The 144,179-nt window shown below is 45.6% G+C and overlaps 2 protein-coding genes across 2 annotated transcripts; both read right to left on the reverse strand.

Moving 5' to 3' along the window:
- Positions 1-8,007: 8,007 nt before the first annotated feature.
- Positions 8,008-120,757, reverse strand: LOC309415176 (small conductance calcium-activated potassium channel protein 2-like; the record flags this gene model as incomplete). Its single annotated transcript, XM_082012617.1, is given in 9 exon segments — positions 8,008-8,289; positions 40,320-40,389; positions 46,732-46,859; positions 48,371-48,481; positions 61,623-61,764; positions 95,343-95,761; positions 119,125-119,220; positions 119,798-120,673; positions 120,677-120,757. Coding segments are annotated over 9 exon segments (2,205 nt in total).
- On the reverse strand, positions 75,438-76,373 carry LOC309415114 (uronyl 2-sulfotransferase-like; the record flags this gene model as incomplete). The annotated part of the gene is given in 3 exon segments (XM_082012563.1): positions 75,438-75,566; positions 75,570-75,968; positions 75,970-76,373. Coding segments are annotated over 3 exon segments (738 nt in total). The 5' UTR covers positions 76,180-76,373.
- Positions 120,758-144,179: the final 23,422 nt, after the last annotated feature.

Genomic DNA, 144,179 nt, shown 5'->3' on the forward strand with positions numbered 1-144,179 from the left:
TGACCAGCCTGATCTCCTTCTATGACCAGGTGACCCGCCTAGTGGATGAGGGAAAGGCTGTGGACGTTGTCTACCTGGACTTTAGTAAAGTCTTTGACAGCGTCTCCCACAGCACTCTCCTGGAGAAACTGGCGGCTCGTGGCTTAGACAGGTTTACTCTTCGCTGGGTAAAGAACTGGCTGGACGGCCAAGCCCAGAGAGTAGTGGTGAATGGCGTTAAATCCAGCTGGCGGCTGGCCACAAGCGGTGTTCCCCAGTTCCCCAGGGCTCGGTTCTGAGGCCGGTCTTGTTCAATATCTTTATAGATGATCTGGATGAGGGAATCGAGTGCTCCCTCAGTAAGTTTGCAGATGACACCAAATTGGGTGGGAGTGTTGATCTGCTGGAGGGTAGGAGGGCTCTGCAGGGGGATCTGGACAGGCTGGATCGATGGGCTGAGGTCAACTGTATGAGGTTTAAAAAGGCCTAGTGCCGGGTCCTGCACTTTGGCCACAACAACCCCATGCAACGCTACAGGCTTGGGGAGGAGTGGCTGGAGAGCTGCCTGGCAGAAAAGGATCTGGGCGTGCTGGTTGACAGCCAGCTGAATATGAGCCGGCAATGTGCCCAGGTGGCCAAGAAGGCCAACAGTGTCCTGGCCTGTATCAGAAATAGTGTGGCCAGCAGGCATAGGGAAGTGATTGTGCCTCTGTACTCATGAGACTGCAACTTGAATCCTGTGTTCAGTTTTGGGCCCCTCACTACAAGAAGGACACTGAGTTGCTGGAGCGTGTCCAGAGAAGGGCAACGAAGCTGATGAGGGGTCTGGAGCACAAGTCTGATGAGGAGCGTCTGAGGGAACTGGGGTTGTTTAGTCTGGAGAAGAGGAGGCTGAGGAGTGACCTTATCGGTCTCTACAACTATCTGAAAGGGGGTTGTGGCGAGTTGGGTGTTGATCTCTTCTCCCAAGTAAGTCGTGATAGGACAAGAGGAAACGTCTTCTCGTTGCGCCAGGGGAGGTTTAGATTGGATATTAGGAAAAATTTCTTTACTGAGAGAGTGGTCAGGCATTGGAACAGGCTGCCCAGGGAGGTGGTGGAGTCACCATCACTGGAAGTGTTCAAAAAATGTGTGGACGTGGCACTTTAGGACATGGTTTAGTGGGCATGGTGGTGGTGTGTTGATGCTTGGACTTGATGATCTTAAAGATCTTTTCCAACCTTAATGATTCTGTGATTCTATGACTTGTGACCCCGTGGGGGACCCACACTGGAGTAGTCTGTTCCTGAAGGAACACCTTGTGGAGGGGACCCATTCTGGAGTAGTTCATGAAGAACTGCAGCCCATGGGAAGGAACCACGCTGGAGAATTTCATGGAGGACTGTATCTCATGGATGGGACCCCACACTGGAGCAGGGGAAGAGTGTGAGGAGCAAGGAGCGGTAAAGACAGTGTGTGATGAACTGACCGCAACCCTCATTCCCAGTCCCCCTGTGCTGCTCAGTGGGAGGAGCTAGAGAAGTCAGGAGTGAAGTTGAGCCCGGGAAGAAGGGAGGGGTGGGGGGAAGGTGTTTTAAGATTTATTTTTATTTCCCATTTTCCTACTCTAACTTTTAACTGGTAATAAATTAAACATAATTTCCCCAAGTCATGTCTGTTTTGCCCGTGATGGTGATTGGTGAGTGATCTCCCTGTCCTTATCTTGACCCACGAGCCTTTCATGGTATTTTTCTCCCCCTGTCTAGTTGAGGATGGGAATGATAGAACGGCTTGGTGGACACCTGGCAGCCAGCTAGGGTCAACCCACCACAGCATTGCTGGCACTTGTGTGAGCTACTCTGTGTCCAGTTCACTTCCAAATCCCACCAGAAAATGCTTTATTCTTTTCAATATTACACTTGCAGAGTGTTGCCTGATACAAATGTTTAGACAGTCTCTGACTCCGTAAAGAGGAAGGAGAAAAGCACCAAGTCACCAGGGCTTCCTCCTATACAGTAAAGCAAGAGAGAGACTGTCGGGAAATATGTACTTGATACTTTCTTATTGTCTGTGGTGATTTTAGCCCAGCCTTCCTGCTCTCTAGGGAAGAGCATTTTGTTACAGGTAGAATGAAGTTGACTGATGTGCAGCCATTATAGCATGCACCTGGAAAGGAGCTGGAGAAGAAATTTGTATGCCAGCTCTTGCTCTAGTAAGTATCTTTGTATTCTGGTCATCTGAGCACATACTGAAAATGAGACAGCTGAACCAAATCCTCTTGCAGAAATGAAAAATCTTCCTTGTCTATGAGTGCCCTTATTACCCAGCTTTTAGGTTATTTCAGCTGTTTTTTCCTCAAACAACCAGAGGAAGCTTCTTGGGCAGAAGAACTGAACTCCAAATATATTAACAAGTGTGAGTTATGTACATCCACCCCTGAGGGGATAGAAATCTCATCTCAGGGAAAAGAGTAGCACTTCCTATAGATTAATTTGGATAGACAAACCTATTGTTCTCTGTGACTTCCCTTTCTTGGGTGAGTTATCTACCAGAAATGGTACAGACTGCCAGGGCATGCAACTAAAAGATGAATTTACTTGCCATCAAGATTTTTGACAGTTGTCTTGCAAGTTACTTGGAGCAGTAATACATGTACAGCTTCAGGGAACCTTCTGGCTTTGCTTAAATGATTTAGTGAGCAGTGGGAAATTGCTTCTTGATTCTTCACAAGGCCAAAATCACCACCTCCCCTGCTGGACTCCTTTGTGTAGTTGCCTTGTACCTAGCCTTGGTGCTCTTCTTTTCTAGAAGTCTATTTTCTAAATATACTATCAACCCACTTTTCACTTCCCCACGTGCTTCTGACATGGCTGCCACTATATTCCTAGAATATGTTGGTATTTAATTCTATCATTCTATAAAATACTTGAGATACCTTGCACAAGCAATGCATCCTCTTTTGGCAGGAAAAGGAATAAAGGTCAGGCATCAGATAGCTTTCCTTAATCTTTCAGGTGAGTTTTATTATTTATTCCACAAAGCCAAGCTGTGGAGCAAGTATAAACCGAAGTAGCATTTTATCTTGGAGATGATTTTGAGAGTTTTTCTGCTTGCTGTTCCCTTCTTGCTCTGGGATGGAAGCAGAGGGGAAAAAAGCTAAACCAGCCACAGTGGTCAAAACTCTTAGAACCAGATTAGCCTTGCTCAGCTCATGTATCATGCACTTAGTCAATCTGAGACATAAATGTTCAAAAAACTATCAAACAATGTGTGAAACAGTGCAAGGTTCTTCAGCTTCTTGCAGGGCAAATAGAGCAAGTCAATGCAGCTAGAACTTCATAATCGTGTGAATCGTGTGAATCGTGTGAATCGTGTGAATTTCATAATCGAATGAATCGTGCATTCATATGCCACCAGCTAGTGTCTGGCCATTTCATGCACAAATAACAGGTGTTTTTTCCACTGACCTAGAAGGTTACAAAAGGCCTCTGCATCTGACAATGCCTACCTTGCATCCAACAATGTGTTCCTTGCATCTACTGAGCAAAGATCAAAGGGTGGGGGGAAGACAGCTTTAAAAAAAGAGATTGGGAGAGGGAGAAGGAGAGGGGGATTGATCTTTTTAATGCAGGGGAAAAAGACGACAAATGTTGACAGGTAAAAGCAAATATTTTCAGTGGCAGCAGTCTAGCTGTCTGTAGTTTTATGTCTAATCCTCTTTGAGTATTGTATGCTACAGCTGGAGATCTTTGAGCAGGAAGCTGACTACCCTGACAGGTGAAGTGGATGGTCACACTGACAAAGTCAGGACTGCGAACAGAGACTCTTGCACTGCCACCAGACACCTGATCACATCTACATTGCCTGTAGAGAAGGTCTGTGTCTTCTCCACGGCAGGCTTGGGCATGGCCTTCAAAGGACAATTGAGACATATCCATTGACCATTAATAGAGAGGTTCCAAACTGTGCCAGTTGAGGATCTAACCCTCTCTCTGTCCTATTTCTACCTCTCTGAAATTAGTTGCAAAACTTATTTGGAAAGCCTACCTACTACTTGCCCATTTCTCTTCTGGTTTCCATTATGCTGTTCTGACAGTGCACTTATTTCATGCTGCTGTATTACAGTAGTTGCTTCACTTTGAAAATAAATATAACAGACTCACTAATTATGTTTTGTAGGCTGAAGAAAACAGGGTAGCAAGGCAGAAAATACAACCCTGAATCTTGAGCAAGACTGGGAAAGCAGTCTATTTTTATGTACAATTTTAAAGTTTCTTTTCATGCACTTGATAACTGAAATAAGCATGGCCTAACTTCCTACCACTGCACTACTGATACCCGAGTAGCTTTCTCTGCATGTATGTTGTAACTAAAAAGGCTGAAAGGATGGATATTCTTCCAGCTGTTCCTGCATTATCTTCCAAAGTAGTTTGGGAATTCATGGGAAAGCTGGTTCTCTGAGGACCTGATTTGGTATGTGCTGAGCACCCAGTAGAAGATGTTATAGTACCCACTGACCAGGCAAATTCAATGGGCATAGACATTTTTTGGCATTTCAGTGGAAATGAACCTGCAATGATTCCAGGTCAGCTACCTAAAGTCAGTACACTACTCAAGGAGTCCTGAGCCCAACAGCAGGAAGTGCTTTAAAAAAGTTTTGAAAGCACTAATAATGAAGTAATTTTGATTCACAGTTATTAGTCAAACTTACTTAAAGCTCTGTCTCAAAGGAAGCTAATGAAGCTAGATGGCTTACCAGCACATTTCAGCATTGAGACTGTATTCTGAACTCGTGTGTGTGGGAGTGTATCCATAGGTCTTTTGTCTCATCGTCCCGTAGTCAGAATCTGAACTCTAGCGAACAAAGATATCAATAAGTGCTAAGGAACATCAGACAAAAATTGATGTCTATCTTAATAATTATTTTGAGAAGGGTGGAGTAGAAAGGCCAAAGGACGTGCTTGCTTTTTCTTTATTGTTCTGCCTTTTTAAAAAAAAGAAGAAACAATATGAGCAACAACAACTTTGATAAATGGAGAGGACAAACTTATTAATTAGAAAATATTATTTCTGAAGATGAAACTTATTGAGAATATGAGGGGAAAAGAGCTTTCAGGCAATTTGCATTTGTAGAACTGATATGGGTAATAGTTTTTTTCTAGATATTAGGCACTCACATTTAAACCATTTTTTCTTTTATGATTAGATATTGTTTAATGTATGTCCATGTATGATCTGACATGGAAAGAGTCTTAAAAACTGAACAGCAGTAAACCAGTATGCCTATCCCCTATCTTTGACCTCTAATGATGACAGTGATTCATAGCACCCAGTCTAGGTAGCCAAAAGTTTTAAATAGCTCATGAGGAAATGTATGGGCTTCCAGAAGGTGTTCAGAGTTCCTAAGCTGGTTCTTTAACTTTTAGATAATGAAGCTCCTTCTGCATCAATGCCAACTTTATGGAGCTGTGGGAGGCAAAGAAAAGCTGAGTTGCCCAGGTTTATCTGGGAAGATCTGCAGACTTACAATAGATACTGATTTGCAGAATAAAGATCTGCAGAGCATTTTGCAAGCATATTATGCTGCAAATGTATTATTCTGATTCTGCAAAGACTTAAATATAACTTAAAAATACGATTTAAATTAATGTACTTAGTTTTAATCATGGTGAATGGGCCTGTTTGTGATCTTATGTTTAAGTCTTTACAGGCAAGATATCTTTGCTAAGAGTCATTAAAAATGCAGGGATTAGCAACAAGACTCCAAAGTAACTGATAAAAGGAATCAGTATCTGGAATGCAGTGAAAAGGAGAAGTTCAGGAGCAAGTGAAAGATGAATTTTCCAATCAGTGAGACTAAATTGAAGTATGCATGAGACTTTTCAATTTCTAATACAGTAAATATGCAATGTGCTTCCTGTGAGAGATACTTTGTTATTTGTAAACAATCATTCAAAGAGAAATCTATATTCAGTTACAGAAGCCGTTTTGGAGATCTGCCATAATGCTACTTTCTCCTTTTGGTCACCTAATATACTGACCACTGTGAAGAAGCTTGTGTTTTGGAAATAAAAATTCAGTAAAGGAATTTGTGGTGCAAGATTCAAACAAGGAAAGGTGAAAAGGAATTTTGTATCAGGAGTAAGAAAATTAAACCCATAGTACTTTGTGCTTTCCTCAATATAAGTTTATAGCTCTCTTTTCTTGGACTGGATTCACATGTAGAAGTACTTTTCAAAACCAGGTATTAGAAGGAAAGAATTATCAGAATTATACAGATAAAGTATCTGTAGTGAACTTTAGAGTAAATTAAGAAATTGAACCAGAGTATTCAATGCTGTAATCATTTCTTGTTTTCTTTTAAAAAAAGGACTGCAAAAGAATTTGGCAGACTATTATAAAATCCTGTTGATGTGAATAGTCCTATTACATCTAACACCCCTGCTTGCATAAAGTTACAGAAAAAATTTATTACATTCAGGCTCCTGAGTCCTACTGTGTAACAGAGAATTGAGAGGTGAAAGATGACAGTCGCTCTTTCACAGCAGGATAAACAAGCTCAATACTTGTAGGCAGACCTTAACTCAGAGTTAATTGTTACAGATTGGCAAGAATTTTCAATATGGAACTATAGTTCTTTTAAAAAAGTTATACAATCTAGAGCAGGAAAAATTTTTTAAAAACCTTGCAAATATAAAAAAGATTATGTTTTTGTAAGCAAGAAAAGAGCTAGTTCATGCTGGCAAGACAAAAAGCAACACATTTAAGTTACAGAAAGGGTATTTCACATTCAGTAACAGGAAAAATATTTGAAATTATACATGAAAAATGGGAGAATGGAAAAATTGAAATCTTCAAGAAAAAATTCTGATACTTAACTATTAAATCCCAATATTATTAATGAATACATCTAATCCTGCCAATAGTGTAAATTAGACGGCCTCGTGACCTTTCAAAAATCTCATATAGCTGAGGACTGAGCTAGCACAACAGTAGCACTATATCCATCTTTTCCTTTGGTGACTCAAAAGAGATGAACTTCACAAAAACAAAAGCAGAACTGTAAATATTGTGCATAGGGCTTATTATTTCCATTCACAAAATACCACCATCTATAAAGGAAGCACTCCCAAGGCATGCAACCATGCTGCTCATCTGTGGGGAAAAATACAGTGAAGTCATGATCTTTCCCAAGGACAGAAAAGGTATTGGAGAAACTCTCAAGTTTTTTATAACCAAGCAATGCCTATGGATATAATTTATGTTCATCAGTTATATACTTTATACCAAAAAGGCAAAGCCTTTATTATAAATAGGCCTAAAGTGCATGCTGATTTTCAGATTATGAAAGGTAATGTATTTGGTTTGTGGAATTATGGGTGTTTGGGAGAACAGCTCTTCTGTCTTGCCTAGCATGTCTCTGCTCTGGCTTTCTGCATTACTGTCTTTCTGATTTCTACGGTAAATTATATTTTTATTAATCACTTCAGAAATTTAAGCTGTCAGTGACCTTTTAAAATTACTATATATACACAGCACAGTGTTAGATGAACATTGATTTTTTTAATTTTTGTTTTGTATTTCATTTCCCCCCCCCTCCAGTGCAAAGTTTAGAGAATAAGTTTTCATACTGAGAGGACAATTAAGCTTGATTTTTGTTTCTTAAAGTTTTAGAATTAAGTCTTTTGATCATGAGCCTTTTTTTAACTGTTAAAGTCCAAGTAACCAAGCACATATGTGCAGAAATTCACCTTTTAATTATTCTTATATACTCTAGTAATAAAGTTTGTTTGAAGTGCATGAATAAAAAGTTAGTGAAATTACAGGAAGAACAATCTAATATAGCAATAATAAGTGCATTCACTGTGCATTGGGGAGGGGGGGCAGTTTTCACTCATTTTGGCCTTAAATGTTGTGTTCAGGTTTCCAGGATTCTGACATCAGAATCCAGATAACACTGATTAGAACCATAGGGCTTTACAATAAAAGCTAAAATATTGACCATATGATGGCAAAAAGTCTTTTTTTTTGTGGTTAACTTATTCTCTTCTAGCTACTTTCTGATGAAGTTGGTGGTGCTGTGAAGGAGGATCTCCTTCTTGACAAAGACCATGATCGCTCAGCACTGTAGGCAACATGTTTATAATTTTGTATCTGAGCCTCAAAGAGATCCCTCTGTTGTTGGCTGATTGTCTGGCTAATCAGTCCAGGGAGAGCTTGAATGCTACCAATTAAAGTTTCCAGTTTAGTTTCCAGAGTAACAATTCTTTTCTCAAAATCTTCACTTCTTTCATTTAAGTCAGAAATCATGTCATACATGACGTTTTGAGTCTGAAAGTAGAAAGATGTAAAAAAGATTTAGAGATCTTACAGATATTGTAACATGCAGTGCAACTCTACAAGGGTTCTTAAATGCTTTTGCATTTCACAAAAAGAAGATATGAGTATTCTAACAAGATCTAGTCTTGTGAAGTAATTTTACTTGCAGATGCATGACAGACTCCCTGCTGGTGCTAAATTTATTGAGCAGAAATGTAACAATTGATATTTTGAGTAGCATTTTAAATGTCAAGCTCTTATTGAATTTGACAAAACACCAGACCTTGTTAGAAGTTTAGATGGCTAAAAAGGCACCATCATAAGATTTGTGAACAGAATTAGTTGTGTCACAAGGAGACCAAAGGTTCAAAAGCACTGTGATGTGCCCTTCACTTTTCTCTATTTCCTCTGATTTTTAAACACTTTCATAATTTTAAAAAGAAAATAATTTGCTTGTTTTCTCCTTAAACTGTGCTTGAACCTATTGTAGTAAGAGTAGTTAGGTAGATTGTTTTTGAAATGTAGAGCAAGGAGTAAAAACTCAAGTGTATGCTCCTCTACTTCTACCTTCCCCTATCTATCTGTCATCTACAAAATGGAGTTTGGTACCAGAACATCTATAGGGTAAACTTTAAAATGTCATAATGCTTAGTACAAATGGAATCTGAAGTATGTTAATTCATAAAGTCTGTCACTTTCTATTTGACTTCCATTTGTTTCTTTTGCAATTCATGCAGGGAAATTACTAAAACTAATGATTGGATTTCTCCCTCTTGTAGACTGAGACTTCAGATTAGACATAACCTAAATTTAAAATAACTGGTCATAATTCAGTAGATAAACTGGCTGAAGTTTATAATCCATTATAAAGGAATGAAAAATTAATTGAATGACTACCTGAAGTGCAAAGCACAGAAGCATCAGACAAGTGTCTATAATGCATTTTCTCTGTCCTGTTTCAAGATGCTAGCATAATTGTTGAAAGAAAACATTAAATAATATCTCAAAAGTCCTTATCAGTTGCCAGAAGCAGTGTGAAATGTATTTTCAGTAACTGAAGTTGTCAGGTGGTTCTCTACTGCAAAAGATGAACAAACACTGCAGAGTTTTATGTTTGCCTTGATTGTCGCACTTTAAATTGATCTGGGTTTTGATGTACCTGAAGACATTTGAATGAGAAACCCTTGGAAAAAGTGTATAAATACTTCTAATGAAGCTTCAAATGAAGTTCATATAAAATAACTGTTATATACTGCAATCTAATGTGAAACATGGAATGCTCTCAGCTCAGCACTGTCTCGTTATTGTTTTATCTCCTTTTAAAAAGCAACACAACAACAGGAAAGTAGTGTGTGTTAGGTTATGTGATAAAATCTCTTCTGCACACCCACAAATGAGCATAGACAGACAATGGCAGGTGGAGGAGCTGAATAATACCCTGATATGGCTACTCCCAGGCCCATAAAAGGAGCCAGCAGCCCATAAACAGCCCATCTCCACAAGCCCAGAGGAGCACAGGGGCAGAATTGAATCGAATTGAATCAAATCAAATCAAATAGAATAGTTCAGTTGGAAGGGACCTACAACAATAATCTAGTCCTATTGCTTGACCAATTCAGGGTTGAGCAAAAGTTAAAGCATATTATTAAAGACATTGTCCAAACGCCTCAAACACTGACAGGCATGGGGCATCAATCACCTCTCTAGGAAGCCTGTTCCAGTGTTTGACCACCCTCTCGGTAAAGAAATGTTTCCTAACATCAAGGCTGAACCTCCCCTGGCACAGCTTTGAACCATTCCCACATGCCCTGTCACTGGATACCAGGGAGAAGAGATCAGCACCTCCCTCTCCATTTGCCCTCCTCAGGAAGCTGTAGAGCAATGAGGTCTCCCCTCAGCCTCCTCTCCAAACTAGACAACCCCAGAGTCCTCATCCGCTCCACATAGGACATGCCTTCCAGCCCTTTCATCAGCTTTGTTGCCCTCCTCTGGACACATTCGAGTACCTTCACATCCTTCTTAAATTGTGGGGCCCAGAACTGCACGCAGTACTCAAGGTAAGGCCACACCGCCGAATACAGCAGGATAATCACCTCTTTTGACCGGCTGGTTTTACTGTGTTTGATGCACCCCAGACTGCAGTTTTCCCTCTTGGCTGCCAGGGCACACTGCTGGCTCACACTGAGCCTGCTGTCAACCAGCACCCCCAGATCCCTTTCTGCAGGGCTGCTCTCCAGCCACTCCTCTCCCAATCTATACTTGTGCCTGGAGTTACTTCATCCTAGGTGCAGAATCCGGCATTTGGTCTTGTTAAATTTCATGCCATTGATGATTACCCAATACTCCAATCTATCTAGATCCCTCTGCAAGGCCTCTCATCCCTTGAGAGAGTCAACAGCACCTCCCAGTTTGGTATCATCAGCAAACTTGCTAATGGTGCACTCAACTCCTGCATCCAGATCATTGATAAAAATATTAAACAGACCTGGCCCTAGAATTGAGCCCTGAGGAACACCGCTGGTGACTGGTCACCAGCCAGATGTAGCCCCATTCACTACAACCCTTTGAGCCCTGCCGTTCAGCCAGTTCTTCACCCAGTACACTGTGAACCTGCTCATCCCACAGTTGGACAACTTGTCCAGAAGGATGCTGTGAGGGACAGTATCAAAAGCCTTACGAAAATCCAGTGTCCTGGTTTCAGCCAGGATAGAGCTGGTTTTCTTCACAGAAGCCAGTGTGAGACTGTGTTTTGGATTTGGGATGAGAAACTGTTGATAATGTGCTGATGTTTTGGGTTGCTGCTGAGCAGTCAAGGACAGTCCAGCTTCTTGTGCTGGCCTGCCAGCGAGCAGGCTGGGGGTGCACGGGGAGCTGGGAGGGGACACAGCCGGGACAGCTGACCCAGACTGGCCAAAGAGATATTCCCTACTATACGACGTCATGCCCAGTACATAAACTGGAGTTGGCCGGGGGGCAGAAATCGCTGCTCGGGGACAGGCTGTCGATCGCCGGGTGGTGAGCAATTGCTGTATTGGGCATCACTTGTTCTTGTACATTCCTTTGTCGGTATTATCATTGTTGTTTCCTTCTTTCTTTCTGTCCTATTAAACTGTGTTTATCTCAACCCACAAGGTTTTTTTTTCCTAATTCTCTCCCCCACCCTACTGTGGGAGGGGGAGTGAGCGAGCGGCTGCGTGGTGCTTAGTTGCCGGCTGGGGCTAAACCACGACAGTCCTTTTTGGCGCCCAACGTGGGGCCCGAGGCTTGAGATAATAACAGTTGCAGGTGTACAATATCAGTTTATTTGATTTGCATGATGCTCTCGTCTTTGTTGTACATGTTAAGGATCGGTGTTGGTCTCTGCGGGCTGCTGTACTCGCCTGCGAGTTTTGTTTTTAGAGCACTGACCTTGAGCTTAATGTGGTATCATCTGAACTCTGTACTAAAGCCGTTACTGTATTTTGGCTACAGTCTTGTGGAGACGATTAGCAATTATACTTCTGCCTCTGAAAGGCTTTCTATGGAGGAAATGCAGAATGATACCTTTGCTACCCTCTATCATAACGTTTCCTCCTTCATCACAGTAATTTTTCCGTATTTTGAACACCCTTGGGTAGTTATAATACCTCTATTGCTACTTCTGGGGAACATTGTTTCGGTTTTGTCTAAGGTTGGCAAGCGATTTAAGAATATCACCCGGAGATCTGCCCCAAGGCTGGATAGTTATGAATGGCAGGGCGTGTGGAACAGCATGGGCAAATGCCTGGGGCGGTGGGCACCTCCGGTGTTTTGGAACTTCACTCCCGAACAAGTGCAGAATCCTGATAAACTAGCAGAATATCTGGAAGAAGTATGCTGTCAGCCTGGCAGCTCCAAGGAGACACAAATCATTGCAATGTGCTGGGGCCTGGCCCATGCCTACCGAGCTCTATTTAACACTGTGCAAAGGGGAGAGAGGGTCTCTGGGTCTGATGGCAATGTGGCAGGCACTGTGACTACTCCAACCCCTGCAACAGGCACTGTAGCTACTCAAACCCCTGCGGCGGCCACTGTGACTACTCCAACCCCTGCAACAGGCACTGTAGCTACTCAGACTGTTGCAGCTGAACCAGAGAACCAGCCCATCCCGGTATCAGTTGCCCCTGTACAAAAGAAGAAATCTTGGAAGCGGAAGTCAGCTCGTTTAGTAAGGGAGGAGGAAGATTCTGCTAAGAGGGAGGCAGAGGAAGCGAGTGAGGAGGCAGAGTGCTCTGAAGCAGGGCCATCACAAGGACGGAAGAGGGAAGAGAGCAGGTCATCGCTTGAAGAGGAGGAAGAGGAAGAACTCATAAAAGAGACGGTAACTACCCGATCTCTATCACTGAGTGAACTGCGAGATATGCGAAAGGATTTCAGCCGTCGTCCAGGTGAGCACATTGTCACCTGGCTGCTCCGATGCTGGGATAATGGGGCCAGTAGCCTGGAATTAGAGGGTAGGGAAGCCAAGCAGCTGGGATCCCTTTCTAGAGAAGGCGGCATTGACAAAGCAATTGGAAAAGGTGCCCGAGTCCTCAGCCTCTGGAGACGACTCCTGTCGGGTGTGAAGGAAAGGTACCCCTTCAAGGAAGATGTTCTATGTCACCCAGGCAAGTGGACCACCATGGAGAAAGGTATCCAGTACCTGAGGGAGCTAGCTGTGCTGGAAGTGATTTATGGTGACTTGGACAATGGACAATCATCCAAAGATCCAGATGAAGTCAATTGCACGCGACCTATGTGGCGGAAGTTTGTACGGAGTGCACCATCATCATATGCCAACTCATTAGCAATAATGGCCTGGAAAGACGGAGAGAGACCAACGGTGGATGAATTGGCTGGCCAACTCCGGCAATACGAAGAAAGTCTCTCTTCCTCCCTACGGGCCTGCGTCTCTGCTGTAGAGAAACTGTCCCAGGAGTTCCGGCAATTCAAAGAGGATATGCCCTACTCTCCACCCGTACGGACCAGTATCTCAGCCATTAGGAGTAAGCGCTCTTCTGTTCAAGAGAGAGGATATAGAGGATACACACCGCGAGCCACCCTGTGGTTTCAATTGCGTGACTACGGAGAGGACATGAGGAGGTGGGATGGAAAACCTACCTCGACCCTAGAGGCACGAGTACGTGAGCTGCAAGGGAAAACAATTACAAAAGGGCGTTCATGTTCCTCCAGAAAAATCGTCGCTCCACTTTCCAGTGGGCAGTTCCCCAGAAAGAATAGAAGAGCTGATCTCACCTCTGATCCTCTTGAAGGGACTTCTGATTCCTATTTACAAGAAGTGGGTAACGAGTACTATGAGCAGGATTAGAGGGGCCCTGCCTCCAGCCAGGCGGAGGAGAGGGATAACCGAGTTTATTGGACTGTGTGGATTAGATGGCCTGGCACATCAGACCCACAGGAATATAAGGCTTTAGTGGATACTGGTGCACAATGTACCTTAATGCCATCAAGCCATATAGGGGCAGAACCCATCTGTATTTCTGGAGTGACAGGGGGATCCCAACAGCTGACTGTGCTGGAGGCCGAAGTGAGCCTAACTGGGAATGAGTGGCAGAAGCACCCCATTGTGACTGGCCCAGAGGCTCCGTGCATCCTGGGCATAGACTACCTCAGCAGAGGGTATTTCAAGGACCCAAAAGGGTACCGGTGGGCTTTTGGTATAGCTGCCTTGGAGACGGAAGAAATTAAACAGCTGTCCACCTTGCCTGGTCTCTCAGAGGACCCTTCTGTGGTGGGGTTGCTCAGGGTCGAAGAACAACAGGTGCCGATCGCTACCACAACAGTGCACCGGCGGCAATATCGCACCAACAGAGACTCCCTGATCCCCATCCATGAGCTGATTCGTCGGCTGGAGAGCCAAGGAGTGATCAGCAAGACTCGCTCACCCTTTAACAGCCCCATATGGCCAGTGCGAAAGTCTAATGGAGAGTGGAGACTGACAGTAGACTATCGTGGCCTGAATGAAGTCACACCACCACTGAGCGCTGCCGTGCCAGACATGCTAGAACTTCAATATGAACTGGAGTCAAAGGCAGCCAAGTGATACGCCACCATTGATATTGCTAACGCGTTTTTCTCGATCCCTTTGGCGGCAGAGTGCAGGCCACAGTTTGCTTTCACCTGGAGGGGTGTCCAATACACCTGGAATTGACTGCCCCAGGGGTGGAAACACAGCCCTACCATTTGCCATGGGCTGATACAAACTGCACTGGAACAGGGTGAAGCTCCAGAGCATCTGCAATACATTGACGACATCATCGTATGGGGCAACACAGCAGAAGAAGTTTTTGAGAAAGGGAAGAAAATAATTCAAATCCTTCTGAAAGCTGGTTTTGCTATAAAACAAAGTAAGGTCAAAGGACCTGCACAAGAGATCCAGTTTTTAGGAATAAAATGGCAAGATGGACGTCGACAGATCCCAACGGATGTGATCAACAAAATAACAGCTATGTCTCCACCAACTAGCAAAAAAGAAACACAAGCATTTCTGGGCGTTGTGGGTTTCTGGAGAATGCATATTCCAAATTACAGTCTGATTGTAAGCCCTCTTTATCAACTGACCCGGAAGAAGAATGATTTTAAATGGAGCCCTGAGCAACGACAAGCCTTCGAGCAAATTAAGCAGGAGATAGTTCATGCTGTAGCCCTCGGGCCAGTCCAAGCAGGACAAGATGTTAAAAATGTGCTCTACACGGCAGCCGGGGAGAATGGCCCTACCTGGAGTCTCTGGCAGAAGGCACCAGGAGAGACTCGAGGTCGACCTCTCGGGTTTTGGAGTCGAGGATATAGGGGATCTGAGTCCCGCTATACTCCAACTGAAAAGGAGATACTGGCAGCATATGAAGGAGTTCGAGCTGCCTCAGAAGTGGTTGGCACTGAAGCACAGCTCCTCCTGGCACCCCGACTGCCGGTGCTGGGCTGGATGTTCAAAGGGAGGGTCCCCTCTACACATCATGCGACTGATGCTACGTGGAGTAAGTGGGTCGCGCTTATTACACAGCGGGCTCGAATAGGAAACCTTAATCGCCCGGGAATCTTGGAAGTGATCATGGACTGGCCAGAAGGCAAAGATTTTGGAATATCACCAGAAGAGGAGGTGGCGCGTGCTGAAGAGGCTCCACCATATAATGAACTGCCAGAGAATGAAAGGCAATATGCCCTATTTACTGATGGGTCCTGTCGTATTGTAGGCAAACATCGAAGGTGGAAAGCTGCTGTATGGAGCCCTATACGACGAGTTGCAGAAGCCGCTGAAGGACAAGGTGAATCAAGTCAGTTTGCAGAGGTGAAAGCCATCCAGCTGGCTTTAGATATTGCTGAACGAGAAAAATGGCCAGTACTCTATCTTTATACTGACTCATGGATGGTGGCAAATGCTCTATGGGGGTGGCTACAGCAATGGAAGCAGAGCAACTGGCAACGCAGAGGCAAGCCCATCTGGGCTGCTGAATTGTGGCAAGATATTGCTGCCCGACTAGAGAATCTGGTCATAAAAGTACGCCATGTAGATGCTCACGTACCCAAGAGTCGGGCCACCGAAGAACATCAAAACAACCATCAGGTGGATCAGGCTGCTAAGATTGAAGTGGCTCAGGTGGATCTGGACTGGCAACATAAGGGTGAATTATTTATAGCTCGGTGGGCCCATGACACCTCAGGCCATCAGGGAAGAGATGCAACATATAGATGGGCTCGGGATCGAGGGGTGGACCTGACCATGGACGCTATTGCACAGGTTATCCATGAATGTGAAACGTGTGCTGCGATCAAACAAGCCAAGCGGTTAAAGCCCCTCTGGTATGAAGGACGATGGTTGAAATATAAATATGGGGAGGCCTGGCAGATTGACTATATCACACTTCCACAAACTCGCCAAGGCAAGCGCTATGTGCTTACCATGGTGGAAGCAACCACCGGATGGCTGGAAACATACCCTGTGCCCCATGCCACCGCCCGGAACACTATCCTGGGCCTTGAAAAGCAAGTCTTATGGCGACATGGCACCCCCGAAAGAATTGAGTCAGACAACGGGACTCATTTCCGAAACAACCTCATAGACACCTGGGCCAAAGAGCACGGCATTGAGTGGGTGTATCACATCCCCTATCATGCACCAGCTTCCGGAAAAATTGAACGATACAACGGACTGTCAAAGACTACACTGAGAGCAATGGGTGATGGGACATTCAAACATTGGGATAAACATTTAGCCAAAGCCACCTGGTTAGTCAACACTAGGGGATCTACTGATAGAGCCGGCCCTGCCCAATCAAAACTTCTACGTACTGTAGAAGGGGATAAAGTCCCTGTGGTGCATGTGAGAAATATGCTGGGGAAGACAGTCTGGGTTACTCCTGCCTCAGGCAAAGGTAAACCCGTTCGTGGTATTGCCTTTGCCCAGGGACCTGGGTGCACTTGGTGGGTAATGCGGAAGGATGGGGAAGTCCGATGTGTACCTCAAGGAGACTTGATTTTGGGTGAAAATAGTCAATGATTTGAATTGTATTATGTTAATTGTTACACAATACAGTATGTCATTACTACTATGGTTGCTATCTACCATATCGATGGTATTACAGTAAGAATCACCCAGACTGATGAAGAATGAGCTTCACCGAAACTAAGCAACATGCAGCAGTGATGGAACCAGAACTGGCTTCAGCAGCTTGCGCCCAACAATTCCCTCGAGACCGACATCTTCGACCTGCAGATCATGGACATGGACCGTGCCAGATAACGATCCAACACCACATACCATCTCCCCTGCCCTGAGAGACTGCTATGATGGATGAAGCCCAGAGTCATGGACTGAATGAACTACACAGACATTTTAAAGTGATGGCCCATGGACTAAGAAAGTGATATCTGTGTGTATATATTAAAAGACAGGAAGAGTAATAATGAATAATTGGAATGTATTGAAAGTACAGGACCTGGGCATGACGTAAATGGTATGGAATAAGGGGTGGATACTGTCCTGGTTTCAGCCAGGATAGAGCTGGTTTTCTTCACAGAAGCCAGTGTGAGACTGTGTTTTGGATTTGGGATGAGAAACTGTTGATAATGTGCTGATGTTTTGGGTTGCTGCTGAGCAGTCAAGGACAGTCCAGCTTCTTGCGCTGGCCTGCCAGCGAGCAGGCTGGGGGTGCACGGGGAGCTGGGAGGGGACACAGCCGGGACAGCTGACCCAGACTGGCCAAAGAGATATTCCCTACCATACGACGTCATGCCCAGTACATAAACTGGAGTTGGCCGGGGGGCAGAAATCGCTGCTCGGGGACAGGCTGTCGATCGCCGGGTGGTGAGCAATTGCTGTATTGGGCATCACTTGTTCTTGTACATTCCTTTGTCGGTATTATCATTGTTGTTTCCTTCTTTCTTTCTGTCCTATTAAACTGTGTTTATCTCAACCCACAAGGTTTTTTTTTCCTAATTCTCTCCCCCACCCTACTGTGGGAGGGGGAGTGAGCGAGCGGCTGCGTGGTGCTTAGTTGCCGGCTGGGGCTAAACCACGACATCCAGAAAAACTACATCTACCACCTTCCCTTCATCCACTAGGCAGGTGACCTTATCATAGAAGGATATCAAATTAGTTAGACAGGACTTTCCCTTTGTGAACCCGTGTTGACTGTGCCTCATGATTGCATTATTCTTTAAATGCCTTTCAATAGCACCCAGTATGATCTTCTCCATAATTTTTCCAGGTACTGAGGTTAGACTAACAGATCTGTAGTTCCCTGGGTCTTCCTTCAGGCCCTTCTTGTAAGTTGGAATAACATTGACTAGCTTCCAGTCAGCAGGGACCTTCCCGGACTCCCAAAACCTTTGGTAGATGATCGAGAGGGGTCCTGCCATAACATCCGCTAGCTCCTTCAGTGCTCTGGGATGAATTCCATCAGGCCTCATGGACTTGTGAACATTCAGCTGGTACAGCTGGTTCCTTACAATTTCAGTGTCCACAAATGGAAAGTCAACAGGTATTGGTATCTTGAGTTCGTCTGTTTCTTCCAAAGTCTATCCCCGTTACCCTGGGAGGATTAAGGAAAACACTACCTGTGCTCCTGAATCTTTTAGCATTCTTCCCAGGGCCCTGAAATCTCTTTTGATTGAATTTGGGCTTTTTTGTTGCAACATCGTTAGTACCCACATGAAAGAGCCAGAGTGGGTAATAGTCCAAAGGTTGTACAAAGTACTTCAGTCATCTGGTGACATCCCTGATTTGGGCCCCAGGGAGGCAGCAAACTTCCCTGAAAAGAGGGTCCAGTTTGCAAATTGGTGCTTCCATTCTGCTCAGGAGGGAGTCACCAATGACCATAACTTGCCATTGTTTCTTCTCAGTGCTGGTCTTAATGCAGGTCTTGTTGCAATGGGTTTGTTGATCTGACCTTGGCAAGAGTGCTTGCATAGGTTCCTCCTTTTCTATCTATCTCATTCGTCTAACATACCCAGGGCCTCATACCTATTCTGTATAGGTAGCTGAGAGGGTAAGGAGGGGTTCCTCTTATGGCTCCATGCTGTAACCCGCTTCTACCCCTTCCTGTCCCTTGTAACACTGCCTTCCTCCTGGTACAGAACAGATCCTGGACCTACCTCTGTAGTGGCCATGCTGAGTTGGCTTCTGTGTACCAGAGATGGCAGAGCACAGCTCCATTGGTCAATCTCCTTCTCAGACTCCTCAGTCTGCCCACCTCCTCCTGAAGCTGGGCCACCAGGCAGAGCAGTTCATCTACCTGGTCACATCTCCCACAGGCATGCTTGCTATCTCCAGGAATATCCTCACACACACCCTGCAGTCTGAAGCCTGTGTGGTCACATGCTTTGACAGGAGCTCTGTGTGGCTGCATTGGTTGCACTTCTACCGGGTGCTAGAAGCTCAGCAGAAGCAGAGGACATGGCTTTTTCCCAGGTGGTCACCATGCTGCTGCCCGCCTGCCCGCTGGGTAATATATATGCGCGTCTGTTGCAATCAGCTGGGCTGATTGCAATGGCAGGCAAGAACCCAAATTAAGGACTTAGAGGAAGGGACCCCCTGTCCAGGCTTGTCCCAGAGTTGTCTGAGTAGAGCCTCAGCCCTGGTGTCCAGATGTGAAACACATCAAGATGAGTTAATGCTGGAACATGTTTTGGACTGAAGGATGTTGCTGCCTTGGGACACGTATGGGACACATTATAGGATGTAGGGGAAGAGTATCTTGGGATTGCACAGGACTCATTATGGGATGTTTAGGGAAGGAACCAAAGGCTGGGAAAGGGAAGGATCTAGGTGATTTGGGGAGGAACAAGTGTGGTAAAATGGAGGGGTAAGGGGTTAAAAAGGGTTGGTTGTGTGCAAATAGCTTGCTGGTTGATATGCTTGTCTGGCTATGCCCTGCACCTGATCAACTAAGCTTGTCCTATCTTATTAAATTCCTTTCTAACTCTTTTCCTGGGTGAGTGACTCTGTTCTGTGTGCATGCATGTGTATGGGAGTGTGAGTGCCAGCAGCTGGAGTCAGACCATGGCTCAGAGGGCCTCTTTGTGTGTGTGTGTGTGTGCCAGCAACTGGAAAGACCAGAGTGAGTGAAATCAAGTCCCACTGGAGTGGGACCAGGAGTCAGAGACCCATGTGCTTGTGGTGCCAGTAACTGGAACAACTGTGATGTGTGAGTGAGTGTGTGAGTATTAGCAAAGATCAAGCTGGACCAGCCTGTGAGTCAGGTGGTGAGGGTGGGAGTGGGGGGAGTGTGTCTAAAGGTAAGACCATGGGAGGAGCTGGCTATTAGAAGGACCAAGGGAGTTCCAGCCAGATGCTGGGGGGATTGGGGAGGGGGGGGGTTGTGTTGTGTGTCTCTATCGATGAAACCTGCTGGGGGTGTGTGTCTCTAAAGGGTGAGACCATGAGGGGAGCTGACTACCAGGGAATCAGGGGAGCCCCATCCAGGTCTGTGCATGCGTGCGTGCATACATGCGTATGTGTGCAAGATGGTCTGTACCATCAACTGGAGTAGGACTGTGGCCTCCAGGGCTCATATATCCAGGTGGCAGCAACGAGTGACAATGGGTTCCAGGGGGAGCTACTGGGCAGATTGAGTGTTTGAGCCCAGCTGCTGGAAGGATCATGTACTGGGTAAGTGGCAAGGTTTTGGTAGAAGGGGCAGGCTACAAGGGTGGCCTCTGTGAGAAGAGATAAGGGGCTACACTGTGCTGGACACAGATGGTTGCAGCTAGCTCTGCAACAGACCTGCTGCTGGCCAAAGCTGAACCACTCAGCGGAGCTGGTGGTGCCTCTGTGAAAGCATATTTAAGAAAGGGCAAGAACGCTGGACAGGCAGTGAGGAGTGAGGAAAAAAAACAACCCTGCAAACACCAGGGTCATAGAAAAAGTAGGGGGAGGAGGTACTCTAGGTTCTGGAGCAGATATTCCCTTGCAGCCCATGGAAGAGACCACACCAGAGCAGATATTCACACTGCAGTCCATGGAGGACCCCACACTGGAGCAAATGGTTATTTCCTGAAGGAACTGTGGCCCATGGAGAATCCACACTGGAGCAGATTTTTTCTTGAAGGACTACAGTCCGTGGAGAGGACCCATGCTGGAGCAGGGGAAAAGTGTAAAGAGGAAGGAGCAGCAGAGAGGAACTGTTATGAACTGACACTAACCCCACTACCCCTGTGCTGCTTGGGGGGCAGAGTAGTCAGGAATGAAGGAATGAAGTTGAGCCTGGGAAAAAGGTGGGGCGAGGGGAAGGTGTTTTAGTTTTTGTCTTTGTTTCTCACCATCCTACTCTATTTTTAATTGGAAATAAATTAATCTTCCTCAAGGTGAGTCTGTTTTGCCTGTGACAGCAATTGGCAAGCGTTCACCCTGTCTTTATCTTGACCCACAAGCTTTTTAATCTTATTTTCTGCCCCTGTCTTGTTTGAGGAGGGGGGGTAAGAGAGCGATTGGGTGGGGGTCTGGCAGCCACCCAAGGTCAACCCACCACAGTTCCACATTGTACATATGTGTGTCTATATATATATATAAATATTTTCTCCCTAATAGAAATCCATCCTGATGAAGTTACAGGAGGAAGTCAGCAGGCTGCACAGCATCAGAGACGATGAGAGAGAGATGGATAGTATCTTCTCAGAGACGCAACAGCTTCAAGAGCCCCAGACCCCAGGTGCGATGGAGACACAAGCAGTCTGTTCCTAGCAGAATGGTAAGTGCAACCTGTGTGGAAGGTGAAGAATGGAAGCTGGTGACTTCCAGTAGAAAGCTCCTGCTCCACCTAAGGGCTTACAACTACAAAATAGGTTCACTGTCCTCAAAGTTGAGGAGGAGCTGGATATGCTTTCAAGCAAAGCATCTGGACCAACTGACCCTGAACCATGCAAGACCACCAGGAGGAAGTGGTGAGTGATAGTAATGGGCCCTGACCTGTTGTCTTGAGAAGTTTGTTGCTTGTTGGAGGCTTGGATCCAGGATGTTGTGGAGAGAATGCTGAAGCTTGTCCAACCTTCTGACTATTAAACCCTGCTCTTCTTCTGCGTGGGCACCAATGATAGTGCTGGGGCAACCAGGAGAGTACCAAAGTTGACTATTGAGCTTTGGAGGTGATAGTCAGGGGCATGGAGTCCCAGGTGGTATTCTCCTCAATCCTGTTGGTGAGGGAAAAGGGTGTAAGGAGGAGGGCACTGATACAGCATGTCAACAATTGGTTGTGGAGCTTGTGTAAGCAACAGGCTTTTGGTTTCTATGACCATGGGACCCTGTTTGAGGACGAATGTGTGCTTGGGAGATATGGGCTCCACCTCACCAAGTGGGGAAAAGGTATCTTTGCCAGTTGGATGGCTGACCCGGTAAGGAGAGCTTTAAACTAGGAACAACAGATGAGGGAGTTACCAGCAGCCCTGTAAGGGAGTGATAGACAGGGTTGATAAGCTAAATGCCTGGAGTGATATGACTGAAAGGGAGTGCAAAATCAACAAAATAGGGCTTAAATGGGGTCACCTCCGACATTTTAATGTAAGCAAGGAAGTGCCTACAAGGCACCATTATGGTAAAAAAACCCCAACAGATTCTTTCTGGGAAATCAGCATGCTGGAGTGCCTCTCTGAAGTGCATGTACACTAATGCACATAGCATAGGGAATAAACATAAGCAATTAGAGCTCTGCATGCAGGTGCAGGGCTCTGATCTTGCTGGGATCACAAAGATGAGGTGGCGATGAAGCTGCAATGCATAGTCCTAGGGCAATCAAAATTGACTTCAGGGCCTTGGGACAGTTAGTAAGGGAATCTGGTTCACAGGTTATTTTTAACTCTCTCCTTCCAGTTGCGGGCAGCGACATAGGAAGAAACAGACGGGCCCAGTCTATTACTACGTGGCTCCGTGACTGGTGTCACTGCCACAATTGGGATGGGGGGGGAGGAATTGAAAGAAACCCATATATCAGATTTGTACATGTTTTCATGGAGCTTTTATTAGAGTCAAGAGATGATGCACACAGGTGTGTTTTTTAATGTTGTACTAGTGGGGAATGTATGGTGGCATCATGGACTTTGTAGAGCCAAGATCTATTGCCTCCATATGGATGGGATAGAAGAGCCTAAGGTCATAATATATCAAGACAGATATTGATGAGATCCCCTTTGAGCCTTCTCTTCTCTAGGCTAAACAATCCCAGCTCTCAGCCTTTCCTCACAGGAGAGATGCTCCAGTCCCTTAATCATCTTAGTGGCCCTGTTTTGCACTGGGAGGTTCTGGTCTGTTATGATCGCAGTAAGAAAGGTACTTGGACTCTCTAAGGTATCATTTAAAATGCTATTTATCTAACACTATAAGGAGAGAATGGCATCTCTTTAGATGCTGGGAACCCTGAGAGGTGTAGCACTGAACAGGACACCAACCCACAAGCAGCATGCATTACAGACCCTGTCCATAGCTGAAATTATCGCCCTTTGGTTTTTCAAGCCATTATAGGATTTTTCTTACAATGAAACAACTCTATAATTTCTACTGTCAAAGAGAGAGTATGTTCATATAAGAACTTCTTGCTGTGCTTGTAGATAACGGCAAAGCCACGCAAGTGGCATAATCAACAGTACCAACTGGAAGCTGCCTGCAGGATCCTCTGTTGCAATTAGCTGGCTGAACGTATCATAGAATCATAGAATCATAGAATCATAGAATAGTTTGGGATGGAAGGGACCTTTAAAGGTCATCTAGTCCAACACCCCTGGAATGAGCAGGGATATCTTCAACTAGATCAGTATTCTCAGAGCCTCGTCCAACTTGACCTTAAATATTTCCAGGGATGGGGAATCTACCAGCTCTCTGGGCAACCTGTGCCAGTGTTTAACCACCCTCATCCTGAAAAACTTCTTCCTTATATCTAGTCTAAATCTACCCTTTTTTAGTTTAAAACCGTTACCCCTTGTCCTATCGCAACAGGCCCTGCTAAAAAGTCTGTCCCCATCTTTCTTATAAGCCCCCTTTAAGCACTGAAAGGCTGCAATAAGGTCTCCCCGGAGCCTTCTCTTCTCCAGGCTGAACAACCCCAACTCTCTCAGCCTGTCCTCATAGGAGAGGTGTTCCATCCCTCTGATCATTTTTGTGGCCCTCCTCTGGACCTGCACCAACAGGTCCATGTCACTCCTGTGCTGAGGGCTCCAGAGCTGGACACAGGACTTCAGGTGGGGTCTCACCAGAGCGGAGTAGAGGGGCAGAATCACCTCACTCGACCTCCTGGCCATGCTTCTTTTGATGCAGTCCAGGATATGGTTGGCCTTCTGGGCTGTGAGTGCACATTGCCGGCTCATGTGCAGCTTTTCATCCACCAGTACCCCCAAGTCCTTCTCGGCAGGGCTGCTCTCAATCCCTTCATCCCCCAGCCTGTATTGATACCAGGGGTTTCCTTGACCCTGGTGTAGGACCCTGCACTTGGCCTTGTTGAACCTCATGAGGTTCACACAGGCCCATTCCTCAAGCTTGTCCAGGTCCCTCTGGACGGCATCCCATCCCTCAGGCGTGTCAACCGCACCACTCAGCTTGGTGTCATCTGCAAACTTGCTGAGGGTGCACTCGATCCCGCTATGTCACTGATGAAGATATTAAACATTACTGGTCCCAATACGGACCCCTGAGGGACATCATTCATCACCGAACGCCATCTGGACACTGAATCGTTGACCACTACCCTCTGGATGTGACCGTCCAACCAATTCCTCATCCACTGAACAGTCTACCCATCAAAATCATATCTCCCCAATTTAGAGAGAAGGATGTTGTGGGGGACTGTGTCAAAGGCCTTACAGAAGTCCAGAGAGATGACATCCATAGCTCTTCCCTTGTCCACTGATGTGGTCACTCCATCATGGAAGGCCACTAGGTTGGTCAGACAGAACTTGCCCTTGGGTGAAGCCATGCTGGCTGTCTCGAATCAGCTCCCTGTCCTCCATGTGCCTTAGCATAGCTTCTGGGAGGATCTGTTCCATGATCATCCCAGGCACAGAGGTGAGGCTGACGGGTCGGTAGTTCCCAGGGTCCTCACACAGAGGACCTTTTTTAAACACACACACACCTTTTTTAAAAATGGTTGCAATGTTTCCCTTTTTCCAGTCTCCAGGGACTTCACCTGACTGCCATGACTTTTCAAATATCATGCAGAGTGGCTTGGCAAGTACATCAGCCAATTCCCTTGGGACTCTGGGATGCATCTCATCAGGTCCCATAGACTTTACAGAATCACAGAATCACAAAGGTTGGAAAGGACCTTCAAGATCATCAAGTCCACCATTAATCCAGCGCCAACATGTCCCCTAAACCATGTACTGAAGCGCCACATCCACACATTTTTTGAACACTTCCAGAGATGGTGACTCCACCACCTCCCTGGGCAGCCTGTTCCAATGCTTGACCACCCTCTCGGTGAAGAAATTTTTCCTAATATCCAATCTAAACCTCCCCTGGCGCAACCTGAGGCCATTTCCTCCCATCCTATCACTAGTTAGTTGGGAGAAGAGACCAACACCCTCGTCGCCACAACCCCCTTTCAGGTAGTTGTAGAGAGCGATAAGGTCTCCCCTCAGCCTCCTCTTCTCCAGACTGAACAACCCCAGTTCCCTCAGCCACTCCCTATAAGACTTGTGCTCCAGACCCCTCACCAGCTTCGTTGCCCTTCTCTGGACACGCTCCAGCACCTCAACATCCTTCTTGTAGTGAGGGGCCCAAAACTGAACACAGTATTCAAGCTGCATCCTCAGCAGTGCCGAGTACAGGGGCACAATCACTTCCCTACTCCTGCTGGCCACACTATTCCTGATACAGGCCAGGACGCTGTTGGCCTTCTTGACCACCTGGGCACACTGCCGGCTCATATTCAGCTGGCTGTCAACCAGCACCCCCAGGTCCCTTTCTGCCAGGCAGCTCTCCAGCCACTCTTCCCCAAGCCTGTAGCATTGCATGGGGTTGTTGTGACCAAAGTGCAGGCCCCGGCACTTGGCCTTATTAAACCTCATAGAGTTGACCTCTGCCCATTGATCCAGCCTGTCCAGATCCCTCTGCAGAGCCCTCCTACCCTCCAGCAGATCAACACTCCCGCCCAATTTGGTGTCGTCTGCAAACTTACTGAGGGAGCACTCGATCCCCTCATCCAGATCATCAATAAAGACATTGAATAAGACTGGTCCCAGAACAAAACCCTGGGGAACATCGCTTGTGACCAGCCACCAGCCGGATTTAACGCCATTCACCACAACTCTCTGGGCTCGGCCATCCAGCCAGTTCTTTACCCAGCAAAGAGTAAACCTGTCTAAGCCACGAGCCGCCAGTTTCTCCAGGAGAATGCTGTGGGAGATGCTGTCAAAGGCTTTACTGAAGTCCAGGTAGACAACGTCCACAGTCTTTCCCTCATCCACTAGGCGGGTCACCTGGTCATAGAAGGAGATCAGGTTGGTCAAGCAGGACCTGCCTTTCATGAACCCATGCTGGCTGGGCCTGATCCCTTGGTTGTCCTGCAGATGCCTTATGAGCACTCTCAAGACGAACTGCTCCATGATCTTCCCTGGAACAGAGGTCAGGCTGACAGGCCTGTAGTTCCCAGGATCCTCCTTCCGGCCCTTTTTGTAGATGGGCATCACATTGGCAAGCCTCCAGTCTTCTGGGACCTCCTCTGTTAACCAGGACTGCTGATAAATGATGGAGAGTGGCTTGGCAAGCTCCTTTGCCAGCTCTCTCAGTACTCTCGGGTGGATCTCATCAGGCCCCATAGACTTGTGGGTGTCCAGGTGGTTTAGCATGTCCTTGACTGCTTCCTCCTGGATTATGGGCGGGTTATTGTGCTCTCCATCCCCATCTTCCAGCTCAGGGGGCTGAATGCCCTGCGGGTACCTGGACTGGCTATTAAAGACTGAGGCAAAGAAGGCATTAAGTACCTCAGCCTTGTCCTCGTCCTTGGAGACAATGTTCCCCGCCATATCCAGTAGGGGATGGAGATTCTCCTTGCCTCTCTTTTTGTTGTTATTATATATGTAGAAGCATTTTTTATTATCCTTTACGACTGTGGCCAGATTGAGCTCTAGCTGGGCTTTTGCCTTTCTCGTTTTGTTCCTGCTTGACCTAACGAGATCCTTGTACTCTTCGTCAGTTGCCTGCCCCTTCTTCCAGAGGTGATAATCTCTCCTCTTTTCCCTGAGTCCCAGCAAAATCTCCCTGTTCAGCCAGGCCGGTCGCCTTCCCCGCCAGCTCTTCTTAGGGCACATGGGGACCGTCTGCTCCTGCGCCTTTAAGATTTCCTTCATGAAGACTGTCCAGCCTTCCTGGACCCCTTTGTCCTTCAGGACTGTCTCCCAAGGGACTCTCCCAACCAGTGACCTGAACAGGCCAAAGTCTGCCCTCCGGAAGTCCATGGTAGCAGTTTTGCTGACCCCTCTCCTTACTTCACTCACCACTGAGAATTCTATCATGTCGTGGTCGCTAAGCCCAAGACGGCCTCCGACCACCACATCTCTCACCAGTCCTTCTCTGTTTGTAAACAGCAGGTCCAGTAAGGCACCTCCCCTGGTGGGCTCACTCACCAGCTGCATCAGGAAGTTATCCTCCACACACTCCAGGAACCTCCTCGACTGTTTCCTCTCTGCCATGTTATACTTCCAGCAGATGTCCGGTAGGTTGAAGTCCCCCGCAAGAACAAGGGCCAGCGAATGCGAGACTTCTGCCAGTCACTTATAGAATGTCTCATCTGTCTCTTCATCCTGATTGGGTGGTCTGTAACAGACTCCCAGCAGGATATCTGCCTCGTTGGCCTTCCCCTTCATCCTTACCCATAAGCACTTGACTTTGTCATCACAGTCCTTGAGCTCTATACAATCAAAACACTCCCTAACATACAGAGCCACCCCACCACCTCTCCTTCCATGCCTATCCCTTCGGAAGTGCTTACAGCCATCCATTGCAGCACTCCAGTCATGAGAGTCATCCCACCATGTTTCTGTGATGGCAACTACATCATAGCTGTCCCGCTGCACAATGGCTTCCAGCTCCTCCTGTTTGCTGCCCATGCTGCGTGCATTGGTGTAGATGCACCTGAGCTGGGCTATCGATTTCAACTCTGGCACGTCACCCCTAGGCTCAACTCTAGTGAGCCTGGTTTTATCCCCTCCCCCCTCCAAATCTAGTTTAAAGTCCTCTCAATGAGGCCTGCCAGCTCATAAGCAAGAATCCTTTTGCCCCTTGGCGTCAGTTGCACTCCATCTGCTGCAAGGAGGCCCGGTGCCGTGTAAACCTCCCCATGGTCAAAAAACCCAAAATTCTGACGACAGCACCAGCCCCTGAGCCATGTGTTGATCAGGTGTGCTTTTCTGTTCCTTTCAGCGTTCTTCCCTATCACTGAAGGGATTGATGAAAACACTACCTGCGCTCCCGCTCCATTGACCAGTCGCCCCAGTGCTCTCAAGTCCTTTTTGACTGCCTTTGGGCTTCTTAGTGCAACCTCATCATTGCCAACCTGTAGGACCAACAGCGGGTAGTAATCAGTGGGCCGAACCTGACCAGGGAGTTTCCTGGTGACATCTCTCACCTGGACCCCAGGGAGGCAGCAGACTTCCCTGTGAGTTGGGTCTGGTCAACATATTGGGCCCTCTGTACCCCTCAGAAGGGAATCGCCTACGACAATCACCCTCCTTTTTTTCTTAATGTCTTGATGTGTGGGGCTGGCTGACTCTACCCTAGGCACCCCCTTGGACGGACCTTCATCAGGGTCCTCATGTTCCTGTCCCTCACGTTCCAGAGCCCCATACCTGTTGTGTAAGGACAGCTGGGATGGTGAGGGAGGCCGGGAGGGGATTCACCGGCCTCTCCGAGGAGGGACCTGTTTCCATTCCCCTCATCTCTTAGGTCCTCTCCTTCTGCCCGGCAGCAAGAGGACAGGGGATCCCCTGCTGCTTGTGGAGCCTCCACCAGCTGCCCCTGCCTCAGGGATGGCAGGGTGTGGCTCCACCAATCTCTCTCCCTCTCACACTCCCTAATGCTCCTCAGCCTCTCCACTTCCTCTTTCAGCTCTGCCACCAGGCTGAGCAGGTCGCTCACCTGGTTGCACCGCATGCAGGTGATGTCTCCACTGGTCTCTGGTACAACCGACAGGCTCAGGCACTCTTTGCAGCCGGATACTTGGAGAGCCGCGTGCTTGAGTGGGAGCTCTCTCTGTGTCGCCACATTCTTTCTGGCCACAGTTTTCAGCCAAGTGGCGACCATGGCTGAGCCTCCTCTGGGAGGACGATGGCCACTTGTCAGAGAACCTCTAGTGCCGGGGCAGGAACTGCGCCCTGCCCGCACACCTTCCCTGCACACCTTGCCTGCGCAAACTGACGCGCAAACTGACGCACAAACTGACACCCTACGTCCTTCTGATGCACCACGTCCTGTTTGCCCACCGTGTTCGCCGCACTCCGGATCACTTGCGCTCCCTAGGGCTGCTCTTGTAGGTGAGGGGCTTTGGCCGCCGCCGCTCTAGTCCCCACCCGCGCTGAGTCAGAGCTGCCGCTCATCAGGAGCCCGCTCTGCCGGCCTTGGGGGGGGGCTGGGGCACCCTCTCTCTCCCTGTGCTGCCACCTTTGCGGTTTGGCCGCTTCAGGAAGGGTCCCCCGGTGCGGTCCTTCACTCCAGAGCCCTTCGCCTCGGTGGTATCGAATCTGAACTTCTCTTACAGTGGGAGGGACTTTGTTCCTCCAGTGCCCATCTTGTAGTCCGTCCCCTCGAGAGGTGTGGGAAGAGACACTGCCAGTGAAGACTGAGGCAAAGTCGTCGTTGAGTACCTCACCCTTCCCTTTGTCCATTGTTACCAGTCTGCCATTCTTGCTCATCAAGGGGGGTATGCTTTCTTTGACCTTCCTTCTCTGGCTGACATACCTGTAGAAGCTCTTATTATTCTTTTCATCCCTTGCCATGTTCAGCTCCAGATGCGCCTTGGCCTTCCAGACTCCATGCTTACACAACCAGGCAGCATCCCTGTACTCTTCCCAGGTTACCTGTCACTGCTTCTTCTGCCTGTGCATTTCCTTCTTGCCCTTTTGTTTGACCAGCAGGTCTCCGCTCATCCATTCCGGTCTCTTGCCTTCCTTTCCTGATGTCTTACACCTGAGGATCGAGAGCTCTTGCGCTCTGTGGAAAGCGTCCTTAAAGATCTGCCATCTCTGTTCTGCGCCCTCTTTCCTGAGGGCAGCTTCCCAGGGGGTCCTAGTGACTAGCGCCTTGAAGAGCTGAAAGTTTTCTTTCCTAAAATTCAGGGTCCTGACTTTACTCTTCGCCTGTCCCATATCCCTCAGGACTGGAAACTCTACCAGTGCACAGTCACTGCAGCCCAGGCTGCCTCCAATCTTGACGTCGCCAATTAGCTCACATGTGTTGGTTACCATTAGGTCCAGTATCGCATCCCCCCTGGTAGGGCTGTCTATTACCTGGCATATGACATTATCCTCCATGCACTCCAGGAGTCTCCTGGATTTCCTACAGCTTGTGTAATACTTTTCCAGCAGATTTTGGGGTGGTCGAAGTCCCCTAGCAGGACAAGAGCCTGTGAGCACGGTGCCGCCTGTAGCTGGAGGAAGAAGGCTTCATCAAAAGGCTCTCTTTGATCAGGCAGCCTGTAGTAGACGCCAACCCCAAGGTTCCCTTTGTTGCCTCGGTCCCTGATTCTTACCCATAAGCTCTTGACCTGCTCGTGGCTATTCCTCAGGGACATCTATCCATTTCTTGATGTAGAGGGCAATGCCTCTGCCCTTCATTCCTCACTTTTCCCTTCTGAACAGCCCATAGCCATCGATAGCCACACTCCAGTCATGGAATTCGTCCCACCAAGTTTCAGTAATGACAATCAGGTCACAGCTTTCTAGTTGCATGGTGGCTTCCAACTCCTGCTGTTTGTTACCCATGCTGTGTGCATTGGTGTAGAGGCACTTCAGCTGGGCTGTCAGCCATGTCACCGTCTGAGAGGAACACCCCTTAGTTCCTTTGAGGTCTTTCTCTGGTGCAGCAGGCTGAGGGGCCTTGCTAGCACCCTGTCCCTCTAACCTTGGTGTCTTATCCCACAGCTTGACACAGGCATGCCTGATATTATCCCCCTCCCACTTCGAGTCTAGTTTAAAGCCCTGTCTATAAGCCCCGCTAGCTTGTGAGCAAGAAAGGTGAATCCTATATGATGCCAGAAAGCCAGGTGCCATGTAGGCCATCCCATTATCAAAAAACATGAAACTGTGGCAGTGACACCAGTCACGGAGCCATGTAGTAATAGACTGGGCCTGTCTGTTTCTTCATATGTCGCTGCCCGCAGCTGAAAGGAGAGGGGAAACAATAACCTGTGAACCAGATTCCGTAACCCACCATCCCAAGGCCCTGAAGTCTCTTTTGATCGCCCTTGGACTATGCATTGCAGCTTCATTGCATTGCAACGAGCGGCAGCTCTGACTCAGCGTGGGCGGGGCCCAGGGCGGCGGCGGCCAAAACCCCTCGCCTACAAGAGCAGCCCCCGGGAGCGCGAGCGACCCGGAGCACGGCGAACAGGGCGGGCAAACAGGGCGTGGCACGTTAGGAGGGCGTAGCGCGTCAGTTTGCGCGGCAGTTCGCGCGGGCAGGGCGTGCAGGGAAGGCATGCGAGCGGGGTACAGTACAAGTGGCCATCGTCCTCCCAGAGGAGGCTCAGCCATGGTCGCCACTCGGCTGAAAACCAGGGCCAGAAAGACTGTGGCGACACAGACGGAGCTCCTGCTCAGGCACGCGGGTGTCCAAGTATCCAGCTGCAGAGAGTGCCTGAGCCTGTCGGTTGTTCCAGAGACCGACGGGGACGCTACCTGCGTGCGGTGCGACCAGGTCAGCGACCTGCTCAGCCTGGTAGCAGAGCTGAAAGAGGAAGTGGAGAGGCTGAGGAGCATTAGGGAGTGTGAGAGGGAGATAGACTGGTGGAGCCACACCCTGGCAGCCCTGAGGCAGGGGCAGCTGGTGGAGGCTCCACAAGCAGCAGGGGATCCCCTGTCCTCTTGCTGCCGGGCAGAAGGAGAGGACCTAAGAGATGAGGGGAAATGGAAGCAGGTCCCTCCTCGGAGAGGTCAGCGAATTCCCTCCCGGCCTCCCTCACTGTCCCAGCTGCCCTTACGCAACAGGTATGGGGCTCTGGAACATGAGGGACAGGAACATGAGGACCCTGACGAAGGTCCGTCCGAGGGGGTGCCTAGGGTGAGTCAACGAGCCCCACGCATCAAGACGTCCTTAGTTAAGAAAAAGAGGAGGGTGATTGTTGTAGGTGACTCCCTTCTAAGGGGTACAGAGGGCTCAATATGTCGACCAGACCCAACTCACAGGGAAGTCTGCTGCCTCCCTGGGGCCTGGGTAAGAGACGTCACCAGGAAACTCCCTGGTCTGGTTCGGCCCACTGATTACTACCCGCTGTTGGTCATGCAGATTGGCAACGATGAGGTTGCGCTAAGAAGCCCAAAGGCAGTCAAAAACGACTTGAGAGCACTGGGGCGACTGGTCAATGGAGCGGGAGCGCAGGTAGTGTTTTCGTCAATCCCTTCAGTGACAGGGAAGAACGCTGAAAGGAACAGGAAAGCACACCTGATCAACACGTGGCTCAGGGGCTGGTGCCATCGTCAGAATTTTGGGTTTTTTGACCACGGGGCGGTTTACACGGCACCGGGCCTCCTCGCAGCTGATGGAGTGCAACTGACGCCAAGGGGCAAAAGGATTCTTGCTCATGAGCTGGCAGGCCTCATTGAGAGGGCTTTAAACTAGATTTGGAGGGGGGAGGGGATAAAACCAGGCTCACTAGAGTTGAACCTAGGGGTAGGTTCAACGTGCCAGAGTTGAAATCGATAGCCCAGCTCAGGTGCATCTACACCAATGCACGCAGCATGGGCACCAAACAGGAGGAGCTGGAAGCCATTGTGCAGCGCGACAGCTATGACGTAGTTGCCATCACAGAAACATGGTGGGATGCTTCTCATGACTGGAGTGCTGCAATGGATGGCTATAAGCTCTTCCGAAGGGATAGGCAGGGAAGGAGAGGCGGTGGGGTGGCTCTGTATGTTAGGGAGTGTTTTGATTGCATAGAAATCGAAGATTGTGAAGACCAAGTAGAGTGCTTCTGGGTAAGGATGAGGGGGAAGGCCAATGAGGCAGATATCCTGCTGGGAGTCTGTTACAGACCACCCAATCAGGATGAAGAGACAGATGAGACATTCTATAAGCGACTGGCAGAAGTCTCGCATTCGCTGCCCCTTGTTCTTGTAGGGGACTTCAACCTACCGGACATCTGCTGGAAGTATAACACGGCAGAGAGGAAACAGTCTAGGAGGTTCCTGGAGTGTGTGGAGGATAACTTCCTGACACAGCTGGTGAGTGAGCCCACCAGGGGAGGTGCCTTACTGGACCTGCTGTTTACAAACAGAGAAGGACTGGTAAGAGATGTGGTGGTCGGAGGCCGTCTTGGGCTTAGCGACCACGACATGATAGAATTCTCGGTTGTGAGTGAAGTAAGGAGAGGGGTCAGCAAAACTGCTACCATGGACTTCCGGAGGGCAGACTTTGGCCTGTTCAGGTCACTGGTTGAGAGAGTCCCTTGGGAGACAGTCCTGAAGGACAAAGGGGTCCAGGAAGGCTGGACAGTCCTCAAGAAGGAAATCTTAAAGGCGCAGGAGCAGGCGGTCCCCATGTGCTGTAAGAAGAGCTGGCGGGGAAGGCAACCAGCCTGGCTGAACAGGGAGATTTTGCTGGGACTCAGGGAAAAGAGGAGAGTTTATCACCTCTGGAAGAAGGGGCAGGCAACTCAAGAAGAGTACAAGGATCTTGTTAGGTCAAGCAGGGACAAAATTAGGAAGGCAAAAGCCCAGCTAGAGCTCAATCTGGCCACAGTCGTAAAGGATAATAAAAAATGCTTCTACAAATATAATAACAACAAAAAGAGAGGCAAGGAGAATCTCCATCCCCTACTGGATATGGCGGGGAACATTGTCTCCAAGGACGAGGACAAGGCTGAGGTACTTAATGCCTTCTTTGCCTCAGTCTTTAATAGCCAGTCCAGGTATCCACAGGGTATTCAGCCCCCTGAGCTGGAAGATGGGGATGGAGAGCACAATGTACTCCTCATAGTCCAGGAGGAAGCAGTCAAGGACATGCTAAACCACCTGGACACCCACAAGTCTATGGGGCCTGATGGGATCCACCCGAGAGTACTGAGAGAGCTGGCGGAGGAGCTTGCCAAGCCACTCTCCATCATTTATCAGCAGTCCTGGTTAACAGGGGAGGTCCCAGATGACTGGAGGCTTGCCAATGTCACGCCCATCTACAAGAAAGGCCGGAAGGAGGATCCTGGGAACTACAGGCCTGTCAGCCTGACCTCTGTACCAGGGAAGATTATGGAGCAGTTGGTCTTGAGAGTGTTCACAGGGCATCTGCAGGACAACCAAGGGATCAGGCCCAGCCAGCATGGGTTCATGAAAGGCAGGTCCTGCTTGACCAACCTGATCTCCTTCTATGACCAGGTGACCCGCCTAGTGGATGAGGGAAAGACTGTGGACGTTGTCTACCTGGACTTTAGTAAAGCCTTTGACAGCGTCTCCCACAGCATTCTCCTGGAGAAACTGGCGGCTCGTGGCTTAGACGGGTTTACTCTTCGCTGGATGAGGAACTGGCTGGATGGCCGAGCCCAGAGAGTTGTGGTGAATGGCGTTAAATCCGGCTGGCGGCCAGTCACAAGCGGTGTTCCCCAGGGCTCGGTTCTGGGGCCCGTCTTATTCAATATCTTTATTGATGACCTGGATGCGGGAATTGAGTGCTCCCTGAGTAAGTTTGCAGATGACACCAAGTTGGGTGGGAGTGTTGATCTGCTGGAGGGTAGGAGGGCTCTGCAGAGGGTTCTGGACAGGCTGGATCGATGGGCAGAGGCCAACTGTATGAGGTTTAATAAGGCCAAGTGCAGGGTCCTGCACTTTGGCCACAACAACCCCATGCAACGCTACAGGTTTGGGGAGGAGTGGCTGGAGAGCAGCCCGGCGGAAAGGGACCTGGGGGTGCTGGTTGACAGCTGGCTGAACATGAGCCGGCAGTGTGCCCAGGTGGCCAAGAAGGCCAACAGCGTCCTGGCCTATATCAGGAATAGTGTGGCCAGCAGGAGTAGGGAAGTGATCGTGCCCCTGTACTCGGCACTGCTGAGGACGCAGCTTGAATACTGTGTTCAGTTTTGGGCCCCTCACTACAAGAAGGATGCTGAGGTGCTGGAGCGTGTCCAGAGAAGGGCAACGAAGCTGGTGAGGGGTCTGGAGCACAAGTCTTATGAGGAGCGGCTGAGGGAACTGGGGTTGTTTAGTCTGGAGAAGAGGAGGCTGAGGGGAGACCTTATCGCTCTCTACAACTACCTGAAAGGGGGTTGTGGCGACGAGGGTGTTGGTCTCTTCTCCCAAGTAACTAGTGATAGGACGAGAGGAAATGGCCTCAAGTTGCGCCAGGGGAGGTTTAGATTGGATATGAGGAAAAATTTCTTCACTGAGAGGGTGGTCAGGCATTGGAACAGGCTGCCCAGGGAGGTGGTGGAGTCGCCATCTCTGGAAGTGTTCAAAAAACGTGTGGATGTGGCGCTTCAGGACATGGTTTAGGGGACATGGTGGTGCTGGATTAATGGTTGGACTTGATGATCTTAAAGGTCCTTTCCAACCTAGTGATTCTCTGATTCTGTGATTCATCTCCACCCAGATGTAAGAGCAGTAGCGGGTAGTAGTCCGAGGGCTGCACCAGGCTAGGAAGTTTCCTAGTGATGTCTTAAACCTGGGCCCCAGTGAGGCAGCAGACTTCCCTAAGAGGAGGGTTTGTCTTGCATGTTGGACCTTCAGTTCCCCTCAGAAGGGAGTCACCTACATCTATAACCCATCTTTTCTTCCTCATGGGGGTGGTCGTGATGCAGGGGGTAGGGCTTTCTGACCTTGGCAGGATCTGTAGTGTATCTATCTGGACCGTCATCCACTTCATCCATGGACTGTTCTCCCATGTCCAGATCCTCATACCTGTTGTACAGAGGCACCTGGGGAGGCGAGGTGGGCAAGGAGGGGGTTCGCCTGCTACCCCGAGCATGGACTTGCCTCCATACGCTCCTTTCCTTTAAGCTACTGCCTTCAGCCTGGCAGGGGGAGGATACAGGACTCCCTTGATCTTGTTTTTTTTCCTGGTGGCTGTTCCTGCTTCTGTCTCAGGGTGGGCAGAGCATGGTTCCACAAGTCCATCTCTTTCTCTGACTCCCTGATGCTCCTTAACCTTTCTACCTCCTCTAGTAGCTCTGCCACCAGGCTGAGCAGATCATCCACCTGGTCACACCTCACACAGCTGTTCTCGCTACTGCCATCCATTACCAGTGAGAGGCTCTGGCACCCTCTGCAGCCTGAGACCTGGATGGCTGCATGTTTCCGTGGGAGCTCTGTCTGGGTTGCCACATCCATTCTGGTGAGTGCAGGGGACATGGCTTTCTGCTGGGTGGCTACCATAGCTAAGCTCTGAGAGGGTGATGACCACCAACTGAACTCACCTCTTGAGGTGATGGGGAGACTATGCCCTCCCTGTGTGCCATTCTCCGCAATCTGCTGTTCCAACTGACACGCCATGCCCTGGCTGATGCGCCACTGTCTGTTTTGCCCTCTCTGGTTGCTAGCGCTCCCTAAGCTGCTTTTTTATAGGTGTGGGCTGCCATTCCTCTGGCAATGCCCAGGCCTTGTCATCATCTCCCGTGGGAGATACTGGTTTCTGGCGGGTCTCTCCGTTGCCCTGGTGTTTCCCTGCCTTGGGAAAACCCCCTGTGCGCCAAGATCTGTCACTCCGCTCTGGGTTGAGCCGGCTCTGGTGCAGCTCCCCTCGGCGACTAACTGTTGTTAGCCTGGTCGTGCTGGTTTTGCAATCACTGTATTTTGGAAGTATGTTATAGAGCACCCTACCATGCTGAAGAGGCAGATGAAATATTCTATAAGCAGCTGGGAGAAGTCTCATGACAGCTAGCCCTTGTTCTTGTGGGGGACTTCAACTTAACAGGTGTGTGCTGGAAATACAATACAGCAGAGAGGAAGCAGTCTAGGAGGTTCCTGGATTGTGTGGAAGTTAACTTCCTGACATTGCTGATGAGTGAGCCAACTAGGAAAGGCGCCCCACTACATACACCTTTTTTTTACCAACAGAGAAGGACTTGTGGGTGATATGATGGTTGGAGGCCATCTTGGGCATAGCGAACACAAAATGATAGGTGTTTTGATTCTTGGAGAAGTTAGGAGGGGGGTCAGCATAACTGCTACCTTGGACTTCCGGAGGGCAGACTTTGGCCTGTCTAGGGAGGGCCCTGGTTGAGTCCCTTGGGAGGCAGTCCTGAAGGGCAAAAGGTCCAGGAAGGCTGGACATTCTTTAAGAAGGAAATCTTAAAGGTGCAGGAGCAGTCTGCCCCTACGTGCCGAAAGATGAGCCGGAGAGTTTATGAACTTTGGAAGGAGGGGCAGGTGACTCAGAAGGACTACAAGGATGTCGTGAGGTTACGCAGGGAGAAAATTAGAAGCGCCAAAGCCCAACTAGAACTTATTCTGGCTAATGTGGTAAAAGACAATAAAAAATATTTCTATAAATGCATTAGCAACAAAAGGAGGACTAAGGAGAATCTGCATCCTTTATTGGATGTGGGGGGAAACATAGTGACAAAGGCCGAGGAAAAGGCTGAAATACTTAATGCATTCTTTGCCTTAGACTTTAATAGCCAGACGAGGTATCCTCTGGATACCCAGCCCCTTGAGCTGGAAGTCAGTGACAGGGAGCAGAATGAAGCCCCCATAATCCAAGGGGAAATGGTGAGCGACCTGCTACGCCACCTGGACACCCACAAGTCTATGGGGCCTGATGGGATCCACCCAAGAGTGCAGAGGGAGCTGGCGGAAGTGCTCACCAAGCCACTTTCCATCATTTATCAGCAGTCCTGGCTAACCGGGGAGGTCCCAGTTGACTGGAGGTTAGCAAATGTGACGCCCACCTACAGTAAAGGGCTGGAAGGAGGATCTGGGGAACTACAGGCCTGTCAGTCTGACCTCGGTGCCGGGGAAGGTTATGGAGCAAATCATCTTGAGTCCCATCACGCAGTACGTACAGGACAACCAAGGGCTCAGGCCCAGCCAGCACGGGTTCATGAAAGGCAGGTCCTGCTTGACCCACCTAATCTCCTTCTATGACCAGGTGACCCGCCTAGTGGATGAGGGAAAGGCTGTGGATGTTGTCTACCTGGACTTTAGTAAAGCCTTTGACAGCGTCTCCCGCAGCATTCTCCTGGAGAAACTGGCGGCTCATGGCTTAGACAGGTTTACTCTTCGCTGGGTGAGGAACTGGCTGGATGGCCAGGCCCAAAGAGTTGTGGTCAATGGAGTTAAATCCAGTTGGCGGCTGGTCCCAAGTGGTCTTCCCCAGGGCTCAGTATTTGGACTAGTTCTGTTCAATATCTTTATCAGTGATCTGGACAAGGGGATCGAGTGCACTCTCAGTAAGTTTGCAGATGACACCAAGTTGGGCAGGAGTGTTGATCTGCTGGAGGGCAGGAAGGCTCTGCAGAGGGATCTGGACAGGCTGGATCGATGGGCTGAGGCCAATTGTATGAGATTCAACAAGGCCAAGTGCCGGGTCCTGTACGTGGGTCACAACAACCCCATGCAACGCTACAGGCTTGGATAGGAGTGGCTGGAGAGCTGCCCAGTGGAAAAGGACCTGGGGGTGCTGGTTGACAGCCGGCTGAACATGAGCCGGCAGTGTGCCCAGGTGGCCAAGAAGGCCAATAGCATCCTGGCCTGTATCAGGAATAGTGTGGCCAGCAGGAGTAGGGAAGTGATTGTGCCCCTGTACTCGGCACTGGTTGGGGCTGCACCTTGAGTACTGTGTTCACTTTTGGGCCCCTCACTACAAGAAAGACATTGAGTTGCTGGAGTGTGTCCAGAGAAGGGCAACGAAGCTGGTGAGGCGTCTGGAGCACAAGTCTTATGAGGAGCGGCTGAGGGAGCTGGGGTTGTTTAGTCTGGAGAAAAGGAGGCTGAGTGGGTGTCAGTCTCTTCTCCCAAGTAACTAGTGATAGGAGGAGAGGAAATGGCCTCAAGTTGCACCAGGGGAGGTTTAGATTGGATATTATGAAAAATTTGTTCTCTGAAGGGGTTATCAAGCATTGAAATAGACTGTCCAGGGAAGTGGTTGAATCACCATCCCTGGAGGTATTTAAAAGATGTGTAGATGTGGCTCTTAGGGACATATTTTAGTGGTGGGCTTGGCAGTGCTAGGTTAATGGTTAGACTTGATTATCTTAAAGGTCTTTTCCAACCTTAATGATTCTGTGATTCTATGATTCTAATGTATATGAATAACTGAAGCGAGGGTGCAAAGAGGATGGAGCCAGGCTCTTTTCTGTGGTGCCCAGTGACAGGACAAGAGGCAATGGGCACAAACAGAAACACAGGAGGTTCTGTCTGAACATCAGGAAACACTTTTTTACTGTAAAGGTGACCGAGCACTGGAAAAGGTTGCCCAGGGAGGTTGTGGAGTCTCCCTCCTTGGAGATATTCAAAAGCCATCTGTACGTGATCCTGGGCCATTGACTCTAGGTGGCAGGGTTTTGGGAGCAGATGACCTCCAGAGATCCCTTCCAACCTCAAACATTCTGTGGTTCTGTGATCCTGCTCATCCAGAGAAGAGAGCAGAATGAGGCCGTTGGTGCTGTCTGTTTTCATGTGAGTGCTCTGTGCATGTTTGTCTGTGATCTGTGTGGCCAGCCATGTATGTATGTGATGTATATGTCTGCTCTGTGTGTGTATGAGTACTGGGAATACATCTTTAGCTTCGCTAATGGTTGGACCTGGGGGCATGGAGCTGCAGCAGCCCCACCTCTCTCGCACTGCTGGACCTGGCTCGATATTTTTCCACTAACAGTTTGAAACTGAATATTCTCTTTTAGTTGATCTCAAATAGCTTTAAGAAACAAACAATCCTTATAATATATCAGCAAAGTGGGCAGTTATTATTCATTATAAAAACTTGGAACCAATACAGACCTAAAGTTATTTCTCTAAAGTCACTGCTTCGTAAGAGAACAGGAATAGAAAACCACAACCCCGAAGTTCAGTCTGTGTGAGGGCCTGTGAACTGTAGTTCCTCACAACATAGTCTGTCTCCAGACAAGAAACCTCTTTATTATACAGTAGTACACAAGCATTGCCTCGTCAAAGTTCATCCTAGGCATTTGCCATGATCACTGCAGTCTGTTTCAGCAGCTCTCAGGATCAGCCCCTCAGTTATGAAATCTTTTCCAAATGTTCAAAAAATAAAAGGTACATTCAAACCTTGGTCAGAGCCATAAACAAGATGTTTTACTTAATAAATATTAACCCAAAACAGATACATGTTTTCATTTTCTAGAATTAACAAACTTGTTAACAATATTTGTGTGTATAGTTCATAACATTTTCACTTACGAACTCTTCATTTGGAAAAGATGAATGTTGATACAAAACAATAATTACATACTAACCTTTGCCAGGTCCACCAAAGTGTTGGCTTGATCATTCAGTTTCCTTTGCTCCATTTTTACACTTCTTAACCTAAAAAGTGGAATTTTAAGTTAGATTTGTGTGTGTGTGCACCTGTGTGGTCATCTTAGGACTTCTAAAAAGCATGCATAAAACTTACAAGAACAGATAACTGCATGGACAGTGCCTCAAGTGCTTTGTATAAAGTCAGAATTGGTCATGTGTCTGGTACAATGAGAAGCATGCCTCTTTAACACCGCAAAAGAAAAAGAGCAAGGAAATGTCATGTCCTTGAGACTACTGTTTGCCATGGGTAAAGTTGCATTCAGAAAGGGAGATAACACTGTATCCAGACTATATGAAAGCAAGCCAAAACATTCCTCAAAGTCTCAGTATCATTACAAGTAGGTATAGGAAGAAACATAGAACAAATGGGTTTTTGTCATTTATGTTGTAGCAATCAAGAATCTTCCCATGCCTACATGACTAGATACAGGTATTAGCCCTGTTCTGTCAGAAATGGGTTGGATTAGCAGGTGTTTTAACCTGACAGAAATACAGTGATAAGTGAGTTTCTCATTACTTTAAAAACAGAACTTCTATCTGACCAGCAGCTAAGTAACCAACATACTTGCCAATACATTTAATTTTCTTACCACTCTGAACATTTGTGAATTTAAATATGGTTACATTTTAAACTTACATTAGACATACCTTTCTAATGCACTATTTAAAGTAGACTGCTGTAAAAATTATGAAAGAAGAATCAAGGGTATATTTTCTCTTTAATGCTTAGCTAACTGCATTATTATTAATAAGTGATGCACATACTCTGAAAGATATGTAATTGACCTTTCCTATGTGTTCCCTGAATCAAACTCCATGTTTTTCAGATTAACTACTAAAGGAATGTTTTTTAGATGCGATATAAAAAAATAAGCAATTTATGTATATGTATAAGTGTTTTTTTTAAATGTTTCCTAAAGTAGAATTACTTGGACTTTCAATTATTTTTCTAGTGGATGTTCTAAGCAAGAAATAGCATTTTTCAAAAGCAACAAATCAATTTATAAAACCTGTGATAGATGCCATGCAATCTACTAGTAGATCAACAGGCAATCAAGCTATCCATTTGGTTAACTCGAAAATAAGGTTGGCAGCATTTTGTGGCAGTTAGGTTGCTAACACATACTCTGCCTAGTTTCCATTTATCATCTTAGCAATATATATATCTTATAAAGCAAACATGAGTGCACAAAATTGTTCTTGTAAAGCAAAAACTAAAACTCCGGCAATGGCACAAAAGAGCTCCACGCCACTGCCAGCCCCTACATGGCTCAGGGGCTGGTGCCGTTGTCAGAATTTTGGGTTTTTTGACCACGGAGCGGTTTACACGGCACCGGGCCTCCTCGCAGCTGATGGAGTGCAACTGACGCCAAGGGGCAAAAGGATTCTCATGAGCTGGCAGGCCTCATTGAGAGGACTTTAAACTAGATTTGGAGGGGGGAGGGGATAAAACCAGGCTCACTAGAGTTGAACCTAGGGGTAGCGTGCCAGAGTTGAAATCGATAGCTCAGGTGCATCTACACCAATGCACGCAGCATGGGCACCAAACAGGAGGAGCTGGAAGCCATTGTGCAGCGGGACAGCTATGATGTAGTTGCCATCACAGAAACATGGTGGGATGACTCTCATGACTGGAGTGCTGCAATGGATGGCTATAAGATCTTCCGAAGGGATAGGCAGGGAAGGAGAGGTGGTGGGGTGGCTCTGTATGTTAGGGAGTGTTTTGATTGTATAGAAATCAAAGATTGTGATGACCAAGTCAAGTGCTTATGGGCAAGGATGAAGGGGAAGGCCAACGAGGCAGATATCCTGCTGGGAGTCTGTTACAGACCACCCAATCAGGATGAAGAGACAGATGAGACATTCTATAAGCGACTGGCAGAAGTCTCACATTCACTGGCCCTTGTTCTTGTGGGGGACTTCAACCTACCGGACATCTGCTGGAAGTATAACACGGCAGAGAGGAAACAGTCTAGGAGGTTCCTGGAGTGTGTGGAGGATAACTTCCTGACACAGCTGGTGAGTGAGCCCACCAGGGGACGTGCCTTACTGGACCTGCTGTTTACAAACAGAGAAGGACTGGTGAGAGATGTGGTGGTCGGAGGCCGTCTTGGGCTTAGCGACCACGACATGATAGAATTCTCAGTTATGAGTGAAGTAAGGAGAGGGGTCAGCAAAACTGCTACCATGGACTTCCGGAGGGCAGACTTTGGCCTGTTCAGGTCACTGGTTGGGAGAGTCCCTTGGGAGACAGTCCTGAAGGACAAAGGGGTCCAGGAAGGCTGGACAGTCTTCAAGAAGGAAATCTTAAAGGCGCAGGAGCAGACGGTCCCCATGTGCTGTAAGAAGAGCTGGCGGGGAAGGCGACCGGCCTGGCTGAACAGGGAGATTTTGCTGGGACTCAGGGAAAAGAGGAGAGATTATCACCTCTGGAAGAAGGGGCAGGCAACTCACGAAGAGTACAAGGATCTTGTTAGGTCAAGCAGGAACAAAACAAGAAATGCAAAAGCCCAGCTAGAGCTCAATCTGGCCACAGTCGTAAAGGATAATAAAAAATGCTTCTACATATATATTAACAACAAAAAGAGAGGCAAGGAGAATCTCCATCCCCTACTGGATATGGCGGGGAACATTGTCTCCAAGGACGAGGACAAGGCTGAGGTACTTAATGCCTTCTTTGCCTCAGTCTTTAATAGCCAGTCCAGGTACCCGCAGGGTATTCAGCCCCCTGAGCTGGAAGATGGGGATGGAGAGCACAATAACCCGCCCATAATCCAGGAGGGTTTTTTTTTAACCTTTTTTTTTAAATAAAGCCTTTGGGGAGATACTTCAAAATCAGAAGTTTGTGTCAGATATTTAGTTACCATACATTTTCCTTTCACATCTAGGCTAACCTCCATGAAGAAGAATGCTGTGAAATATTTTTCTTAATATGTGGGAATAACTCTGTTAAGGTAGAAATCAACTGTTCATATAAAATTGAAATTCCAGCAGCTTGTTACTGGGATGTCATACACTCTTTTTCCCCTGGAGACTTCCTTCAGAGCAAAATGTAAATGCAGTTTATAGAAATGGTGCTTTCAGAGGCTACAAACTGGAGGTATTCTAAAGCAAATATTATGGAGTAGTCTCCAAAGTAATGAGATATCATTACTGCCCCAGAACAAAATATTTACTCAGAGATAAGCATGTCATGATTTGACTAGAAAATTATAATCCCAGTGTTTTGGTGAGCACTCTCTCAAACAATTTCCTGAATATATATTTTCTGCTTTTCTTAAGATTCTTGTTAGTATGCCAAATTTTAAAATGTTGAGCAATCCATTGTTATTGTAGAAAGAAAAAAAAAAGTACCATCTGACATCAATGTGATAATACCTAATGGTAACCAACACAAAACCTGTCACAGACTGGAAAACATATCTCTAGGTAATGGTAAGTCTTTAGCTGTAGCCAGATTAAAAAAAAAAGTCAGACTTCTGTTCTTAAATTCATTATGAGGAAATATGAAACATTTTGATTTTATGAACTTCACTTATCACAGCAAAAGATCATGATTCTGGATCATGGTTCCATGGCAGCAATCAGACCACTGAAGTTCACAAATAAAGACTATTTTTTGCATGCAGACAGTGGCAAATTCTGGAAATTTAGGAAGGAACAGCTCATACAACTTACTTCCGAGCTCTATTTTCATTTTGTTGAAATAAAAAGACAAAACAGAAGACAAACTGTAAAATATACTAAAACAACCACACGAGCACAGTGGGCTCTATTCAACAGGTGGAAAGTCCTATGGAGTTGCTATTGCTTCCAATCAGTAACTGCTGCATTTGGAGTCTAATTCTCTCATGTTCATGATGGGGGAATCCATAGTACCTTCAAACCTTTCCATTAACTATCCCCTGCAGATTTTCTTCTTTATACAGTATATAAAATGTCTTTTAATATTATTGTTTAGAGTACTGATTTCACCTTCTTAAGTGTGCACTAGAAAGAAAAAAGACTGAGACCAGCTGAAGGTAGCAGTCACAGACAGTATTTTTAGACCCTTTAGGGATCGTGAGTTTGAGACTTATCATTATCTACTCTGATTTCTTGTATAAAATTGGTCTTGAAACTTCACACTTTTTATTCCTGTCTCCAGCCAAATGATTGGGAAGGTGAGGGAGGGGAACCAACAAAAAAAATAAGAATCAAAAAAGACAAAGGAGAGCCATTTGCTACTACGAGGTCCCTTGTTCCCTTGAGAAAAGTTCAAAGATGCAAGGGGAGAGAAAAAAACCTGCACACAATACTCTTCTGCAGCTGGAATAAAGACGACTGCTAGAGCAATGTTTCTATCCATGGTGCCACCTTCTCTACCCCACCTCCTACATGATTAATGAATTTTTAAAGCAGGTGCAGAACACCACTTTACAACTTGTGAAGCTCTTCAGGGTTGAATGATATATAAAGCTGCAGATCAAATCTCCTATGCTTTTTAATTTAGATTCCTCTTTTCATGCAGAAGTGTGTGTACATGCACACACACACAAAATAAATAGCAAGGTTAAAATGTTATGGAATAACCTTTGCAATCAGGGATTCAAGTCCAGCAAAGGACATACAAGACGTGCCACCTTCTACCCCACAACCCCTGCCACTCCTCTTATCCTCCCAATCCTTTAAGCTAAGCAGGATGACAGAACTGCTAAAAAAACCTTTTTATCTACCCAAAAATGCCTCAGGTTTTGTGGACTCTATTGCCTCATTTTTTTCTAAAAGAGCACAGTAACATTTAACCCTGAAAGTTTGCTAAATATGATATAGTAATTGAGGTTTGTAGAATACTTCATATCTTAAAAGCTTAGCTACCTAGTCCTTACAACATTGCTATGAGACAGAGAACCAATGACTGTTATCCTCAATTTACTAATAGGAATTTTGATAACCTAGCCTTCCCTTCCTCTCTTTTATGCAAGATGATGACACATAGGAATCTTTTTCAGGAATGTAAGTAGGTCAGCTGGATGCTGCCCCCAGCTCTCCTCACAGCCTGGGTCACACACAGATCCATACTTAGAAATTATCAATACATCAGTTCAAAATAAACCTCAATCAATCTACATCTCCCCAGTGTCATGGAAAACCCATTTCACAGGTCATACAAAAGGCTGCCACAGGCTGTATAGGCATCTTAAATAGAACAGACAAATAGCAGCATGGGTCCTGGATGTTCCTTATTATGAGTCTGTGGCTGCTGGGGACAAAAGTCTTTTTATTTCTCCCAAGGAAGAGTAACTGAATCACTGTACAATTTTAGCTGGCTGTGACCTAGAAAGCTCCTACAAACACTCTCAACAATTCTGCATTACCCTGTGCTGCACATAACTGGAGTATTTTCTTTTCTAAATAGATAGATACTACAGTAAAACCTTATTTTTGTCTTACTCAGAAAGAGAAAATTCAAACTCAGGAGCACAGTTCTAGGAAGGGAGAGAATGCATGTGTGAGGAAAGGAGAGTGCGTGCAAGAGAGGAAGAGCGTGCAAAGAGGAGGAAGAGCATGTGCAAGAGAAAGAAAAGGGGTGGGGGGGAGGGAAGTGAGCAAGAGAGTGAGAAAGCAAGAGAAGCCAAGGGAGACAAAGCAAGAGCAATAAAGAGCGAGTGATGATGGGGGGGGGATAAGTGGGTAAGAGAGGAAGAAAGAGTGAGCAAGGAGGTGGGGGGAGAGGAACAAAGAGGAGGAGAAAGAGAGAGACCAAGAAACTGAGGGTGGCTGAGGGACAGGACACAAGACAATGTAAAGGAGTGGGGGGTGGGGGGAGAGCATGCAGGCTTTTGTCAGAAAGAAACATAGAGCGGGAGCAAGAAAGAGAGAGGTAGAGAGCAAATCAGGGAGAATGAAAGGGAAAAAGCAAGCAAGAGAAAGTGAGAGAGACAAAGACAGATAGGGAAGGGGAAGAGAGAACAATGGGGAGGGACACATGAGAGATTGAGAGAGATCAAAAGGGGAAGAAAGAGGGAGAAAGAAAAAGGAGCAAAAAGACAGAGCACTAAAGAATGAGAGAGAGAGAGAGAAAGAAAGATATTGAGACAAGGAGAAAGAAACAGAGAGAGGTAAAGAGAGGGAGCAAGACTGAAAGAACGGGAACAAGAAAACAAGAAAGAGATAATGCGAAAGAGAATGAGAGGGAGTAAAAGAGAGCGAGAGGGGAAATGAGAAAGAAATAGGAAGAGATACAGAAAGGGAATGAGAAAAAACAAGAAGCAGAATGAGAACAAGAAAGAGAGAATGAGGAAAAGAGAACGAGAGGGGAGGAGAGAGAGTGCTTGGACAGGAAAAACAAAGTAAAATTGTACTTACTGATGAATAGCTTGCAAGAATTTTCGTTGATGTTTCCTTACTTTCGCATGGTCTATCTTTTTAACCAGCTTTGTACTTTTATGAATTAGCCATGTTTCCCTGAGTACATTGGCTGCTGCATTTTTCACCTGTTTCATAAAAGAAAAACACCAGGCTGACAAAAATAGCATTATGTTCTTTTTTATTTTTTCTAATGTAAAGTCTTTCTAAAGCACTTAAGACTGCCTAACTGTGGGAAGTGGGTACATGAAGAAGCTGCAGCAGCGAGGCCAGAAAGCAATTATCAGACCAAAGGGATAGCTGAGCAATTTCCATGTTGTTTATAAAAGTGATACTGGGACAAGTTCTCTTTGCATCTGGGAATTACTTCTTCGTTTTGAAAAGAGTTAGGACCATCTGTTGTTTATGACAATATAAATTACAGTGAAGGATTATTAATTTCTTATCTGTGTCATAATTAACTAGATGCATTTTATAGGACCATAAAATTTCTCTCTTGCCTATTTTATCATTATTACCTTTGTTTCTCTTAGCAATTTAACAGTCTTATAAATTTTCAGAGCTGTTAGAATAGGGGTTTTTTGTTTGGTTTGGTTTTTATATTTTTCTTAGTCTGGTTTCTTTCTTACCATTCTTAGAGGAGATGAAAAAACAACTTTCAATAAATGTAGCCAGTGTTCTATTTAATGAGTGGTTTGAATTTTTTTTAAATGAGGCTTTCTATAAAATGTTAAACATAAGAATACCTACAGTTCCTTCCTAGGCCCTCCGATATTCCCAAGAATACTTGAAAGCAATAGATAAAGAATTTCAATGCAATGTTGATTAATGACAGAATTACTAGGCTACTTGCAAAGGCAAACAGTTCTTGTTATTGATCTGTATTTTCTCTCCCTCTGGCTTTATATCATGCTAGTCACTGCAGCGTTAGAGATAATCCAATGTATAGGTAAAGACATTTTAGGAATGCTATGCAGTAGTTCTTCCCAGCAGGAGCTCCCAACCTTGAAACCATAAAAGCACTGTAGAACTTTGGTCCTGACTTCAGTGGAAGAAGAATCAGATTTTAGAGACTTCCTCAAGATCTCTAGTCCTTGTATTTCCACAAGATCTGGCTATCTTCAGGCTGTGAGGAAACTTCTCTAGTATCTGTGCAATGGATTTGTGATCTGAGGTACATCTCAGATTTGGTTGCTTGTTTTGTTTGCTTTTCATTTCCTTTGAGTTTCATGAATCTGAAACTACCAAAACACCTCTTGGATACACTATTAAACTGATATTTAGATTTATATGAAGGATAGCTGAATAGAACAAATCTTAAAATTCTATATATTCTTCTCATATGCTGCATGAAAGTTTGTCAGTTTAATATATTAGTCTCTAGTTTCACAAGTTTTAACTGTTGTTACATCAATTATCTTCCAGCTGCAAGGACTCTCTATAGAAGAATATTCAAATCCTCAAAATCTTCTGAGAACCTGCTGTTGCCCTCAACTTCAAAGAGAAGCTCAGGGCATTCAATTCCTCCACATAGCACTTTGCAAAATCACACCCATGAAAAAGTTCAATAAGAGAATGGAGCATGAAATAAATTTAACACACATTTCCTTTTCAGTTGTGAATATAAAGTGTGACTTACTCTTTTGTTTAGCTGGGTGTCCATCATGAAATTGTGCACATGTTTTTCAGCTTTGGTAAGTTCTAACTTCCTTGCAACCACAGCTACCACCAATGCAGTGCACCCAGCACCCTGAAAACAATAAAACAAACCCCCAAGATGTTATTACTGCATTTTGGAGAGTTTTTTATGGAAGTTTCTCCTTTGGTGTAGAAATATGGTAGGCATCAGGTCATTGATCCCTGATAAACATGATACAGATATTTAAGTTCAGAATAATAGAAGTCAGCAATTGCAGGCTAGTAAACTGCCAAGGAATCAAAATAATTGGTGAGCAGCATTATTTAAAAGTTCTGATTTTTTTCCTTCAGGGGTTGAAAATTCAAACACATTCCATTTCTAGTGCATAAACAAAGGGGGTGATTAGAACAATTTTAAAACCCAGAATATTAGTAAATAAATGCAGAATACCCTGTTCTTAACAATTGTCTAGAGTGTACAGGAATTGCTAAAGAAGAAATAAGATTATGTTAGTATTTATCACACAAAAAAGAAAGATTTCTTAGGATGTTCTTTAAGGCCTAACAATAAAGTTATCATAAATTTAGTATTTCATCACTTTAGTATATGTACAGTATGCCAATGGATGGTTGTAGTACAGGTACTAGTTCTTATCTATCAAACATGGACTGCCAATCCCCTGAAAGTAGGATGGGGAGAGGTATGCTCTACATAATAATGATTATAGTCCATATATTGAATGTATTCCCTGAGCTAATATGGTATATGGGGTAAATAATGTACAATTATACATAGAATGCTGGGGGGAGGAAATGTGCTTTATGGGTTCCTGTGGTTTAGACGACAGTTTTTCAGGCCATAGACCTTGAAGAAAACACAAGCTGGAACTACTATGACTTATTTTGTGCTTTTTTTAGCATTGTGTTTTGTTTTAGGGGGGCTGGCAGTGGCGTCTAATCTGTCGCTCTATTATGGAGTGGTTGGTTTGCTACTAGCATCTGTTATGGGGTGTGGATGGTGGCTGAGTTTAGGGATTTCTTTCATATCTTTGGTGTTGTTTATGGTTTATTTACGTGGGATGTTAGTGGTCTTTGTTTATTCTGTGACTCTGTCAGCTGAGCATTTTCCTGAGGTTTGAGGGGATTGACATGTTGTGGGATATGGTTTAGGGTTTGTCTTAGTGCTTCTTGTAGGGATGGCCATTGCGTGTTTTGCTGAGTTTTGAAAGTTTGGGGTGCTTACTACAGATAGTGGGGAAATGTTTTCTGTTTAGTTGGATTTTAGTGGAGTTGCCATGTTTTATTCTTATCAGGCAGGAATATTTTTGATAGCAGGGTGGGGTTTGTTACTGACTTTGTTGTGTTAGAACTTGTATGTGTGTTGTCTCGTGGGGCAATTCGGGCAGTTGTTTTCTGAGGCCTACAATGATCTTTTCCTATAGTATTTCTGTTTCTCATTAGAAGTAGCACACATACTGTCCTGGTTTCAGCCAGGGTAGAGTTAATTTTCTTCATAGAAGCTAGTGTGAGGCTGTGTTTTGGATTTGGGATGAGAAAATGTTGATAATGTGCTGATATTTTGAGCTGTTGCTAAGTAGTCAAGGACAGTCCAGCTTCTTGTGCTGGCCTGCTAGCAAGAAGGCTGGGGGTGCACGGGAAGCTGGGAGGGGACACAGCCAGGACAGATGACCCAGGCTGGCCAAAGAGATATTCCATACCATATGACGTCATGCTCAGTATATAAAGTTGGGACGAAGAAGAAGGAAGGGGTGGAGGGACGTTCGGAGTTATGGCGTCTGTCTTCCCAAGAAACCATTACGCGTGATGGAGCCCTGCTTCCCTGGAGATGGCTGAACACCTGCCTGCCCATGGGGAGTGGTGAATGGATTCCTTGTTTTGCTTTGCTTGTGTGCGCGGCTTTTGCTTTACCTATTAAACTGTCTTTATCTCAAACCATGAGTTTTCTCACTTTTACTCTTTGGATTCTCTCCCCTGTCCCACCGTGGGGGAGTGAGCGAGTGGCTGCGTGGTGTTTAGTTGCCCTCTGGGGCTAAACCACAACAGAAGGCATCCTCACATCCCACGAAGAGCAAAAGAGGAGGAAGATGTCCAATGCAGATTAAGGCTGAGCACTTCAGAAATGCACCTGACCTTTTGACAAGATGATGTAGTGGTTTAACCGGGCAGATAGCTAAAACAACCACACAGCCGTTCGCTCACCCTCTCCCTGCTGCAGCAGGATGGGGGAGAGAATCAGGAAAAAAATAAAAGGTAGAACTTTTATTCTAAAAGGTTGAGAAAAGGTTGAGATAAAGACAGGTTAATAGGAGAGCAGGAAAATAAAATAATAATAATAATGATAATAATGATGATAAAATAATTTACAAAACAAGTGATGCACAGCAAAATGGCTGTTGTGGTTTAATCCGGCAGGCAGCTAAACACCACACAGCCGTATGCTCACCGGTCCCTCCCCAGCGGGATGGGGGAGAGAATAGGAAAAAAAAAAGTAAGATTCATAGGTTGAGATAAAGACAGTTTAATATGACAGAAAAGGAAGGAAAAAAAGCTAATAATAATAATAATAAAAGGGTGTACAAAACAAGTGATGCACAATGCAATTGCTCACCACCCACCGACCAATGCCCAGCCACTTCCTGAGCAGCAGCCGTCTCCTGGCCAACCCCCCAGTTTATATACTGAGCATGATGTTGTATGGTATGGAATACCCCTTTGGCAAGTTGGGGTCAGCTGTCCTGCCTGTGTCCCCTCCCAGCTTCCCGTGCACCCCCCACCTTCTTGATGGCAGGCCAGCATGAGAAGCTGGACAGTCCTTGACTGCTTAGCAACAACTGAAAACATCAGTACATTATAAACATTATTTTCATCCCAAATCCAAAACACAGCACTATGCCAGCTACTAGGAAGAAAATTAACTCTATCCCAGATGAAATTAGGACAGTATCCAACCCTTATTATATACAATCAACATCATGCCCAGGTCCTCCACTTTCCAATACATTTTAGTTAATCACTACCGCTTTCCTTGTCTTTTGATATATACACACAGTTATCATTCCCTTAGTTTATGAGCCATCCCTCTAAAATGTTCGTTGAGTTCATTTAGTCCATGACTTTGGGCTCCATCTGTCCTAACAGTCTCTCAGGGCAGGAGAGATGGTGTGTGGTGTTGGATAGTCTTGACACAACAAGGTTAGAGGGCCAGGGTGCTAGCGAGGCCCCTCAAACTGTTGCACCAGAGAAAGACCTCAAAGGAACTAAGGGGTAGTTCCTCTAAGAGGGTGGCACAGCCGACAGCCCAGCTGAAGTGCCTCTACACTGATGCATGCAGCGTGGGCATCAAACAGGAGGAACTGGAAGCCACCATGCTGCTTGAAAGCTATGACCTGGTCGCCATTACTGAAACTTGGTGGGACGAATCCCATGACTGGAGTGCAGCTATTCATGGCTCCAGGCTGTTCAGAAGGGACAGGTGAGGAAGGAAGGGTGGAGGTGTTACACTCTATGTCAAGAAATGGATAGAGTGTGAAGAGCTGTCTCTGAAGAACAGCCACGAGCAGGTCGAAAGCTTATGGGTAAGAATCAGGGACCAAGGCAACAAAGGGAACCTTGTGGTTGGTGTCTACTACAGGTGGCCCGACCAAAGGGAATCTACTGATGAAGTCTTCTGTTGTGGTTTAGCTCCAGATGGCAACGAAGCACAATGCACCCGCTCGCTCACTCCCCCACGGTGGGACGGGGCAGAGAATCCGAAGAGTTAAAGTGAGAAAACTCATGGTTTGAGATAAAGACAGTTTAATAGGTAAAGCAAAAGCCGCGCACACAAGCAGAGCAAAACAAGGAATCCATTCCCCACTCCCCATGGGCAGGCAGGTGTTCAGCCATCTCCAGGGAAGCAGGGCTCCATCACGCGTAATGGTTTCTTGGGAAGACAGACGCCATAACTCCGAACGTCCCTCCACCACTTCCTTCTTCTTTGTCCCAACTTTATATACTGAACATGATGTCATATGGTATGGAATATCTCTTTGGCCAGCCTGGGTCATCTGTCCCAGCTGTGTCCCCTCCCAACTTCCTGTGCACCCCCAGCCTTCTTGCTAGCAGGCCAGCACAAGAAGCTGGACTGTCCTTGACTACTTAGCAACAGCTCAAAACATCAGCACATTATCAACATTTTCTCATCCCAAATCCAAAACATAGCCTCACACTAGCTTCTATGAAGAAAATTAACTCTATCCTGGCTGAAACCAGGACACCTTCTCACTTCAGCTACAGGAGGCATCACGCTTGCAGGCTGTTATCCTGCTGGGGAATTCAACCACCCCAACATTGGCTGGAAAAGTAGCACAGCGAACTGTAGGCAATCCAGGAGCACGTTCAGGATAAGTTCTTATGCCAGGTAATAGACAGCCCAACCAGAGGGGATGCCATACTGGACCTCTTGGTCACCAATACATCTGAGCTAACTGGTGACATCAAGACTGGGGGAAGCCTGGGCTGCAGTGATCATGCAGTGGTGGAGTTTGCAGTCCTGTGGGATAGAGGGCAAGCAAAGAGTGAAGTCAGGACCCTGAAATGTAGGAAAGCAAGCTTGCAGCTCTTCAGGGAGTTAGTCAATAGGACCTCCTGGGAAACTGCCCTCAAGGACAAGGGAACAGAACAGAGATGGCAGATCTTTAACGATGCTTTCCATAGAGTGCAAGAGCTCTCAATCCCCAGGTGTAAGAAATCAGGAAAGGAAGGCATGAGATGAGTATGGCTGAGTGGAAACCTGCTGGTCAAACTAAAGGGCAAGAAGTAGATGCCCAGGCAGTGGAAGCAGGGACAGGTCTCCTGGAAAGAGTAAAGGCACGCTGCCCGGTTGTGTAGGGATGGGGTCAGGAGGGCCAAGGCATGTCTGCAGATGAACATGGCAAGGGATGCAAAGAATAATAAGGGCTTCTATAGGCATGTCAGCCAGAAAAGGAAGATCAAAGAAAGCAGACCCCCCTTTGATGAGCAAGACTGGCAGACTGGCAGTCTCTCTTCTCACTCCTCTCAAGGGGATGGACTGCAAGACAGGGACTGGAGGAGCAAAGTCCCTCTCACTGTAAGAGAAGATCAGGTTCGAGACCACCTGAGGAACCTGGACATCCATAAGTCTATGGGACCTGATGAGATGCATCCCAGAGTCCTGAGGGAATTGGCTGACGTAGTTGCCAAGCCACTCTGCATGATACTTGAAAAGTCATGGCAGTCAGGTGAAGTCCCTGGAGAATGGAAAAAGGGAAACATTGCACCCATTTTTAAAAAGGATAGCAAGGAGGACCCTGGGAACTACTGACCTGCCAGCCTCACCTCTGTGCCTGGGAAGATCATGGAACAGATCCGCCTAGAAGCTATGCACATGGAGGACAGGGAGGTGATTTGAGACAGCCAGAATGGTTTCACCAAGGGCAAGTCCTGCCTGGCCAACCTTGTGGCCTTATATGATGGAGTGACCACATCAGTGGAAAAGGGAAGCACTACTGATGTCATCTCTTTGGACTTCTGTAAGGCCTTTGACACGGTCCCCCACAACATCCTTCTCTCTAAATTGGAGAGAGATGGATTTGATGGGTGGACTGTTGGGTGGATGAGGAGCTGGTTGGACGGTCGCATCCAGAGGGTAGTGGTCAACGACTCAGTGTCCAGACGGCGATCGGTAACGAGTGATGTCCCTCAGGGGTCCATATTGGTACTGTTTAATATCTTCATCAATGACAGAGACAGTGGGATCGAGTGCACCCTCAGCAAGTTTGCAGATGACACCAGGCTGAGTGGTGCAGTTAGAATCATAGAATCATGAAGTTTGAAAAGACCTCTAAGATCAAGTCCAACCATCAACCCAATACCACCATGCCCACTAAACCATGTTCTGAAGTGCCACGTCTACATGTTTTTTGAACACCTCCAGTGATGGTGGTTCCACCAGTGCCCTGGGCAGCATGTTCCAATGCTTGGTCACTCCTTCGGTAAAGAAATTTTTCCTAATACCCAATCTAAACCTCCCCTGGTGCAACTTGCGGCCATTTCCTCTTGTCCTATTGCTAGTCACTTGGGAGAAGAGACCAACACCCACTTTGCTACAACCTCCTTTCAGGTAGATTTTGAGAGTGATAAGGTCTCCCCTCAGCCTCCTCTTCTCCAGACTGAACAATCCCTATTCTCTCAGCCGCTCCTCATAAGACTTGTTCTCCAGACCCCTCACCAGCTTTGCTGCCCTTCTCTGGACACGCTCCAGCAACTCAATATCCTTCTTCTAGTGAGGAGCCCAAAACTGAACACAGTATTGGAGGTGCGGCCTCACCAGTGCCTAGTACAAATGCACAATCACTTCTCTACTCCTGCCGGTCCCACTGGTTGACAAGCCTGAGGGACAGTGTCCTGGTTTCAGCCAGGATAGAGCTGGTTTTCTTCACAGAAGCTAGTGTGAGACTGTGTTTTGGATTTGGGATGAGAAACTGTTGATAATGTGCTGATGTTTTGGGTTGTTGCTGAGCAGTCAAGGACAGTCCAGCTTCTTGTGCTGGCCTGCCAGCGAGAAGGCTGGGGGTGCACGGGAAGCTGGGAGGGGACACAGCCGGGACAGCTGACCCAGACTGGCCAAAGAGATATTCCCTACCATACGATGTCATGCCCAGTACATAAACTGGAGTTGGCCGGGGGGCAGAAATCGCTGCTCGGGGATGGGCTGTTGATCACTGGGTGGTGAGCAATCGCTGTATTGGGCATCTCTTGTTCTTGCACACTCCTTTGTTGGTATTATCATTGTTGTTTCCTTCTTTTCTTCTGTCCTATTAAACCGTGTTTATCTCAACCCACGAGGTTTTTTTCCTAATTCTCTCCCCCACCCCACTGTGGGAGGGGGAGTGAGTGAGCGGCTGCATGGTGCTTAGTTGCCAGCTGGGGCTAAACCACGACAGACAGGAAGCCATCCAGAGGGACCTGGAGAAGGTCGAGGAATGGGCACATGTGAACCTCATGAGGTTCAACAAGGCCAAGTGCAGGGTCCTCCACCTGGGTCAGGGAAACCCCTGGTATCAATACTGGTTGGGGGACAAAGTGATTGAGAGTAGCCCTGCCGAGAAGGACTTGGAGGTACTGGCAGATGAAAAGCTGCACATGAGTCAGCAATGTGCGCTTGTAGCCCAGAAGGCCAACCATATCCTGGGCTGCATCCAACGCAGCATGGCCAGCAGTTCAAGCGAGGTGATTCTGCCCCTCTACTCTGCTCTGGTGAGACCCCACCTGGAGTCCTGCATCCAGCTCTGGAGCCCTCAGCACAGGAAAGACATGGACCTGTTGGAGTGGGTCCAGAGGAGGGCCACAAAAATGATCAGAGGGTTGGAACACCTCTCCTATGAGGACAGGCTGAGAGAGTGTGGTTTGTTCAGCCTGGAGAAGAGAAGACTCCAGGGAGACCTTATCACAGCCTTTCAGTACTTAAATGGGGCATATAAGAAAGATGGGGACAGACTTTTTAGCAGGGCCTGTTGCAATAGGACAAGGGTCCTTTCAACTCAAAGATTCTATGATTCTGTGATTCTGTGTTTCTTTGACCTTTTGCTATCAGACACTAGAAATTCTAAAAATATTATACATTTATGAGAAATATACAAAATGTTCTGAGTTAACCTTTAAATGGCAATACAGTCTATTATTCTCTTACTGTTATCACAGAAAATTGAGTTCTTTCTATCAGTTCAGTCATACATAGCTACCCACAAGGCAGTGTCTTATTCATACCTTTTCAGCATTTTGAGCGTAATTCCAAATACATTTTTGTGTTTCATAAACAATTCTGTGTTACTGTAAAGAATTACAGAATTAGACAGTGTAGAATTTTCCTAAAAATACCACAGTGTTCTAGGCATTAGAATGCAGAGTAATTTATTACCTTTATGTACATTATCCATAGAAGGTTCTATAAAATATTTTTCACATTTGACTTCTAAAATCTGATATTTACCTTCTTTTTCTTTTGTTTAGGAATTTTCACAGAAGATCTTCAGCCAATGTTTGCTCTGAAGTTAGAATCTACTTTTTTTTGTTTTTCTTAAAATCTTGTAACTATTAAATTTCAAAAATGTTACAGATCAATTTTTGCTACCAACAGAAATCAGATTTTTCAAAATTATGCTATTCTAGGTACCATGTTCCTCATGCAGACAGCATGTTTCTTTATATTTGTTGATAAGACCAGGGTGGTCTGAGATGAAACCCCATGAGCAAATAACACAGTTTAACCTTTTATGAAGCGTTCCCCTTGTCATATGGCATAAATACCTTAATCTGGTGGCTATTTTAGCATGTGCAGGAAAGGAGCTGCAATTCTTTTAAACCAAATGCAGACTTCTGCATGGACTTTAAAAATTGCTGTGAGAGAAGTTTTAAAATTCTATCATCTGAGTAATTTTTAATTCAGTAATTAGAGTTAAAAAGCTAGTATTCCAATGACTAGATTGTACACACTGACTGCATTGTGACTGCTCTAGTAAGAATCATTCACCTACATGGGTGGGGTTCAGATCCAATAGTTAAAAGATGCTACTTAAAAATTTTCCAGAAGAAAAATCTAATCTCCTCACCCACCTCTATGATGCAACTTTAAGAATATCCTCATAATTTTTTTGCTTCTTTGCTAAGCTTAATGATCTCTTTGGAATTCATTTCAGCATTTAAGCTGCAATTTCAGCAACAGTGAGGCCAACATGATTGTAATCCTACAGGATATCTATTTCATCAAAAGAAATCTTCATTCAAGCTATAGCCAACTACTCTGCACATCCTGTGATAAAACAGTTAATTGTAACCCATTCATTTTATCTTCTACTTATTTGTTCCAAATGTAATGACTTTTAATATAGACAGATAAACTCCCTATTCTCGTACTAGATCAAGGGTTATTCAATATCCTCCATATTCTTATATTTTAATCATTCATTCATTCCAATTCTTCCCATCCAACAGTCAGTAATTATGCATCTTCCAATAGCTTCTCATGATTGCCTCTCCTTTTACTTCTACCAATTTCTACTTCCCCTCTTTACATTTTTGTTATCTTCATTATATACTCCTCATAAAGCAAGGAAAAATTGGCAAAACACTCCAAGGCTCTGCCTCTATAAAATAGTTAAGCAGGTGAAAATGTATAAGTAGTGCCACTGAAGTTAATAACAGCACAAATAAAGTGCTCCACCTGTAGCTGAGCTCAGCCTGCTGACCAGGAACTGAGAGATCTGGCAGGTCTGCATATTCAGTGGGTAGCCAAAACTCAGACAAGTTGCATGGCCTGGTGAAAATGGTGTGGGTCTCCTCATCTATTCTATATCCTGTTCTGATACAGAAGATGGCACTCTATTCATCAATCACTCTCTGCAGGCCTAATTAATGTATAGAGAAGGCAGAGGGCACATTTACTATCCAATTTATCACCTACCTGGTCCATAGTCTGCTATTCTGCATAGACTGCATAGTCTGAATAGACTGCTTCCTAGTGAAGTCTCATCAGGAAAACACTGATAGGTGATTGAGAGAGGTATCCAGTTCCGTTTCTCTTGCCAGTATATAAACAGCCTCTATATTTACCAATGCCACCTATTCTGTACTGCACTGTTTCAATATTTTCATTAAAGATTCACATATATAAGTGCTTTGCAAGATCCAAAATAAATTGTTCAATATGACAGAACACATTCTTTAAATATTTACCTTATTTTTTCAAGAATACAAATGGTTCCCATTTTTCTTTTTGCTTATTTTATTTTTTCTAATACATTAATTAGACTTCTTTACTGTTTCACACTTCGTGGTTTAGCCCCAGCCAGCAACTAAGCACCACGCAGCTGCTCGCTCACGTCCTACTCCCCCAGGTGGGATGGGGGAGAGAATCAGAAAAAAAACTCATGGGTTGATATAAAAACAGTTTAATAGGACAGCAAAGGAAGAAGAAACAACAATGATAACAACAACAACAACAACAACAACAATAATAATAATAATGATAAGGGAATATACAGAAACAAGTGATGAACAATGCAACAATTGCTCACCACCTGGTGATCGATAGCCCGTCTCCGAGCAGCGATTCCTGCCCCCCAGCCAACTCCAATTTATATACTGAGCATGACGTTATATGGTATGGAATATCTCTTTGGCCAGTCTGGGTCAGCTGTCCTGGCTGTGTCCCCTCCCAACTTCTTGCTGGCAGGGCATGAGAAGCGGAAAAGTCCTTGACTAGTGTAAGCACTACTTAGCAACAACTAAAAAGATCAGTGTGTTATCAACATTATTCTCATACCAAATCCAAAACACAGCACTATACCAGCCATCAGGAACAAAAACCAACTCTGTCCCAGCCAAAACCGGAACAATGTCTTTCAGATCCTTTACAAAAAAAAAAAAAAGCAGTAATTTCAACATCAAAATTTCTCACATTGCTTCATAATTTTCTTCTCAAAGATGACAACTTGCCAAAGCCATATTACTGATGTCCTTTATAATTAAATTAGGGTCACATTTTCATTACTGTTTTAACTACTGTCACACTAACTACCTGACCTCTTTTTTGTTAAGAATGCTTTCTGTCTCTGGAGGTATTTATCCCAAACTCATCATGCAATCCTGACTATGTAAGTACTACTGAGTGTTTGCAGCCTTACTGCTTCAAATGCAGCTGCAGAATTTTTAATCATAAAAAACAATCAATCAAAGACATGAAAGTGAATATCATCTGTACCTTTTACAAACTTAATTTTCAAAGGGATCTTGTTTCAGTTGTGAAAAAGAAATGCTATGTGTGTAATCAGTATATATTAACCAGTACTGTAGCTTTTCACTAAAGCAGTGGAAACAGCTACTTTAAACAATTTTACACCTGATTCCAAATGGTGCTGTCATAAGCAAAATGACAAATACAGCTTAGAATTTCACCTTCTGTGTGGTTCATTCATGAGCGCATAGAAAAAACTTGCAATAATCTGGAGACTGTTTCTGTTATTTTATTTTTGCCTTGTTTTCATCATAATAAAATCATACAGCCTACCCACAACCATTGCAATTTTAAGACCAGTCCAGATGCTGCTGTCATTTGCATCAATATAAACCCAATAGCAGGGTGAAACCCATGGTTGATTGGTATCAGTACTAACATTTTCATTGCACTTCTGCAGGGCTTGTAAACTGTAAGATTTCTGTTACAGTAATTTTTTTCATACTGAAAATGCCAAGAATGCTGAACAATTTGTTTTGAGGTAAGTTAACCTAGAATTTAGCTGTTGTCAAGAGATCTGTTGTCAAGGATGTAGTCAGAGATGATAATGAGGAGGGATAATGATCTAATATCTGCATCTTGAAGCATTTGCTTCTTAATTCTGAAGAGTGTATGGGAAGAAGGAAGGCATTATAACAGGGTTCTGCACTTTCTCTGTACATCCTTGTAGCAATATATGCTGCATGTTCTCTTTTCCTAATGAACTTATGGCCACTTTTTATTCTACGTGGCAACAAAATCCAGCTCAGAAGGAAGAACAAAAGCAAATACCCCAGAAGACAGCAGATATGAGTTTAGTCAACAGCCTTTAGAAAAGCCTTCTGAGTCATTCCTGTGCTTTCTGCCTGTATTTTCACCAGATTGCAAACTCTCTATTTAAAGAGATATGCATTTGACACTATCAACATTTACTGGAAGTCTTTCTCAATAAAGTTCGATGACCTGAAACCTGTCAGATGTTAAAAAATGAAAAAGAAGCATTTGGAAAAACAGTCTTCAACAATACAAAAATGCATTGATATATTTTACTCTCTGAACATAAAATACAGAATCACAGAATCACAGAATTGTTAAGGTTGGAAAAGACCTTTAAGATCATCAAGTCCAACCATCAACCCAACACCACCATGCCCACTAAACCATGTCCTGAAGTGCCACGTCTACATGTTTTTTGAATACCTCCAGTGATGGTGACTCTACCACCTCCATGGGCAGCATGTTCCAATGCTTGGCCACTCCTTCAGTAAAGAAATTTTTCCTAATATCCAATCTAAACCTCCCCTGGTGCAACTTGAGGCCATTTCCTCTCGTCCTATCACTAATTACGTGGGAGAAGAGACCAACACCCACCTTGCTACAACCTCCTTTCAGGTAGATTTTGGGAGCGATAAGGTCTCCCCTCAGCCTCCTCTTCTCCAGACTGAACAATCCCTGTTCCCTCAGCTGCTCCTCATAAGACTTGTGCTCCAGACCCCTCACCACCTTCATTGCCCTTCTCTGGACACGCTCCAGCAACTCAATATCCTTCTTCTAGTGAGGAGCCCAAAACTGAACACAGTATTCGAGGTGCGGCCTCACCAGTGCCGAGTACAAGGGCGCGATCACTTTCCATTTTTTTTTAATGTTTTAATCCTGAACTTCTCACTCACAGGGAAATTTACATTGGAGCTTGATACAAATAAAAGTGGTGGGATCAGGAGCTTTTTTACTTCAAATTTACTGTAAATATGCAGAAATTTCCATTATAATTTATTGCCCTACTCCCTACCTAACTTGGACCAAATGCTTCAATACAAAAAAAAAATTGAAATTAGATATGAAGTACAGCTGTTAAATATGTGCTGAATATGTATGGTCTAACAAGTAAATCAATGGTAACAAAAACTCTTATAATGAAAACCACACTACATAAATCAACTTAAAGCAATGGAAAACTATGGACCATGTGTTATTAGACTTATAAGAAACAATGTAGAAAACTGTGCATAAGCAAAATGCTTTAGGAGACTAGCCACCATTGCAATTCTACACCTGCAAGTAACTTCATTAAGAAGTAAATATCAGACCTGTAGTTTTGTTATTAGAAGTGATCTAATTACACATGTCCAAAGACGGTCAAGAAGATGTGATAGCCTAACATTTAATGAAAGACTCTATTGAGATTTCGAAGCTGAGAATGGCATTAGTGTGGAATTGTTTCTCTGTATTTTATTACGCAGCTCTTCAATCTACAGAGGATGAAAGCCTTCCATTCTGTTGCCATGGAATGAGAGGCCATGGAATGAGAGGCCATGGAATGAGAGACCATGGAATGGTGCAAGTAAGCCTATATACTTTAAAAGTTATCAAATAAATATTTTTGTTATGACTACCATGAGTTTGGGGATTAATTCCAACAATCTAAATCTCATATCCAGTGGATAAATTCTGAAACACTCACCATGATTCCAGTGAGTAAACAGACTCCTTTCCCACAGTATGTATTAGGTACCATGTCACCATATCCAATGGATAGAAACGTTATTGAAATCAACCACATTGCTCCAAGGAAGTTGCTCGTAACATCCTGTTGATCATGGTACCTGAAAAGAAAAAGAAAACAATTTCTTTATAAGGAAAAGTTCTGTTAAATTTTTGTGCTGTCAGAAAGAAATCTCACTAACTGGTGTGTGGTGGATCGACCTTGGCTAACAGCCAAACGCCCACCCAGCCGCTCACACCTCCCTGCTCGGCAAGATGGAGAGGGGGGAAATTGGTTTGTGTAATGATAAACAAAAATAAAACCTAAAAAACCACACACATGCCATTTCCCAGGTTCAACTTTACTCCTTCATTCCCAACTCTTCTACCTGTTCCCCCAAGCATCGCAGAGGGGATGGGGGTTATGGTCAGTATATATGTACTAGGCCTGGCTAGGATAGAGTTAATTTTCTTGAAAGCAGCTCATATGGTGCTGTGTTTTGGATTTTTTACCAAAACAGTACTGACAGCACACTAATATTCTTGCTATTGCTGAACAGTGTTTGCACAGCATCAAGCCTTCTCTGTTTCTCACTCTCTTTTCCCAGTGAATAGATTGGGGGAAGAGGGGTTGCATAATAGGCTGGGAGGGGACACAACTGGGCAGATGACCTGCACTAACCAAAAAGATATTCCATATCATATAATGTCATGCTCAGCAATAAAAGGGAAAAGAAGGGGCTTTAGGGAGTTAGCCATATTTTGCTTGGGAACTGGCTGGGCATTGGTCTACCAATGGGAGGTGGTGAGTGATTGCTTTTGTATCACTTGTTTTGTTTTCTTCCCTCTTCTTCCACTTGTCATTCACTTATTGTTTGTTTGGTTTTTTGTTTTATCTTGAGCCCCAAGTTTTCTTGTTTTTATTGTTCCTTTTCTCTTCCCCTGTCCCACTGGGGGAGGAGCAAGTGAGCAAGCAACTGTGTGGTGCTTATGTGTCTACCAGGGTTAACACACAACAACATAACAGTTCCTCTCTGCTACTTCTTCCTTCTCACACTTTTCCCCTGCTCCAGTGTGTGACCTTTCCATGGGCTGCAGGGGAATATCTGATCTGTCATGGTCTCTTCCATGGGCTGCAGGGGAATCTCTGCTCTGGTGCCTGGAGCACCTTGTCTCTCTTCTTCTCTGACCTTGGTGTTTGCACTGCTGTTTCTTACTCTCTTTTTCTCTACTCTGCCTGTGCAGTGTTTTCTGCCCTTTCTTAAATATGTTTTCACACAGGCACCACCAACTTCGTTGATTGGCTCAGCTTTGGCCTGCGGTAGGTCCATTGCCAAGCCAGCTGGAACTGGCTGTGTCCAGCACAGATGCCACCCCTGCAGTCTCCCCCATTCCCCAAACCTTGCCATATATATGCAATACACTGCTGATAAAGCTATTCTTGTAATCTACAGTTATTTCTTCTTAAAAGCACTTATAAGTGATTATATAAAACTCAAATACAATGACATTAACAATAAAGAAACAAAAGATACAACAATAGCACAAGTAGTACAGATATCAATGCCATTTTATATTTTAGTATTCTGTTATTAATATTAAAATAGCAGAAACCTCTTAGTTTTTAAACAATCTTTTCATAGGGGGTACAAGTCCTGTTGATCCTCTGCAGTTGTACAAGACATCAGTCTATTATAGTTGCTCCAGTCTGAAGCATATACGGAAGTCAGAAATGGATGTGTGGACAAGCAGAGAGCAGAGCAGATCTCTATATCTTTGGTCTAAATTTAAGTCTGTAATCAGTAATCTAACAATGAATTGTCATATGAATGTTAAATTAAAAAACCTAGGATCTTCCCTCTCCTTCAGTATGTTTAAGATAAATAGAACTGTATGGCACTGTATTCCTCATCATCAGATGATCTTCACCTTAAAAATAAGAAAATCTCCCTTTCGTGTTAAAGTCAACCACTCAATGTAATTTCCTGATGTGCTATTTGTTGTCTTATTTTTACCATTCTAATGCAATGTGTTCATTTTTTCCTTTAAAGAAAACAAGCTTAAATGAATAATCTAGTCTTCACATGACATATATATCAACTCAGCTGGGAAACCATAAGGACATGTTTTAGGAGCGGCAGCTCTCACAGGAGATGCTGATGAGGGCTGGGCATTGCCAGAGCAATGGCGGGAGATTTAAATGCGGTATAAGAAAAACTAGAAGTTATTCGCCGAGGGGAGCTGCTCCAGAGCTGGCCCAACATGCAGCGGAGCAGCAGATCTTGGCACGCAGGGGAGAGTTTCCCCCTGACAATGTTTCCCTGAGGCAGGGAAACACCAGCGCATCACAGAGAGCAGCCAGAGCAACGGCGACCCATACCCACGCCTATAAAAAAGTAGCCTAGAGAGTGCTAGTGACAAGGAGGGCTGCGAACAGAGCAGGCAAAGAGAGCACGGGGAGTCAATCAGGGTGTGGCGCGGCAGGTTGCGCAGAAGGATGCGCAGGGAGGGCATAGTCACCCTACCACCTCAAGAGGTGAGTTCAATTGGCGGTCATCACCCTCTCAGAAAGAGCTTAGCTATGGTAGCCACCCAGCAGAAAGCCAAGTCCTCTGCACTCACCAGAATGGATGTGGCAACCCAGACAGAGCTCCCAAGGAAACATGCAGCTATCCAGGTCTCAGGCTGCAGAGGGTGCCAGAGCCTCTCACTGGTAATGGATGGCAGTAGCGAGAACAGCTGTGTGAGGTGTGACCAGGTGGATGATCTGCTCAGCCTGGTGGCAGAGCTACTAGAGGAGGTAGAAAGGTTAAGGAGCATCAGGGAGTCAGAGAGAGATGGACTTGAGAAACCATGCTCTGCCCACCCTGAGACAGAAGCAGGAACAGCCACCAGGAAAAACCCAAGATCAAGGGGGTCCTGTATCCTCCCCCTGCCAGGCTGAAGGCAGTAGCTTAAAGGAAAGGAGCAAATTGAGGCAAGTCACAGAATCACAGAATCACAGAATCATTAAGGTTGGAAAAGACCTTTAAGATCATCAAGTCCAACCATCAGCCCAACACCACCATACCCACTAAACCAATGTCCCGAAGTGCCACGTCCACATGTTTTTTGAATACTTCCAGTGATCGTGACTCCACCACCTCCCTGGGCAGCCTGTTCCAATGCTTGACCACTCTCTCAGTAAAGAAATTTTTCCTAATATCAAGTCTAAACCTCCCCTGGCGCGACGAGAGGCCATTTCCTCTCGTCCTATCGCTAATTACTTGGGAGAAGAGACCAACACCCTCATCGCCACAACCCCCTTTCAGGTAGTTGTAGAGAGCGATAAGGTCTCCCCTCAGCCTCCTCTTCTCCAGACTGAACAACCCCAGTTCCCTCAGACGCTCCTCATAAGACTTGTGCTCCAGACCCCTCACCAGCTTTGTTGCCCTTCTCTGGACACACTCCAGCAACTCAACGTCCTTCTTGTAGTGAGGGGCCCAAAACTGAACACAGTATTCAAGGTGCGGCCTCACCAGTGCCGAGTACAGGGGCACGATCACTTCCCTACTCCTGCTGGTCACACTACAGGACAAAGTCTGCCCTCTGGAAGTCCATGGTAGTGGTTTTGCTGACCACCCTCCTTCACCAAGAATTTAGAATTCTATCATTTCATGGTCGCTAAGCCCAAGATGGCCTCCGACCACCACATCTCCCACCAGTCCTTCTCTGTTTGTAAACAGCAGGTCAAGTGGGGCACCTCCCCTGGTAGGTAGCTGTGTCAGGAAGTTATCTCCCACACAGTCCATGCTCAGGGAGGCAGGCAAACCCCCTCCTTGCCCATCTTCCCTCCCCAGTTGTCTCTGTACAACAGGTATGAGGCTCTGGATGTGGAAGGACTGTCCATAGATGATGTGGAAGATGGTCCAGATACACCAGAGGTGTTGTCAAGGTCAGAAAGGCCTACCCCTGTATCATGACCACCTCCACGAGGAAGAAAAGATGAGTTATAGTTGTAGGTGACTCCCTTCTGAGGGGAACTGAAGGTCCAACATGCCAGACAGACCTACCTGTTAGGGAAGTCTGCTGCCTCCCTGGGGCCCAGGTTTAAGACATCACTAGGAAACTTCCTAACCTGGTGCAGCCCTCGGACTACTACCCGCTACTGCTCTTACATGTGGGTGGAGATGAAGCTGCAATGCATAGTCCAAGGGCGATCAAAAGAGGCTTCCGGGCCTTGGGATGGTTGGTTACGGAATCTGGTTCACAGGTTATTGTTTCCCCTCTCCTTTCAGCTTCGGGCAGCGACATAGGAAGAAACAGACAGGCCCAGTCTATTACTACATGTGTTTTTTGATAATGGGATGGCCTACACGGCACCTGGCTTTCTGGCATCATATGGGATTCACCTTTCTCAAAGGGGGAAGAGGGTCTTTGCTCGCAAGCTAGCGGGGCTTATAGACAGGGCTTTAAACTAGACTCGAAGTGGGAGGGGGACAATATCAGGCATGCCTGCGTCAAGCTGTGGGATGACACACCAAGGTTAGAGGGCCGGGGTGCTAGCGGGGCCCCTCATCCTTTTGCTCTGAGATGTGCTGGCTACATGGCAGGACACTTGAAGGCTTACAGAGATGAGTCAGGGGCTACTGAGGTAATAGGAGCAAACAAGGAAACACCAGCGAAGGACATCAAAGGACCTAAGGGGTGTTCCCCTAAGAGGATGACATGGCCGACAGCCCAGATGAAGTGCCTCTACACTGGCACTGCCCAATGCATGCAGCATGGGCAATAAACAGGAGGAGCTGGAAGCCACCATGCTGCTCGAAAGCTACAATCTGGTTGCCATTACTGAAACTTGGTGGGACGAATCTCACAACTGGAGTGGGACTATCAGTGGCTACAGGCTGTTCAGAAGGGACAGGCGAGGAAGGAAGAGCAGAGGCATTGCCCTCTACATCAAGAAACGGATAGAGTGTGAAGAGCCGTCTCTGAAGAATATCCACGAGCAGGTTAAAAGCTTATGGATAAGTATTAGAGACTGAGGCAACAAAGGGAACCTTGTGGTTGGTGTCTGCTACAGGCCGCCGGATCAAGGGGAGCCTACTGATGAAGCCTTCTCGCTCCAGCTACAAGAGGCATCGCGCTCGCAGGCTCTCGTCCAGCTGGGGGACTTCAACAACCCTGACATCTGCTGCAAAAGTAGCACAGAAGCTGTAGGAAATCCAGGAGACTCCTGGAGTGCATGGAGGATAACGTCGTATGTCAGGTAATAGACAGCCCTACCAGAGGGGATGCGATACATGACCTGTTGGTCACCAGCGCAAGTGAGCTAACTGGTGACATCAAGATTGGAGGAAGCCTGTGCTGCAGTGATCATGCACTGGTGGAGTTCGCAGTCCTGAGGGATAGGGGGCAAGCAAAGAGTAAAGTCAGGACCCTGAATTGTAGGAAAGCAAACTTCCAGCTCTTCAGGGAGTTAGTCAGTAGGACCCCCTGGGAAGCTGCCCTCAGGGACAAGGGAGCAGAACAAGAGCTGGCAGATCTTTAAGGACGCTTTCCACAGAATGCAAGAGCTCTCAATCCTCAGGTGTAAGAAATCAGGAAAGGAAGGCAAGAGACCGGAATGGATGAGTGGAGACCTGCTGGTCAAACAAAAGGGCAAGAAGGAAATGCACAGGCAGTGGAAGCAGGGACAGGTAACCTGGAAAGAGTACAGGGATGCTGCCTGGTTGTGTAGTTATGGGGTCAGGAAGGCCAAGGCACGGCTGGAGCCGATCATGGCAAGGGACGCAAAGGATAATAAGAAGGGCTTCTAGAGGTATGTCAGCCAGAAAAGGAAGGTCAAAGAAAGCGTACCCCCCCTTGATGAGCAAGACTGGCAGACTGGTAACAATGGACAAGGAGAAGGGTGAGGTACTCAACGACTTCTTTGCCTCAGTCTTCAATGGCAATCTCTCTTCCCACACCTCTCGAGGAGATGGACTGCAAGAGAGGGGCTGGAGGAGCAAAGTCCCTCCCACTGTAAGAGAAGATCAGGTTCGAGACCACCTGAGGAACCTGGACATCCATAAGTCTATGGGACCTGATGAGATGCATCCCAGAGTCCCGAGGGAATTGGCTGATGTAGTTGCCGAGCCACTCTGCATGATATTTGAAAAGTCATGGCAGTCAGGTGAAGTCCCTGGAGAATGGAAAAAGGGAAACATTGCACCCATTTTTAAAAAGGGTAGCAAGGAGGACCCTGGGAACAACTGACCTGCCAGCCTCAGCTCTGTGCCTGGGAAAGACTTCTGTAAGGCCTTTGACACAGTCCCCCACAACATCCTTCTCTCTAAATTGGAGAGATATGGATTTGATGGGTGGACTGTTGAGTGGATGAGGAGTTGGTTGAATGGTCACATCCAGAGGGTAGTGGTCAACGACTCAGTGTCCAGATGGCGATCGGTGACGAATGATGTCCCTCAGGGGTCCGTATTGGGACCAGTAGTGTTTAATATCTTCATCAGTGACATAGCGGGATCGAGTGCACCCTCAGCAAGTTTGCAGATGACACCAAGCTGAGTGGTGCGGTTGACACGCCTGAGGGATGGGATGCCATCCAGAGGGACCTGGACAAGCTTGAGGAATGGGCCCATGTGAACCTCATGAGGTTCAACAAGGCCAAGTGCAGGGTCCTGCACCAGGGTCAGGGAAACCCCCGGTATGAATACAGGCTGGGGGATGAAGGGATGGAGAGCAGCCCTGCCGAGAAGGACTTGGAGGTACTGGTGGATGAAAAGCTGCACATGAGTCAGTAATGTGCGCTTGTAGCCCAGAAGGCCAACCATATCCTGGACTGCATCAAAAGAAGCATGGCCAGCAGGTCGAGGGAGTTGATTCTGCCCCTCTACTCCGCTCTGGTGAGACCCCACCTGGAGTGCTGCATCCAGCTCTGGAGCCCTCAGCACAGGAGTGACATGGACCTGTTGGTGCAGGTCCAGAGGAGGGCCACGAAAATGATCAGAGGGATGGAACACCTCTCCTGTGAGGACAGGGTGAGAGAGTTGGGGTTGTTCAGCCTGGAGAAGAGAAGGCTCCGGGGAGACCTCACTGCAGCCCTCCAGTACTTAAAGGGGGCTTCTAAGAAAGATGGGGACAGACTTTTTAGCAGGGCCTGTTGCGATAGGACAAGGGGTAATGGTTTTAAACTAAAAGAGGGCAGATTTAGACTAGATATAAGGAAGAAGTTTTTCACATTGAGGGTGTTGAAACACTGGAACAGGTTGCCCCGTGAGCTGGTAGATTCCCCATCCCTGGAGACATTCAAGGTCAGGTTGGACGGGGCTCTGAGCAACGTGATCTAGTTGCAGATGTCCCTGCTCATTGCAGGGGGATGTCTAGATATTGGACTAGATGACCTTTTAAGGTCCCTTCCAACCCAAACTATGCTATGATTCTATAAACTTGCTGTTATCAGTCACTCTATGAGGAAAAAAGTCCTGTCATTAATGTACATGGAATTTTGCTTCCCAGAAACAGAGTAGCTCTGCAACAGAGACTACCTGGATGCTACTGCAGCCTCAAGGTTGAAATAACCACTAAGCTGCTGTGAAGCCTCAGTTTAGTTATCTGTGCTGTTGGATCCTCAGGTGTATTATTTTAACCAGTCCCCAAATCACTGTGTTGCAGTCAGTCACAGAGTGCCACTAGGAAATTAGCTTATAAATCCACAGGGAACCTGCTTTCTACCACTGAAATAATTATTACAGTTTTCTTCCTCTCTGGACCTCACTCTGAATGATTGAGCTGAAATGCAGAGCGAGCACAGAGACGCTCTCAGGAAATTCTCTGTTCTCTCACTTGCAGTATATTCCCTATAAATATCTGCAAAATACCTTCATTCTGTTCTTCAAAGTCTTGCCTATGCCCTAATGGTTTCAAAAACCTAAAAACTCTTGGACTGACAAAGACTGCAGCGATCATTCCAAACTAAATTGTTTCATTTTCTTCTTGCCTGTACTCTTCTCTCTGTGTGTGTCAGTGTTGTCTTTCTCATATACTTTATACAAACTTTTGTAGTTTTTTCTGTTATTGCAGCATCTAGAACAATGCAGTAGCAGTCCACAGCTGGAGCTCCTAGGGATGACAGTGACACAAATAATGATAACCACAACATCTTATACTAAGTCTGGCTGGGATGGAATTAAGTTTCTTCATAGTAGCTCATATGGTGCTGTGTTTTTTATTTGTTACCAAAACAGTGTTAACATATGGATGCTTTAGCTATTGCTGAACAGTGCTTGCACAGCATCAAGGCCTTCTCTGTTTCCCATTCTGCCCCTGCAGTGAGTAGACTAGAGGTGGGTAAGAGGCTGGGAAGGAACACAGCTGGGACAGCTCACCGAATTAACCACATAAAGTCATGCTTGGCAATAAAACCAGGGGGGGAGTCTTTCCAAAGTAGTCATTGCTCGGGGACTGTCTGGGCATTGGTCTGCTGGTGAAAGGTGGTGAGTGACTGCCTTTGTATCACTTGTTTGGGTTTTCTTTTTCCCCTATCACTTTTTAAAATGGTTTTCTCTTGACTATGCTGTTGCTGGTCATGATGTTGACTTGTTTGCTCTCAGTGCTGGTTTATTTAGTCCCTCACCCACTCCTTGGAGTGCTCCCTCTCTTGCTGTACATCACACTCCAGGGCTTGTTAATGGCTGCTTTTGGCTTTTGCTGTTTGCTGTGCTGTTTATCACTTTGTTGTGTTTTGCCTGGGAGACCTATGATAAAAGCACTGGCGTGGAGCCTAATCTGGTATTTGGGCCCTGCACTGCTGTCATTCCAGTACTCTCGGAACCATCTCATGGAGACAGTCAGTAGTTACACCTTTCTCCTCCAGGAGACACGTGGTGGGGAAAATGAAGAATGGCACCTCCCCTTTCTTCTCCACAGAAGATGTTTCCTGCCATGTTGCAACGGCCCTTCAGTTTCTTGAACATTCATGTATAACCAGTATGCTCATATTGGTGTGTGCCATACATCTGATTTCAGCTTTTCCTAAAGTTAGCCAACTGCTTGGAAATGCCACACAGGGTTGTGCTCTGAGGCAGTTCAGTCATGGGTGGCAAGGTGTGTGGGAGAATTTGGTCAGATGCTTAAAGCAATTTTCACCTCTGATGATCTAGGACTTCACACCCAAACAGGCATGGAATCCTGTTGAAGTGGCAGACCACTGGAAGGAAGGATGCCTTGCCTCTACCAAAGAGACACAACTTCTAGCACTGTGTTGGGGCCTTGTCTACATGTACTGAGCCTGTGTCCAGCAACCTCAAAGGGACGAGGGGGCCTCTGGAGCTGAGGACATATAAACAGACACTGGCTAAGACAGAGACCCAACCCTTAACTATAACAGTCACTTCTGTAGTCAAGAAAAAACAGTGGAAGCAGAGGTCAACTTGGTTAGTAAGGGAGGAAAGAGCAGGAGGAAGAATCATAAGAGGCAGCCTATTCTGCAGCAGAGCAGCCACAATAACAGGAGAGGAAAGAGACAGAAACCATAAACAAGTCGGAAAATACCTGATCCCTATCCCTGAGTGAGTTGTAAGATATGCTGAAAGATTATGGCCACCAGCCAGGCAAGCAAATTATCACCTCATTGCTCCATTGCTGGGATACTGGAGTCGACAGTCAGGAATTAGAGGGTAGGGATGTACAGCAGCTGGGATCCCTCACTAGGGACCGGGGAACTGACAAAGGGATTGGAAGAGGAGCAACAATCCGCAGCCTCTGGAAGCAGCTCCTGTCAAGCATGAAGGCAAGGTATCCCCTCAAGGAATATCTTATAAACTATCAAGGCAAGTGGACCACTGTTGAGGAAGGTGTCCAGTATCTTAGGGACTTAGTGGTGGTGGAGGTGATCTACAGCAACCTGGAAAACAACCAGGCCTCCAAAGATCCAGATGATATCCAGTGCATGCGGTCCATATGTTGGAAGTTTGTACCGGAACACACTGTATGCCAGCACCCTGGCAATAATGGACTGGACAGACATTGAAGCACAAACAGTGGATAAACTGGCCTGTCAGCTCCAGCAGTTCAAAGAGAATCTCTCTTCCTCCCCAATCCTAAGGGCCTACATCTCGGCTATGGAGAAACTGCCTCAACAGTTCCAGCAATTCAAAGAGAATGTCTTCCTCCTTGTCCCTAGAGTCCAGCATCTCAGCTATCAAGCATAGCACATGGAGTCAACCTTTTTCTGCTCAAGGGAAAGGGAATGATGTACGCATGCCACATGCCACCCTGTGGTTCTAGCTGCGCAACCACAAGGAGGACATGAGGAAGTGGGATGGTGCACCTACCTCAAACCTACAAGCCCACTGTGAGGAAAAACAGCGGATAAAAAGAGTCCATCCAGGAAGATGACTGCTCTGTTTGCTGTAGAGCAATTCCCCAGACACAATGGAAGGGCTGATCCTACTTCTGATCCTGATAAAGGGACTTCTGGTTTGCAGTTCCAGGAGACAGGTAATGAATGCTTTGACCAGGAATAGAGGGGCCCTGCCTCCAGCCAGGTGGAGGAAAGGGATGACTGGGTTTACTGGACTGTATGGATTTGATGGCATGGCACATCAGACCCACAGAAGTACAAGGCTTTGGTGAACATTGGTGCACAGTGTACCCTAATGCCATCAGGATATAAGGGCACAGAACCCATCTGGATCTCTGGAGTGGCAGGGGGTTCCCAACAGTTGTCTATCTAGAGGCTGAGGTGAGCTTAGCAGGGGACAAGTGGCAAAAGCACCCATTGTGACTTGCCCAGATGCCCAGTGTATTCTTGGCATAGACTACTTCAAGAGAGGGTACTTCAAGGACACAAAAGGGTACTGGTGGGCCTTTATTGTAGTCACTGTGAACACAGAGAAGATTGAACAGCTATCTACCTTGCCCAGCCTCTTGGAGGATCCTTCTGTTGGGGGATCGTCTGCCTGTTGAAGAAGAGCAGGTGCCGACTGCTACTATGACAGTGTACCGACAGCAATATCACATCAGCTGAGACTCCCTGGTTCCCATCCGTTCATCAACTGGAGAGCCAAGGAGTGATCAGCAAGACTTGCTCACCCTTTAATAGTCCCATATGGCCAGTGCGAAAGTCTGACAGAGGGTGGAAGGTAACAGTGGTCTATTGTGGCCTGAATGAGGTCATGCCACCATTGAGTGTCGCTGTACCAAACATGCTAGAACTCCAATATCAACTGGAGCTGAAGGTTGCCAAGTGGTATGCTACAACTAAAATGCCAGTGCATTTTTCTCAATTCCTTTGGCAGCAGAGTGCAGGCCACAGTTTGCTTTCATGTGGAGGGATGTCCAATATACCTGCAATCAACTGCCCCAAGCTTTTCTAGGTGTTGTGGGTTTCTGGAGAACACATATTCCGAGTTACAGTCAGCTTGTGAGCCCTCTCTATCGAATAACCTAAAAGAACTGTTTTGACTGTGGCCCTGAGCAGCCAAGCTTTTGAACAGATTAACAAAGAGATAGTTCATGCGGTAGCCCTAGGGCCAGTCCAGACAGGACCAGATGTGAAAAATGTGCTCTACACCACAGCCAGGGAGCATCTGGTAGAAAGCACCCAGAGAGACTTGAGGCTGACCTCTATGGTTTTGGACCTGGGGGCACAGAGGATTTGAGGCCTGCTACATGCAGACTAAAAAAAGAGATATTAGCAGCATATGAAAGGGTTCAAATTGCTTCAGAAGTAGTCAGTACAGAAACACAGCTCTTCTTGGCACCACGATTGCCTGTGCTGAAACAAATGTTTAAAGGAAGAAGGAGGCCTACATGATGAGTAGCAGAAACCATCAAAGGAGAAGGCCATCTGCACATCAAGCCGTTGACCACTACCCTCTGGATGCGACCATCCAACCAACTCCTCATCCACCCAACAGTCCACCCATCAAATCCATATCTCTCCAATTTAGAGAGAAGGATGTTGTGGGGGACCGTGTCAAAGGCCTTACAGAAGTCAAGAGAGATGACATCTGTAGCTCTTCCTTGTCCACTGATGTGGGCACTCCATCATATAAGGCCACTAGGTTGGTCAGGCAGGACTTGCCCTTGGTGAAGCCATGCTGGCTGTCTCGAATCAGCTCCCTGTCCTCCATGTGCCTTAGCAAAGCTTCTGGGAGGATCTTCCCAGGCACAGAGGTGAGGCTGACAGGTCAGGAGTTCCCAGGGTCCTCCTTTCTGCCGTTTTTAAAAATGGGTGCAATGTTTCCCTTTTTCCGTTCTCCAGGGACTTCACCTGACTGCCACGACTTTTCAAATATCATGCAGAGTGGCTTGGCAACTACACCAGCCAATGCCTCAGGACTCTGGGATGCATCTCATCAGGTCCCATAGACTTGTGTATGTTCAGGTTCCTCAGGTGGTCTCGAACCAGATCTTCTATGATTCTGTGATTCTCTTACAGTGGGAGGGACTTTGCTCCTCCAGCCCCCGTCTTGCAGTCCATCCCCTCGAGAGGTGTGGGAAGAGGCGCTGCCAGTGAAGACTGAGGCAAAAAAGTCATAGAATCATAGAATCATAGAATCATTAAGGTTGGAAAAGACCTCTAACATCATCAAGTCCAACCGTCAACCCAACACCACCATGCCCACTAAACCATGTCCTGAAGTGCCACGTCTACACGTTTTTTGAACACTTCCAGTGATGGCGACTCCACCACCTCCCTGGGCAGCCTGTTCCAATGCTTGACCACTCTCTCAGTAAAGAAATTTTTCCTAATATCTAGTCTAAACCTCCCCTGGCGCAACCTGAGGCCATTTCCTCTCGTCCTATCGCTAGTTACTTGGGAGAAGAGACCAACACCCTCGTCGCCACAACCCCCTTTCAGGTAGTTGTAGAGAGCGATAAGGTCTCCCCTCAGCCTCCCCTTCTCCAGACTGAACAACCCCAGTTCCCTCAGATGCTCCTCATAAGACTTGTGCTCTAGACCCCTCACCCGCTTCGTTGCCCTTCTTTGGACACACTCCAGCAACTCAACGTCCTTCTTGTAGTGAGGGGCCCAAAACTGAACACAGTATTCAAGGTGCGGCCTCACCAGTGCCGAGTACAGGGGCACGATCACTTCCCTACTCTTGCTGGCCACACTATTTCTGATACAGGCCAGGATGCTGTTGGCCTTCTTGGCCACCTGGGCACACTGCCGGCTCATGTTCAGCCGGCTGTCAACCAGCACCCCCAGGTCCTTTTCCTCTGGGCAGCTCTCCAGCCACTCTTCCCCAAGCCTGTAGCCTTGCATGGGGTTGTTGTGACCCAAGTGCAGGCCCCGGCTCTTGACCCTGTTAAACCTCATACAGTTGACCTCAGCCCATCGATCCAGCCTGTCCAGATCCCTCTGCAGAGCCTTCCTGCCCTCCAGCAGATCAACACTCCCACCCAACTTGGTGTCATCTGCAAACTTACTGAGGGAGCACTCAATCCCCTCATCCAGATCATCAATAAAGATATTCAGCTCTTCTTCCTGACATCTTAGCAAGCGAAGCAGCAGCTAACAAAACAGTGTCTTCTGCTAGCCATCTACATTTTCATTTAGTGCAGGCATAAATTATTCATTCATATACAAACTTTTGCTGGCATTAACATAGCAGAGGTGATGAACTGCGCCCACAACGCTACTATTTAGATGTGACAAACGTTAAACACATTTGCAGATCCCAATTTTCTAACTTATAACGCTGCACAACATTGAGAAAATACGTAGGTGGATATATTTCTCTCTTCTCTGTTATCAGAAATCATATTAGCAATTTGTCAAAGACCAGTTTTACCAGTTAGAATGGAATCACTTCATAGTTGTAAGTAGGCACCTTCTCATATCTTTCTTTTCCATCACTTTTGTATTTTTCACCTCGAACTGCCAGATATCTTTCCAGATCATGTGATTCTGTTCTCCTCTCCAGTCTCCGAAATGTCAAAAAAAATAATTGGATAAAAATCGATTGAGAGGTTCTCTGATAATATTGATGTACACCAGCTGGTCTCCTCCAAACCTTGAGAAGTTGAGGAAATGAACATGTCTAGTCAATAAATAGGGCTGCTTGGCAGTGCTTATGTTTTTAATCAATTCCATCTGTTCATTTTTGGTCAGTCTTGATTTGCTATGGATGTCAGATGTAACCAGATTAAGTCCATGTTTCTCTGATAAAATTCTCAAAAGCAAAACCACAGTTCGACTCTCACACTTTCCAACTCTATTGTAGACCACCTGGCTAGGGAAAGGAAGTACCTTTTGAGGGGGTGGTCCATGGTCATCCAAATAAGTGGAATTTCCCAGGTAGTGCTGCAGGTCCAGCAGAAAGTGTGGGGGGCCCCCCATTGAGCTGGTTGAAGAGGGAGCCCAAGCAGAAGAGCAGCAGGGTGTCCATGCAGAAGCCGTAGTCGCACAGCGAGAGGAAAGGCAGCAGCAAGAGGGGCGGCCGTCTCTTCCAGCCCCAACCCTGGCCCGGGCCCCCTCCTGCGGCCACCGCCATGGGGGGCCAGGGCGCTGGGCAGTCGCGGCCACCATGCTGCTGCTTTTTCTTCATCCTCCCCTTCGCTGCCGCCGGGTCACGCAGCCCGCCGGGGAAAGCACATCCTCCATCCGCCTGACCGGCTCCGGCTGCACACAGCGGGGAAAGTTCCCGGGAGCTCAGGCGACCCGTCCCGTCCCCATTGCTGGCTGCCCCCGGTCCCGCAGGCAGGCGAGAGTCATTGAGTACCTCAGCCTTCTCCTCATCCATTGTTACCAGTCTGCCAGTCTTGCTCATTAAGGGGGGTTTGCTTTCTTTGACCTTCCTTCTCTGGCCTGTAGAAGCCTTTCTTATTATCCTTTGCATCCCTTGCCATGTTCAGCTCCAGCCGCGCCTTGGCCTTCCTGACCCCACCCCTACACAACCCAGCAGCGTCCCTGTACTCTTCCCAGGATACCTGTCCCTGCTTCCACTGCCTGTGCATTTCCTTCTTGCCCTTTCGTTTGACCAGCAGGTCTCCACTCAGCCATGCTGGCCTCTTGCCTTCCTCTCCTGATTTCTTACACCTGAGGATCAAGAGCTCTTGTGCTCTATGGAAAGTGTCCTTAAAGAGCTACCAGCTCTGTTCTGCTCCCTTGCACCTGAGGGCAGCTTCCCAGGGGGTCCTATTCACTGACTCCTTGAAGAGCTGCAAGTTTGGTTTCCTGAAATTCAGGGTCCTGACTTCAATCTTCGCCTGCCCCATATCCCTCAAGACTGCAAACTCCACTAGACCATGATCACTGCAGCACAGGCTTCCTCCAATCTTGATGTCACTGAATAGCTCACTTGCACTGGTGACCAACAGGTCCAGTATCTCATCCCCTCTGGTAGGGCTGTGTATCACCTGTCTTAAGAAGTTACCCTCAATGCATTCCAGGAGTCTCCTGGATTGCTTACAGCTCGCTGTGCTACTTTTCCAGCAGATGCCGGGGTGGTTGAAGTCCCCCAGCAGGATGAGAGCCTGCGAGTGCGGTGCCTCCTGTAGCTGGAGTAAGAAGGCTTCATCAATAGGCCCCCCTTTATCGGGCATCCGGTAGTAGACACAAACCACAAGGTTCCCTTTGTTGCCTCGGTCTCTGATTCTTTCCCATAAGCTTTTGACCTGCTCGTGGCTGTTCTTCAGAGACAGCTCTTCACACTCTATCCATTTCTTCACTTAGAGGGCAACGCCTCTGCCCTTCCTTCCTCACCTGTCCCTTCTGAACAGCCTGGAGCCATCGATAAGCTGCACTCCAGTTGTGGGACTTGTCCCACCAAGTTTCAGTAATGGCAACCAGGTCGTAGATTTCTAACAGCACGGTGGCTGCCAACTCCTCCTGTTTGTTGCCCATGCTGCGTGCATTGGTGTAGAGGCACTTCAGCTGGGCTGTTGGCCATGTCACCGTCTGAGAGGAACACCCCTTAGTTCCTTTGAGGTCTTTCTCTGGTGCAACAGTTTGAGGGGCCTCGCTAGCACCCCGGTCCTCTAACCTTGGTGTCTCATCCCACAGCTTGCCACGGCCTGATATTATCCCCCTCCCCCTTCGAGTCTAGTTTAAAGCCCTGTCAATAAGCCCCGCTAGCTTGCGAGCAAAGACCCTCTTCCCCCTTTGAGAAAGTTGAATCCCATCTGATGTCCTTAACCCGGGCCCCAGGGAGGCAGCAGACTTCCCTAAGAGAAGGGTCTGTCCAGCATATTGGACCTTCAGTTCCCCTCAGAAGGGAGTCACCTACAACTATAACTCGTCTTTTCTTCCTCGTGGAGGTGGTCATGATACAGGGGGTAGGCCTTTCTGACCTTGGCAACACCTCTGGTGTATCTGGACCATCTTCCACATCATCCATGGACTGTCCTTCCACATCCAGAGCCTCATACCTGTTGTACAGAGGCACCTGGGGAGGCGAGGTGGGCAAGGAGGGGGTTCGCCTGCCGCCCCGAGCATGGACTTGCCTCCATACGCTCCTTTCCTTTAAGCTACTGCCTTCAGCCTGGCAGGGGGAGGATACAGGACCCCCTTGATCTTGGGTTTTTCCTGGTGGCTGTTCCTGCTTCTGTCTCAGGGTGGGCAGAGCATGGTTCCACAAGTCCATCTCTTTCTCTGACTCCCTGATGCTCCTTAACCTTTCTACGTCCTCTTGTAGCTCTGCCACCAGGCTGAGCAGATCATCCACCTGGTCACACCTCACACAGCTGTTCTCGCTACTGCCACCAGTTACCAGTGAGAGGCTCTGGCACCCTCTGCAGCCTGAGACCTGGATGGCTGCATGTTTCCGTGGGAGCTCTGTCTGGGTTGCCACTTCCATTCTGGTGAGTGCAGGGGACATGGCTTTCTGCTGGGTGGCTACCATAGCTAAGCTCCTTCTGAGAGGGTGATGACCACCAACTGAACTCACCTCTTGAGGTGGTGGGGAGACTACACCCTCCCTCCGATTGAACTGCCACGCCATGCTCTGCTTGCTCTGTTCGCAGCACTCCTGGTCGCTAGCAGTCCCCAGGCTGCTTTTTATAGGCATGGGGGTGGGCCGCTGGTGCTCCGGCAACGCCCAGGCCTCATCAGAGTCTCCCGCGAGAGCTGCTGGCTCCTGGTAGGTCTCTCCATTGCCCTGGCATTTCCCTGCCTCCCTGTGCGCCAAGGTCTGCCACTCCTCTGCGCGTCGGGCCGGCTCCGGAGCAGCCCCCCTTGGTGACTAACAGCTAGTTTCCATCAGCCTTGGTCCTGCCCAAACAAAGCCCCTACATACTGTGGGAGGAGATAGGGTCCCTGTAGTGCACGTAGGGAAGTGTTTGGGAAAGACAACGTGGGCTGCTCCTCCCTTGGGAAAAAGCAAACCCATTTGTGGGATTGCTTTCACTCAGGGACCCAGGTACACTTGGTGGGTAATGCAGAAGGATAGGGAAATCTAGTGTGTACCTCAAGGAGATTTAACCTTGGGAGAAAATAATGCATTATCTGAGTTGTATGCTTTAGGAGGTACTACATCAGGAACCACTTGAACCAACAAAGAATGAAGCTCACAAGGAACCAGGTGAGTGCAGCAGTGACCCAACCCAAGCTGGTCTTGGTGCCCAACAATCCAACACGCTGCTGCTTCTGTCCTGAGCACCCATCTTGACAGATATGGCCCGAGTCATTGACTTGTACTGGGTCTGGCTGGGATGGAGTTCACTTTCCCATAGCAGCCCTCATAGTGCTGTGCTTTGTATTGGTAGCTAGAAAGGTGTTGATAACAGCAATGTTTTGGCTACTGCTGAGCGGTGCTCCCACAGCATCAAGGCTGTCTCTCCAAACCCTCCCCCAACGCCAGTAGGCTGGGGGTGGGCAAGAGGTTTGGAGGGGACATAGCCAAGACAGCTGACCCAAAATGACCAAAGGGATATTCCATACCATATGACATCGTGCTCAGCAATAAAAGCTGAAAGAAAGGAGGAGGAGGAGGGGGCATTCGTTATTAAGGCGTTTATCTTCCAAAGCAACCGCTATGCATGCTGGGGCCCTACTTCCCAGGAAGTGGCTGGACATTGCCTGCTGATGGCAAGTAGAGAATAAAAACCTTTTTGTTTTCCTTTCCTTTCCTTCCAAGTGCAACCTTTGTTTTCCTTCGTTAAACTGCCTTTATCTTGACCCACGAGTTTTTCATCTTATTTTCTCCCCCCTGTCCTGCTGAGGAGGGGGAGTGATAGAGCGGCTTGGTGGGCACCTGGCAGCCAGCCAAGGTCAACCCACCACAACTGTTCTTACGGACATTTGGTAGGGCGCCCATAGAATGGGAGATTAATATCTGTGTATACGTCAAGGGGCAGCGGATGGTGGTTAATGAGGATGTATAAACCTGACTGTTGGATGTAAAGATGGTTTAAGTACGTAGTATAAGCTGTAAGCATTGGTAAGAGGGAATTTTAGAAATAAGAAATATAATGGGAAAGGAAAAGAAATGTATGGGATGGAAGGATCAAATATTGCAATGCAGTGTGGGTTAGGTAAGTGGAAAGGTTTGAGTAAGGTATAGGAATGAAACAATATATGAATGGTACGGTCAGAGGGTACTTAGATGTATAAGTAATGTGGGACCTGAGCATGCTGCAAATGGTATGGAATAAAGGGTAGAGATTGTACTGGGTCTGATGGGGATGGAATTAACTTTCTTTCTAGCAGCCTGTATGGTGCTATGTTTTAGATTTGTGACCAAAACAGTGTTGATAACACACTAGTGTTTTTGCTATTGCTGAACAGTGCTTGCACAGAATCAAGGTCTTCTCTGTTTCTCGCTCTGCAACCACAGCAAGTAGGCTAGGGGTGGGAAGGAGGCTTGGAGGGGAGACAGCAAGGACAGCTTACTCGAAGTGACCAAAGGGATATTCCATGCCATATAACATCATGCTCTGTCATAAAACCTGGAGGGTAGTCTTTCTAAAGTAGCCGTTGCTTGGAGACTGGCTGGGCATTGTTCTACTGCTGAAAGATGGTGAGGGACTGCCTTTGCACCACTTGATTTTTTGGGGGTGGTTTTTCCACTTCACTTATAAAAATGTCCTTATCCCAACCCACAAGTTTTTCTCACTTTTCCCCTTCTCATTCTTGCCCCTATCCTGCAGTGGGGGATAGTGAGTGAGCAGCTTTTGGATGCTTAGTTGCTGGCTGGAGTCAACCCACCACACAGCTACAGGAGTAGTAACAAAACCACCACCAAATCTGATTTAACTCATCAACACAGAGCTCTGCACAACACAAAGAGATGTCATTGCTTTTTTCCCCCAATCTACATTAAATGTTATGGATTTCAGTCTTCACTTAATGAACCTTGCAAATTACAGGCATGAAATATATGGATACACAGAGAGAAATGTATTCATGCCATTCAGGAGGGCAGAAGAAAGCCTATGTATCATACAGGTCCCTTCAGAACATCATATGTGTGACATTCTTTAATACCTATGTTTGGGTTTTGAATGTGACCATTTCTGTACTTCAGATGGAAAACTGTTTTCTTATGAAGATAAAAATAGGAAGCAATGCTTTTTTCTACATTTTGTGCAAATTGTTACATCCTGACAAAATTTCAGCCCTACATGATGATAATTATAGGAATGCACAGAAAAAAAAAATACATACTTACAAAAAAGAATACATAAAACCAATGTAGGTCTAGATTCAATAAATTTTAGTAGTCAATTGGAAATACCAGGACTGAGGGCTTGCCTTATATGACTGTACTGGGTCTGACTGGGTTGGAGTTAACTTCCTTCATAGCAGCCAGTACGGTGCTGTGCTTTGGATTTGCGGCTAAAGCAGCGTTGATAATATGCCAATGTTTGGGCTATTGCTGAACAGTGCTTGCCCAGTGTCAAAGCTTTGTGACCCCGTCTCCATCCTCAAAGCTAGCAGGCTGGGTGTGGGCAAGATGTTGAGAGGGTACGTAGCCAAGACAGCTGACCCAAAATGACCAAAGGGATATTCCATACAACATGTGGTGGGTTAAACATGGCTCACTGCCAGGCACCCACCAAGTTGTTCTCTCACTCCCCCTCCTCAGCAGGACAGAGGGAGAAAACAAGATGAAAAAAAGCTTGTGGGTCAAGATAAGGACAGAGAGATTGCTCACCAATTACTGTCACAGGCAAAAAAGACTCAACTTGGGGAAGATTAATTTAATTTATTGCCAATTAAAAAAAACAAAACAGTGGAATAGTGAAAAGGACAGACAAAACTAAAACCAGCTTCCCTCCCACACCCCACCCTTCTTCCCAGGCTCAGCTTTATTCCTAACTCACTCCTCTACCTTCCTAAGCCACGGAGCAGTGCAGGGGGGGTGGGGAATAGGGGTTGCGGTCAGTCCAGAACACTTCATCTCTGTCACTCCTTCCTCCTTACGCTCTTGCCCTGCTCCAGCGTGGGGTCTCTCCCATGGGAGACAGTCCTTCACGACCTTCTCCAACATGGGTCCCTCCCACGGGATACAGTCCATCAGGAAAACACTGCTCCAGTGTGGGTCCCCCATGGGGCCACAGGTCCTGCCAGAAAACCTGCTCCTGCGTGGGCTCCTTTCCACAGGCCGCCATTCCTGCCGGGAGCCCTCTCCAATGTAGTCTCTCCACGAGGTTAACAGCTTCCTTTAGGGCACATCCACCTGCTCCAGCATGGGGTCTTCCATGGGCTGCAGGGTGGATATCTGCTCCACTGTGGACCTCCATGGGTTGCAGGGGGACAACCTGCGTCACCATGGTCTTCTCCACGGGCTGCAGGGGAATATCTGCTCTGGCACTCGTCCTCCTCTCTTTCTTCACCAACCTTGGTGCCTGCAGGGCTGTTTCTCTCACATTTTTTCTCACTCCTCTCTCCTGGCTGCTATTGTGCAGCTTTTTTTTACCCTTTCTTAAATATGTCATCATAGAGGTGCTACCAACATCACTGATTGGCTCAGCTTTGGCCAGTGGCGGCCCTATCTTGGAGCAGGCTGGAACTGGATCCATCCGACATGGGGGCAGCTTCTGGTGTCTTCTCACAGAAGCCACCCCTGCAGCTCCCCACCCCCATTACTAAAGCGTTGCCACGTAAACACAATACAGTACTATATACCATTCTGGTCTGGCAAACTCAGACTGTAGCGATTGTTTTCAGTTGTTTGAGCAAAAGCATCAATAGGCACCAGTAAGGACTGGAGCAATCTTAATTCCTCCTCTTTGGGCACATGTATTATGATGTACTAACTCCATGGTCATATGCTACTTTTTCCCCTTCCAAAAACCACGCTATTAAATTTTTCAGTGCAAAGTACAGTTCTGCATCAGGGATGGACAACAGGAGCACAAATTACTTTATTTTCATACAGTTTCCTGACTCATTTTTGGGAAATGAAAATTCAGATTTTAATTTTTCATAGCGCTCTGACAGACTTGCTGCATGAACTTAACCACGTGTGTTACAGCTCTTTTTTTTTTTTCTTTTCTTGTTGTCTTCACATTCTAAGCTTTCAGACCCATACTTCAGAGTTTGATTTGCCACAGGCCTGGATCCTCAGAGACGAGTTATTTGGTTTTTAGTCGCAAAGTTCTCTGTAATGACAAGTATGTTTAAAATAAGAAGCTATGTTTCTGTCATGGTTTAGCCCCAGATGGCAACTCAGCACCATGCAGCCGCTCATTTGCCCGCCCCTCCCCAGATGGAATAGGGGAGAGAATCGGAAAGATGGGTTGACATAAAAACAGTTTAATAGGACAGCAAAGGAAGAGGAAATAATAATTAAAAAAAAAATAAGAAGGAGAATATTACTGATAAAGAAATATAGAAAAACAAGTGATGCACAATGCAACAGTTGCTCACCACCCGGTGATTGATAGCCCCGTCCCTGAGCAGCGATTCCCGCCCCTCATCCAACTCCAGTTTTCTACACTGAACATGACATTGTATGGTAGGGGATATCCTTTTGGCCAGTCTGGGTCAGCTGTCCTGGCTGTGCCCCCTCACACCTTCTTGTGCACCTCCCTGCTGGCAAAGCATGGGAAGCTGAAAAGTCCTTGACTGAGTATAAGCACTACAACTACTCAGCAACAACTAAAAACATCAGTGTGTTATCAACATTATTCTCATCCTAAATCCAAAACACAGCACTATACCAGGTATTAGGAAGAAAACTAACTCTATCCCAGCCCAAACCAAGACACCCATTCACTCCAGTATAAGGCATACAGCTTCCTGGGTGCCAGGCCAACTACTCCCCTCCTTACCGGCCTTGAAGGCCTCAGGCACCTGGCCAACCAGGTGGTGGTGATGACCCCGTCACAGAACAGGGAAGCATAGCAGCACACAGAGCACTGTCTATAAAATCAAGCAGTTATAAGTCCTAAGTGGGAACTTGGACTGGGATTGCTGCTGGACAGTGAGACCTGTGACTGCTTGGTGGCCAGGGATGCCACCAGCATTGTCTGCTTCCTCTGAGGATTAAGTGGCTCTCATTCTTTTATGCCTTTTTGAGTCTAGATTATGATTGTTATATTGATATGGCAAGCCAAGTATTAAGACTTGACTTGATCTGCAGAGGGTCCAGGTGATTTGAAACCATAAGCTAAGCAGTGCTATAAAATTCTGTGCTATGCTGCTTATAAAATTGTACTGCAATGATTCAGCTTGTAGAAATCCTGTGCTATTCTGATTATAAATTCTATGCTATGCTAATCATAAAATCCTGTTACAAAAATAAAGCTTTAATTGTAACTACAACTTAGTGCCGTCATCATTCTGCCAAGGATCCCTTAAAGAACCTGTCTGTCCCCTTAGTGTTGGGTGATAGTTGGGTAAGTTCAAACCATTTTATTATTCAGTATAAGGATACCACGCCAAACAATAAAGATAAATATTATTATATGCATGGAACAGACAAATGGAGCTTAAGTGACTTTGTTCAAGGTCACAGCATATCTATAGGATGGATTATCTATCTAGCACTTTTAATTTTCTATATTTTTATGAGTTTATAAATTATTTGTATACATCTAGCATACTCTGGTCGGTATACTAAACCCTTCACTTCAATGTTCTATACTATCCATAAAACTATACCCTGTTACCTGAATGATAGCAAAGTAATTGGGTTGATCCTATTAAAACCATACTAACATTCTTTGAGTCTAAATTTTTTTTTTTATTTTCCTTCTGAAGGAAATGAAAATGAACTGATCTGCTATGCAGTTCCTGGTGCAGATTGTTGTGTCTCCAATGGACACTGGAACATCATGCTACAGCATCTGCTTCTTGACTGATTGTCTATGCAAGATCTCATTTTCTAAAAATCAAGAGAAATCACACGCCTTGCCTTCAGAAATACAGTCACTTGAAGGTACACTGATTGCATCAGCAGGTCTTCTGCCTCCCAACACACAAAGAACAGGGAAGGCGATCAATGCCATCTGCTTGCAAGGAGATGTAACCATTAGAGCAAATACCACTCTAAATGCAGTATTATCAAGAATTATCAAGCGAAACTTTTGTCAAATGCTAGTACGCTTGGAAAAGGAAGAAAATTAATGCTCCAAGTATTACTGAGCTGAAAAGCCTCTTTGGTGTTAAATTAACTAAATGTAACATCATGTTTTGAATGCCTTGAAAAGAATCAACTGCAAAAGATTCCACTTTCACACTGAAGTTTAAACAGACAAGGATACAATTTTAGAACCTCATTAGTCTGAAGGTGTATGATGATTTTTGGAAAAAATGAATGATTAAAAATAAAGTAAAAAGAAAAAGATACACAAATATTTGATCTGAAATCTCACTGTTCTATTTCAGATAATGTTGCATCTCTACAATTATGGATTGTGGGAAGATTTTCAGGCTATTATCTAATGCATTCTTCAAAATACAGGATAACATAAGAGATCACCTTTAACTCAAGGCATTAGAACAGCAGGTAACTTCTTTCTGAAACACAGGTAAGAGAGAACTTGTTTTTTATTAGAAGACCATTACTTCATGTAAATAATTTGCAATGTCATTTCCCACATATGTGTTGGGATCACTCTGCAAGGGCTCGACCTTAAGGAGAAGGAGCTGTGGCGTTGATCTGCACGGCTCGGCCTTGAGGAGAAGGAGCTGTGGCGTTGAGAAGCTGGTAAACAGCTGGATATCTGCACGGCTCGGCCTTGAGGAGAAGGAGCTGTGGTAAACAGCTAAGAAGAACCAAGGAAAACAGGAACACCTGCAAGCAGCGAATCCTGACTGTGTGAGAGGCGCGTGGACAGCGCGTGATATTTTGTATATAGCCAATTGCAATAATGTGTGTAACAAGCTGTAACCAATCATGAGTGTGTGCGCAGTGACTAAGCGAAAATTATGATATATATTGGAGTCAGACAAGACAATAAACGGCATTGACCTGATCATATTGGTCGTACGCGTCGTGTCCGAGACTTCCGCGTCACATATGCTACTGGAGACTCAGAAATATGCAACCTAGCCCCTGGTTGATACTTAGGTCACAAAGGAAAACATTTTGGATAATTCTCAGGTCAAGTCAATTAAACTAAGTGACTACACAACTGATAAATTTAGGTTATTCAGTAACAACAGAGAATGTGTCTGACTGAAAGAAAAGGGACACAGGTTAACATCATCCCTTGGTAACTAACAGAAGCAAGCCTGAAGCAGCAAATGGATGGTGCACTTGCCAAACAGCACCTGCAATAGTGTAAACTCCACATTCTCCTACCACAACCCCACTGCAAACCCAGCAGTTGGCATGCAATGTTTTATAATCACATTTAAGCTTCCCCCTGAGGTGTACCAAATATTAAATTTGAAAAGAAGCCACTGAACTTTCTGACACGACTGATTATTAACCAAGATACTTTCCACGTTCTTCCATGCTCTTCTCCAGAGTTGGAAAGAGAGCGCAGCTTCTCCTCTTTAAATCTCATGTCCTATGCCAGTCCTATTAGAGAGGTGGCAGCAGTAGAAAACAAGCCCAAACAAGGAAAACGAGTGTTCAGCCAACATCCTCCTCTCCCCTCCAACAGCATCAAGCTGCAATGGCACTAATATTTTTCTTCTCTCTTTCACATCAAATCCTTCTGTTGAACACTTACACCAGCAAACCTAATGCTCTATCTTTAATGATTTCTTGTCATTTCTTGTTTATGTATTACAATATGTTGTATTGTTTCAAAGACGGCATACACTATGTATTTTACAGGTATTTTCACCTTCTGCAGTTCACAGACTACCTTCTGTAATCTTCTGCAAGTCAAAATTACTTGTAAATATTTAGTGTATTAATTGAAAAAATAAGTCTTTAAAAAAACAAATTAAAAAACCAAACAGCTGTTTTATTTCATAGTATTCCTCTCTCCCTCTCTCTCTGATAAACATACCAAGGTAATTATAAATTGCTCTTCATGCACACCTGTGGTGGGTTGGTCACCAGGTGCCCACCAAGCTGCTCGGCAGGACATGGGGAGAAAATATGATGAAAAGCTTGTGGGTCAAGATGAGGACAGGGAGATCACTCAGCAATTACTGTCACAGGCAAAACAGACTCGACTTGGGGAAGATTAAATTTATTGCCAAATAACTGCAGAGTAAGGTGATGAGAAATAAGAACAAATCTAAAAACACCTTCCCCCCCACCCCTCCCTTCTTCCCAGGCAAAACAGACTCAACTTGGGGAAGATTAAATTTATTGCCAAATAACTGCAGAGTAAGGTGATGAGAAATAAGAACAAATCTAAAAACACCTTCCCCCCCACCCCTCCCTTCTTCCCAGGCTCAACTTCACTCCTAACTCTTCTACCTCCTCCTCACCTTCCTTCTTCACTGACCTTGGTGTCTGCAGAGTTGTTTCTCTCACATATTCTTGCTCCTCTATCACAGCTGCTGTTGCGCAGCAGTTTTTACCCCTTCTTAAATATGTTATCACAGAGGCACTACCACCGTTGCCGATTGGCTCAGCTTTGGCCAGTGGCAGGTCCATCTTGGAGCCAGCTGGAACTCGCTCTGTCCAACATGGGGGCGGCTTCTGGCATCTTCTCACAGAAGCCACCCCTGCAGCGCCCCACCCCCGCTACTAAAGCCTTGCCACATAAACCCAACACGTGTCAGTAACAGTGGTTGCAGGTTTTTTCTGCCATGCATCCCAATGTCGCAGAATCACAGAATGGTTGAGGTTGGAAGGGACCTCTGGAGGTCATCTGGTCCAATCTCCCTGCTCAAGCAGGGACACCTAGAGCCAGTTGCCCAGGACCATGTACAGATGGCTTTTGAATATCTCCAAGGAGGGAGACTCCACAACCTCCCTGGGCAACCTGTTCCAGTGCTCAGTCACCTTTACAGTAAAAAAGTGTTTCCTGATGTTCAGATGGAACCTCCCGTGTTTCTGTTTGTGCCCATTGCCTCTTCTCCTGTCACTGGGCACCACTGAAAAGAGCCTGGCTCCATCCTCTTTGCACTCTCCCTTCAGGTGTTTATATACATTGATGAGATCCCCCCTGAGCCTTCTCTCCTCTAGGCTAAACAGTCCCAGCTCTCTCAGCCTTTCCTCATAGGAGAGATGCTCCAGTCCCTTAATCATTTCCTAGCATTACAAAGCATATTTTCAGACATGTACACAATTCCTTATAACTGACACTTAAGTTTGTATCCAATGTTCATCCCAACCACTTGGCATGCTTTGCATGACTACACAGTGGACACAACCATTTTTGCATCCATCGTGAAAGGCCTTGAAGCCAATGAAAGCCCATCAGCTTCCAAACCAGGCTATAGCCTTGTGACACTAACATCATCTATTCCTGTTCCTGCTGTCATCCTAGTCAGGTAGCTGGCACTCTGGGGCCTAAGAGATATTTTTTTATCCTTCTTCCCATTGGTCAGGGACTGGTCTCTTTTGCTGTCTCAGCTTGGCATCAGAAGATATGCTTATGCACTGTGTCCCACATTGGCCACACATACACCATAAATGAGAGCATAGCGCAGAGACACCTGCTTAGTGCCAGCCCATTCCAACTCAACCTGATATATGTTCACGGCATAGCATCGTGCATAGATCTAAAAGGAGTAAAATTGATTGACACTACTAAATGGTGGATTTTAAGGTCCCACCACCTGGCGGATGTGTTCCCCTCTGCGAGTGAATTAAGACTACAGACTCTCACCTCAGCCTTCTCCACTTCAGGCAGCACATTTCCAAGGAGAAAATAATGCCGAGTTCAGGCATTACTCGTGCCTGGGCAGTGTTCTCAGCAACAAGCTGTCAGCACACTCAGCATAGTGTTAGCATTAGTTAGTCTTAAACTGCTATATCAGCACATGCAATCATTCATTTTCATCTGAACATCAGGAGCTTTCAGAAGTGTTTAGCTCTTCCCCCCCCCCCCAATTATTACATTGATTGGTACTGAAATATATTATATGGAAGTGTTATTCTCTGATACCACTGTGCTAAGTAAGCAGTGCACAACATAGAACAAAGATAGCCCCTGACCCAAAAGCTCGCAACTTAAGTAATCTGAAATAGTTGTCCAATTTATGTTGCAGCAATAGATTCAGTTTTCAATTAACATACTTGGATTCAGTGGACCGCTCGTGGAAACCCATAGGAATTTTACCAATGTATTTTATTTAATACAGAACAAGGCTTAAAAACTTAAAAACATTGTCGGAGACAAATGAAAGATTCTAGGGGGGCAGGTCAGTAGGAGACAACACAATTAAAAAAAGATTAATGAACCCGGATTTAGTGGACAAGAAGATGAAGAGGTAGTTGTACTTCAGCAGTAAACCATGAAGACCGAGTTGTTCTTTTACTCTTGAAAAACGTAACTGTCTTGAGATCAGCAGAATCCACAGTAACTAGGGTAAAGGTAAAGGTGGCAGCGGGAGATCGTGACCACCGACTCAATTGAGGGACTATGCAAATTACCACCCCCCACTCTTTCTAGGAGCATGCGCGACAATTTAAATATTGTGGGCAAGTTCCACTCTATTACTTATTCAACGTGGAAAAGGTATACAAAGAGAAACCAAATTACAATTAAATTGGAATGATTTACTCGTGGATCAAATCGGGTTAATGAGGCTTATGTGTATATTGAGGAGAGAAAGTAGGGGAGACCCTCCCGTTGAGTCACGAGGTTCGGAGTGGACCGAAATCCACTCCTAGTCACAGACTTGGTCAACGGTTTATGACTAAGGTTAGGTAAGGAAAATAAAGGAGTGCCCTCCCGTTGAGTCACGAGGTTCAGAGTGGACCCCCTTGCTTTCTTAACTCCTTCTCAGAGAGGAGTCTAGGTGCGGCTGAATCCACTCCTAGTCCCAGACTTGGTCAACAGTTTATGACTAAAGGGATAGAGTATCGGGGATTCTGGTGTGGTGATATAGTCTATGATTTTGTGCTTGGTGTAACTTTAGGATGGCAATTTATCTAATACAAAATAGCAGCAATCAAATTCACTAACGCTATTGAGTTAAATCACAGTATCAAATCATATAAAACTTAGCAGCGTAATCAACCTAAAACTTACTAAGATTCCTTAGTCACACACACATATAGGTGTAGAGATAGAGACACATAAAGAGATGTAGAGAAAAGAGCGAGAGGTGTACAAAGGTACCTATTAAATATCCCCTGCAAATCCAGTCAAATACTCACATCGAATGCTTTGCATCGCTCAGCGGGTGAACAGTCGAGCCTCTGAGTTGATCGCGAACTTGAGGGCTCACGGACTCTGAGAGGCATCCCACTCAGAGGGAGATGCTGGTCGCAGCCCGCTGCGGTCCAGGACAGCTCAAAGGGTCTCACTTGGGACCACTATTTATAGGACTGGGAGATAATTGACTTTAGGCATCAGTGAGTTTCCCACAATCCAGGCAGGTGATTTCTCAAGTTTTAACGGTGCCGCTGCGAGGATTGTCTGGAGATAATTGATTAGTTCTGTTCTTGTTCCGTACCTTGTTTAGGCGATTGTGTCCTTGATACACTCAGTGCCATTCTCCTCCTTGGCTACACAAGAGTGCTTGGTACGATTGAGCGGTTCTCAACTGCTAAACCCTTTGTTCGGAGGCCAAAGCTTGTCAGGCAACTTAGAATGGCCCAGGTACAAAGCGAGGCGGGGGGAGGGGGAATGCACCACCACACTTATGAAGAACGGAGAGCAGTTTTAGAGAAAGCTAAGGAGTAGCCCAACAATATGGAGGAGTACCTAATGTGGACATGTATCTTCCAAGGGAAGATCCGAGGTGGGATCCCAATACGGATGAGGGGTTAGAAAGAGTAAAAGGATATCAAAAGCTGATCTTATATGGGATCCAAAATGGAGTAGAAAAGCCTAAGAATCTAAGTTGCATGAAGTAAGGCAAGGGGAGAAGGAAACCCCATCTGCTTTCTATGAAAGACTGTGCGAAGTAGCTTGAAAGTGGACCGATTTGAACCTGAAAGATGCTAGTAATATGAAATAGTTTAATATGTTGTTCATTAGTCTATCGGCATCGGACATTAGAAAGAAGCTGCAGAAAGTAGATGGTGCGGACGGGATGACAATTTCACAATTAATGTCAATTGCGTATAAGGTATATAATAACAGAGAAGAGGCAGAAGAAAAGGAGAGGAAAATTGCAGGCTTCTTTACTGACTGCCCTGGCAGAAGGACAAACAAGGGACAGAGGTAGAGGCAGGGGTTGTGGAGGTAGTAGAGGGGGCCGTTGTGAAACCTCTCTAAAAATGAATCAATGATGTGCCTACTGTAAACAGGAGGGTCACTGGAAGGGAGAATGTCCACATTTTTTGAGTGATCAGGGAAAAGGCACGGAGGGAGCTGCTAGGGAAATGGCAGAGATTGGATTAGACTGAAGGGGACCGGAGGAATCTATTAAAGTTTCCCCAGCTAATCCTCTGGTTCCAGTTAAGCTGGGGAACGAAATAAGAGATTTTCTGACTGACAGTGGGGCCACCCATTCTGTAGTGACTAGTCGTAAGGGACCGTTAAGCAAGACTAAGATAAGCGTTGTTGGTGCGACAGGGAAAAGAACTTTAAGACCAGTTTTGCAGCCTATGGAGCTCTCAATTGGGGATACCAAACTAACACATAAATTCCTCTATATGCCAGAATGCCCTTTGCCATTGCTTGGACGAGATTTACTTTGTAAGTAAGTTAAATGCACAACTAACCTCCTCTGAAGATTCTGTCCAGCTACATATTCCTACAGAGAATGCGTGGAAAGCCCAGATATGTTTGCTAACTGAAAAGAATCACGCGAAAGAAGGAGGCATTCCAGATGAAGTATTGGATGCAGTGATACCTTTGCTAGCTTTGTGGAATACCACCTAGCACCCATATCTGCACATTTATCAGCAGTCCTGGTTAACAGGGGAGGTCCCAGGCGACTGGAGGCTTGCCAATGTGACGCCCATCTACAAGAAGGGCCGGAAGGAGGATCCCGGGAACTACAGGCCTGTCAGCCTGGCCTCGGTACCAGGGAAGATTATGGAGAGGTTCATCTTGAGGGCGCTCACAGGGCATGTGCAGGACAACCAAGGGATCAGGCCCAGCCAGCACGGGTTCATGAAAGGCAGGTCCTGCTTGACCAACCTGATCTCCTTCTATGACCAGGTGACCCGCCAAGTGGATGAGGGAAAGGCTGTGCATGTTGTCTACCTGGACTTCAGTAAAGCCTTTGACAGCGTCTCCCACAGCACTCTCCTGGAGAAACTGGCGGCTCGTGGCTTAGACAGGTTTACTCTTTGCTGGGTAAAGAACTGGCGGGATGGCCGAGCCCAGAGAGTTGTGGTGAATGGCGTTAAATCCAGCTGGCGGCCGGTCTCAAGCGGTGTTCCCCAGGGCTCGGTTCTGGGGCCGGTCTTGTTCAGTATCTTTATTGATGACCTGGATGAGGGAATCGAGTGCTCAGTAAGTTTGCAGACGACACCAAATTGAGCGGGAGTGTTGATCTGCTGGAGGGTAGGAGGGCTCTGCAGAGGGATCTGGACAGGCTGGATCGATGGGCAGAGGTCAACTGTATGAGGTTTAATAAGGCCAAGTGCCGGGGCCTGCACTTCGGCCACAACAACCCCATGCAACGCTACAGGCTTGGGGAGGAGTGGCTGGAGAGCTGCCCGGCGGAAAAGGACCTGGGGGTGCTGGTTGACAGCTGGCTGAACATGAGCCGGCAGTGTGCCCAGGTGGCCAAGAAGGCCAACAGCATTCTGGCCTGTATCAGAAATAGTGTGGCCAGCAGGAGGAGGGAAGTGATTGTGCCCCTGTACTCGGCACTGGTGAGGCCGCACCTTGAATCCTGTGTTCAGTTTTGGGCCCCTCACTACAAGAAGGACGTTGAGTTGCTGGAGCGTGTCCAAAGAAGGGCAACAAAGCGGGTGAGGGGTCTGGAGCACAAGTCTTATGAGGAGCGGCTGAGGGAACTGGGGTTGTTCAGTCTGGAGAAGGGGAGGCTGAGAGGAGACCTTATCGCTCTCTACAACTACCTGAAAGGGGGTTGTGGCCACGAGGGTGTTGGTCTCTTCTCCCAAGTAACTAGCAATAGGACGAGAGGAAACGGCTTCTTGTTGCGCCAGGGGAGGTTTAGATTGGATGTTAGGAAAAATTTCTTCACCGAGAGGGTGGTCAAGCATTGGAACAGGCTGCCCAGGGAGGTAGTGGAGTCACCATCACTGGAGGTGTTCAAAAAACATGTAGATGTGGCACTTCAGGACATGGTTTAGTGGGCTTGGTGGTGTTGGGTTGATGGTTAGACTTGATGATCTTCAAGGTCTTTTCCAACCTTAATGATTCTGTGATTCTGTAAATAAAATACCTCTACTCTGTGTGTATATTGGCATCTTGCACACCGGTTATACGATCCCCCTTTGGGGACAACACAAATATTGGATATCACTGAGATAAACCCACTGTTTTATAGAAAAATAACTACAAGTAAATTCATGTTCTATTTTCTTATTCAGGAATGTTTTTGGTTGATCAGCCTACGAGCTCTGTACTGGTATAACATCACTGTTATACTGTTATAAACAAAGTTCAAAAAGGTGTCGGGATTTCAGTGCAGAAATAAAATTGAACCTTTTCGGAAATACTAGTGTCAGAATATTCCTGTATTTTGGGCCAAAATGAGAGAGCGCCTTGTCACTTGCAATGAATTTAGAAGGCAAAAAAATCTTTCCTTCTAACACTTTGTTACTTCTTGTATTGCATTTACATGGCAACGCTTTTAGTAGAGGGGCAGGGGAAACCGCAGGGGTGGCTTCTCTAAGAAGACACCAGAAGCTGCCCCCACGTCAGATAGAGCCAGTTCCAGCCAGCTCCAAGACGGACTCGCCTCTGGCCAAAGCTGAGCCCATCAGCAACGCTGTTGGTGCCTCTCTGATAACATATTTAAGAAAGGGTAAAAAACGCTGCACAGCAGCTGTGAGAGAGGAGAGAGAAACAACTCTGCAGACACCAAGGTCAGTGAAGAAGGAGGGGGAGGAGGTGTCAGAGCAGAGATTGCCCTGTAGACCAGGGAGAAGATCATGGTGAAGCAGGCTGTCCCCCTGCAGCCCATGGAGGACCCCACACCGGAGCAGATATCCACACTGCAGCCCGTGGAGACCCCATGCCGGAGCAGGCTCCTGGCAGGAACTGTGGGCTGTGGAGAGGAGCCCATGCTGGAGCAGGTTTTCTGGCAGGACCAGTGACCCTGTGGGGGACCCACACTGGAGCAGTCTGTTCCTGAAGGAAAGGACCCATGCTGGAGCAGTTCTTGAAGAACTGCAATCCGTGGGAAAGACCCACGATGGAGCAGTTCGTGAAGGACTGTATCCTGTGGGAGGGACCCCACGCTGGAGCAGAACAACAGCATGAGGAGGAAGGAGTGGTAGAGACAAAGCATTATGAACTGATTGCATCCCCCGTTCCCCAACCCCCCCTGCGCCGCTCGGTGGGGGTGGGGGGAAGGTGGTTTTAGTTTTGTCTTTGTTTCTCACTGTCCTACTGTATTTTTAATTGGCAATAAATTAATTTTCCCCAAGTCAAGTCTGTTTTGCCCATAACAGTAATTGCCTACTTGCTGGGGGTGGGCAGAGTGAGAAACAGAGAAGGTCTTGATGCTGTGTAAGCACTGTTCAGCAATAGCTAAAACATCAGTGTGCTATCAATACTATTTTGGTCACAAATCCAAAACATAGCACCATACGAGCTACTATGAAGAAAATTAACTCTGTCCCAGTCAAAAGCAGTATATCACCCTTTTTTGATCTTGTCAGCTCCCCAAGAACATTTTTTCGCTTTTTTTTTTTAAAGAAACGGGACAATAAAAGTCTAATTGAAAAAATACTTTTTCCATTGGAACTTTCCATAGCTATTTTATCTACATTACTCTCAATAAATTTAACACGCAAACACAATAAATGAAAGCTGTTATCAACACAGAATATCAATAACTGTAACTGTTGTTAAAAGACATTTTATGCTATCCCACTGTGTTTTAGCAAAGTTAAATGAAAACACTGAAGGCGACTTGCAATACTACAATAAGTGTTGTGGCACAAACTTCTCTACGTAAATCCTTCAGATTAAAGGGCAAAGCATTCCTGACAATCTGTGACAGAGCGAAATCCAACCAGCACTCAACATATCAAAGACCAGGAAGCTCCATTCCATGAAATATTTAGGTCATTCGAATACAAAACCAAAGAAGCAAAACAACAGACAGACAGAACCAACCAACCAACCAGAACAACCTTACCTTTCACAAGCTCGGACAGTCCACGCAGCAATTATCCATAATGAGATACTAAAAACCAACAGTACAGTTCCTGGACATATTGTCATTAAAGTCTTCATAACAAAACGGGTATTGAAGTTTATCTTATTTAACGCTCCAATGCTTCTAGATGATGCATCAGTGAAAAGTTTGCTATGCAAAAGCATAACTCTGGCAATAAGATACAGCCTTAAGAACATTGGTATAGATAAAATAATATCCACATCAGCTGTTGTTGTGGATGGAGTGTAAGAAAAGGCAAGCCGGGCTGTCCATATGAATGTATAGCTCCCAGGTATGGGATGTATAGCACATACAAGTATTTCCAAGCAGATAAAGAAAATACGCTCATAAGTCATGGCTATTCTCCAGTCATCTGCTCCATTGTCCACCATGAATAACTGAAATGATAAAATATAAGGTTAACTTTAGTATGCCATTAACAAACCTTGTTACAATTCCATTTCAAAATAATACCATCGTTTTCAGAGCTGTTAATGACCACTAAAACCAAAATAAATATGCCATTTCAGCAAATGACATTACTAAGTCACTACTAAGTGAATGTCAATTTGGTTAAGCCAAAAAGAATGTTTTTGTGTACTATTTTAAAAACTGTGTATGAAACGGAATTTCCACATATTATTTACTAAGATTTTTTCATATTTCTGATTAATTGTCATTTTTGATAAAACAAAACTCTGTGCCAAGTTATACCTCATCCCTTCAAAATCAATTGTTTATTCAAAGTTCATAGAATTAAGAAGAATTTAAGAAAGGATTTTGAGGATGGAAATCTAAATTACAAATTGAAAATACTTACTGCAGTACAACATTAAGACATCTTTAGAGCACATCAAGGCTTCAGACTGGAGAGATTATAGTTTCAGTAGAATTATTCAAGCTTTCTTCAAACTTCATGTACCAATATAGACCAACACAGGCTGCAAAACCATCCAAGAAACTACATAAAGGACGTAGGGGTATTGGTCGACAGCCGGCTGAATATGAGCCGGCAGCGTGCCCAGGTGGCCAAGAAGGCCAACAGCATCCTGGTTGGTATCAGAAATAGTGTGGCCAGCAGGACTAGGGAAGTGATTGTCCCCCTGTACTCAGCAATGGTGAGGCCGCACCTGGAATACTGTGTTCAGTTTTGGACCCCTCACTACAAGACAGACATTGAAGTGCTGGAGCACATCCAAAGAAGGGCAACGACGCTGGTGAAGGGGCTAGAGCACAAGTCTTATGAGGAGCGCCTGAGGGAACTGCGGTTGTTTAGCCTGGTGTCGTGGTTTAAGCCCAGCCAGCAACTAAGCCCCACGCAGCCGCTCGCTCACTCCCCCACAGTGGGACAGGGGAGAGAATCAGAAGAGTAAAAGTGAGAAAACTCACGGGCTGAGATAAAGACAGTTTAATGGGTAAAGCAAAAGCCGCGCACGCAAGCAGAGCAAAGCAACAAATTCATTCGCTACTTCCCATCGGCAGGCAGGTGTTCAGCCATCTCTAGGGAAGCAGGGCTCCATCATGCGTAATGGTTAGTTGGGAAGACAGACGCCAGAACTCCGAACGTCCCCCTCTCCCTTCCTTCTTCGTCCCAACTTTATATACCGAGCATGACATCATACGGTATGGAATATCCCTTTGGCCAGCCTGGGGCAGCTGTCCTGGCTGTGTCCCCTCCCAGCTTCCCGTGTACCCCCTGCCTTCTTGCTGGCAGGCCAGCATGAAAAGCTGGACAGTCCTTGACTGCTTAACAACAACTGAAAACATCAGTACGTTATCAGCATTTTTCTCATCCCAAATCCAAAACACAGCCTCACACTAGCTTCCATGAAGAAAATTAACTCTATCCCAGCTGAAACCAGGACACCTGGAGAAAAGGAGGCTCAGGGGAGACCTTATCGCTCCCTACATCTACCTGAAAGGATGTTGTAGTGAGGTGGGTGTCAGTCTCTTCTCCCAAGTAGCAGGCGATAGAACGAGAGGAAACGGCCTCAAGTTGCACCAGGGGAGGTTTAGATTGGAGATTAGGAAAAATTTCTTCACCAAAAGGGTTGTCAAGCATTGAAACAGGCTGCCCAGGGAAGTTGTGGAGTCACCATCCCTGGAGGTATTTAAAAGACGTGTAGATGTGGTGCTTAGGGACGCGGTTTAGCGGTGGACTTGGCAGTGTTAGGTTAACGGTTGGACTCGATGATCTTAAAGGTCCTTTCCAACCTAAATGAGTCTATGATTCTCTGATAAAGACTCTAAAAGATAACTCATAGTGGAAAAATCAGTTCAACTGTACCGCAACTACTAGCAATGCCTGAACTAGGTGTTTTAAAGATAGGTTGACCATGTCTAAATGAACTGTAGTCACACCTTCAAAAAAACAAAAATGAAAAGCAGAGGCCTGCAAGCACCAGAGTAGCCTAGGCAGCCAGGTGAGGTCTATTAGTAGCCGAAAGTTAAATGCACATGTATGTAGGTCCTTGCAGAATCAAAGCCTTCAGTTTACCACCCAGGAACAGAAGTAATAAAACACTTCACACTGTTTAGTAAATGTTGTTCCTGAAGATTTACTAAATACTTAATTGAACAATATTTGTCACTAGTAGAGAGTAGGGATAACAGTCTGGGTTATTCCTGCCTCGGGCAAAAGCAAACCCATTCGTGGGACTGCTTTTGCTCAAGGACCTGGGTGCACTTGGAGGGTGATGCGGAAGGATGGGGAAGTCCAATGTGTACCTCATTATCCATAATGAGATACTAAAAAACAACAGTACAGTTCCTGGACATATTGTCATTAAAGTCTTCATAACAAAACGGGAATTGAAGTTTATCTTATTTAACGCTCCAATGCTTCTAGATGATGCATCAGTGAAAAGTTTGCTATGCAAAAGCATAACTCTGGCAATAAAATACAGCCTTAAGAACATTGGTATAGAAAGTGGCGTGACCCTTTTACTTTAGGAAGCATGGATCCAGTTAGCAGGCCCTTGCAATTTACCTCAGTATTAGTAATTAACAGTACCTAATAAGGTCCCTTCCCAGAAGGCCAACCATGTCCTGGGCTGCATCAAAAGAAGCGTGGCCAGGAGGTCGAGGGAGGTGATTCTGCCCCTCTACTCTGCTCTGGTGAGACCCCACCTGGAGTACTGCATCCAGCTCTGGAGCCCTCAGCGCAGGAAAGACATGGACCTGTTGGAGAGGGTCCAGTGGAGGGCCACAAAAATGATCAGAGGGATGGAACACCTCTCCTGTGAGGACAGGGTGAGAGAGTTGGGTTGTTCAGCCTGGAGAAGAGAAGGCTCCGGGGAGACCTTATTGCAGCCTTCCAGTACTTAAAGGGGGCTTCTAAGAGAGATGGGGACAGACTTTTTAGCAGGGCCTGTTGTGATAGGACAAGGGGTAACGGTTTTAAACTAAAATAGGGTAGATTTAGACTAGATATAAGGAAGAAATTTTTCACCACAATGAGGGTGGTGAAACACTGGCAGAGGTTGCCCAGAGAGGTGGTAGATGCCCCATCCCTGGAGACATTCAAGGTCAGGTTGGACGGGGCTCTGAGCAACCTGATCTAGTTGCAGATGTCCCTGCTCATTGCAGGGGGGTTGGACTAGATGACCTTTAAAGGTCCCTTCCAACCCAAATATTCTATGATCATCAGAATCCACGTTCACCACACAATCTTAACAACCTTCACAAACTTCACTTACATCAACAAAAAAGAATTCCCCACACCAAAATCAAAACAACATCACCACAACACCAAACCAGTGGACAGTTTACACACACAATCCATCCCTCGTCCCTTCACCACAATTTTAACAACTGAAATCCCCCATGATCATTCCGTTCTCTAACATTGTTCAGTCCATGTTTTGCCTGTTACCTCTTCCAATTACTGTCCTTATCTCAAATTCCTTATGCTCCACATTGGGCACCAAAAAGGACTGTGGTGGGTTGGCCTTGGCTAGATGCCAGGTACCCACCAAAGCCGCTTTATCACTCCCCCTCCTCAACTGGACAGAGGAGAGAAAATATAACGAGAAGCTTGTGAGTCTAAGATAAGGACAGGGAGAGATCATTCAGCAATTACTGTCACAGGCAAAACAGACTCAACTTGGGGAAATTAATTTAATTTATTGCCAATCAAAATCAGAGTAGGATAATGAGAACTAAAACCAAATCTTAAAACACCTTATCCCCACCCCTCCCTTCTTCCCAGACTCAACTTCACTCCCGATTTTCTACCTCCTCCCCCCAAGTGGCACAGGGGGATGGGGGACAGGGGTTGCGGTCAGTTCATCACATGTTGTTTCTGCCGCTCCTTCCTCCTCAGGGGGAGGACTCCTCACACTCTTCCCCTGCTCCAGCGTGGGGTCCCTCCCACGGGACACGGTCCTCCACGAACTTCTCCAATGTGGGTCCTTCCCACAGGCTGCAGTTCTTCACACACTGCTCCAGCCTGGGTCCTTTCCAGGGGTACCATCCTTCAAGAACAGACTGCCCCAGCGTGGGTCCTCCATGGGGTCACAAGTTGTGTCAGCAAACCTGCTCCAACGTGGGCTCCTCCCTCCACAGGTCCACAGATCCTGCCAGGAGCTTGCTCCAGCACGGGCCTCCCATGGGGTCACAGCCTCCTTTGGGCATCCCCTTGCTCCGGCGTGGGGTCCTCCATGGGCTGCAGGTGGATATCTGCTCCACCGTGGACCTCCATGGGCTGCAGGGGGACAGCCTGCCTCACCATGGTCTTCATCATGGGCTGCCGAGGAATCTCTGCTCTCTCCAACCTCAGTCATCTGTCTTACGCAGAAGCTAGTGAGAAATCATCTATATCCTTCTGAAACTTCCCTCTCTTCTCTTCTCCACATATAAATGGAAATACCTCATTTTTTTCCCATATTTGCCTGGCTTCCCCACCATTGTACTCATTAGTTACACATGAAAGGGATATCACTTCAAATAGTTGTTCGGTTGCTGAACTTATCAAAGCAGAGCCAGCTTGAAGTACAGATTGCTTTAATAACTACCTACTTTGACAACAGTTGAAGAGAAGCATAATTCTTCCCTGTCTTCCATCGTCTGAACTGGAGGTGCTGTCAGTCACCATAAAAGTAAGTGCCCTATAACCTCTGTAGTAAGGAAGGGGGTGAAGGAGACCGTTATATGCAGGACAATATGTCAAAAGGGGAAGGGAGGGGAGCAGAGTGGAGAAGAGGTGCTGCAGATCAACTTAGCTAGGAAGGGAGAAGTGAGATGCTCTTCCTTCAGTCACAGTCCCATTCCTCTGTCCCAAACTTATTTCCCCGAGTGAGCAATCTCATAAATTGAAAAACCAATCACACAAATACAATTAAGTGCGTGTCAAGTAGAACGTGGTACTGCAGGTGACATAAAACTGGACATGAGCTTTCATCTCTTCCCCTGCTTCCATTTATTCTGTAAGTATATGAATTTTGCAAACTTCTCAGAGATATGATTTCTACAAATGGGGCCACAACATAAATTGGCATTAGTATGTAATATGAATGTATCCAAAGGGCTTTAGGTATGATGGTGACAACAACAAGCAGATGGACTCTTGTGACATGGAATTTCAATGTTCTGTAGAATTTGTAGTCTTTCAGAGAATCAGAACTGTAGAAACAAATTAAAAAGCCCCCAATAAACACAAACAATGAAGCAACCTTACACTTCACACGTTTTGAATTGGGAGGGCTACTGACTATAGGTGTAAGAACCTTATATACAGTGCATTTAAGATTTGAAAGCAACTATACACATCATACATCTGTCATCTGATAAAAGGAAAGTCCACCTTTCACGTTTTACAGTTTAATAAGGGATCATGTTATTAAGCAAGCTAGAATGACTTTTCCAACTACAGCAATGCCAATGTAAATCCATGGTAACTATGTTCTGATGGTAAAATGAAAGCACTGATGATAAAGTATCAATGGAAAAAATATTTTCTAAATATGGGCAAATAAAATTTAATTGTTTAGAATCAGTTGCTACATGAATCAGAAATTACATATATTTTATGGAGATGAAAAGTACTGCTAACATCTTCAACTTGCACACTGCCAACTTTACAAGGTATGATCTTATATTTAGATGTAACACTGTCTCACTGGGCTTAATGGGTCAAAATTCTTCAAATATTGGATTCTGTAAAGTTAAAAGTAAGGTCACACACTTGACCCCCCCCAAGTCCCTCTCTGATTTGCATAGGCTGAAATAGAAATATTGCATGTATTATGATATCAGTAATTGTACTGAGGTAAAGTTCTCTTACAAAATTGCACCAAATTGTGAGAATAATACTAATAAAAAGGTAGTTAGATTAAGAATGAGGCAATAGTCACCTGCTGAGCGCCTGCAATGGCTGTGCAAAATAGTATTCAAGCTGATGCAATTATCTAGGCAAGACATTCCTTGTAGGTGGCAGCATCCACTGATAATGAGAAGAAAAAAAAAAAGCAGGGACAAGAAAGGAAGTCGTTAAGTTTGGGTGATCTCCAAGTGCTGTAAAGACACCCAGAAAGGATGGATAAGTGAATTAGGGGAAGAAATGGTTTTCCCAGCTGTTCTGTGGTCCCATCCAGTATTTTCAACATGCTTAATAGTAATAAAAATTTTGTTAGGGAAAAAAAGCCCGAAAAAACTCCATCCCTTGAGGAGGGCCCCTTTACTGGAGGAAAGGCATGCAGCAATTCTCTTTTGTTATTTCTTAAGCTCCATCCCCATGAACTAAGGCAATCCTCATTTTGAAAATCTTGGTCAGAATTTTAGAGCTGTCAATCCAGTGTCCTTATCTTTTGCTTATCCTAAATTTCCCTTATAATGCATGATGGTTTTGATCTAGAGCAAATCTGCATTTTCATTGGTGATGCACTGGAGGAGCAGAGGAACGTGCAGATTAGTGGAAGAGTAAGAAATCAGAAGTAGAAATTGTAAAGCATGCCTCCTCCTAATATGCAATTGTGCTGTCTGTGTGTGTATTGGGTCTGGCTGAGATGGAGTTCATTTTCCCCATAGCAGCCCTCATAGTGCTCTGCTTTGTATTTGTAGCTAGAAAGGTGTTGATAACACACCAATGTTTTGGCTACTGCTGAGCAGTGCTCCCACAGCATCAAGGCTGTCTCTCCAACATTCCCCCCCCCCAGTAGGCTGGGAGTGGGCAAGATCTTGGGAGGGGACATAGCCAGGACAGCTGACCCAAACTGGCCAAAGGGATACTCCATACCACATGATGTCAGCTCAGCAATAAAAACTAAGAGAAAGGAAGGAGGAGTGTCTTCCGGAGCAACCGCTACATGTACTGAAGCCCTGCTTCCCAGGAAGTGGCTGAACATTGCCTGCTGATGGGAAGTAGAGAAGAAATCTTTGGTTTTCCTTTGCTTCTGTGCACAGCCTTTGCTTTTGCTTTATTAAACTGCCTTTATCTTGACCCACGTGTTTGGTTATTTTTTCCATCCTAATTTCTCCCCCCCCCCCCCCCCGTCCTGCTGAGGAGGGGAATGATAGAGCGGCTTAGTGGCACCTGGCGTCCAGCCAAGGTCAACCCACCACAGTGTGGAATAATTATTTGGTATTTCTTCTCCTTCCTCCACTATTGTGGAATGGTATCACAAAGTCTTAGAAATCAGCACAGCTCCAGCAGTGGTGGGATTCCAATTAGAGCATATAAATAAGTGACACAAGTTGCCAGGGTGAATGTGGGGTAGGTTGACCCTGGCCAGCAGCTAAGCCCACACACAGCCACTTGCTCGCTTCCCTCATCCCCACAGCAGGATGGGGGAGAGAATAGGAAGAGCAAAAGCAAGAAAACTTGTGGACTGAGATACAGACAGTTGAATAAGTGAAGGAAAAAGAAAGAAAAAAACCCATAACAAGCCATGCAAAAACAATCACTCACCACCTCCCACAAGCAGGACAATGCCCAGCCAGTCTCTGAACAACAGCCACCTAGGAAGACAAAAAACCCCACCCTCTTCAGTCTCTTGTTGGTGGATGTTATGACAGCGATAACATCCTAACCTTTCAGAAAACTTTCCATTAGCTGAACAGCTTACTAGTATGATCTGTAACAGTTCCTATCCGACATGCCTTCCTCCTCACACTTTTCCCCTGGTGGTTACCGAGTCTCATTACAGAGATGCCCAGATCTTGAAGAAAGAAGTAATATACCTGGGATTTGTGATTCCTAAGGGACAGAGGCAGCTCAGGCATGACTGAAAAGAAGCTATTTGCAGGACTCCAGAACCGACCATGGTAAAAGAGCTTCGAATCTTTTTGGGAATGACAGGTTGGTGCCGGTTATGGATCTATAATTATGGATTTCCGGTTAAACATCTGTATGAACTACTAAAAAATAGCCAGATGCAATTAATATGGGCTGATGAAGCCAAGAGGGCATTCAAAGAACTGAAATTGGAGCTAATGAGGGCTCCAACTCTGGGCCTGCCTGATATAACAAAGCCCTTCTGGCTGTTCTCCTATGAAAGGCAAGGAGTGGCTTTGGGAATTCTAGCCCAGAGGCTGGGTCCTCATAAGCGAGCAGCAGCATACCTTACCAAACAATTGGATGAAGTCAGAAAAGGATGGCCAGGACGCCTTCGGGCAGTGGCCGCCGTTGTTTTGATTATTCAAGAAGCCTGAACATTCACTTTGGGGCAAAAGATGATTGTGCACGCTTCCCATGCTGTAACTTCCGTTTTGGAACAAAAAGGAGGACATTAGCTCTCGCCATCAAGGTTCCTGAAATATCAAGCAGTCCTGATGGAACAGGATGACGTAGAAATTGTCACATCTACTGTTATAAACCCTGCTTCTTTTCTACAGTGATAAGCAGGAAATGGAGACTGTTGTGCATGACTGCATAGAAACCATCGAGACCGTGTATGCAAGCAGGCGTGACTTGAAGGAGGAGCCGCTGAAGGAAGCTGAACACACTTGGTACACCGACAGGAGTAGTTTTGTAAAGGATGGAGCTCGAATGGCGGGGTATGCCGTGACCACCACAGACCAAGTGGTGGAAGCAAAGTCACTCCCTAAGGGTACATCTGCACAAAGAGCCGAATTAATTGCTTTAGTAGGAGCATTAGAGCTTGTTGAAGGACTGCGAGTGAATACCTGGAGCACAAGTCTTATGAGGAGCGGCTGAGGGAACTGGGGTTGTTCAGTCTGGAGAAGAGGAGGCTGAGGGGAGACCTTATCGCTCTCTACAACTACCTGAAAGGGGGTTGTGGCGACGAGGGTGTTGGCCTCTTCTCCCAAGTAACTAGTGACAGGACAAGAGGAAATGGCCTCAAGTTGCGCCAGGGGAGGTTTAGATTGGATATTAGGAAAAATTTCTTCACCGAGAGGGTGGTCAGGCATTGGAACAGGCTGCCCAGGGAGGTGGTGGAGTCGCCATCTCTGGAAGTGTTCAAAAAACATGTGGATGTGGCACTTCAGGACATGGTTTAGGGGACATGGTGGCACTGGATTAATGGTTGGACTTGATCTTGAAGGTCCTTTCCAACCTAGTGATTCTGTGATTCTGTGAATTCAAAATATGCCTTTGGTGTATGCAGTTCATGCCCATGGGGAAGGAACAGGAACTTTTGACGGCCCAAGGAAAACATAATAAGCATGCTGACATGATCCTAAGGCTTTTGGATGCGGTACAATCACCTTCGGTGGTTGCACTTATGCACTGCAAGGGGCACCAAAAGGGTAACACCGCTCAGGAAGGGGGGAATAAATCGGCAGATTATGAGGCAAAAAGAGCTGCAGAACAAGGTGAGGTATTAAGTTTGATTCCTGAAAGAGCTTTACCACTACCAGACTTGGTCAATTATGGTGAGAAGTATCTTAGATTAATTAAAGATTTGGAAGCAGAAGTTGAATCATCAGGCTGGGAGAAATTAAAAGGTAACAAAATAATAGTTCCCTGTAGAATATTATGGAAACTGGTAAAAGCAGAACACGACGAGACTCATTGGAGAACTGAAGCCTTGTATAATTCCCTTATGAAACAGATAATAGCCAGGAATTTGTTTTAAACTGTAAAAACCATGGTTAATAAATGTGAAATAGGCTTAAAGAATAATCCAAAGGTAGAAAATAATGTAAAATTTGGAAGTATTGATAAAGGGAAAGTTCCAGGTCAAAATTGGCAAATAGACTTTTCTGAACTCCCAAGAAAAGAGGGGTTTTGGTATTTGTTAGTATTAACAGATACCTTTTCGGGCTGGCCAGGGGCTTTTCCTTGTAGGACTAATAAGGCTAGGGAAGTGACAAGAGTACTTTTAAACGAGATCATTCCTAGATTTGGAGTACCAGTAGTAATATCTTCTGATAGGGGTACTCATTTTTGTGCGCAAATAGTGCAACAAGTTAGTAAAATTTAAGGAACAAACAGACAACTACGCACCCCATATTGGCCACAGGCAAGTGGACAAGTTGAGAAAATGAATCACTTAATTAAACAACAGCAACAGTTAGCTAAAATCAGTCAAGAAGCGAATCTACATTGGTACCAAGCTCTCCCACTAGCCCTATTACGAATCAGGGTAAAACCAAGAATTAAAGAGAATTTAAGTCCATTTGAAATTTTGTTTGGGAGGCTGTACCAATCCCAATACCAAGGGGAAGATCTCACCCAGTTAGGTGAAAATAATCTACAGAAATATATAACAATATTAGGTAATTCTAAACAAGAGTGATTGCAAATGCCTAGAGATTCTAGCCAAACATTATCTCTAATAGGAGTTCCAGTTCTGGTTAACATCTCTCTATTTAATAACCCCCACTACAGAGTAGGTCATGATAAGAATGACTTTAGATGACACCTCTTGGAGATTTGAAGAAGTCTGGAACAAAATAACCCCTCGGTTACCAAATTTTAAATGGATCAAAGAGCTGTTTGTACTCATAGTTGATAGCTTACTTGTTTTATGTACTTCTTGTATGATGCGATGTTCAATGTGGTGTTGTCAGAAGAATGCGGACAATTATGTTACGTGGAAAAAGAGTAAGATCAAACATGAAGTCGCAACAGGGAGGTATTTCAATCGATGGACAAATGATAATGGTATGTTATGAGGGATTGCAAAAGAATTCGCAAGGATAATAGAGAAGGGGGGAATGAAACAAGGATCTAAAACAATTATAAGGTTTTAGCATGTGTCACTAATCAACTGTAAGTTTTGCAAACTTCTTAATATATGGAAGGTTATTGATTACATGATTAGTTTGCCTTCAGTATAGAATTCTTTAGCCTAATAACTATGTGATTATGTTTAACGGCCTACTCTCACAGTCCTTAGGCTGTATTTGCCTCAATGCTAACATTGTAACCAGGTGTAAACGGTTAATCACGACTAAAGCAGGTCTCATGAAAATTAAAACAAAGAAGAGTTAAGAGCAAGGACTGAGAGATTAAAGAGAACAGAGAAGATATCTTAACCCTGAGAATAGAAACATCCTAGCAGGAATGCTCTAACAAGGATGATAAGAAGGAACCGCTTGGCTGGACAACAGAAGGGGCAAACATCCAAGGAGAAGAAACTATCCTCAAGAGACCCGTGACCATAAAAGGGAAAAAGGAGTAGGGGGCTAACTCCCCAAACGACCACCAACGACCACCCGAGACCCCCGCGCATGCGTAGCATAGTTTTGCAATGCCAGCATTATGTAAATGTAGTAGATAAGCAAGGAGGCGGAGATTTCTTGGAAAATGTGTGAATATTCATGTCTTTAAGGTATATAAAGGATGAACTTTTGTTTCAACACATGCATGTTAGGAGGAGATATCCCCCATGCGTCCAGCGCTGCAATAAAGATGTCTGCTTAATAACACTTTGATGTTATTGAGTTTAAATTTCTTACGTTTGGATTTCTTTGAATCACTCCTCACACTTTTCCCCTGCTCCAGTGTGGGTCCTCTCCAGGGCCTGCAGTCCTTCAGTATAAGCCTGCTCCAGCATGGGTCCTCCACAAGCTGCAGGGAATACATGTTCCACCATGGTCTCTTCCACGGGCTGCAGGGGAATCTCTGCTCCAGTGCCTGGAGCACCTCCTCCTTCTCCTTCTTCTCTGACCTTGGTGTTTGCAGGATTGTTTCTCACACTTTTTTCCCATCACTCCTCACATTGCCATGCAGCGTTTTGCCCTTTCTTAAATATGTTTTCACAGAGGCACCACCAGCTTCGCTGACTGGCTCAGCTTTGGCCAGCAGTTGGTCTGTTGCCAAGCCAGCTGGAACCGCCTGTGTCTGGCACGGGGCAGCCCCTGGCTGCCTTCTCACAGAGGCCACCCCTGCATCACCCCCCTTCCCCAACCTTGTCACATAAACCCAATACAGTGTGCTACAGCAAAATGAAGTCTGGATGAGGCTGATCAGTAATTTCAGGGCACTGCAAGGGCCAACAGCTCCCTGGGGGTCACAGAGGGGGAATCCCCGGGCCAGCAGGGCATGGGCCTCACCAACCAGGGCTTGTCCTACTGCCTCCAGTGAGGGAGCAGGGCAGGCCAGAGGGAGGGCATCTTCTTAAAAAGAAGTTCAAGAATTAGGGTGATCAGGAAGTTGAGCTTCAGGGCCCTGCTATGCCACATACTTTCTGTGCAAGTAGCAGTCACAAATATGTTCTGTGCCTCACAGCACATCTGACAGAGAGCACCAGCTCATTCACAGCAAGGTCAAGAGACATAAGATGTCCCTTTCTCTCATCCACATCATCCCTCACAGCCTACTCCAGAGCCATTTTATCTCAGAAATATATACACAAGAGAAAGAGGGTATCCTTTTAATAATTTAAGGAGCAAGTGGTAACAAAATTGCCTTCCTACCACAGCTTCTGGGTTCGCGCTGTTTTTGTGCCTAGGAGCAGATACCCAGCTCAGCTGAGACTCAGCCAGCGTGGGCTTCACAGAGGCACTGAAGTTGACAGCAGTTCTCACACTTGCCACCTGCAGAAGGAGGGACAACGGAATCCCCATATGATATATGAACCCCAGGATGGTTCATTTTTCGTCTCTAACGTAAGCAATGGCAGAGAGAGAGAGAGTTTGATTAGGGCATGCTAGAATAACAATAAAGTGGGAAAGGAGGTCCCAGCAGAGTCAGCTGCACGTCAGGCTCCCAATTCATGCTGCCCAGCCCTGCCACTGCACGATGAAGATCCCTAGACTAGACATAAGGAAGAAATTTTTCACAATGAGGGTGGTGAAACACTGGCACAGGTTGCCCAGAGAGCTGGTAGATTCCCCATCCCTGGAAACATTTGAGGTCAGGTTGGACGGGGCTCTGAGCAACCCGATCTAGTTGAAGATGTCCCTGCTTATTGCAGGGGGGTTGGACTAGCTGACCTTTAAAGGTCCCTTCCAACCCAAATATTCTATGATGTGTACCTCAAGGGGATTTGATTTTGGAGGAAAATAGCCGATGATTTGAACTATATGATATTAATTGCTATATAACACTGTATGTCATCACTGCTATACATACAACTTCATGCTCAGTATATAAACTGGGGGAGTTGGCCGGGGAGGGCCGCTGCTCGGAAGGGGGCTGGGCATCAGTCGGCAGGTGGTGAGCAATTGCATTGTGCATCACTTGTTTTGTATATCCTTTTATCATTATTATTTTTCCCCCTCCCTTTTCTGTCCTATTTAACTGTCTTTATTTCAACCCACAAATTTTACCTTTTTATTTTCCCCCCAATTCTCTCCCCCATCCTGCCAGGGAGGGGGGGCAGTGAGCGAATGGCTGTGTGGTGTTTAGCTGCCTGCTGGGTTAAACCACAATAATATGCAAGGTATCTTTTAAAAAAAGGAAAATAATCCATAATGACAAAGAACATACAATCTCAGCAACAGGAGAAGACCTTCACACTACTTCACTTCTAGTCTGAATCTAGACAAGGCTGCTCAGTAAATACGTAATCGGAAATGAAAAACTTTTGCAGGATTTTTAAAATTAGATTATTCAAAAACTTAGAAGTAATTTAGGGGGTAAGAAGGTGAAATACATAAAGAATGTCCTTCTGAACATAAGAAAAGTATTTCCAGCATGCTACACACCATATACAGGGCCAAACAAGCAATTCCTCATCTGCATTGCTTTTTCCCCCCTTTCCATCCTTCAAAAGTTTAGAAATGCAAGCCTGAACTCTCTGTATATATCCTTTAGAGATCCAAAAACACATTCTACATCTTCTTCCCAATGCATTCAGTTTGTCTTCCAGAAAATTGCTCCAGTTCTTGGTTTAAGAAAGTGATAACAATAAGTTAACTTTACTGTAGTTGGGGTGACACTAAAAGAAAGAGTGAGTTAACCACAGTAAGAAAGAAACAAACCAAAAAAACCCAAGCCAAGTTCTTTTATTTTTGGACCTGTTTTTTGCTCCTTCATGTTCCTTCTCTTTATCTTAGGTATAGTTCTTGCCTCCACTGCAATACTTTTAAAGCCAAAGAAACATAGTGTTGAATTAAGCTAAAGAAACACACTCAGTGAATTCAATGTATGCAACATGAGCACATACACTTTATTTTGCCTGTGGTCTTTCTGAAGACTTTGTATGCTAGATATAAAAATGAAATTCATACTGGTAGGAAGGCAAATCTATCTATTAACAAAAGACAGTTGGTTTGCACTTAGCAAATGTACTATTTGATATAAAAGGCCAAAATTTCAAAATACAACGAGGCTCAAGTGCATTTGATTCTTGCAATTAGCCTATAAATGCTGCCAGTCAGATCACACAAATGGTAAAACAGTTATAAAGAAGTCCAGGTATTTGGAGCACCCAGAATATAGATGAATAGTAACCAGTTTAACCGAATATGAGATAGATAATATCAAATCCCTCAAATGTTGCGTGGTTTTCTGAAGAAAAGAATAAATGACTGACATGACCATTTCAGTTCTCAGATACATATCAATTACATGTTAAATCAGTGGTGTTTTAAAATCTCTTTTAAAGTTGCAGAATATGCTGGAAAAAGCAATGGTCTTTTGTCCTCCCTTTTTACCTACCGCCTTCACAGATTTCAATATGAATACTATATGCAAAAAGGCAATTCAAGAAAAATGATACCTTAAGTATTGATTCGATTCAAAAGATGAGAAGAATGTTGAGTTAAACTTAGACATCAAAATTTGATCTTACAAATGTCATAAAAGAAAATTACATTTAATCACTTTTTAAAAAACACATACTTAAGAACATATTCAGTTGTCAGCAGAAGAAATCCTAATATCACAGAATCACAGAATCACTAAGGTTGGAAAGGACCTTCAAGATCATCAAGTCCAACCATTAATCCAGCGCCACCATGTTCCCTAAACCATGTCTTGAAGCACCACATCCACACGTTTTTTGAACACTTCCAGAGATGGCGACTCCACCATCTCCCTGGGCAGCCTGTTCCAATGCTTGACCACCCTCTCGGTAAAGAAATTTTTCCTAATATCCTCAGCCTCCTCTTCTCCAGACTAAACAACCCCAGTTCCCTCAGCCGCTCCTCATAAGACTTGTGCTCCAGCCCCCTCACCAGCTTTGCTGCCCTTCTTTGGACATGCTCCAGCACCAATATGCTACAAAGAAAGAAGTTTCTCAGTAGTGCTAAGTGGAATGGGTTATGCTTGCAGGCACAGAAAATCCTTATCAACTTCCCTTGACTTTGGCTAAGCCAATTGCTTCTAAGAAAAATAATATTTGAAAGTGACAATGTCTTCGGCTGTCACATAATGGGATTTAGGAGGTAAAAACACAGATGTTAGAAAGCACCAGAAGCCACAGAGGACCACAGATGCAGTACAAATATTCCCATTTAAAAAAATAGAAACATTTCAAAATCATATTTATGAGGTAAATTTCCATACAAATCCATGTCTCTAAATTCAGTCCATGAAATACAGGAATATCAAACATTCTGGAACAAAATAGGCTGTGGATAACAAGTCAATTGGGATGTACTGAAAATAGATAGAAATTAGTACAGGATTTCATGTACATTTTATATGCTTGCAATTATGCAACCTACTAAATGCAATTGTTAATTTTTAATTTGGAAAATGCAGTGGTATTTGTATGTTCCTGCTTGCTTGGATGCGTACATTTACTATTCAGAAAGCAAGGAGGGAAAATGAATGAAGGAGAGAAAGAACAGCTGAACAGCATGATTTAAGGAGGAGGTGTGAGTGTGTATATTTTTAAATATATTTTTATATATCTACATATATACACACACTCACCCCCTCTCAGCTGCTTTCACTCAATTCTGTTATAATAACCATGCATTCATTTTAAGATACTACTCCCCATTTGAATGGGGAATGATGCTAGTAATAAAAAGAGAACAAACTTTTCCTATAAAATTGAGTCCTGCAGCCTATGCAGAAGGCCAAACTCCAGTCAAGGTCAAAGATGTTATGCCTGCTCATAGCTTTCAAATTTCTTATTAATTATTAATCTAACATCGTAACCTGTTTTAAGTTCTTCATCAATGTTCTGTAAAGCTTCTTCAAATACAGAACTACCATCTACCTTTACTAAGCCTGCACTCTGTAAGACAAATTAAAAAAAGTTATTTTCACCTGAAATTATATAATGCATTTCCAACAGGTAATATGTAAAAATAAGACATGAATCTTAAACTATAAATAAATTTGATGTTTCTAACACCACACAGTATAAATATAAAAATAGACAGTACATCATAGATACTAATGGGTGGTTGTGTATTTACATAAAAATTTGTGTTAAATTCATATAACACCAGGTTAGAAAAAGAGAAACAAATTCAGAGTAGACAGATTGCACACAATGACAGCTTAGATCAGAGACTCCCTGAAGCTACTTAAAAGAAGAGAAATTAATTTTGTAAATCATTAGTATATCAAAACAAATTCCTAGCAGGCTGTTTGAGGATGTTGGTGAATGCAAAGTACAAGGAAATTGGCCAGTTCCTTTACAATCCCGGTAGAAGAACAAATGTGAAAACAGTATCGCTGCTCTGCTATAAGGAATAAAAAGGAAGCGATAAACAATGATAAAGTAGCATCAGCTGTACTCCTTGAGGCATTCCTTGCAGAAGGCAAATCAACTGTACTCACAAAGGCATTGTGGCAATTGTTTAATTTAAAAAAACAAATTTTAAATGGTTAAATACCGGAGTCGCTTTACCCTTATAAAAGAACTGATGGAACTATGACACAGACTAGCAAAATATAGCCTCTGTGGCTGCTGTTCCACCAAATTTTTGACCAAGCATTTTTCTATACCTTCTAGTCCCCAGAATATCACTTATGCAACTAAAAACAGCATTATAGTCCTCAGAGAGGAAGAAGGTGTTAAGTACAAATGATTGAAAATCATATGGTGGTTGGAGATAGACATCTCAAGCCTTTCCCTAACTGGGGGATGAAAAACACCTTCTTCCATCATCAGAAGGCATATAATCAAATGGTCTATAAATTATCCAAAGGCCTGTCTTCAATCTTGGGGAGCCTATAGGAATTCCTGAGGACTCTACATCCTGAATACGGTGCCACAGAGCAGAGAAGTTAGTAAGTTTAAGTCTTATATAAAGCCATGAGGCATCAAACACCTTCTGCATGCAAAGCACAGAAGGCAAAGAATAATGTTTTCCACAAAACTACATGAAAGCCTTGTTATCTTATATTTGCCAGAACGTTTCCCACATCCAGAGTTGTGGTATCCATCTTCCCACAAAATATCAGTACTTTTATACAGAACTAATTTTAGAATGCATCTTGTAAGAAACTTAGTGCTCTCTGTCATATTTTTCCCCATTTCAAGTATCTCAGAAATAAAGTAACTCTAATTCTACAATATTCTTGTGGAAGCAAAATTCACTGAGGAGAACTATTGACATTTCAGTATTTTTATGTAGTTAATTTTAAATGATCATTTTACGGTTCTTGATTTAGGATTTGTTTTTCTTCATTCATCACAAAAATTAGTTTGTTCTACGGATCACTGCATGAAGAACTGCCATCTCCCAACACGGCTGTCATCAGCCACTGTTCCCAATGTGAGAGAAGCCTTACTTCTCTTCAGGGAAGATCAGCTTCATTACTACTGGGAAAACTAGAACCAATTCAAAAAGGATATATTCACTGAAGAAATTGGCAATATTTTTCCAAGGGAATAGGGGAAACAGAAGTTAAAGGAAGAAATACTGAATCTGAAGCTAGATAAAATGAGCTAATTTATTCATTCTGCCAAAGGAGTACACCTGTGACTCTAGACTCAAGAACGCATTTTTAAGGAAAGATAAACCCGATGTCCAGATAAACTTCTATCAGCTTCACTAAAAAAAGCTCAGAACAAGGGTGGATTCGAATGGACAATGCTAGGTATTGTCAGGCCAACCATTCAGTGGCCTGACCATTAGATACAACCTCCTCCAATATCCTAAGGGAGGCTGTTGGAAACAAGCATCTTCTACATTTAATTTCAATGCAAAAGGCCTCAGATCCTTTCAGTCACTCTTCATTAGATGCTTGACCAATGCTAAAGGATTTTCTATCCTGCCTTCTGTCTTATGCATTACAGTGCTGCTTTTCAGAGACACTGGGCACCTGTAACTTTTCCTAGGTCAACAAGATTTCTATTTTCTATTTCAAGATTTCTATTAATTTCTGCCAAATATCAACAATTTTCATTCTTCTGTATGAGTGAGAGCATCTGTATCAAGGGAAGAGGGAGAAGAGGTTCAGATTCAGTCCAGGAGAACACAGGTTATCGTTATTCAAGAAAGGCAATAGAAGGGCAACGTTTATTTACAGAAGGGATACCCTAAGTAGTCCAGCACCAAAGCAAAAGTATCCCAGTGGACATAGTCCTCCTACCCTATGACAGCCATCTTTCAAGAAATACCAGGCTGTGACAGAATACCCAAGAAAGGGGATTAAAGACATCTTATTAGCAACCTTAGAGAATTTTGTTTTTAATCCTTTGCTTTGAGTAATATAAGGAAGTGCCAGTAAAACTTCAGGAACTGTACATTTAAAAAGCATTCCTATCTCCAGCAGTACAAGAGAGAGACAGAGAGGTCTACTTTCTCAGTAAAAGTAGAAAAAAAAAATAATGCAGCTTTACCATGAGAACTGTTATAAAAAAGTTTCTTAACTTCCACCTGATTATTAATCTAACACCAAATTGCATTAGGGAAGCATGGAATGGAATGATAAGTTGTCTAGAAACAACAATTTTAATCATGTTGTATGCTGCTATTTTAATTACCTATCATGAAGTAACAAACTGTTTATGCATGAAGTGGGCAATTTATATGTTGTAACCTATTATGATAATCAGATGATACTATCTTCTTAGCTCTTCCCCACCTCTTTGAAAGTGTATTTCTCAACTGGAACAGTAGTCAGAGAAATACCTGTTCTAGGCTGGGATAACAATGAGTTATATTTTTCCTACTGGTCTTCCAAACCGAATCAACAACCACACAAGTTTAGAGAGCGAGTAATGAATATTTCATAATCTCCCAAGTGTGATCTTTTTAACAACATTACAAGCATGACAACAATGAACCAAAAGGAGAATACACAGATTTGGGGTTGTCACCATACTTGGCTCCATCATCATTACTGTTGTTCATCTGGCTTCTTTCCTGGGAGAGGGAGGGAGCATTGTTTGTGTTTTTATCCTCTTTTCTTGAAATGATAATGTAGGCTAAGAATTATAATTTAAAACTACCTGGTTTAATTTGATTGTTATTATAGTCTTAACATTAAGACTTATTATTTGACTAATAACAATATAATACTAATAACAACACTAATAGCTAATAATACAGAATAACTAATACACTGCAATCACTGAAAACCTATTTGAAGAAAGCATTTTAACATTTCCAATATTTCACAAAACTGCACAGCAGCCAAACAGCTATTTTTGTCTAAATACTGCAGCTATGCCTTTCTGGAGACTTTGGTCTGTCAAATGCAGAGCTGTTTCATAGAATATTAAAATGAATCTGTTTTGCTAATAGGTTTAGAATGCAAGGCTAAAATATGTCCAAAATTATGCATGTGCCGTCAGGCAGCAGGAGAACTCACCTGGCTGTGCTGCGGGAGGGAAGCTGGGGAGGCTGGCAGCCGCCCTCCCCACAGCACAGATTGCTCTGGGCCAGGCCCAGCCCAGCCAAGGGCGCCCCGGATAATGCGAAACGTGCGGAGCTGTCTGCGGTGCTGAAAAGGAGGCGGAGGACACCCCCCCCCCTTATATACTGAAGGTGCTCCTGTTCCTCTACTGCTTATAAACTAAAAAAGAAGAAGAAAACAAAAAAGGAAAGGAAAAGAAAAAGCCCATTTATCTCACATCCATATAATATCCTGATGAAGAATCCCTATGAGTCTTCTTAAATCTCCCTTCCAACTCCCTTAAAATAGGATGTTCAGCAGGTCTGGGACAAGCAAAATCACAGTTTGGTTTAACTGATGAGCTGACTGTTTTCAAAACAGAACAAGATCATTTAAATGGACAGACTACAGTCACCTACTATACTGTTAGGCACTACCATAGAGTTGCTTGCAGCATGGCTGTTCAGACTTCCTACCAAGAAATCAAGGGCACATACTGAAAAAAAGCAGCAGATGATTTTGGTTAGCAGACATTTTATGTCACCAGGTGCTTCTAAATATTAAATCTGCAAGCGCTACTAATTGCTAAACTTTCATCTTATTTCCCAACATATTTTAGTTCATGTTTTGCAGGAAAATCTACTTTTCTTTCAGGTAGGTTTGCTTCTATCAGACTATGAAACATACCACACTGCAAGCAAAATACATTGCCATTCTGTTCTGTACAACAAAATTTATTGTCTTGATGAATACCTGCAAATTTACACTATACTTACTGATAAAGTCTAAGTACCTTTCAGAGAAGAATAAGAAAGGAATGATCAAATTTGAACAAGATCAGCAAACAGCTGGTGCTCCAGGACACAATCAACCATCTGTGGTCATGATTCTACAGACCTGATTCAAGAAATATTCCACTGCACATAGCAGGATATTTGCCTGAAGTAAAGGCAAGTATTCCTTCAGAAAACAGTCAAAGACTATTTTAAAATCGTTACATTATCAGGCTTACGCAGTATTTTCTTTCACTTGGAGTAGGTTCTGTACATCTCTAAGCTAAAGTATTTTAAAGATACTTCTTGTTTTCAGATTTAAGGTGTAACATAAATTTAGCACCATAGATGTATGTAAATATTTCTCTGTATGGTTTTCATCTTATTTTTTAAAAAGTCAAGTGTGCGTATATAAACATACTGTGCCTAAATTAAAAACCTATCAGATATCTAACAGCTAAGGGTGGTACAATGGCCTTTCCTTCCAATAGTGTCCTTGAAAACAAAACTTCCCTTTCATTTTCAAGATGAATGACAGAGCCCCTTGGAGCTGCAGCTTACTCCAGGCTCTGACATGAGTACTGCAGCCTACAGTGTTTCTCAGACAAAAACATAAAGTATTACTGATTTACAAACAGGTATGCTTGTATTCTATACTGCCAGGCAGTGTTGAAAACTACATTAACCTTAAGTCACATGATTGCACAATTCCTTCCATGTAGTCTCACACATGAAGGAGTTCTTTAAAATGATCAATTAAAAAAAAAAAATCAGAAATACAACTGAAGTTTTTTAAAAGATTGTTTTTTCTGATCCATAACAAATCTCTGAAAGAATGAAAATGTGTGTCTAATTAGCTGAAAAAAAATTATGCAGATGTTGGAGTAACTACCTACTGTAAGCTTATGCATAGAGAAACCTATAACTATTTGGTTATCTTGTGTATTGTTTTCTATTCAAAGTTTCTTGAAAATACATAGAATAATTCAAATACTTACAGAGCTTGTTTTTTTCAGCTTTGTTCTTAGTGCCTCAAGCACCACTTATAGCAAGGTACACTAGAGAACAAGGCTCCCACATTGCAGCAGCTACATTTATTTATTTTTACACAAATAAAGAAACCTCTTCATCAGTATTCCAATAGTTTATAGTGATACTCTGTCACCAGACACTTGTTTATTGAGTTCAATAATGTTAAACAGCTGCCCACCTTTGATATTAATGCAAAGAAACTAGGTTCTGAGGCAGAAATAGTGTTTTTCATATGTAAGGACTGCAGGACAGGATCCCATTTGGCAAAGAGTCTTCAGTAAGGCAAAACAGTAGTCTAAGTAGGAGACTATGGTGCCCTTTCATATTAGAACTACAGCATAGAAGAAGGGTACCATAAAATTCTTAATTTTTCTTTTTTGTCAATTGGTACTGCTGAAAAAGATGTTCTTGCCCTTAAAAACTGTCATTTCGGCTTGTAGTCCAAGGTATCTCTAATTAGACATAGCAAAACCACCAACGTATCTACAAATAAGGTATTCTTCACTTCAAAACTTTGAAAACTCTCTCATATGTTTCAATTCAACTGAAACGTCAAATTGTAATTTCTTGATAAAAAAACATTGACAACTGAAATTAGAACTAAGTACCTGGGACAGGACATGTGTATTGGGTCTGGCTGAGATGGGAGTTAATTTTCCCCATAGCAGCCCTCAGAGTGCTGTATTGGTAGAAAGGTGTTGATAAGGTGCTAGAAAGGTGTTGATAACACACCAATGTTTTGGCTACTGCTGAGCAGTGCTCACGCAGCATCAAGGCTGTCTCTCCAACATTCCACCACCACCAGTAGGCTGGGGGTGGGCAAGATCTTGGGAGGGGACACAGCCAGGACAGCTGACTCAAACTGGCCAAAGGGATATTCCATACCACATGATGTCAGCTCAGCAATAAAAGCTAAGAGAAAAGAGGAGGAGTGGGGGGGGCATTCAGGTTTTTAATGACGTTTGTCTTCTGGAGCAACCGCTATGCGTACTGAAGCCCTGCTTCCCAGGAAGCGGCTGGACATCGCCTGCTGATGGCAAGTAGAGAATAAATCTTTGGTTTTCCTTTGCTTCCACATGCAGCCTTTGCTTTTGCTTTATTAAACTGCCTTTATCTTGACCCACGCGGTTTTTTCCATCTTCTTTTCTCCCCTCCCTGTCCCACGGAGGAGGGGAGTGATAAAGTGGCTTGGTGGGCACCTGGCATCCAGCCAAGTCAACCCACCACAACATGTGACAGTATTTTTACTTACTCTATAGCTTTGATCATTAAATTCCCCCTACCTTTAGCCCTACCTGTCTTGACAGGTTTCCTCTGTCACATTTCCTAGTGGCTGTAATTTCTATGGCATTAAATAAAAAAAATCACACATAAGGTTTCCCCCTCTTTTTATTCTTCTAGTGTATGCTAGTACCTGAAACAGCACAGTGAAGATTACATACCTAAAAGTTGCTGATGCCCCTTTCCTAATAATTAGCCCTGCTATCCAGAGAAAATGCACAGCATGACATTTAGTCACTGGGAAATAAAAGACTGTTGCCCTACATCTGCTACAGAAGACAGCAGGTATGTCATAGAGAAAGTGTGATATAACCTCAGAACTAAGTGATCCTACTAGCATAATCGCAGGCAACAGTCCCTAACAGGCAATGCTTCCTAGCACGAATGTGTCCATCTTATTTCTCTCCAGGGATGAAATATGTTCACTGAACTTCAGGAAGCACTAAGTGATTATTTTTGTTTTCTGAATCAGCAGGAAGTGCAAAGTACTTACCACAATAAAGCCTTTGAAAAACTGACTCTGCAACCACAGTTATATAAACACTTAGCAATTCATAAAGTGAAACATTACCTGAATTTCCCTTGCATGGTATACAATAATGAGCCCAAGCAGGATAATCGTGGAGAGGCTAATAAGGCATTTCAGAGCGAGGGAATACAGAGACTCCTGCAACAGAAAGACACCACTGTCCGTCAGAGACCCACACGCACGGGACCGTTCCCGCGAGCAGCGGAGCCCAGACTGGGAGGGGAGGGGGAGGGTCGCCTCGCCTTACGGTGTCGGGGCCGGGGGAGGGTGACACCTCGCCTCACGGTTGCGGAACCGCGGCGGGGGGAGCATCTCGTCTCAGGGCGGAGGACCAGTGGGCCCCACACGGCGGTGCCGGGGGTTCAGGGCACCTCTCCTCAGGACGATGGACGACCCCTCACGGAAGGGCCGGGCGAGGGCCGAACAGTCCCGCAGCGCCGGGCTCTAAGAGAAACGAAGTGACATCGGGGCCGGGCGGCAGCCGCCTTTCCGCGAGGAAGGCGGCGTGGGGCGGCTAGACCGCACGGATTTGAACGGCTGACAAGAGAGTGCAGCTGGCTGCGGAGCCGCCTTCCCGCGAGCCGGCCTCGCCCGCGGGCTGGGGCGGGCACAAGAGCCCGCAGCAGGGGCACGGGACGGGGTGGAGGGGCGTGGGTCGTGCTGCGTCGACGGCGCCGAGAGCGAGAGGAGGGCGGTCCGACGGCGTGGCAGGTACCTTCGTGTAGGCGCCCCAGGACAGCTCTGTCTCGATCACCATGACTACGATGCCGAACATGCCGAAGATGAGCGCGTAGTCGCTGAGGCGCTTGCGCTTCTCGAAGAGCGCCCGGCGGTGCCCCAGCTTGTAGCCGATGTTCTGGTTCTTCTTGCTGGACTTGCCCCCGCCGTTGTTCGTGCCGCCGGAGCCGTAGAGCGCCAGGTTGTTGGAGTTGTTTTGCTCGGGCTTGGAGACCACGATCTCCGGGGCAGCGGCTATGGGGCTGGCGAGCGGCGGCTGGAGCGGCTGAGACTCGGAGTCAAGCTCGTGCAGGTTCCTGCGGGATGAGCTCAGGTTGCTGAGCGGCCGCATGATGCCGCCGTTGTACCTGCAGCTGCTCATGGCTATTTCGGCGAAGGGATTTCTCTCCCGACGCTGCTGGTAGTGGTGATGGTGGGTGCTGCCGCTGCTGACACTGCTGCTGGGACTGTCTGCCTGCTGCTGCAGGCTATGGCACTGGTGGTACTGGGGGTACTGGTGGGGCTGCCTGGACGAGCCGGCATGGCTGGAGGGGGTAAGCTCGCTGACGTTCAACTGGCTGCCCTGCCGGGAGGAGGCGGAGGTGAAGAGCGGCGAGGAGTGAGTCCTGAAGGCGCCCGAGAGGGACGAAGAAGTGCAGAGCAGCGAGGGTAGGTTATCCCCCGCTGCTACTGCAGCGGCCCCATAGTAGGTGCAGTTGTTGCACTGGAGGCATGGGCTCTGCTGCTGCTGCTCGGAGCAGAAGCCCGGCTGGAACTGCAATGGTGTTTCCATGTCAGAGGCGTTAAAGCCGCAGGAGGACCAGGTGGTGGTGCACCCTGCGCAATGCGTTATGGTCGGCAGGGGAGAGTCCTGTTACCGCCACGAAGGGCCCATCCCGGCTTCCGTAGAATCCAGCCGCTGCGTCTGATTGGTCGGGCGGACCAAAACAAGGAGCATCTCGTCGGGGAAGACCGGCTGCGGCGTGAGGCGGTGGAGAGATTCCTCATCCGCCCTGCCCTCTTCCGCGCGGGAATCCCGTCTCCCACCGCTCCCGCAGGTAAGGGTTACCCTCGCCCCCCGCCCCGCCGCCAGGGTGCCCCACGCCACAGAAACCCGGGGTGTCCCGAGGTGGGCTGGGAGAGCGCTCGCTGAGCTCGCTTCCGGGATCGCCCTCTGCGAGGAAGGGGCTGCCGCGGCGGGGGGCTTCCTGGCCCCGCCGCCGCATATATCTGCGCCGTCTCCAGAACATGGGCACTGCGCTGCGCTCCGGCGCTGTCCGGCGGCGCCCCGCCGCTTCCCGGAGACGTTGCTGCAAAACAGCAGCACCCTCGGTCCGAGGCCCTCGCCGCGGCCCCGGGGAGGAGGCGGCTCTCGGGGCCTGGCGCGGCCGACGCCCAGCACAGAGAGTAGCTGGGCCGGGCTGCGGCCTCAGGCCGTGCCCACAGGCCATCAGCGAGGTCACAGGAGATCTCTCCGCTCCTGAAACTCGGGAGAGCCTAGGGCCCACTGCCTTCCAGGGCCCGCAGGGCCTGGGGTGGCAGTGAGAGCTAACTGCTCGGGGGCAATCCTTTGGCATTTGGTTACATATAGTAATTTCTGATATTTTTCAGACCTATAATAAAGGGGAGGATTTCTTTTGGCCGCTCTTTTTCTGAACTAAAAAAGGAAGAAACTAGTCACTGGAAGTCTCATAGTAGCTTGAATCCTCCTTTTTTCTGATTAATCCAAACTAAAAGCTTAAACTGAAACTTTCACAGACTCAAAAGTTCAATTTGGATGCAAGTTGATCACCTCTGTTATTCAAATATAGAACTGACATTTAGTGGTAATTTGGTTTAGAAAAGCTAGATGTTTCTTTAACCTGTCATTACACTTTGCATAGACATATGAGTTATTTGAAGCGTCAAATATACACAGTACCTATCAAAAAAGTCTTTGATTATTCTTTTCTTTTTTTTCTGTTTTGTTTCCTTTTATGTGTAATGTGGCTGACACATAGGACATCAGGGACTTTCTTGGCTACTCGAATAAACTGCTGATAAGGTTTGAAATAACATTTTGTAATTGGTAGCTCTAACAACTAGCATCTTCTCTGGATAAGACACAGAAGGGAACCCTCTAACATGCTAACCAGTAGGTTACACATTTCTTTTGGCCAAAGAAACCTCGATGTGTATACATGATGTGCACCATAGCTCTTTCAGTTTAGGATTAAAATTAATCTCTTCCAGCTGTTTCATCAGGAATTGAACTGGAGGGTTGTACTAGGTCTGGCTGGGATGGAGTTAACTTTCTTCATAGCAGCCCATATGGTGCTGTGTTTTGCATTTGTGGCTAAAGCAGTGTTGGTAACACACCACTGTTTTGGCTGTCGCTGAACAGTGCTTGCACACTGTCAAGGCTTTCACTCCCCCCCCAGCAAGTAGGCTGAGAGTGGGCAAGAGGTTGGTAGAGGACATAGCCAGGACAGCAGACCCCAACTCACCAATAGGATGTCACACTCAGCAATAAAAGCTCAGGGGAAAGAGGAGGATGGGGAGACATTCGTGATTATGGCATTTGTCTTCCCAAGCAACCGTTAAGTGTGATGAGGGCCTGCTTTCCAGGAAGCGGCTGGACATCTGCCTGCTGATGGGAAGTAGTGAATGAATTCCTCTTTTTTTTGCTTGCGTGAACAGCTTTTGCTTTCCTTATTCAACTGTCATTATCTTGATTCACGAGCCGTCATGCTTTCTTTCTGTTTTCTCCCCATCCCGCAGGAGAGGGGAGTGAGCGAGAGGCAGGGTAGGTGTTTGGCTGCTGGCCAGGGTCAACCCACCACAGGGGTTCAGTGCTGAAAGTACGAACTACTATAGCTTGGGGTAAGGAGCTAAGGATTTTGTAGGAGGGGACCGGTATGAATGTTCACTGTCTGCTTTATACCAGTTGTGGATCTGGACCACAGCACATTTCATTAAGATTTTTCCTAGTTGTACAGTTTGGAAATAACATGACTTTAGAGTGGCTGCTATAGCAGATCATTAATAATTGGTGAAAAGGCTGCCTCTGTACAATTCGCTATAACAAAGAGCCAAGTGTCAGTTGTGAACTGAACCTGCTCTATTATAAAGGAAAAGGGCTGTTTCCCGCTCTCCCTGCTTTCATTTTCTCTTCTCATCCCCCACATCACCCCTTCCCCATCCCATATGATTTCCCTGTAAGACTGGGATCTGACTCTGAGGGATCTTCATCGTGCAGTGGCAGGGCTGGGCAGCATGAATTGGGAGCCTGACGTGCAGCTGACTCTGCTGGGACCTCCTTTCCCACTTTATTGTTATTCTAGCATGCCCTAATCAAACTCTCTCTCTCTCTGCCATTGCTTACGTTAGAGACGAAAAATGAACCATCCTGGGGTTCATATATCATATGGGGATTCCGTTGTCCCTCCTTCTGCAGGTGGCAAGTGTGAGAACTGCTGTCAACTTCAGTGCCTCTGTGAAGCCCACGCTGGCTGAGTCTCAGCTGAGCTGGGTATCTGCTCCTAGGCACAAAAACAGCGCGAACCCAGAAGCTGTGGTAGGAAGGCAATTTTGTTACCACTTGCTCCTTAAATTATTAAAAGGATACCCTCTTTCTCTTGTGTATATATTTCTGAGATAAAATGGCTCTGGAGTAGGCTGTGAGGGATGATGTGGATGAGAGAAAGGGACATCTTATGTCTCTTGACCTTGCTGTGAATGAGCTGGTGCTCTCTGTCAGATGTGCTGTGAGGCACAGAACATATTTGTGACTGCTACTTGCACAGAAAGTATGTGGCATAGCAGGGCCCTGAAGCTCAACTTCCTGATCACCCTAATTCTTGAACTTCTTTTTAAGAAGATGCCCTCCCTCTGGCCTGCCCTGCTCCCTCACTGGAGGCAGTAGGACAAGCCCTGGTTGGTGAGGCCCATGCCCTGCTGGCCCGGGGATTCCCCCTCTGTGACCCCCAGGGAGCTGTTGGCCCTTGCAGTGCCCTGAAATTACTGATCAGCCTCATCCAGACTTCATTTTGCTGTAGCACACTGTATTGGGTTTATGTGACAAGGTTGGGGAAGGGGGGTGATGCAGGGGTGGCCTCTGTGAGAAGGCAGCCAGGGGCTGCCCCGTGCCAGACACAGGCGGTTCCAGCTGGCTTGGCAACAGACCAACTGCTGGCCAAAGCTGAGCCAGTCAGCGAAGCTGGTGGTGCCTCTGTGAAAACATATTTAAGAAAGGGCAAAACGCTGCATGGCAATGTGAGGAGTGATGGGAAAAAAGTGTGAGAAACAATCCTGCAAACACCAAGGTCAGAGAAGAAGGAGAAGGAGGAGGTGCTCCAGGCACTGGAGCAGAGATTCCCCTGCAGCCCGTGGAAGAGACCATGGTGGAACATGTATTCCCTGCAGCTTGTGGAGGACCCATGCTGGAGCAGGCTTATACTGAAGGACTGCAGGCCCTGGAGAGGACCCACACTGGAGCAGGGGAAAAGTGTGAGGAGTGATTCAAAGAAATCCAAACGTAAGAAATTTAAACTCAATAACATCAAAGTGTTATTAAGCAGACATCTTTATTGCAGCGCTGGACGCATGGGGGATATCTCCTCCTAACATGCATGTGTTGAAACAAAAGTTCATCCTTTATATACCTTAAAGACATGAATATTCACACATTTTCCAAGAAATCTCCGCCTCCTTGCTTATCTACTACATTTACATAATGCTGGCATTGCAAAACTATGCTACGCATGCGCGGGGGTCTCGGGTGGTCGTTGGTGGTCGTTTGGGGAGTTAGCCCCCTACTCCTTTTTCCCTTTTATGGTCACGGGTCTCTTGAGGATAGTTTCTTCTCCTTGGATGTTTGCCCCTTCTGTTGTCCAGCCAAGCGGTTCCTTCTTATCATCCTTGTTAGAGCATTCCTGCTAGGATGTTTCTATTCTCAGGGTTAAGATATCTTCTCTGTTCTCTTTAATCTCTCAGTCCTTGCTCTTAACTCTTCTTTGTTTTAATTTTCATGAGACCTGCTTTAGTCGTGATTAACCGTTTACACCTGGTTACAATGTTAGCATTGAGGCAAATACAGCCTAAGGACTGTGAGAGTAGGCCGTTAAACATAATCACATAGTTATTAGGCTAAAGAATTCTATACTGAAGGCAAACTAATCATGTAATCAATAACCTTCCATATATTAAGAAGTTTGCAAAACTTACAGTTGATTAGTGACACATGCTAAAACCTTATAATTGTTTTAGATCCTTGTTTCATTCCCCCCTTCTCTATTATCCTTGCGAATTCTTTTGCAATCCCTCATAACATACCATTATCATTTGTCCATCGATTGAAATACCTCCCTGTTGCGACTTCATGTTTGATCTTACTCTTTTTCCACGTAACATAATTGTCCGCATTCTTCTGACAACACCACATTGAACATCGCATCATACAAGAAGTACATAAAACAAGTAAGCTATCAACTATGAGTACAAACAGCTCTTTGATCCATTTAAAATTTGGTAACCGAGGGGTTATTTTGTTCCAGACTTCTTCAAATCTCCAAGAGGTGTCATCTAAAGTCATTCTTATCATGACCTACTCTGTAGTGGGGGTTATTAAATAGAGAGATGTTAACCAGAACTGGAACTCCTATTAGAGATAATGTTTGGCTAGAATCTCTAGGCATTTGCAATCACTCTTGTTTAGAATTACCTAATATTGTTATATATTTCTGTAGATTATTTTCACCTAACTGGGTGAGATCTTCCCCTTGGTATTGGGATTGGTACAGCCTCCCAAACAAAATTTCAAATGGACTTAAATTCTCTTTAATTCTTGGTTTTACCCTGATTCGTAATAGGGCTAGTGGGAGAGCTTGGTACCAATGTAGATTCGCTTCTTGACTGATTTTAGCTAACTGTTGCTGTTGTTTAATTAAGTGATTCATTTTCTCAACTTGTCCACTTGCCTGTGGCCAATATGGGGTGCGTAGTTGTCTGTTTGTTCCTTAAATTTTACTAACTTGTTGCACTATTTGCGCACAAAAATGAGTACCCCTATCAGAAGATATTACTACTGGTACTCCAAATCTAGGAATGATCTCGTTTAAAAGTACTCTTGTCACTTCCCTAGCCTTATTAGTCCTACAAGGAAAAGCCCCTGGCCAGCCCGAAAAGGTATCTGTTAATACTAACAAATACCAAAACCCCTCTTTTCTTGGGAGTTCAGAAAAGTCTATTTGCCAATTTTGACCTGGAACTTTCCCTTTATCAATACTTCCAAATTTTACATTATTTTCTACCTTTGGATTATTCTTTAAGCCTATTTCACATTTATTAACCATGGTTTTTACAGTTTAAAACAAATTCCTGGCTATTATCTGTTTCATAAGGGAATTATACAAGGCTTCAGTTCTCCAATGAGTCTCGTCGTGTTCTGCTTTTACCAGTTTCCATAATATTCTACAGGGAACTATTATTTTGTTACCTTTTAATTTCTCCCAGCCTGATGATTCAACTTCTGCTTCCAAATCTTTAATTAATCTAAGATACTTCTCACCATAATTGACCAAGTCTGGTAGTGGTAAAGCTCTTTCAGGAATCAAACTTAATACCTCACCTTGTTCTGCAGCTCTTTTTGCCTCATAATCTGCCGATTTATTCCCCCCTTCCTGAGCGGTGTTACCCTTTTGGTGCCCCTTGCAGTGCATAAGTGCAACCACCGAAGGTGATTGTACCGCATCCAAAAGCCTTAGGATCATGTCAGCATGCTTATTATGTTTTCCTTGGGCCGTCAAAAGTTCCTGTTCCTTCCCCATGGGCATGAACTGCATACACCAAAGGCATATTTTGAATTCACAGAATCACAGAATCACTAGGTTGGAAAGGACCTTCAAGATCAAGTCCAACCATTAATCCAGTGCCACCATGTCCCCTAAACCATGTCCTGAAGTGCCACATCCACATGTTTTTTGAACACTTCCAGAGATGGCGACTCCACCACCTCCCTGGGCAGCCTGTTCCAATGCCTGACCACCCTCTCGGTGAAGAAATTTTTCCTAATATCCAATCTAAACCTCCCCTGGCGCAACTTGAGGCCATTTCCTCTTGTCCTGTCACTAGTTACTTGGGAGAAGAGGCCAACACCCTCGTCGCCACAACCCCCTTTCAGGTAGTTGTAGAGAGCGATAAGGTCTCCCCTCAGCCTCCTCTTCTCCAGACTGAACAACCCCAGTTCCCTCAGCCGCTCCTCATAAGACTTGTGCTCCAGGTATTCACTCGCAGTCCTTCAACAAGCTCTAATGCTCCTACTAAAGCAATTAATTCGGCTCTTTGTGCAGATGTACCCTTAGGGAGTGACTTTGCTTCCACCACTTGGTCTGTGGTGGTCACGGCATACCCCGCCATTCGAGCTCCATCCTTTACAAAACTACTCCTGTCGGTGTACCAAGTGTGTTCAGCTTCCTTCAGCGGCTCCTCCTTCAAGTCACGCCTGCTTGCATACACGGTCTCGATGGTTTCTATGCAGTCATGCACAACAGTCTCCATTTCCTGCTTATCACTGTAGAAAAGAAGCAGGGTTTATAACAGTAGATGTGACAATTTCTACGTCATCCTGTTCCATCAGGACTGCTTGATATTTCAGGAACCTTGATGGCGAGAGCTAATGTCCTCCTTTTTGTTCCAAAACGGAAGTTACAGCATGGGAAGCGTGCACAATCATCTTTTGCCCCAAAGTGAATGTTCAGGCTTCTTGAATAATCAAAACAACGGCGGCCACTGCCCGAAGGCGTCCTGGCCATCCTTTTCTGACTTCATCCAATTGTTTGGTAAGGTATGCTGCTGCTCGCTTATGAGGACCCAGCCTCTGGGCTAGAATTCCCAAAGCCACTCCTTGCCTTTCATAGGAGAACAGCCAGAAGGGCTTTGTTATATCAGGCAGGCCCAGAGTTGGAGCCCTCATTAGCTCCAATTTCAGTTCTTTGAATGCCCTCTTGGCTTCATCAGCCCATATTAATTGCATCTGGCTATTTTTTAGTAGTTCATACAGATGTTTAACCGGAAATCCATAATTATAGATCCATAACCGGCACCAACCTGTCATTCCCAAAAAGATTCGAAGCTCTTTTACCATGGTCGGTTCTGGAGTCCTGCAAATAGCTTCTTTTCAGTCATGCCTGAGCTGCCTCTGTCCCTTAGGAATCACAAATCCCAGGTATATTACTTCTTTCTTCAAGATCTGGGCATCTCTGTAATGAGACTCGGTAACCACCAGGGGAAAAGTGTGAGGAGGAAGGCATGTCGGATAGGAACTGTTACAGATTATACTAGTAAGCTGTTCAGCTAATGGAAAGTTTTCTGAAAGGTTAGGATGTTATCGCTGTCATAACATCCACCAACAAGAGACTGAAGAGGGTGGGGTTTTTTGTCTTCCTAGGTGGCTGTTGTTCAGAGACTGGCTGGGCATTGTCCTGCTTGTGGGAGGTGGTGAGTGATTGTTTTTGCATGGCTTGTTATGGGTTTTTTTCTTTCTTTTTCCTTCACTTATTCAACTGTCTGTATCTCAGTCCACAAGTTTTCTTGCTTTTGCTCTTCCTATTCTCTCCCCCATCCTGCTGTGGGGATGAGGGAAGCGAGCAAGTGGCTGTGTGTGGGCTTAGCTGCTGGCCAGGGTCAACCTACCCCACATTCACCCTGGCAACTTGTGTCACTTATTTATATGCTCTAATTGGAATCCCACCACTGCTGGAGCTGTGCTGATTTCTAAGACTTTGTGATACCATTCCACAATAGTGGAGGAAGGAGAAGAAATACCAAATAATTATTCCACACTGTGGTGGGTTGACCTTGGCTGGACGCCAGGTGCCACTAAGCCGCTCTATCATTCCCCTCCTCAGCAGGACGGGGGGGGGGGGGGGAGAAATTAGGATGGAAAAAATAACCAAACACGTGGGTCAAGATAAAGGCAGTTTAATAAAGCAAAAGCAAAGGCTGTGCACAGAAGCAAAGGAAAACCAAAGATTTCTTCTCTACTTCCCATCAGCAGGCAATGTTCAGCCACTTCCTGGGAAGCAGGGCTTCAGTACATGTAGCGGTTGCTCCGGAAGACACTCCTCCTTCCTTTCTCTTAGTTTTTATTGCTGAGCTGACATCATGTGGTATGGAGTATCCCTTTGGCCAGTTTGGGTCAGCTGTCCTGGCTATGTCCCCTCCCAAGATCTTGCCCACTCCCAGCCTACTGGGGGGGGGGGAATGTTGGAGAGACAGCCTTGATGCTGTGGGAGCACTGCTCAGCAGTAGCCAAAACATTGGTGTGTTATCAACACCTTTCTAGCTACAAATACAAAGCAGAGCACTATGAGGGCTGCTATGGGGAAAATGAACTCCATCTCAGCCAGACCCAATACACACACAGACAGCACAATTGCATATTAGGAGGAGGCATGCTTTACAATTTCTACTTCTGATTTCTTACTCTTCCACTAATCTGCACGTTCCTCTGCTCCTCCAGTGCATCACCAATGAAAATGCAGATTTGCTCTAGATCAAAACCATCATGCATTATAAGGGAAATTTAGGATAAGCAAAAGATAAGGACACTGGATTGACAGCTCTAAAATTCTGACCAAGATTTTCAAAATGAGGATTGCCTTAGTTCATGGGGATGGAGCTTAAGAAATAACAAAAGAGAATTGCTGCATGCCTTTCCTCCAGTAAAGGGGCCCTCCTCAAGGGATGGAGTTTTTTCGGGCTTTTTTTCCCTAACAAAATTTTTATTACTATTAAGCATGTTGAAAATACTGGATGGGACCACAGAACAGCTGGGAAAACCATTTCTTCCCCTAATTCACTTATCCATCCTTTCTGGGTGTCTTTACAGCACTTGGAGATCACCCAAACTTAACGACTTCCTTTCTTGTCCCTGCTTTTTTTTTTTCTTCTCATTATCAGTGGATGCTGCCACCTACAAGGAATGTCTTGCCTAGATAATTGCATCAGCTTGAATACTATTTTGCACAGCCATTGCAGGCGCTCAGCAGGTGACTATTGCCTCATTCTTAATCTAACTACCTTTTTATTAGTATTATTCTCACAATTTGGTGCAATTTTGTAAGAGAACTTTACCTCAGTACAATTACTGATATCATAATACATGCAATATTTCTATTTCAGCCTATGCAAATCAGAGAGGGACTTGGGGGGGGTCAAGTGTGTGACCTTACTTTTAACTTTACAGAATCCAATATTTGAAGAATTTTGACCCATTAAGCCCAGTGAGACAGTGTTACATCTAAATATAAGATCATACCTTGTAAAGTTGGCAGTGTGCAAGTTGAAGATGTTAGCAGTACTTTTCATCTCCATAAAATATATGTAATTTCTGATTCATGTAGCAACTGATTCTAAACAATTAAATTTTATTTGCCCATATTTAGAAAATATTTTTTCCATTGATACTTTATCATCAGTGCTTTCATTTTACCATCAGAACATAGTTACCATGGATTTACATTGGCATTGCTGTAGTTGGAAAAGTCATTCTAGCTTGCTTAATAACATGATCCCTTATTAAACTGTAAAACGTGAAAGGTGGACTTTCCTTTTATCAGATGACAGATGTATGATGTGTATAGTTGCTTTCAAATCTTAAATGCACTGTATATAAGGTTCTTACACCTATAGTCAGTAGCCCTCCCAATTCAAAACGTGTGAAGTGTAAGGTTGCTTCATTGTTTGTGTTTATTGGGGGCTTTTTAATTTGTTTCTACAGTTCTGATTCTCTGAAAGACTACAAATTCTACAGAACATTGAAATTCCATGTCACAAGAGTCCATCTGCTTGTTGTTGTCACCATCATACCTAAAGCCCTTTGGATACATTCATATTACATACTAATGCCAATTTATGTTGTGGCCCCATTTGTAGAAATCATATCTCTGAGAAGTTTGCAAAATTCATATACTTACAGAATAAATGGAAGCAGGGGAAGAGATGAAAGCTCATGTCCAGTTTTATGTCACCTGCAGTACCACGTTCTACTTGACACGCACTTAATTGTATTTGTGTGGTTGGTTTTTCAATTTATGAGATTGCTCACTCGGGGAAATAAGTTTGGGACAGAGGAATGGGACTGTGACTGAAGGAAGAGCATCTCACTTCTCCCTTCCTAGCTAAGTTGATCTGCAGCACCTCTTCTCCACTCTGCTCCCCTCCCTTCCCCTTTTGACATATTGTCCTGCATATAACGGTCTCCTTCACCCCCTTCCTTACTACAGAGGTTATAGGGCACTTACTTTTATGGTGACTGACAGCACCTCCAGTTCAGACGATGGAAGACAGGGAAGAATTATGCTGCTCTTCAACTGTTGTCAAAGTAGGTAGTTATTAAAGCAATCTGTACTTCAAGCTGGCTCTGCTTTGATAAGTTCAGCAACCGAACAACTATTTGAAGTGATATCCCTTTCATGTGTAACTAATGAGTACAATGGTGGGGAAGCCAGGCAAATATGGGAAAAAAATGAGGTATTTCCATTTATATGTGGAGAAGAGAAGAGAGGGAAGTTTCAGAAGGATATAGATGATTTCTCACTAGCTTCTGCGTAAGACAGATGACTGAGGTTGGAGAGAGCAGAGATTCCTCGGCAGCCCATGATGAAGACCATGGTGAGGCAGGCTGTCCCCCTGCAGCCCATGGAGGTCCACGGTGGAGCAGATATCCACCTGCAGCCCATGGAGGACCCCACGCCGGAGCAAGGGGATGCCCAAAGGAGGCTGTGACCCCATGGGAGGCCCGTGCTGGAGCAAGCTCCTGGCAGGATCTGTGGACCTGTGGAGGGAGGAGCCCACGTTGGAGCAGGTTTGCTGACACAACTTGTGACCCCATGGAGGACCCACGCTGGGGCAGTCTGTTCTTGAAGGATGGTACCCCTGGAAAGGACCCAGGCTGGAGCAGTGTGTGAAGAACTGCAGCCTGTGGGAAGGACCCACATTGGAGAAGTTCGTGGAGGACCGTGTCCCGTGGGAGGGACCCCACGCTGGAGCAGGGGAAGAGTGTGAGGAGTCCTCCCCCTGAGGAGGAAGGAGCGGCAGAAACAACATGTGATGAACTGACCGCAACCCCTGTCCCCCATCCCCCTGTGCCACTTGGGGGGAGGAGGTAGAAAATCGGGAGTGAAGTTGAGTCTGGGAAGAAGGGAGGGGTGGGGATAAGGTGTTTTAAGATTTGGTTTTAGTTCTCATTATCCTACTCTGATTTTGATTGGCAATAAATTAAATTAATTTCCCCAAGTTGAGTCTGTTTTGCCTGTGACAGTAATTGCTGAATGATCTCTCCCTGTCCTTATCTTAGACTCACAAGCTTCTCGTTATATTTTCTCTCCTCTGTCCAGTTGAGGAGGGGGAGTGATAAAGCGGCTTTGGTGGGTACCTGGCATCTAGCCAAGGCCAACCCACCACAGTCCTTTTTGGTGCCCAATGTGGAGCATAAGGAATTTGAGATAAGGACAGTAATTGGAAGAGGTAACGGGCAAAACATGGACTGAACAATGTTAGAGAACGGAATGATCATGGGGGATTTCAGTTGTTAAAATTGTGGTGAAGGGACGAGGGATGGATTGTGTGTGTAAACTGTCCACTGGTTTGGTGTTGTGGTGATGTTGTTTTGATTTTGGTGTGGGGAATTCTTTTTTGTTGATGTAAGTGAAGTTTGTGAAGGTTGTTAAGATTGTGTGATGAACGTGGATTCTGATGATCATAGAATATTTGGGTTGGAAGGGACCTTTAAAGGTCATCTAGTCCAACCCCCCTGCAATGAGCAGGGACATCTGCAACTAGATCAGGTTGCTCAGAGCCCCGTCCAACCTGACCTTGAATGTCTCCAGGGATGGGGCATCTACCACCTCTCTGGGCAACCTCTGCCAGTGTTTCACCACCCTCATTGTGGTGAAAAATTTCTTCCTTATATCTAGTCTAAATCTACCCTATTTTAGTTTAAAACCGTTACCCCTTGTCCTATCACAACAGGCCCTGCTAAAAAGTCTGTCCCCATCTCTCTTAGAAGCCCCCTTTAAGTACTGGAAGGCTGCAATAAGGTCTCCCCGGAGCCTTCTCTTCTCCAGGCTGAACAACCCAACTCTCTCACCCTGTCCTCACAGGAGAGGTGTTCCATCCCTCTGATCATTTTTGTGGCCCTCCACTGGACCCTCTCCAACAGGTCCATGTCTTTCCTGCGCTGAGGGCTCCAGAGCTGGATGCAGTACTCCAGGTGGGGTCTCACCAGAGCAGAGTAGAGGGGCAGAATCACCTCCCTCGACCTCCTGGCCACGCTTCTTTTGATGCAGCCCAGGACATGGTTGGCCTTCTGGGAAGGGACCTTATTAGGTACTGTTAATTACTAATACTGAGGTAAATTGCAAGGGCCTGCTAACTGGATCCATGCTTCCTAAAGTAAAAGGGTCACGCCACTTTCTATACCAATGTTCTTAAGGCTGTATTTTATTGCCAGAGTTATGCTTTTGCATAGCAAACTTTTCACTGATGCATCATCTAGAAGCATTGGAGCGTTAAATAAGATAAACTTCAATTCCCGTTTTGTTATGAAGACTTTAATGACAATATGTCCAGGAACTGTACTGTTGTTTTTTAGTATCTCATTATGGATAATGAGGTACACATTGGACTTCCCCATCCTTCCGCATCACCCTCCAAGTGCACCCAGGTCCTTGAGCAAAAGCAGTCCCACGAATGGGTTTGCTTTTGCCCGAGGCAGGAATAACCCAGACTGTTATCCCTACTCTCTACTAGTGACAAATATTGTTCAATTAAGTATTTAGTAAATCTTCAGGAACAACATTTACTAAACAGTGTGAAGTGTTTTATTACTTCTGTTCCTGGGTGGTAAACTGAAGGCTTTGATTCTGCAAGGACCTACATACATGTGCATTTAACTTTCAGCTACTAATAGACCTCACCTGGCTGCCTAGGCTACTCTGGTGCTTGCAGGCCTCTGCTTTTCATTTTTGTTTTTTTGAAGGTGTGACTACAGTTCATTTAGACATGGTCAACCTATCTTTAAAACACCTAGTTCAGGCATTGCTAGTAGTTGCGGTACAGTTGAACTGATTTTTCCACTATGAGTTATCTTTTAGAGTCTTTATCAGAGAATCATAGACTCATTTAGGTTGGAAAGGACCTTTAAGATCATCGAGTCCAACCGTTAACCTAACACTGCCAAGTCCACCGCTAAACCGCGTCCCTAAGCACCACATCTACACGTCTTTTAAATACCTCCAGGGATGGTGACTCCACAACTTCCCTGGGCAGCCTGTTTCAATGCTTGACAACCCTTTTGGTGAAGAAATTTTTCCTAATCTCCAATCTAAACCTCCCCTGGTGCAACTTGAGGCCGTTTCCTCTCGTTCTATCGCCTGCTACTTGGGAGAAGAGACTGACACCCACCTCACTACAACATCCTTTCAGGTAGATGTAGGGAGCGATAAGGTCTCCCCTGAGCCTCCTTTTCTCCAGGTGTCCTGGTTTCAGCTGGGATAGAGTTAATTTTCTTCATGGAAGCTAGTGTGAGGCTGTGTTTTGGATTTGGGATGAGAAAAATGCTGATAACGTACTGATGTTTTCAGTTGTTGTTAAGCAGTCAAGGACTGTCCAGCTTTTCATGCTGGCCTGCCAGCAAGAAGGCAGGGGGTACACGGGAAGCTGGGAGGGGACACAGCCAGGACAGCTGCCCCAGGCTGGCCAAAGGGATATTCCATACCGTATGATGTCATGCTCGGTATATAAAGTTGGGACGAAGAAGGAGGGGAGAGGGGGACGTTCGGAGTTCTGGCGTCTGTCTTCCCAACTAACCATTACGCATGATGGAGCCCTGCTTCCCTAGAGATGGCTGAACACCTGCCTGCCGATGGGAAGTAGCGAATGAATTTGTTGCTTTGCTCTGCTTGCGTGCGCGGCTTTTGCTTTACCCATTAAACTGTCTTTATCTCAGCCCGTGAGTTTTCTCACTTTTACTCTTCTGATTCTCTCCCCTGTCCCACTGTGGGGGAGTGAGCGAGCGGCTGCGTGGGGCTTAGTTGCTGGCTGGGCTTAAACCACGACACCAGGCTAAACAACCGCAGTTCCCTCAGGCGCTCCTCATAAGACTTGTGCTCTAGCCCCTTCACCAGCGTCGTTGCCCTTCTTTGGATGTGCTCCAGCACCTCAATGTCTGTCTTGTAGTGAGGGGTCCAAAACTGAACACAGTATTCCAGGTGCGGCCTCACCATTGCTGAGTACAGGGGGACAATCACTTCCCTAGTCCTGCTGGCCACACTATTTCTGATACCAACCAGGATGCTGTTGGCCTTCTTGGCCACCTGGGCACGCTGCCGGCTCATATTCAGCCGGCTGTCGACCAATACCCCTACGTCCTTTATGTAGTTTCTTGGATGGTTTTGCAGCCTGTGTTGGTCTATATTGGTACATGAAGTTTGAAGAAAGCTTGAATAATTCTACTGAAACTATAATCTCTCCAGTCTGAAGCCTTGATGTGCTCTAAAGATGTCTTAATGTTGTACTGCAGTAAGTATTTTCAATTTGTAATTTAGATTTCCATCCTCAAAATCCTTTCTTAAATTCTTCTTAATTCTATGAACTTTGAATAAACAATTGATTTTGAAGGGATGAGGTATAACTTGGCACAGAGTTTTGTTTTATCAAAAATGACAATTAATCAGAAATATGAAAAAATCTTAGTAAATAATATGTGGAAATTCCGTTTCATACACAGTTTTTAAAATAGTACACAAAAACATTCTTTTTGGCTTAACCAAATTGACATTCACTTAGTAGTGACTTAGTAATGTCATTTGCTGAAATGGCATATTTATTTTGGTTTTAGTGGTCATTAACAGCTCTGAAAACGATGGTATTATTTTGAAATGGAATTGTAACAAGGTTTGTTAATGGCATACTAAAGTTAACCTTATATTTTATCATTTCAGTTATTCATGGTGGACAATGGAGCAGATGACTGGAGAATAGCCATGACTTATGAGCGTATTTTCTTTATCTGCTTGGAAATACTTGTATGTGCTATACATCCCATACCTGGGAGCTATACATTCATATGGACAGCCCGGCTTGCCTTTTCTTACACTCCATCCACAACAACAGCTGATGTGGATATTATTTTATCTATACCAATGTTCTTAAGGCTGTATCTTATTGCCAGAGTTATGCTTTTGCATAGCAAACTTTTCACTGATGCATCATCTAGAAGCATTGGAGCGTTAAATAAGATAAACTTCAATACCCGTTTTGTTATGAAGACTTTAATGACAATATGTCCAGGAACTGTACTGTTGGTTTTTAGTATCTCATTATGGATAATTGCTGCGTGGACTGTCCGAGCTTGTGAAAGGTAAGGTTGTTCTGGTTGGTTGGTTGGTTCTGTCTGTCTGTTGTTTTGCTTCTTTGGTTTTGTATTCGAATGACCTAAATATTTCATGGAATGGAGCTTCCTGGTCTTTGATATGTTGAGTGCTGGTTGGATTTCGCTCTGTCACAGATTGTCAGGAATGCTTTGCCCTTTAATCTGAAGGATTTACGTAGAGAAGTTTGTGCCACAACACTTATTGTAGTATTGCAAGTCGCCTTCAGTGTTTTCATTTAACTTTGCTAAAACACAGTGGGATAGCATAAAATGTCTTTTAACAACAGTTACAGTTATTGATATTCTGTGTTGATAACAGCTTTCATTTATTGTGTTTGCGTGTTAAATTTATTGAGAGTAATGTAGATAAAATAGCTATGGAAAGTTCCAATGGAAAAAGTATTTTTTCAATTAGACTTTTATTGTCCCGTTTCTTTAAAAAAAAAAAGCGAAAAAATGTTCTTGGGGAGCTGACAAGATCAAAAAAGGGTGATATACTGCTTTTGACTGGGACAGAGTTAATTTTCTTCATAGTAGCTCGTATGGTGCTATGTTTTGGATTTGTGACCAAAATAGTATTGATAGCACACTGATGTTTTAGCTATTGCTGAACAGTGCTTACACAGCATCAAGACCTCTGTTTCTCACTCTGCCCACCCCCAGCAAGTAGGCAATTACTGTTATGGGCAAAACAGACTTGACTTGGGGAAAATTAATTTATTGCCAATTAAAAATACAGTAGGACAGTGAGAAACAAAGACAAAACTAAAACCACCTTCCCCCCACCCCCACCGAGCGGCGCAGGGGGGGTTGGGGAACGGGGGATGCAATCAGTTCATAATGCTTTGTCTCTACCACTCCTTCCTCCTCATGCTGTTGTTCTGCTCCAGCGTGGGGTCCCTCCCACAGGATACAGTCCTTCACGAACTGCTCCATCGTGGGTCTTTCCCACAGATTGCAGTTCTTCAAGAACTGCTCCAGCATGGGTCCTTTCCTTCAGGAACAGACTGCTCCAGTGTGGGTCCCCCACAGGGTCACTGGTCCTGCCAGAAAACCTGCTCCAGCATGGGCTCCTCTCCACAGCCCACAGTTCCTGCCAGGAGCCTGCTCCGGCATGGGGTCTCCACGGGCTGCAGTGTGGATATCTGCTCCGGTGTGGGGTCCTCCATGGGCTGCAGGGGGACAGCCTGCTTCACCATGATCTTCTCCCTGGTCTACAGGGCAATCTCTGCTCTGACACCTCCTCCCCCTCCTTCTTCACTGACCTTGGTGTCTGCAGAGTTGTTTCTCTCTCCTCTCTCACAGCTGCTGTGCAGCGTTTTTTACCCTTTCTTAAATATGTTATCAGAGAGGCACCAACAGCGTTGCTGATGGGCTCAGCTTTGGCCAGAGGCGAGTCCGTCTTGGAGCTGGCTGGAACTGGCTCTATCTGACGTGGGGGCAGCTTCTGGTGTCTTCTTAGAGAAGCCACCCCTGCGGTTTCCCCCGCCCCTCTACCAAAAGCGTTGCCATGTAAATGCAATACAAGAAGTAACAAAGTGTTAGAAGGAAAGAATTTTTTGCCTTCTAAATTCATTGCAAGTGACAAGGCGCTCTCTCATTTTGGCCCAAAATACAGGAATATTCTGACACTAGTATTTCCGAAAAGGTTCAATTTTATTTCTGCACTGAAATCCAGACACCTTTTTGAACTTTGTTTATAACAGTATAACAGTGATGTTATACCAGTACAGAGCTCGTAGGCTGATCAACCAAAAACATTCCTGAATAAGAAAATAGAACATGAATTTACTTGTAGTTATTTTTCTATAAAACAGTGGGTTTATCTCAGTGATATCCAATATTTGTGTTGTCCCCAAAGGGGGATCGTATAACCGGTGTGCAAGATGCCAATATACACACAGAGTAGAGGTATTTTATTTACAGAATCACAGAATCACAGAATCATTAAGGTTGGAAAAGACCTTGAAGATCATCAAGCCTAACCATCAACCCAACACCACCAAGCCCACTAAACCATGTCCTGAAGTGCCACATCTACATGTTTTTTGAACACCTCCAGTGATGGTGACTCCACTACCTCCCTGGGCAGCCTGTTCCAATGCTTGACCACCCTCTCGGTGAAGAAATTTTTCCTAACATCCAATCTAAACCTCCCCTGGCGCAACAAGAAGCCGTTTCCTCTCGTCCTATTGCTAGTTACTTGGGAGAAGAGACCAACACCCTCGTGGCCACAACCCCCTTTCAGGTAGTTGTAGAGAGCGATAAGGTCTCCTCTCAGCCTCCCCTTCTCCAGACTGAACAACCCCAGTTCCCTCAGCCGCTCCTCATAAGACTTGTGCTCCAGACCCCTCACCCGCTTTGTTGCCCTTCTTTGGACACGCTCCAGCAACTCAACGTCCTTCTTGTAGTGAGGGGCCCAAAACAGAACACAGGATTCAAGGTGCGGCCTCACCAGTGCCGAGTACAGGGGCACAATCACTTCCCTCCTCCTGCTGGCCACACTATTTCTGATACAGGCCAGAATGCTGTTGGCCTTCTTGGCCACCTGGGCACACTGCCGGCTCATGTTCAGCCAGCTGTCAACCAGCACCCCCAGGTCCCTTTCCGCCGGGCAGCTCTCCAGCCACTCCTCCCCAAGCCTGTAGCGTTGCATGGGGTTGTTGTGGCCGAAGTGCAGGCCCCGGCACTTGGCCTTATTAAACCTCATACAGTTGACCTCTGCCCATCGATCCAGCCTGTCCAGATCCCTCTGCAGAGCCCTCCTACCCTCCAGCAGATCAACACTCCCGCTCAATTTGGTGTCGTCTGCAAACTTACTGAGCACTCGATTCCCTCATCCAGGTCATCAATAAAGATACTGAACAAGACCGGCCCCAGAACCGAGCCCTGGGGAACACCGCTTGAGACCGGCCGCCAGCTGGATTTAACGCCATTCACCACAACTCTCTGGGCTCGGCCATCCCGCCAGTTCTTTACCCAGCAAAGAGTAAACCTGTCTAAGCCACGAGCCGCCAGTTTCTCCAGGAGAGTGCTGTGGGAGACGCTGTCAAAGGCTTTACTGAAGTCCAGGTAGACAACATGCACAGCCTTTCCCTCATCCACTTGGCGGGTCACCTGGTCATAGAAGGAGATCAGGTTGGTCAAGCAGGACCTGCCTTTCATGAACCCGTGCTGGCTGGGCCTGATCCCTTGGTTGTCCTGCACATGCCCTGTGAGCGCCCTCAAGATGAACCTCTCCATAATCTTCCCTGGTACCGAGGCCAGGCTGACAGGCCTGTAGTTCCCGGGATCCTCCTTCCGGCCCTTCTTGTAGATGGGCGTCACATTGGCAAGCCTCCAGTCGCCTGGGACCTCCCCTGTTAACCAGGACTGCTGATAAATGTGCAGATATGGGTGCTAGGTGGTATTCCACAAAGCTAGCAAAGGTATCACTGCATCCAATACTTCATCTGGAATGCCTCCTTCTTTCGCGTGATTCTTTTCAGTTAGCAAACATATCTGGGCTTTCCACGCATTCTCTGTAGGAATATGTAGCTGGACAGAATCTTCAGAGGAGGTTAGTTGTGCATTTAACTTACTTACAAAGTAAATCTCGTCCAAGCAATGGCAAAGGGCATTCTGGCATATAGAGGAATTTATGTGTTAGTTTGGTATCCCCAATTGAGAGCTCCATAGGCTGCAAAACTGGTCTTAAAGTTCTTTTCCCTGTCGCACCAACAACGCTTATCTTAGTCTTGCTTAACGGTCCCTTACGACTAGTCACTACAGAATGGGTGGCCCCACTGTCAGTCAGAAAATCTCTTATTTCGTTCCCCAGCTTAACTGGAACCAGAGGATTAGCTGGGGAAACTTTAATAGATTCCTCCGGTCCCCTTCAGTCTAATCCAATCTCTGCCATTTCCCTAGCAGCTCCCTCCGTGCCTTTTCCCTGATCACTCAAAAAATGTGGACATTCTCCCTTCCAGTGACCCTCCTGTTTACAGTAGGCACATCATTGATTCATTTTTAGAGAGGTTTCACAACGGCCCCCTCTACTACCTCCACAACCCCTGCCTCTACCTCTGTCCCTTGTTTGTCCTTCTGCCAGGGCAGTCAGTAAAGAAGCCTGCAATTTTCCTCTCCTTTTCTTCTGCCTCTTCTCTGTTATTATATACCTTATACGCAATTGACATTAATTGTGAAATTGTCATCCCGTCCGCACCATCTACTTTCTGCAGCTTCTTTCTAATGTCCGATGCCGATAGACTAATGAACAACATATTAAACTATTTCATATTACTAGCATCTTTCAGGTTCAAATCGGTCCACTTTCAAGCTACTTCGCACAGTCTTTCATAGAAAGCAGATGGGGTTTCCTTCTCCCCTTGCCTTACTTCATGCAACTTAGATTCTTAGGCTTTTCTACTCCATTTTGGATCCCATATAAGATCAGCTTTTGATATCCTTTTACTCTTTCTAACCCCTCATCCGTATTGGGATCCCACCTCGGATCTTCCCTTGGAAGATACATGTCCACATTAGGTACTCCTCCATATTGTTGGGCTACTCCTTAGCTTTCTCTAAAACTGCTCTCCGTTCTTCATAAGTGTGGTGGTGCATTCCCCCTCCCCCCGCCTCGCTTTGTACCTGGGCCATTCTAAGTTGCCTGACAAGCTTTGGCCTCCGAACAAAGGGTTTAGCAGTTGAGAACCGCTCAATCGTACCAAGCACTCTTGTGTAGCCAAGGAGGAGAATGGCACTGAGTGTATCAAGGACACAATCGCCTAAACAAGGTACGGAACAAGAACAGAACTAATCAATTATCTCCAGACAATCCTCGCAGCGGCACCGTTAAAACTTGAGAAATCACCTGCCTGGATTGTGGGAAACTCACTGATGCCTAAAGTCAATTATCTCCCAGTCCTATAAATAGTGGTCCCAAGTGAGACCCTTTGAGCTGTCCTGGACCGCAGCGGGCTGCGACCAGCATCTCCCTCTGAGTGGGATGCCTCTCGGAGTCCGTGAGCCCTCAAGTTCGCGATCAACTCAGAGGCTCGACTGTTCACCCGCTGAGCGATGCAAAGCATTCGATGTGAGTATTTGACTGGATTTGCAGGGGATATTTAATAGGTACCTTTGTACACCTCTCGCTCTTTTCTCTACATCTCTTTATGTGTCTCTATCTCTACACCTATATGTGTGTGTGACTAAGGAATCTTAGTAAGTTTTAGGTTGATTACGCTGCTAAGTTTTATATGATTTGATACTGTGATTTAACTCAATAGCGTTAGTGAATTTGATTGCTGCTATTTTGTATTAGATAAATTGCCATCCTAAAGTTACACCAAGCACAAAATCATAGACTATATCACCACACCAGAATCCCCGATACTCTATCCCTTTAGTCATAAACTGTTGACCAAGTCTGGGACTAGGAGTGGATTCAGCCGCACCTAGACTCCTCTCTGAGAAGGAGTTAAGAAAGCAAGGGGGTCCACTCTGAACCTCGTGACTCAACGGGAGGGCACTCCTTTATTTTCCTTACCTAACCTTAGTCATAAACCGTTGACCAAGTCTGTGACTAGGAGTGGATTTCGGTCCACTCCGAACCTCGTGACTCAACGGGAGGGCACTCCTTTATTTTCCTTACCTAACCTTAGTCATAAACCGTTGACCAAGTCTGTGACTAGGAGTGGATTTCGGTCCACTCCAAACCTCGTGACTCAACGGGAGGGTCTCCCCTACTTTCTCTCCTCAATATACACATAAGCCTCATTAACCCGATTTGATCCACGAGTAAATCATTCCAATTTAATTGTAATTTGGTTTCTCTTTGTATACCTTTTCCACGTTGAATAAGTAATAGAGTGGAACTTGCCCACAATATTTAAATTGTCGCGCATGCTCCTAGAAAGAGTGGGGGGTGGTAATTTGCATAGTCCCTCAATTGAGTCGGTGGTCACGATCTCCCGCTGCCACCTTTACCTTTACCCTAGTTACTGTGGATTCTGCTGATCTCAAGACAGTTACGTTTTTCAAGAGTAAAAGAACAACTCGGTCTTCATGGTTTACTGCTGAAGTACAACTACCTCTTCATCTTCTTGTCCACTAAATCCGGGTTCATTAATCTTTTTTTAATTGTGTTGTCTCCTACTGACCTGCCCCCCTAGAATCTTTCATTTGTCTCCGACAATGTTTTTAAGTTTTTAAGCCTTGTTCTGTATTAAATAAAATACATTGGTAAAATTCCTATGGGTTTCCACGAGCGGTCCACTGAATCCAAGTATGTTAATTGAAAACTGAATCTATTGCTGCAACATAAATTGGACAACTATTTCAGATTACTTAAGTTGTGAGCTTTTGGGTCAGGGGCTATCTTTGTTCTATGTTGTGCACTGCTTACTTAGCACAGTGGTATCAGAGAATAACACTTCCATATAATATATTTCAGTACCAATCAATGTAATAATTGGGGGGGGGGGGGAAGAGCTAAACACTTCTGAAAGCTCCTGATGTTCAGATGAAAATGAATGATTGCATGTGCTGATATAGCAGTTTAAGACTAACTAATGCTAACACTATGCTGAGTGTGCTGACAGCTTGTTGCTGAGAACACTGCCCAGGCACGAGTAATGCCTGAACTCGGCATTATTTTCTCCTTGGAAATGTGCTGCCTGAAGTGGAGAAGGCTGAGGTGAGAGTCTGTAGTCTTAATTCACTCGCAGAGGGGAACACATCCGCCAGGTGGTGGGACCTTAAAATCCACCATTTAGTAGTGTCAATCAATTTTACTCCTTTTAGATCTATGCACGATGCTATGCCGTGAACATATATCAGGTTGAGTTGGAATGGGCTGGCACTAAGCAGGTGTCTCTGCGCTATGCTCTCATTTATGGTGTATGTGTGGCCAATGTGGGACACAGTGCATAAGCATATCTTCTGATGCCAAGCTGAGACAGCAAAAGAGACCAGTCCCTGACCAATGGGAAGAAGGATAAAAAAATATCTCTTAGGCCCCAGAGTGCCAGCTACCTGACTAGGATGACAGCAGGAACAGGAATGGATGATGTTAGTGTCACAAGGCTATAGCCTGGTTTGGAAGCTGATGGGCTTTCATTGGCTTCAAGGCCTTTCACGATGGATGCAAAAATGGTTGTGTCCACTGTGTAGTCATGCAAAGCATGCCAAGTGGTTGGGATGAACATTGGATACAAACTTAAGTGTCAGTTATAAGGAATTGTGTACATGTCTGAAAATATGCTTTGTAATGCTAGGAAATGATTAAGGGACTGGAGCATCTCTCCTATGAGGAAAGGCTGAGAGAGCTGGGACTGTTTAGCCTAGAGGAGAGAAGGCTCAGGGGGGATCTCATCAATGTATATAAACACCTGAAGGGAGAGTGCAAAGAGGATGGAGCCAGGCTCTTTTCAGTGGTGCCCAGTGACAGGAGAAGAGGCAATGGGCACAAACAGAAACATGGGAGGTTCCATCTGAACATCAGGAAACACTTTTTTACTGTAAAGGTGACTGAGCACTGGAACAGGTTGCCCAGGGAGGTTGTGGAGTCTCCCTCCTTGGAGATATTCAAAAGCCATCTGTACATGGTCCTGGGCAACTGGCTCTAGGTGTCCCTGCTTGAGCAGGGAGATTGGACCAGATGACCTCCAGAGGTCCCTTCCAACCTCAACCATTCTGTGATTCTGCGACATTGGGATGCATGGCAGAAAAAAACTGCAACCACTGTTACTGACACGTGTTGGGTTTATGTGGCAAGGCTTTAGTAGCGGGGGTGGGGCGCTGCAGGGGTGGCTTCTGTGAGAAGATGCCAGAAGCCGCCCCCATGTTGGACAGAGCGAGTTCCAGCTGGCTCCAAGATGGACCTGCCACTGGCCAAAGCTGAGCCAATCGGCAACGGTGGTAGTGCCTCTGTGATAACATATTTAAGAAGGGGTAAAAACTGCTGCGCAACAGCAGCTGTGATAGA

This window comes from Phaethon aethereus (assembly GCF_964289735.1).
Source record: "Phaethon aethereus genome assembly, chromosome: W".
NCBI lineage: Eukaryota > Metazoa > Chordata > Aves > Phaethontiformes > Phaethontidae > Phaethon > Phaethon aethereus.